Source organism: Hemicordylus capensis, chromosome 17 (assembly GCF_027244095.1).
Source record: "Hemicordylus capensis ecotype Gifberg chromosome 17, rHemCap1.1.pri, whole genome shotgun sequence".
NCBI lineage: Eukaryota > Metazoa > Chordata > Lepidosauria > Squamata > Cordylidae > Hemicordylus > Hemicordylus capensis.
Genome location: NC_069673.1, coordinates 35,637 through 173,710, shown reverse-complemented (window position 1 = coordinate 173,710; position 138,074 = coordinate 35,637). Strand labels below are relative to the sequence as shown.

General features: G+C 55.4%; 3 protein-coding genes and 2 long non-coding RNA genes across 13 annotated transcripts in view; all 5 read left to right on the top strand.

Moving 5' to 3' along the window:
* The first annotated feature begins 23,766 nt into the window (after positions 1–23,766).
* TMEM250 (transmembrane protein 250) lies at positions 23,767–27,846 on the top strand. The gene is made up of 2 exons (XM_053281765.1): positions 23,767–24,424; positions 27,256–27,846. The coding sequence occupies exon 2, from the start codon at positions 27,394–27,396 to the stop codon at positions 27,811–27,813; it is 420 nt and encodes a 139-aa protein (XP_053137740.1). The 5' UTR covers positions 23,767–24,424; positions 27,256–27,393; the 3' UTR covers positions 27,814–27,846.
* Positions 27,847–38,938: 11,092 nt separating this feature from the next.
* Positions 38,939–85,218, top strand: NACC2 (NACC family member 2). 3 transcript variants are annotated; one of them, XM_053282168.1, is made up of 6 exons: positions 38,939–39,069; positions 72,427–73,341; positions 79,724–79,891; positions 82,111–82,216; positions 82,788–82,885; positions 84,514–85,218. In XM_053282168.1, exons 2-6 carry the CDS (start codon positions 72,489–72,491, stop codon positions 85,020–85,022), a joined length of 1,734 nt encoding a protein of 577 aa, XP_053138143.1. In that variant the 5' UTR covers positions 38,939–39,069; positions 72,427–72,488; the 3' UTR covers positions 85,023–85,218. The 3 variants fall into 3 exon arrangements, with proteins under 3 accessions (XP_053138143.1, XP_053138144.1, XP_053138142.1); XM_053282169.1 differs by lacking the exon at positions 38,939–39,069 and adding an exon at positions 39,725–40,186; XM_053282167.1 differs by lacking the exon at positions 38,939–39,069 and adding an exon at positions 70,735–70,873.
* Positions 85,219–103,901: 18,683 nt separating this feature from the next.
* Positions 103,902–124,882, top strand: UBAC1 (UBA domain containing 1). Of its 2 annotated transcripts, XM_053282170.1 has the most exons (10): positions 103,902–104,238; positions 110,600–110,720; positions 111,459–111,532; positions 113,819–113,926; positions 117,159–117,261; positions 119,630–119,738; positions 120,768–121,014; positions 122,009–122,095; positions 122,199–122,337; positions 124,288–124,882. In XM_053282170.1, the coding sequence occupies exons 1-10, from the start codon at positions 104,101–104,103 to the stop codon at positions 124,401–124,403; spliced, it is 1,242 nt and encodes a 413-aa protein (XP_053138145.1). In that variant the 5' UTR covers positions 103,902–104,100; the 3' UTR covers positions 124,404–124,882. The 2 variants fall into 2 exon arrangements, with proteins under 2 accessions (XP_053138145.1, XP_053138146.1); XM_053282171.1 differs by lacking the exon at positions 113,819–113,926.
* Positions 124,883–131,946: 7,064 nt separating this feature from the next.
* On the top strand, positions 131,947–135,964 carry LOC128338932 (uncharacterized). 6 transcript variants are annotated; one of them, XR_008312765.1, is made up of 4 exons: positions 131,947–132,705; positions 133,119–133,220; positions 133,418–133,622; positions 133,712–135,964. It is a non-coding gene; the product is annotated as an uncharacterized LOC128338932 (long non-coding RNA). The 6 variants fall into 6 exon arrangements; XR_008312766.1 differs by having other exon boundaries at positions 133,418–133,873; positions 134,853–135,964; XR_008312763.1 differs by having other exon boundaries at positions 133,418–133,873; positions 134,550–135,964.
* A 1,621-nt stretch (positions 135,965–137,585) lies between these two features.
* LOC128338933 (uncharacterized) overlaps positions 137,586–138,074 on the top strand; it is a 4,767-nt gene continuing 4,278 nt past the window's right edge. The window contains exon 1 of the long non-coding RNA XR_008312767.1: positions 137,586–138,074. This exon is cut by the window's right edge and continues 897 nt beyond it. This is a non-coding gene — a long non-coding RNA (uncharacterized LOC128338933).

Below are 138,074 nucleotides of genomic sequence, written 5' to 3'. Positions count from 1 at the left end.
ACAGCACAGAATATTGCCTTCCCATTCACTGCAAAGCCAATGTATAGAAGTATGTCATGTCTGTGCATCTTAAAGTGTTGGGTTTAAGTGTTTCACGTGTGGGGAACCCAATGAAGGCCACTGAATACACACACACACACACACACACACCCCTCCACCTGGAAGGTAGCTGCAGGAGAGGGTGAAGATGCTGAGGAGGAAAGCACCACTGGAGGTGGCAGAGACCGTGATGGAGGCAATCTGGGGAGGAGAAGAGACCATGTGACCTGGTGGTACCAGCTTCCTCAGGGCAAGGGGGAGGGGCTTGGGGCATGTGCCAGCAGCAGGCGGCTGAAGTGGGCACGCTCCACGGTCATGATGCTAGCCATGGGTTCCTCCCAGAGGTTGCTGTGCCTCCCTGGTCATGTGGTCTGGCCCTAGATACTCTGCCCAGTTGGCCGTCTTGGACATGCATGTACTCAGCCTCAGCTGCTTGGGCTACTGGCCATGGCATTGCAAACTGTTCCTGTCAGTGTTTCTGTAGACAGGGCCACCCAATTGCGATGTCTAATTTAAACAAAATTGGGTGGATCTCTGCTAATACATGGCAAGAGCAGGAGTCACCTTAGAAAAATGAGAATGCAAACACATCCTCCTTGGGGCCAACAGAATGGCTCCTTCCTGATGGCATTTCTTCTCCGTGGGCTGCATCCTGAGCTCTAGGGAGGCGGTCCGGCTTGCCTCTGAGAGCCCCAGGGAACGGGGGGGGGGCCTCCCAGAAAGCAAGCAAGGTGCCTCCTCTCACTGGATGTGCTTCCAGGTCCCTCCGGGGTGGACCTGCCTGTGGGAGAAGCTGCTGGGAGGCTGCAGGCCAGACCCTTCCGTGGGCAGGAGCAGCAGGGCACAGAGAGGGGCGCCCTCCTCCTGCTCTTGGAACTGGCCCCTCTGCCCCCAAGTCGGGCTGCTCACAGCCAGCTGGGGGAGGACCAAAGGGCCCCTGGAGATTCCAGCCAAGGCAGGGGGGGGAGGGCCGGGGCCGGGCAGCCGTTAGACGGAGGGCGGTAGTGGGATGGGTGTCACTCCCAATGGTGGGGCAGGGTAGGGCCAGGGGGCAGGGTTTGCCCCAAGGAGGGCACCGAAGGACACCCTGAGGATCATCTCACTGGCAGGGACCCCCTCAGGCCCCCCCCACCCTGGGCCTGGCATGAGACCCCCAGGCAGCTCTGCCAAGGACCCTGGACCAGCAGCCTCCCTGGGACCCCAGGCCTCTTGGAGCCCCTCTGCAGACACCGCCCGCCCCCCCCAGCCAAAGATGCAGTCCCTGGGGCGACTTGGGTGTCCAGAGCCCACCCTGTCAGGGGCCCTCCGGTGTCACCCCCGCCCCAGGCCCAGAGAGCAGCCCCAGGGCTGCAGCAGTGGGGGGGGAGGGGTGCCTCTTGCCAGAAGGAGAAGGAGCAACAGTCTCCTCAGGAGGAGCCCCTGGGGCTGCCAGGGGGGAGGGGTTTCTGCTGAGCTGGGAGACCCCTCCCGCCCCCACCCCCCGGCTCACCACTTCCCAGACTGCCTGCTGGTGGCTCAACAGCTTTTGTTCTCAGCCCCCCATCCCACCCCCCACCCCCTCCCACAGCAGGAGACTTGTTGGGCCCGAGCCTCGTGGTCAGCCCCAGGATCTGCCTGCTGGCTTCACCACCCAGGTATCCTCCCACTTCCTGCTCCAGCCTGCACCTGGGCTGCCCTCAGGTAAGACCGAGTCTTATGGGAGCAAGTGTGACTTGTCCCCTTTGCTAAGCTGGGTCTGCCCTGGCTTGCCTTTGGATGGGAGGCCACATGTGTGAGCACTGTGAGCTCTTCCTCTTTGGGGATGGGGAATCCACACTGGGAAGAGCTCCTGCCTGCCTGCCTGCAGAAGGCTGCCAGTTCTCTCCCTGGCAGCATCTTGGCACTAGGGCTGCGAGAGACTCTTGCTGCCTGCAGCCTTAAAGAAGCGGCTGCCAGTCTGTGATGACCATCCTGAGCTAGATGGACCAAAGGTCTGACTCAGGATGGGGCGGCTTCCTTGGCCCCCAGCTCCTCTCTGGCGGGAGCCCTCGGTCTGCACGGCTGCCCCGCGAGTGGCCGCTTGCCTCTTGCATTCCTTGCTGCAGGCGGGACCCAGCTCCACCTGCCTCGGAAGGCCCTGATTCGAAAGGGAAAGGCAGCAGAGCCAGGGCCGGGCCGGGGCACTGAGAGGGCCGTGGGGGGGGGTCGGGGGGGCGCTGCTGGGTTTGGAGCCAAATAATGGGTCATTCAGGGTGGGAGTATTCACTGCTGCCGAGCTGGCCACAGACCCGTGGCAGGCAGAGAGGAGGGGCTTGGGGGCCTGAGCAGACAAGGCCAGCCCTGACCCGCAGAAGCCATTTGGGTCACGGGCCCACCCTGGAAGCCCCACAGCACCCACTCGGGCTGCCCATGGTCCCTCGTTACGTAGGAGGTCCCTCATTTCAGAGAGGAAACCTTGGGCCCTGTAGGGACAGCATCCTCCCTCATAGACTCGATAGCATATAATTCCGCTACGTATATGTCAAGGATGATATGCTGTGATCAACGATACTTCGTTCTGCACCATCTCCTTGTTGTCTGTCTGCCCTGGTTGACCAAGCAGGGTCTGCCCCACCAGCACGGCCCTCCTTTTTGTGGAGAGTAAGTTACATAAGAACAGCCCTGCCGGATCAGGCCCAAGGAAGCCCGTCTAGTTCAGCATCCTGTTTCACACAGTGGCCCACCAGGTGCCGCTGGGAGCCCACAGGCAGGAGCTGAAAGGGGCAGGCCCTCTCTCTGGCTCTTACTCCCCTGCAACTGGTATTCAGAGGCATCCTGCCTTTGAGGCTGGAGGTGGCCTCTAGCCCTCTGACTAGTAGCCGATGATAGACCTCTCCTCCATGAAGTTATCCAAACCCCTCTGAAAGCCATCCAGGTTGTTGGCTGTCACCACATCTTGTGGCAGAGAATTCCACAAGCCGATTATGTGTTGTGTGAAAAAGTACTTCCATTGGTTGGTCCTAGATTTCCCAGCAATCAATTTCATGGGATGACGCCTGGTTCTAGTGTCATGGGAGAGGGAGAAGGATGTCTCTCGATCCACTTTCTCCACACCACCAAGCATGATTTTATAGACCTCTATCAAGTTCTTGTGTCTTGACATCTCCCTTCAAAGTGAGGAGGAGGAGCAGCATTCGGTGCTTCCTTCCCCTCACAGACTAGGGCTTGGAGGCGGCAGAGAGGTATTATCTGCAGGGGGTGTTGGGCAGGGGGCTGCAGGAAGAGTCTCTTCCCAGGGCAAAGCAGGAGCAGAGCTGCGTTTTCCTGCTGCCCACAGACTGCTTCAGAGCCTTTAAAAATATGAAAAGACAGGGCATTTTTACAAGGAAAAGTCTCCCTCCCAATCTGTTTGTCTTGGTTCCCAGATTAAGGAATTAAGGCTCAACTAAACTCTTCTCAAGTATTTAAGAAACGAACCATCTGTGTGAGAATCTAGGACAGATTACACTTAACCTGATTTCTGAGGCATAACATTCAAATGAGAGCAGCGATTGGCATTAAGGCGCTGCAGATGACGGGGAGGTATCTTGGGAGGAGGAGGAGGAGGAGGAGGAGGAGGAGAGGAGGAGAGGGAGGAGGAGAGGAGGAGAGGGAGGAGGAGAGGAGGAGGAGGGGGGAGGAGGAGGGGAGGAGGAGGAGGAGGAGAGGAGGAGAGGGAGGAGGAGAGGAGGAGGAGGGGGGAGGAGGAGGGGAGGAGGAGGGGAGGAGGAGGAGGAGGAGAGGAGGAGGGGAGGAGGAGGAGGAGGAGAGGAGGAGAGGGAGGAGGAGAGGAGGAGGAGGGGGGAGGAGGAGGGGAGGAGGAGGAGGGGAGGAGGAGGAGGAGGAGAGGGAGGAGGAGAGGAGGAGGAGGAGGAGGAGGGGAGGAGGAGGAGGGGAGGAGGAGGAGGACCCCCCTTTGGCTTCTACTTCTGCTAGGAGCGGGGGGGGGACACCGGACCGTGGGGGGGCTGCCCTTTGCGCCTCTTCCAGACAAGGAGACAGTCCTTCCGGTGAGCCTCGGCAGGGCCGGATATGCTTTGGAGTGCGAGAGCTCAGGAGCCTGTATACTCAGCTGCAGTAAGGACAACCAAGATTTATCTACCACTTTCCCACAAAAGGTTGACATAGAGAGAAAAAAATAGACAAATGAGATGGCTCCCTGTCCCCAAAGGGCTTACAATCTCAAAAGAAACATAAGATAGACACCAGCGAAAGTCACCGGAGGTCCTGTGCTGAGGCCAGTTACTCTTCCCCCCCCCCCGCTCAGTAAAGAGGGAGAAAGGCCTCCCACAGAGACTGGCGGCAGTGGAGGGGGGGGGACTCCTTCAGGCCAGCCTCCCTGCCAGGACCCAGCCCTTCAGGGCACCAAGGCCTGCTGGCCCTCTGGCCTTAGACTGCCTGCCTGCCTCCCTTGCTTCTGGTTCATTGGCTCGCCTGGCCGTGTCCTGCCTGGTCCTCAGTCTAATGACACCAGTGGTTGTGGTGGCTTCCTGCTGGGGCCCCCAACTCCACCCACAGCCAATTCCTCTGCTTCAGGTGGTCACCTGAAGCCATCCCAGCCACTGGGGCCTAATCCTGCAGGGATGCATGTACTGAGCACCTGACACTTCCTATACTAACACCACGAAATGCATGCTGATTGAAAAATGTGCCCTGAAAGGCAGAGATCTTGCTACGTCACAACAGCCCCTCGGCATAATCCAGCAGACCCTCTTCTCCCCTATGAGCAGCACGCTCTCCCCCCCCCCCGCCACAGGGCCTTGTGGGTGCAGACTGATGAGGAGGCTGGAGCAGCAGCAGGGCCTTCCCTGTGGCTGTCCCAGACCTCTTGGGAAGCCCACCAATCACCTTCCGGGGCTTGTTCCCCAGGCTAGCCAAAGACCCAGCGGTTCCACTGTGCTTGGCGCTTTTCCTTTATTCAGCTGCTGTCACTTTAAATATGTGGAGCATTTGAGTTTCGTTCTGTAAGTAACTTGTTGGTTTATCATCTCAAGTCATGCTGGAACTGAAACTGCAAACTGATCGGAGGATGTTCTTGAAAGCGGCTTTTACACGCAGAAAGTAGAGAAACACACACCGAGCTGTGAAGGAGAGAGAGCGGCGGAAGGGTATAACCACCGGAGTCTCCTCTGGTTGGCAGAAGGCAGCGCTTCTCCAGCAGGGAGGGGCTCCCTTCTTTGCGCCCCCCCCAGAGCTCTCTCCTTCTGAACCGGGCTGCAGCCACTTCCACTTGGCATTCGCCAGCCCTGCAGATTTCCTCCAGCAATGCTGAGGAGGTCATTTTTCAAATACTATGTAGAGGCGAGACAACCAGAAAGCAAACCTTGATAGAAGCCTCCTACATGTCCCTGGGGCGTGTGTGTGCGCGCGTGTAGGTGGGGGGGGGCACTTTGCCCATCAGGCAATAGCGGCTGGTCCTGGGGCAGGGGGGGCACCACGGAGACAGTTTGGGTTGTTCCTCGCTCTCTCTCTCCCCACCCTACATGGTTAAGTGTGCAGCTGTACCTGATGAATGGGCAGCCTGCGGGCGACAAGGCTGGAAGAGGGAGGAGCAACTGAACTGCCGCCTCTGATGCCCCCCTCCCGCCCGCCGCCCCGCCGGCTCGTGAGGAGGAGCTGCTACAGCTGTCAGGCGAGTATAAAGTAGAGCTGCCGGTCACACATTCAAGGACAGATGAATTGGGTGAAGGCGGGGAAGGTTTCGAAAAACAGAGATGGATCCACCCAAGTGGGAGCCTATTTCAAGCTGCCATTTCCCTCTCTGGGCTGCCCCCTCTTGCTTGCACACAGCAGAGCGCGGATTGCCATGACCCTTCCAGCAAACGGCCTCTGGCACCTTCCCGGGGAAGCCTGGCTGCTCTTCAGGGGAAGAGGCGAGGCATTCTCCTGCCGTGAATTCCAGCGGGCCAGCAACCCTGCCCTGCCTTAGCGCACTAACCCCGCAGCTGTACCTGATGAATGGCCAGCCTGCAGGCAGCACGACTCTTGGGTGGGAGAGAGAGAGAGCGAGGAGCAGCCCCAGATGCCCTCTTTGTGCGCGCGCGCGCACGGCTCCTGGCTAGCTGTGTTTTCAGGCTGGCTGGCCCCTTTCACGTGTGCCGCTTGATAGTATTGGACAGGTCTTTATTGATCTGCCTATAGTTTATCCCTGCTGCCTCATTTCAAGAAACGGCCATGCTGGAGAATCAGCAAGGGAGTCTGCCTCTCCCCTGCCCGCCCCGCACGGCCCTCCCTTCCTGAGGATTTGTCAGAAGCTCTAAAAGGCCAGCGTGTGGGCTGAGCAGTTTGCTCTGGGGATGGAAGCGGGCCGCTTTTAGAGAGGCAAACGTCTCTCGCTGGAGTCCCACTTCCCCACCAGCACGGCGAGGACTTGAATGATGCCGAAAGCTGTTGTGTGGAAGCATTCCCTGCATCTCTGGGCAACCGTAGCAAGGCAGTGTGCGCGCGCCGCGCACCATGTGCCTTCAGAGGGGGCGGCCTTCCTGAGTCGACCTGAGCCGGACCGAAGATTAATTGAGCAGACATCGAAAGACTTGTGAGCGCAGGCAGAGGGGCACGACGCCTTAGAGGGAGCACCGCCCCGCACATGTGCGCCCTTCTGCCCCGGGGGAGTAGGCCTCTGCTGTGCCCCACGGCCCCCCACGGCCCCCCAGCCCACCCCACCCGGTGTCTTAGAACTGCTGCAGGTGGCGGCGTCTCTTCTCCCCACAGAGTGTGCCAGAAGCTCCCTGCAAACTCCGGCGAGTTCAGGCTTGGAGTCAACTCTCCCCAAAGAAGCCGCGGGGTGCGTGTGCGCGCGCGCGCGCCTGCTCCCCCTTTCCTTGATTCCTGGCAGTACTAATGACTTTGACCTCAGTGGCCAGCCGCTTCGCACTGCGCTGCTGCCCTTTGGCCCTGCAGGGGCTGCCTTTCATCGCGCTGCTGCAGTAAAAGGGGGCGGGGTGGGGGTGGATTGCACCTTTCTTTCCGCGAGGTCCAACTAATTGGGGAGACACACAGGCAGTCATCCCGTTAACTCTCATTTCCGCTCTTTACAAGACCCCATGAGCTCCTCCTGAGCCCTACTAAAAACATCCGCTCACCTCTGACCTTGGAAGCAGAGTCTGGGGAACAGACCCACACATGCTGCCATGCAGGTGTTGGGACAAATGTGCTTCGGGATGGACACCCAACAGGCGGCAGCGGGCGGGGAGGGGTGCCCTGAAAGAGCCCCCCCCCGGCTTGCACAGCTCCCATGATCCAAGCCTTGAACGTGGTGAGTATGGTTTGGGCAGGGAGGGGGGGGCGGTGGGTCCAGTGGTTTGGCAACGCAGAAGTGCCACAAGGGGCTGGGAGCGAGAGGCAGATGCAGAGCGTGACGGGGAGCTGCCCGTGGTGGGCGAGACTGCACGAGGGAGGAGGCATGGCTGGGGGCTGGCCCCCCCGGAGGAGGAGAGGAGGAGATTTCCGGGGAGGGCCGCCTAGCCCCGCGGAAGGCTCTCAAGGCACAGGACAGCCTCAGTCTCTCCCTCCAGCCACAGGGAAGGAGTGCGAGCGCTTCAGTCATTCCTTCCATTTCTGGATCACCCTTCCAAAAATGGCTCAGGGCGGTTTACGCAGAGAAATAATACATAAATGAGAGGAGATGGCTTTAAGATGATTTGAATAATAAATGATACGGCTTCCCACCTGTCCTGGCCTGTGAAGCCTCCCATGCCTGGGGGTGCTGCTGGAGCCATAGGAGTGATGCTTCCTGGGTTCCCCCTAGGAAGAAGAAGCCGGCCTCTTGGTCCCTGGGCAGGCAACGCGGGTCACTTCCGTGCCAGCGCTGCCTGCCCGCCATTACTCCGGAGGCTGGCTTGCCCTTTGGAGCAGCAGGGCGGCCCTTGCGGGAGGGGAGGCCACCTCCCCAGCTTCTTGGGGATGCCCCCCCTGTGGCCCGCCCCCAGCTTTTTTTAAAGGGGCAGCAGAGGATGCACACACAGACACAAGGGGCGGGCGTGGGGGGTAGCCCTTGTCTCAGGGGCCCAGGGGCCTTGCACTGCCTGGAATCGCAGAGCCCTCTTCTGCCTGAGAAGGCCTTGCTTTGGGAAGCGGAGGTGGGGACTCACCGCCAGGCTTTGAGGGGGGCTGGTGCCCCCCCCCAGCTGGGCTCCTCTCTTAAAGACAAAGCTCACGTTACATTTGCAACACCATCTGCTTAGCAGCAGCAGCAGCAGCAGCATTGCCCGGGACTTGTGCATAATTCACTAGTGCTGAGCGGGGCAGGCCTCCTGATCCATTGTCAGCTATTCATGAGGAAGGAAGTTGCCTCGGAGGCAGGGATCTGGTGACTCTGGGGTTACCCAACACCCTTCCTGGCTGACTCCTGCTCTTTTGTCCTTTTACCCTCTTCCTTGTCCCTGCGGGGTTCTCTTCTGCAGGCACTTTGGAAGGCAAGCCAGCCATCTTCTGGGGGATGCTGCTGGCTGCTCTTGCATCTGTGGGGTGGGGAGTTCCATGCTGACTAAGGGGCCTGGCTGAGTTCGGCTGTGAGTCCGGCTGCCAAGGGGAGTCACACCCTCACCTTCTGGCCAGGCTGACCCTTGGCGGCTTGTGGATCCTGGGGTGGGGGCAACATCTCTGCTGGTAGCTGAGCCCCACAGTGACAAGCCAGCCAGGGGGGTGACCCCCTCCAGAGGTAAGCCCCTCCGCCATCTGTGTCCAAACGTGGGTGCTGAAAGAGAACCATTTCAGCCGGACGAGGCAAAAGTGCTTTTGCCCTGGCCGGAGGCACTCTTGAGATCTTAAAGAATGTCAGTTGGGTGGGATCCAAACACTTTGGGCTGGAGGGAAGAGGCGAGGTGCTTACAGGTGCTCTCGGGGAGTTGATTCATCCCTGGAGGCTGAGGGCCTCGGAAAGATTCCCCGGCACTCCACTTGCTGTGGCTGCTGCCACTCCTGCCCGAGACCAGTTGCTCTGTGGGATGCTGCAGCCACGGGGCCAGCTGGTGGGGCCTGGGGCCCTCGGAGGCCGTCCAGTTCTGCAGGCCCTGCCTGCCTGCCAGAGGGCCTCTTGCTTCTTGGGTGCCTGTGCACGCCACGTCCCCAGAGGATCTGCCTCCTTTCTCAGTTTCTGCTGGCATTCATTTTTTAAAAGATAGCCATACATTAATATTTCACAAAGAGTCTTAACAACAGAACGGTAGCTAACATTTGGCAGGCATAATTTTTATACAATAGGCTGGGGTGGGGAGGGGAGAAGATGAGCCTTTTTTACAAAAGGAGCGAGTGAAAAGAACAAGACACCCTTCTCGGGGCTGCCAACCAATGAAGTCAGGTTGGTTGGTTAACTGTTTGGCCCCTGAACTGAAGACTCAAAGGGCTGAAATGTAAACACATCTGCATATTACCAAAATGTCCGTCTAGTTGTCTTTTTGTGATATGAAAGGCCAAGTGTGCCGTCCAGTCGCTTTCGACACCTGGCGCCCACAGACTAGCCCTGTGGTTGTCTTTGGTAGAATACAGGAGGGGTGGACCTTGGCCATCTCCCTTCAGCATCTTCCCATATGGCTGCTGCTGCTGCCCAATATAGAACCAGCGGGGGATTTGAACGGGCAACCTTCTGCTTGTTGGCAAAAGCCAAGCGCCGGACCAGCCGTCCATAGGAGGGCTGGTCCGTCTGGAGCGCTGCTTTTTTAAAGGCCCTGTCGCAAGACTACACCAGACCCGACACCGCTGCAAGAACCGCCTCGGCCTCCCTGATTAACATGGGCTGCTGCTGCTGATGATGATGATGATGAAGAAGAAGAAGAATCAGCCAGAGCTGTGGCCAAGAGCCTGCTGATGACATCCATTAAAGCCTTGCAGCAGAGCCCCCAAGGACGCCGGGAGGAGGGGAAGAGCCACCTTCCGCGCCTGCTCTGGCTGTGTGTTAGGATCCGGCGCCAGCCTCTCCTGCAGCAGCATGTCGAGGGGGAGGCCGAGGCCAACGGGGGGGCGGGTGCCTTTCTATATCGCGCGTTGGGACGACGACGACCACAACAAGAGGTTCTCAGTATGGCGTGCACTGCAAAAGGAATGGGGGGGGGGTTCCTCTCACAAGGGAGACTCCGGTGGGGGCTGCCAGGAGAGGGAGTGGACGGAGCATGGCTGGCACTGCTGGGTGTGGGGGCTTGCCGTGGGGGGAGCCTCTGGGGCTCCTGCTGCTGCACGGCTGGGTGGCCCCCAGGCCCCGGGACCGGGAATGAGCTGCTGCCGCCGGCTGAGCTTCTTTGTGGCGCCCCCACCTGTCTCTCTTGGCCCTCGTCCCACAGAGTCAAGGATGCCCCCCTCACACACACCCCCAGGGGATGCAGGCGACAGCGTGGGGGGGGGCAGCAATTCTCTCGTGGGGTGGCCAACCTTCTTCTTGCAGCCAGGCTCATGTGCTTCTGCAAGCTGCCAGGTAGGCAGTTGGCTGACAGGTGGAGCCCCACTCTGAAAGGCGTGGGGCTGGAGCAAAGGGGTCAAGCACACAGGGAGTGTGTGTGTGCGCGGGGGGGGGGGGTCATGCCCCATGGAGGATGGTGGCATTTCCGTGCACTGCTCTGAGACTGGCGCTGCCCCCTCTGATGGGGGGGCTCTTGCAGGAGCTCTGCTCTCTGCTCTTGGCAGTGCTGCCCTTCCCTGGGCAGGAGCAGAACTGTGGGGGCGGAGGGGTCGCCTCCCCCCCCAGACCCCCCTCGCTCTTGCCCAGAGGGGCCTGGTGCTGCATCCTCCTTGCTCTGGCCAGGTGTCTGCAACCTGTCCGGTCAGGCTGGCAAGATGGACCGGACCGGCCACCCTGGGCCCCAAGACCGCCTTGCAGGGACAGGGGGTGTCAGGCAGGCAGGCAGGCAGGCGGGATGACCGGCAGCAGCAGGGAACCGGATCCACCTCCCCCCCCCGACAAATGAGGCTGCCCGGCGGCTGCGCCCTGCCCAGACTCTCTTTGCTTACAGAGCCTTAATTGCTCTCCAGTCCCCCACACAATAGGTGGGCTTTAAGGGGCTGGCAGAGATCCGGGGAGGGGGACCCTGTTGACTTCCAGAACACCTACAGACAGGGGGTCACCGGGAGGGCAAGCAAGGCTCCCACCTGGCCCTGCCCTCCCGCCCCACACGCTGGGAAGTGGTTTCTATGGGGCTCTGGAAATGCATCCGATGAACAAGGAATCCAGACCACCAGCGAAGAGCAGAGCAGAGCGGGGGGGTTGGGAGGGTGCTCCCAGCCAAGGAGTGTCCTCCCACCCGCCCTCTGCGGAGAACCGACTGGGGTCTCTCTGGCCAGGTATGGAGGAGGAGGAGGAGGAGGAGGCTCCCTTCGCCTGGCCCTCCTCCGCCACAGGCTGGCAACCAGAGGAAGCTGCTGCTGGCCCTGCCGCCACCCCCTGTCAATACAACCCCAGCACAGAGTTGCCCCTCAGAGCGAGGTCGGTGGCACTGCGGGCCAGTTACAGATTTGCCTGGTTAAAAAGGGTGTGGATGAGGCAGCCCTGGCTCCTGTGCAAGCAGTCTGGGGCAGGAATGTCGGGGAGCAAGGATTCGGATGGATGTTCAGCCCCTAGAGAAGGAGGGTGACGAATGTTCCTGTGGCTGCCATTTTGGATCCTCTCCCCAGCCCAGCCTCATGCAACGACCCAGCCCAGCCTCCAAGCCCCTGCTAAGGACCTCCACCCTCCCTCGCCCTGGTCGCTCCTCGCTTGACTGGAGGGTCGAACTGGGTGTCATCTGCATATTGATGTCACTGTCTGCAGGCACCCCCACCCCCCCCTTCTGAGCGCCCCCCTCCAGGTAAGACCGGAGCCCTGGCACTCTCATGGTGCCCCCAAGACCCAGCCCAGAGAGCCTGCCCAGGAGGATGCCGCGGCTGATGGCATGGAAAGCCCCTGCAAGGTCCAGCTTGTGCCTGGGATGGGGCCCTCGCTCGGAGGTCACCCCACCCCACACCTCTGACTTCTCCTCCAACAAGGGGACGACCCCCGATAGTGAGGCCCAAAGCACTGAGACCCCCGAGGGAGACCCCCAGGCCCCGGCTGCAGAGGGGGGGGGGGCGGGGGGCTGCGGCTTGTGCAGCGCTGGGGGGAGGCTTGCCCAGAGATCTCCGCCCCACCAGCAAGAGCCCGCTGGCAATGCCTGCAGGCAGGAGAGGGCCGGAGAGTCTTGAACCGACCCCCCTCGGGGCTCCAGAGTCTGCCAGTCTCTCCAGGAGCAAGCCCCCCCCCCACTCCTGTCACCTCCAGCAAGAAGACCAGCCAGAGGGGCCCTGGGGGTCCAGCCCTGAGTGCTTCCCTCAGGGAGAGTCCCCTCCCTCCCGGCCAGAAACACACACCCTCCCCCCCCGGAAAAGCACCAACCCCAGAGTCAGCGAACAGCATTTCAGCAAATGGGGTATCAAGGCCAGGCTGGCAGCTTGATGGTTCCGCCTGGAGGGGGTCTACTTGGGAGGAAAGGTCTCCTCGAGAGGAAGAATTGCTACTAGGGCCAGGTGCTGCGGATTGGGCTTGAGGGCCAGTGTGGGGGCCTCCCTCGGAGCTTCCCTGCAGCCCAGGGAGACTGTTTGCTGCCTCCAGAAGCCCGGCCTCGGTCCCTGGAACTTTGCTGCTGCCAGCCCGAGTCCTCTGACACTCTGATCTGACTGCTGCCAGCCCCTGACCAACAGCCCCCGAAGGAAGGAAGGAAGGGGCCGGCTCTCTTTTGCTCCTGCCTGCCTGCACCAGAAGAGGAGCGGCTCTTCTGACAGGCTCTGCCTGCTGCTGCCCCACACACTTGTGAGCGCAGGCAGAGGGGCACGCCTTAGAGGGAGCACCGCCCCACACATGTGCGCCCTTCTGCCTCGGGGGAGTAGGCCGCTGCTGTGCCCCACGGCCCCCCACGGCCCCCCAGCCCACCCCACCCGGTGTCTTAGAACTGCTGCAGGTCTGCAGAGACCATGCAGGTCTCCCCACAGAGTGTGCCAGAAGCTCCCTGCAAACTCCGGCGAGTTCAGGCTTGGAGTCAACTCTCCCCAAAGAAGCCGCGGGTGTGTGTGTGTGTGCGCGCCCCCCCACAACACACCCTCACAGGGTAGCGACAAAATTAAGCCCCCCTCTTTGTCCTCCCCCCCCTCACTGCACTGCCCCTGGCCAGGTTGCTCTCCTTATTGGGGAGGGGGGCTTCTGCTTCTTGATCCCACAATCGCAAATGCGTGCGGGGTGTGTGTGTGATTTTCTCCCTTTCAGGCAATAGATATAAATCCCTTTGTGAAATCTGTTGCATTCTAAGCTGTTTCTGTAATCCCAGAGGTAATTAAAATGGCCAGAATCTAGTTAAACCACTTAATTAAGCAGCCTGTTGGCAGTTGGGAGGAATTGGCCCAGCAAGCTCACTGATGGCCTCCTCCGTGGGCCGTGAGACCCACCCTCAGTGCCTGGGAATACAGTGGGAGCTTGTGCGTGGCGGGGGGGGGATAGTCTGCACTTGGAGCCGTCGCAGCCCCCCCCCCGGCTTCTGTGCTCGGGAGCATCCTTGCCCACCACCGCTAGTGGGCCCCACCGGAGGGCGAAGCGAGGGGGCTGCTCCCGGGCAGGCAGAAGGACAGGGAGGGGCAGCGGCAGCAGCAGCAGGGTCCTCCTGGGGCGAGATGGATGTCTGAGGCTTGTCAGGAAATCCATAAACACCCCGAGCCACTAATGAGCACTCCGGAGGGCGAGGCAGTGGCCCACAGCTCCCCGAGAGCCCTCCTCGGGGCCAGCCAGAAGCCCTGCGCTGCGGCCATGACCCCTTGTTAATCATCTTAGGGCTCCCAGAAGCTATTGGCACCTCCAGGCAGCTGGGAAATTGCAGGCCTTTAGGGAGCCATGGGGGGCGGGGGGGCAGCAGGGAGGCTCTTGCCGGGCAAGCCGGGCCATCCTACAGCAGCAGCAGCAGCAGCAGGGCCATTTTGCCAAATGAAAATTGACATGTTGGCTTGAACTTCATGACCCCGGTCATTACGCTAATGGCCCGAGTAGGCTGGAGCAGGGGGGCTGGCCGGCCAAGGGGTGCTGGCAGCAGCGGCAGTGGCACAGGGCTTGATCCAGGCAGCGGGACTGAGCTCCCCACCTCGCACCCCTCCTGCCGAGGGGCCGGCACAGCTGGAGCCAATGCCTCTGCTGCCACTGCCGGTCTTGAGAAAGCTGGTCCCATCCACACAACCCTCAGGCAGCACCTGGTGGCAGGTGCCTCACTTTAGGGCGGCCAGTCTGGCTTGGACATGGGCTGGGATGGAGCCTTTGAAGTGTGGGCAGCGTTGTGTATTGCTCAGAGAGATCGCCCGCCCTATCCTCTGGGCTCAGGGAGGGTTGCCGCAGGTTTTCCAGAGAGAGAGATGTCTGCCTTCGGGGACTCACAGCTGGGGTAATTCAAGCCACGAATTAGCTTAGAAAACAGACACACAGGCATGGAAAGCGAGAGGCGGAAAGATGCCTTGGTCACATAAACAGCTTATGAGTATTTGCCAAAATTAAAATAAGAGTAATAAATAATACCATTAAAATAAAGAGATGCCAACAGTTCTAAATGGTTCAGCAGTTCAACAGCAGCCAAATCTTGCATTCAGGATGCAGTTAGAATTTCTGGTTCTGCCTCATATCATGCAAAAACTAGCATGCAAAAACTGCAGTTGGATGGTGAGTGGCAGAAATCCTTGTGTGTTGTCAGGAAAGCCAGGAAATGACTGGTTTGCACAACCTGGCAGCACCTGCCATCAGGGTCAAGTGTGTGTGTGTGTGTGCGCGTGTGTGTGTGCGCGCGCAATGGCTCCCATGTAAGGCTCTCTGGCCCAGAGTAGTGAGGAGCAGGGTTGAACTCTCTGCCCACTTCTTGCTGACCCCTCTTGAAGCTGCTGTTTCTCCCCAGGAAGACAAAACAGAGGAGCGCAAATAGGATCTTCTGCCCTGGTGCAAACAGCAGCAGCAGCTTTGGGGAAGGCTGGTTTTCACCTGGGAAGTGGGGCAGAGAGAGAGAGAGAGCTGAACCGCCTTCGTTCTCCACATGCACATAGTCCCCCCCCCCCCCCGCATCTAGATGGAAATGCAAGGAGGACACCTTTCTTCTCCTGCCCAGCTTCTTGACACTCTGGGTCGGGTCCATGCCCCACGCCTCCTGTGTGCCCCACAGCCTTCTTGGTGCAGGAGTCTTCAGGACAGGCGACCTCTTTCTGGGCCCTTGGCTTGCTGTTGAATGCCTCCTTTAGAAGGTTAATCTTTCCTGTTGTTTTAGGCGGCTCTGGGCCATCCAGCTTCTCCCCAAGCCCACACAGATGTTTCAGGAGTCTGTAATCCTGACAAAGGACTTAGCGTTAAGGAAAAATGGGTTACATAAAGACGCTGATCTTCTTAAGAAAGCAAGCATGCTTGGGGCATATTGTATGCCAAACGAGACTGACTAAGGCGGGGGCAGAAGCAGCAGCGGTTCTGGGGCCACTTGACAGATGTCTCTGCTCGGAGACCCAGTTTCTTTTTCGACACGCGGCCTCAACTCGTTTCTGGTGGAGACATCCCAAGCAGTCCATGGATGGAGCCGGGGTCAGTGAAAGCCCCCATGTCCATGTGAAGAACGCTCCCTTCTTCCCAGCTCTCGGGGCTGATGGCCGAGAGACCACTTCAGAGCTGGCCGTCCTCCTCTTTGGGCTTCCCTCGCAGAGACCGCTGTGCAGGCGGAGGGGGCCTCTCCAGAAGCCACCCTTGGGGGGGGGGCTTCCTGGGTGTGTGCAGCAGCAGCAGCACCCTTCCAGCTCTGCTTCCTCTCCGTCCCAGTCGGAGGGCAGCCATCTGGCCGCTTCCTGGGCAAGGCTTTGGGCAAGGCTTTGGGGCGGCTAGATGGCCATTTCCTGGGGTTCCCCCCCCGCCCCTCGAATCAGCAGATTCCTCACTTCCTTCACTGGACCAGGCTGTGTAAGTCACCCCAAGGAATCTCACAAACCAGCCCCCCCCCCCGAGGATGGAGGGAGAGAGGGAGGGGGTCAGGCTTGCTGCTGCAGAACAAAGCGCACAGGCTCTCGTGGCCTTAATTAAAAACTTTAATTAAAAACTGTGGGAGCTGTATTAGACCTGGTAATTGATTTAATTTTCTTCTAGAATTCTATTAACTACATCCAGCTTATGAGAGGGGCAGGCAGAGCACCGGGGGGGGGGGGCTGGGGGGGCCTCTCCTTAGGGGGCTCCCCTTCCAATCCTCAGCATGCGGAGTCTGATCCAGAAGGAGACCCGGCCGTGATTGTTATTCCAACCCCCCCGCCCCCCCGCCCAGTGTCCCATGGCAATCATGGCAGTGTTGGCCGGGCGTCCCTTTCCACAGGATTTGGGGGCAAGTCTCGCCTGCCCAGTGGGTGTCACTTGGGGTTCAGGAGGGAATTCGGCTCGCAGGTCACAATCACAGTCCTCCTCCTCCTCCTCCTCCTCCAGCTCTTGCTCAGAGGCAACCTGAGGATCGGGAGAGAGGAAGGGAAGCTCTTCAGCTGGTACCAAAGGCCTGCTCTAGATATCGGCACAGATCCAATTAATCCGATCCAGGCATCTATGCAAGCCCAGCAGCTGAATGCACCGAGGGCTGTCCCTAGAAATAAATGGATTCATAAATAACTGGCAGAGGGGGCCAAAAAGGCCGGCAAATGAAATCTCACTGGTGGTTTCTCTTCCACGCATGCACAGAATGACTATGTTAGCAGGCGATGCTGTGCTGCTTTTCCGTGCCACGGGTGTCGATTCGGAGCGAATGGGGCTTGCTAATGGCTGCCTGGGCGTTTTCCAGATGACACGCTGCAACAGTTTTGCAACGTGTCCCTACGTGCCCCTCCGTATTGCCCGTGTTTCGACATGGCAGACGCTGTGCTGTCAGCAGGTGCTGTTCATATTTCCAATGCCTTTGTTTTGGGTTTGAGTGATGTGTTATAGCCCTCCAATGTTGTATATGCGTTGCAGGAAAGTAGCTGTATTTTTCCTTTGTAGGAGGCTTGCCCCATTGTTTATGCGTTGCGGTGTGGTGTGGATGGTGCAATGATTTGTTGATTTTTTACAGCCCCTTTCCGTCAGGTTGATGAAATGATTTTTCTGTCCTGATCATGAAAGGATTTTCTTTTTAAATTTTCCCACTCAGGTTCTTGTCGCATTTGCTTTTGTTTTTCATCAGACACATTCATGTTTCCTTGGGAAAACATGTTTCCTCTGACGGGAAGAGGCCTTATACAGAGTCAGACCATTGGTCCGTTTGTCATCAGGCCCCACATGTTCTGGTGCTCTTGCTAGCGCAAAGCAGAGCCGATGGAGCTGCACCTCCTGCTGGCGGCTTTGCACAAAGGCACTAAGAATTTCTTTTTTTAAAAGATGTTGTTGCGTCAGTGGTTCCCCACCCCCTCCGTGACCCTATTGGCCCGAAATGGAGGAGGGGGGGCAGTGACAGCGATTCAGGTGGAATATGGACACCCCCTGCCTGGATAACCTGCTGCAGTGGTGGGCAATATGAACGGCCCAAACCCTGTCACAGTGCATTGAAAAAAGCATCGAGAAACGCTGTACTCGCATCGGTTTCAAGCCACTGCCTCATACAGTCGCACTTTGCAACACTTTAACCAGTGCAAATCCCCGAGTCCGGAAAACTGGTGTGGGCTGGGGCTGCTTGAGGGGCTGCCTGGAGGCCTCCGAGCTGCCCCTGCTGCTCACTCAGGCAGAGGCCCTCTGCAAGGCTCGGAGGAGGCAGGGACCCCCCTGCTGGGCCAGGGGTGCCTTGGCTCTCTGCCCCTGTGGACCACCCCCCAGTCTCCTCCAGGATTATCCATGGACCCCCACCCCCTTTCTATCCCTGGTGTTCTCAGCCCCCTGCCCCCACCCTTCCTCAGCCCCCTAGGGCAGCACGCTTGCCTTTCCCCTTCTTACACTCCCCCAGCCCAGGGGCACGTGAGGAGGGCCCAGCCCCCAGCTTGGCTTGGTGTCCCATGATTTGAAAGCACATGCCCTGTGTGGGGCGGTGGCTGCCTCAGTAGCCCCACCGGAGACTGCTGAGCACCCACCTGCAGGTGGACCGGCCTCATCCTGTCCTCCGCTTCAGCAGCAGAGGTCTAGGAGCAGCCTGCCGACCTCCCCTCAAGAGGAAACGGGTCTTGGCAGGCTCTGCCACCAAGAAGCATCCCGAAGGCGCGTTTCCAACAACTGACAAGGTTGGTGGGTGGTTCCTGGGTGGTGGGCAGACAGACAGGCGGAAACCCACCCCAAACTCACCACAGCCGCCACCCTGGCTCTGGAGCGCCTCACGCCCAAGACTCCCCGAAAGCCCCCCCCCCATGCGCCTGCTGCAGACTCGGGGGCAGCTCCTAGAAGCCCCCTCCCTTCTCCGTGGGCAAAGATGGAAGCCAATACGAATGCCTTCGGGAAGAGAAGCCACCCGTGAGGGAGGGAAGGGTGGCTGGTTGGCAGACATGTTGGTCACATGTGAAGCAGCCCTTTCCTCCAACATGGATTGGTTTCTGTGGAGGCCGTCAGGGGCCAGACAGAAGTCCCTGTGACTCCGGCAGAGTTGCAAGCAGCACAAGGCCCAGCCCCAGGGCAGGCCCATGATCTTGCCAAGCGCCCCACCTAGTGGCCAACGGTCACAATGACTTCTCAGCCAAGGATCTCTGAGGAAGACTGATGCGGTCCAGCAAACCCTTCTCCTCTTGGCATGCTAGGACAGGCCTTGGCATGTGGATGGTGCCCAGCCGTTGGAGCTGGTGCCTAGGACAGGTTATTCGGAGGCCAGCCGAGTGAGTTCCTCCCAGCCTGATTTGTCCCAGGCAGCCGCCCTGTTTCTGCCCTAAGCACGTGAAGGGCTCGGAGAGAAGCCCAGCAGCTCCCCTCCTCAAGGTCCGCCACGGAGTCCTTTTCTCTGGTGTTTCTTTTCTGGCTCCTTGTATCCAAGAAAAATGGCCAAGGCCTGTCCTTGAATCCCAAATGTTGGTGGTTGTTTTTTTGTTTTTTGTTTTTTAAATTAAGATTTAGAGCTTTAAAATGTGCTCAGGCACCAAAAAGCACGGAATCGTTAAGAAGTTCCTCCCCACTATCTTTAAACTATTTTAAATAGAAATGTTGAGTCCAGCTACCCCTTTTGCAAGCAGCCAAGCGGTGAAACTATGCAGCAGTTGTTGAACTAAAACTCCCACCAACCACACTCCCACACTGGCTGGGGACGATGGGAGCTGTAGTCCATCCCCTGCTGGAGAGCCTTGAGTGGGCCGCCCCTCGCAGCTGCACTCACACACTCCCTCGGCCTTTCAGCCCCGGCCCGTTTGCTTCCTCAAGAGGGCTTCAAGCGGACACAGAGAGGGCTGCCTCCTCCGGGTTTTTCTTAACATGGAGCCAGCCAGACAGACAGACCCAAAAGGTGCCATTAAGCGAAAGTGCCCTTTGAAGAGTCCAGCCATGCAAACGTTGCATCAGAGGATGCCAAAAGTGTCCGGTCGCGATGAGCAAAGGGCGAATCCGGGCTCCTCGACAACCCAGACTCTGATCAAGCATCCACATTTCTTCTCCCTTTGCCAGAGATGTTCCTGCGGAGGCATTGTCCTCTTCTGCAGTGGTGCTGTCCAATTCCTGGTCTGAGCATTTTCTCCCGCTCTGGGGAGGCTTCTCGGTGGTGTCATGGAAGGAAGGGGACTGTAAGCAACAAGGTCTGTGTACCCCGGCTCACTCAGCAAAGAGACACCTTTGAACGTGGTGATTCTCTTATATTAAGCAGGGGGAGAGCAACTGGCCCTCTCCGACCCCAGCACAGCCTCCGCCCAGTGGCTGTTGCTGATATTGTGCATTTGGGGCAGTATAGAAATGTGTGAAAGAAAAACAAGTCAAAATAATCGACATAGCAATACCAGGGGATAGCAGAATAGAAGAAAAAGAAATAGAAAAAATCACCAAATACAAAGATCTACAAATTGAAATTGAAAGGCTATGGCAGAAAAAGACCCAAATCATCCCAGTGGTCATTGGCGCCCTGGGTGCAGTCCCAAAAGACCTTGAAGAGCACCTCAACACCATCGGGGCCACAGAAATCGCCACCAGCCAATTACAAAAAGCAGCTTTACTGGGAACAGCCTATATTCTGCGATGATATCTATAACAATTGACCATAAAATGCAGCCATCCCAGGTCCTTGGGAAGGACTCGATGTCTGGATAAAACAAACCAGTCAATAACACCTGCCTGACTGTGTAAACAAGAAATAATAATAATAAATAATCTGCCTTTTTTTTTTTTTTTAAAGAATGTGAGCCCTTTGGGGACAGGGAGCCATCTTATTTATGTGCTATTATTTTTTCTATGTAAACTGCTTTGAGAAATTTGGTTGAAGAGCGGTATATATCAATATGTGTGGTTGTGTGCACAGGCCAGGGAAATGCACAGGTGGTGCCCATTATGCTCGCATGCCATCCTGCCGTTCCGTGCGCTCCGTGTAGGAAGCCCTGAGCCACCGGCCCGGCCTTCAGGGCGACATGTGCAAAGCTGCTGTGAGGGCTGGTCCTGCAATGCGGGCAGGCAAAGGCCTCCAGAAGCCGAGCTCTGGGCTCCACACAGATCAGCCTTGGGAGCCAGGAGACAGGTGATTTATCACAAGGAGGAGACTGATGAGAAGTTGTCCACGGCGGGGGGGGGGGGAGTTCTTGAATTTGCTGGCAATCTGTGGCAGCTCAAGACCTCGGCATGCCTGGAGCAGGTTGCCCCGTCGTCATCATCATCATGTGCACCTCGCTCCCCCTTTCCTCTTTAGAAAAAGAGCGCTGGGCGGGGGGCGGGTCTTGCTGCCAGGCTGGTGTCCCAGTAGTCTGCTGCCCGAAGCAACCCGCTCCTCGTGGCAGGGCTGCCCCTGTGACAAGCAACAGGCAGATTCCAGTTAAAATGGGGCAGTGTTGTGCAAGCAGCGCTCATGATGCCCCATTTCCATGGCCATTGTGCCTTCCTCCCAGCATTAGGCTAAATAATGGAGTTGGGGGGGGATGATGGGTTTGTCTGAATATAAGGGGTGGGGTTGGATGGGGCTGGGGTGACTTTTCTTGGCCAGATAATTGTGCTTCTTCTTTGTTCTCATTCTGTGTGTGTGTTTTAAGTTTCAAATTAAAAATTATTTTAAAAGCTAAAAACTGAGATCAATGAAAACTAAAGAACCTACCAGATATAAACAGAGATGAAACATGAAAAAGCCTCTTTAAAAAGGAAATCTTAGAAATCTCCTTATTTATTTTATTGTTAGATTTACATACCACCTTTCATTAAAATGATCTCTCAAGGTGGTTTACAAGCCATTTAAAAACAGAACCATTAAACGGTTAACAATATATCTCATAAACTGCTAATGGTTTAAAAACAACAACAACAACAACAACAACCCAAGCCTGTTATAATTCAGCCACTTTTCATAAGAAATTTCTGAAATATGGACAGATCATTCTACTCACAAGGCAGATTCTCCATGCCAAATTTTCTGCTGCTGGAATGAACCATCTTGACTATATGAAGATATGATAACTAATACAACACATCTCTGTTGAATAGACTATTCAGGCTGCAGAGTGCCAGACTGCCCCCAACTCTGCCCCCCTGGGGGCTCCTGCAGCCCCCTACCCAGCCCAGAAGCTTCAGGCTTGGACCCTGGCATTCAAAACAGAGTCTGGCTGAGCCCTGGGCCAAATGCAGCCTTGCAAAATATACTGACGTCTCAGTGCCATGTGGGGGAGGGCCGTGGGGGGGAGGGGCAATAGCTCAGCCATAAACAGAGCACCTGCTTTGCATGTCTGATTCCTGGCAGCCTCTCTAGATTGGGTGGGGAAGAGACCAAGATTGGGGGGGGGGTTTAACACGCCCTCCCCCAGCACCACTCTCCTGATCAAATAGGCCCCCTCCAGCATCTGCCTTAAAGTGCAAAGGTCAGCCCATCTGGGCAGAGCTCCCCAAGTCGTGTGTGTTCTGGCTTCAACTCTGGCACTTCTTTTTGCACGTCAGTTATCTGGCTTTGCTGGCTGAGGAGGTTTGGGACGAGAGTCCTCCTTCACATGGGGCATGGACCACCAGCAGAAATCTGGACTCGATGGATCTCTTCCCGTGCACCCCACCAACAAGCTGCAAGAAGTTTTCTGCTGCTGCTACGTGTCCCTCAGGGTGGAATCCTGTCATCAGTCATCATTCCTAGGGACCCAAGTTATTCTACTGTTGATTAAATTAGTAAATGCAATCACAAACTGAAGTGATTTAATTGTGAGAATTTATTTGGCCCTGACACTTTTATGCATGTTTGATTAAGCATTATAAGGGCTGTTTTTGATTTTGCATAATTTAACTTTAAATTCCGTACAGGAGGGGGCCACCAATTATTAATGACCAGAATAGACTCTCTTAAGATGCATATATTTGTAATTTATTTCAAAGCACAATGTCTTCCACAGGTTTTTTAAATTGTTGTCCTATCACCAAAGTGACAAATACGTTGAAAGTAATATTTGGAGCTCTTTCGCCTGTGCCATAAATCTTCTGGGTTGCATACAATTTATTAAAAGTTTTGAAATAAGTACAAGTTACTATTTATATGGCAACAAGTGACAAATAAATGTGTTTGTCTTCCCAGCAAACCATCAAAGATGTCGTCTCTTGCCAGCTGCTTGGATTTGTTCTGATGGGTCCGACTTGTTGCCGTGATCAGTTTTGCCACAAATCATCAGGTGTGTCAAGGCAAACTCTGCTCAATCAACAGGGAATATGAGTTGTGTCGTTGGCAAATTAGCAAAGAGCTCAGGTCAAAAGCAGCACTGGAGGGACCGCAGCTCATACCACCACAAGCAGCAAATTGTGGACACTCAATAAGACATAAATAAATGTAATATTTTACTAAATTCAACCCAATAAGCATCATTTGCAATTACATTTTTCATTATCAATTTGATAATTATTGAAAGCATTTATAATAACTAGTTGGTCTAATTAGATATTTCATCTATCAACAGGCAACAGTTTGTATAGTAGGTCTACAGGAGAGCGATTCTTGTGTTCTTATATAACTGGTCTTGCGGTAGCAGCGAGCAGCACGAATTGTCCCCCTTGCTAAGCCGGGGGCATTTGAATGGGAGACATCTCCAGATATTCGGGGCTGCTCCGGGAAGAGCACCTGCTGCCTGCTTGTATGCAGGAGGCTCCCGTTCCCTTCCCTCCCTGCCTCCCTCCCTGGCAGGCAGCCTCTCCAAGAGAGAACGGAGTGAGACTCCTCCTGCCTGCTGCACCCTTGGAGAAGCCGCTGCTGCCAGTCTGGGTAGACAATCCTTCCTGACCGGGATGGACCAAAGGTCTGACTCGGTATATGGCAGCTGCGGAAAAGAAAACCACAAGGCTCTGCGGGCGCCAGGAGGAGTCGAAACCGACTGGACGGCACCCTCTCGCGTGACCGAGCAAGAGCACCATGATCAGCCCCCCGATAGCAGCCTGACTCTCGCTCGGCGGGGGCCGGTCTGTCTGTCATGCAAGCCTCTTCGGGGCAGGGAACCACCTTCTCTCCCCCCCCCCCGCCCCAGGAGGAGGAGGAGGAGGAGGGCCTGGCGGCAGCAGGAGCCCGGCTGGATCCATCTCTGCAGCGCCCTCCTCCTCCTCCTCCGCCCCACGGGCGGGCGGGGGTGGCCGCGGGGAGGGGGGAGTAGGAGTGGGGGGCGCTGCGGCTTCTGCGTCTCGGCACATTGGGGGGGGGCAGCATCCCCCCCCCCGGCCGAACGGGAAAGGCTCGGGCGGGGGTCGTCCTCGTGGGGCTGGGACCGCCCCCCCCCCAATCCGCAGCAGGGCGACGGCGACGGGGAGCCGCCCGGGCAGGCTGCAAGCAAGCAGCCCCGCCGCCAGTTTCGGGCGGGCTGCTGCTGCCGCCTCCGTCCGGCCCCGGGGAGGAGGCGCTTCGGGAGCTCCCGCCAGGGGGCGCCGGCGAGCTCCGACGCCTCCCAGGCCGCCCCCCTCCTGCGCGGCGGAGGCGGCGGCTGGACTACAGCTCCCGTCACCCCCCAGCAGCACTGGCTGCCCCACAACCGCAGGCGAGCCTAACCCCCCCCGCCCCCCCGCCCAAGAGCTTTATTTGTCCAGGTTCACGGGAGGAATCTCTTGCGGGCGGGGCGGGGCGGGGCAGAGACAGGCAGAGGGCCCCGCCTAGGGAGCCGGCGGCCGCTCCTTCCGGGCCAAACTGCGCCTGCGCCCCTCCTGTCGCTAGGCAACGGCTTCCCGGCAGGAGGCGGGCAGGGCGCCGCTGTCGTGTCGCCTTCTTGATGACGCCATCAGCCTGCGCAGCTCTTCGCTCACCGCGGCCCTGAGGAGGGGAACGAGGAGGAGGAAGAGGAGCAGCCGCCGACCGCCGACTGCCGCCCCCCCGCCATGGCCAGCCTCGGCAGCGCCCTCCGCCGCCCCCGCCTGGTGAGTCCCCCGAGCGAGAGCCCCAGCAAGGCGGCGCCGCGGTAGCTCCCCGCGACAGCCCTGCGAGGTCCGTCAGCCCTGGCGAGTGGCAGCCGCCGCTGCGCCCCCGGGAAGCGGGATGGCAGAAGGGCCCGCCCCGGCTCGCCCCCCCCCGGCGGCAGCGGAGGGAGGGAGGGAGGGAGGAGCAGGAGCGGACCCCCCCCCCGCGCCTGGCCGACCTCCGCCCCCCCCCCCAGCTGCCAGTCCGAGCCCGATTGAGAGGCGTCCTGCCTCTGAGGCTGGAGGTGGCCTGTGGGCCCCCCCCCACTAGTAGCCATGGATAGACGTCTCCTCCTCCGAGGATCCATCCAAACCCCTCTCAAAGCGGTCCAGGTTAGTGGCCGTCCCTCATCCCATGGCAGAGAGTTCAGTGGATTAATTAGGTGTTGTGAGATAAAGTGCTTCCTCTTGTCAGTCCTACATTTCCTGGCAATCAATTTCATGGGATTGTCCCTGGTTCTAGTGTTGAGAGAGGGAGAAAAATTTATCTCTGTTCATGCTCTCCACACCATGCATGATTTTATAGACCTGGATCATGTCTCCCCTCATTCCTCTTTTTTCTGAACGATAAAGCCCCAGGTTTTGTAGCCTAGCTTCATGAGGAAGGTGCTCCAGGCCCCTGATCATCTGGGTTGCCCTCTTCTGCACCTTCTCCAGTTCCACAATGTCCTTTTTAAGATGTGGTGATTCAGAACTGTACACAGTACTCCAGGTGTGGCTGCACCATAGTTTTGTATAAGGGCATTATAATATTAGCTGTTTTATTTCTCATCCCCTTCCTAATGATCCCCAGCATGGAATTGGCCTTCTTCACCGCTGCCACACATTGAGCAGACACTTTCAACGAGCTGTCCACCACGACCCCAAATCCCTCTCCTGGTCAGTCACCAACAGCTCAGATCCCATCAGCATAAACTTGAAGTTGGGGTTTGTTTGTTTTTGCCCAAATATGCATCACTTTACATTGGCTTACATTGAACCATATTTGCCATTTTGTTGCCCACTGTCCCCAAAAATCCTTTTATCGAGGATCTCCTCAAAAAAGGATCTCCTTTTGGAGCTCCTCACAGTATTGTGGATTTCACTATCCTAAATAGATTGGTGTCTGCAGATTTGGCCACCTTGCTGCTTACCCCTGCTTCTAGATCATTTATGAATACATTTAAAGGCACCAGTCTGAGTATGTATCCCTGGGGGACCCCACTTATTACTTCCCTCCATTATGAAAACTCTCCATTTATACCTATCCTCTGTTTCCTGTCCTTCAACCAGTTAGCAATACATACATGTACTTGTCCCCTTATCCCATGACTGTTAAGTTTTCTCAAGAGTCTTTGATGAGGAGCTTTGTTGAAAGCTTTTTTGAAATTCCAAGTATACTATGTCAGCTGGATCACCTTTATCCACAAGCCTGTTGACACTCTCAAAGAACTCCAAAAGGTTGGTGAGGCAAGATTTACCTTTGCGGAAGTCATGCTAGTTCTCCTTCAGCAGGGCCTGTTCTTCTGTGCGCTTAACAATTTTGTCCTCAAGAATGCTTTCCATCAATTTGCCTGGCACAGACATTAACCAGCCTGTAATTTTCTGGATCACCCCGGTTCCCTTTTTGAAAGTCTGTGTTACATTGGCTACTTTCCTGTCCTCTGGTACAGAGCATGATTATAGGGATAAGTGACATATTATTGCCAAGGAGGTTGGCAATTTCACATTCGAGTTCTTTAAGGACTCTCAGGGTGGGCTACTTTCTGGGAAGCAGGTCTGGTTTGGTCTGGGCCCGTCATGTTGCATGGTGACCGAAAGCAGTGGGCTCCTGTTCTCCTGGTCGATCCCAAATGGAAGACCTCTGTGGAAGGAGGTCCAGAGAGTTCTCAGGAAACCCCACCCGCCGCGCCTGCATAATAGCGATACGACATGGCAGGGGGTCTTCCTGCTGAGAAGCAAAAGATGTGAGCTCTAGAACAGGCCAGGGCAGCATGTCCCACAAACTGGGGGTGCCCCATGTGTGCTTCCTGGCTTTTATTTGTGTGGCTGGTGTGCAGGTCTGTCTGAGCTGGAAGCTTGCTCTTGTGCTAGGTGCCTGTTATGGGCCTGGTGGCAAAAGGGTGTTTGTGCTGGTTTGCATGATGGTGTCTCGTATGTGGGTATTCTTCCATCTGTGTAGGATAAAATGTCCAGTGCTGCCCCTTAAGAGAGTGCTTATTGTGGGGGAAACCTTCTCCCGTAATGTGAACCTGCCTTCTCTCAGTTTCTGCTGGCGGCACAGAGCTCTTTGTGGCTTTCTTCCATCCAGGGTCTTCTTTCCTCACCAAAGCTGCTCTGTCTTGGCCCTCTATTGCTGATGCCGGATCCTTGAACGTGCTGTGTTCCCGAATGTCCTGTGGTATCCCCACAGCCCAGCCAATGGCTGGAGACATCCTATGATGTGATGCTGGGAGTCACCAGGGATCAGCTGCCCCTTCCTCACATCTGGGCTTCCCTGGGATAGCTGTGCCCCTGCCTTGTCCCTGGCACCATCATTTGCCATGGCTGGGGAGATCTTGGTTGCCCAGCCGGATCAGTTAGAGTCCAGAGGTGCCTGTTTTGGAGCAACCGGAGCTGACTGGGATTGGCTTCTCCACGTGACTGATGGTGGCCCCGTGACTCTGCTCTTGGCCGTCCCCTGGCAAGGCAGCCCACAATGCTGCTGCCGTTGGCATCCGGCGTTCAGCTGGCTGACGCGGCCACGCGCTCCCCACAGACACTCCCACCACCCCCTCAACTTGGCTCTCCTTCTGTTCTGTTCCTTCCTGCAGGAGACCTCCGTCCCCGCAAGCCTCTCCCGTCTTTGCACTCCTGGGTCTCCGGACGTGCCCCCCATCTTCATGGATGTCGCCTGGCCCCTTCCTTGCAAGCCCAGCTCTCTGGCTGCTGTGTAGAAGGCGTGAGGCCTGATGCCTGTCATCCCCATCCCGCGGCGGGTCCGGTCTTTCCACGGCCCCCACACGACATGCCTGCACTCGGCCTGCGGGCCGGTCAGGACCACCCACTTGGTGCGCACCAAGTACAACAACTTCGATCTCTACCTGAAGTCCCGCTGGATGTATGGCTTCATCCGTTTCTTGCTGTACTTCAGCTGCAGCCTGTTTACCTCCATCCTGTGGGTGGCACTCTCTCTCTTGTTTGGCCTCCAGTACCTCAGCATCCGGGTCTTCCTCCGCTTCCAGTACAAGCTCTCCATCATCCTGCTCTTGCTGGGAAGGAGGCGGGTGGACTTCAGCCTCCTCAATGAACTGCTCGTCTACGGCATCCACGTCACCATGCTGCTGGTCGGGGGGCTGGGCTGGTGCTTCATGGTCTTTGTGGACATGTGAATAAAGCCGGGGCATGTCGGCCCAGGAGGTGCAGCGCGCTGTGTGTCCGTATCTCTCGCGCTCGGCCCCCACTCTTGATACGTGTGTGGCTGCCCCCTTGGGGGGGTGGGGGGTGGTTCGGAGACAGAGAGAGAAGCAAATATGTCTCTGTTGGAGGAAGTCCCCCAGGTCACTCACGGCGCACAAGTGGGCCACCACTCAAGCGTCCGAAAGCAGCTCCTAATGTCTTCACTAGAGGTCTTGGCTTTGCACCCTCCTCCTGGCGTCTCGGAGGGCTGGTTGTGGAGGCGGGATTGGCGACTCTTGGACCCCTCCATGGCCGAGGCTGACAGAGGTGGTAGAGTCCTCGCCACAGCCCTCTGCCTTGTTGCCACCCGCCAGCGACTCCCCCCTACCAAATGGACTTGCCCGCTCTGTGAGGCTGGGGAGGGGTGTCCCTGATGTTGGTTTGGCCACAGTGGCAGCTTCAGACAGCCAGGTGCTGCCAACTATCCTTCAAACAAACAAAGCCACTCTAACGAGTTGGCCTCGTTATAGCCTAAGAAAGGGGCTCCGGCTGCCTGTCGTAGTTCTGGGCACTCCCAGTCGCTGTTTGGAATTGCCTCTGCAGCAAAAAATGTGCTTGAAAATAAAGACACCCCCCCCGCACAACTTGCCTCTTCCGCCCCGCCCCCCCGCCCCATGCTAGGTTGCCAATGGCAACTGGGCAAGTGATTAGAGAAGGGACTGGTTGCCTCACTAGGCTTGCAGTGGCCACAGGGGAACAGGCTCTCCAGCCTGGAAGTGTGTTCCTGAGCCCAAGGCCCAGAGAGTGCCAGATCTGGGTGTCCAAAGAGCCGAGCGGCTTCTCCTGGGGTCGACTGAATGTGGATTCACTTTGAATTCTGGACTGTCCTTGGACAACCTTGTTTGCAAAACCCATTTTCTTCTTGCAGTCTGTATGGGGTGTGTGTGTGTGTATTTGTGTACACGCACATGAATATGCCCGAGCAGCCTCTGACGCAGTCCTCCCAGGGTTAGGCTCTGTTCTGCTCTTGGCGTACCTTGCAGAGCTGGGCAGCAGCCTCTTCCGGGCTGGGGGCTGGCCTTCCGCTCAGGCTGCCAAAAGGCGTGCATAGCCAGGCTTCAGGATTCTCCTGCACTGTTTCTGAGACTTCCCCAGGGCTTTGCCTCTCCTCTGTAAGGGGCGCAGACACCTACACATTCAAACGGAAGGCGTCGTGAGCGGACTGAGCTGTGAATCGAGATGTCCTGGGTTTGAATCTTGCCCCTGCCATGGAGTCACCAGGGGCCTCGAGTGTGCCACAGTCCCTTGGGCAAGGCGGGGATGGGACTGACTTGCCTTACAGAGTCACTGCAAGTATTACGACACCGCTGCAAAATAGATGGAAAGCACTCTCAGGTGTGGGTTGCCCTTGCTGGAGCAGAAGTTGGCGTTGCCCTTGCACAGCCCGGGATGTGCTCCAGCCAACCTTTGGCACGGGAGGCTGGCTTGACTTTCCTGTACAAAAGGCCCTTGTGGGGAAGGCACTTGTCCACCTAGGCAAGCTGAGAGTTGTGTGGCTGGAGCCCCAGATTTCCTCCCTTAAAGCAGCCATCACGGTGAGCTGGCACGGAGCCTGTTCGGGGTGAGCAGGCCAGTGTCGAGGACCCCTCACAGCCAGAAATGTGCTACGAGGTGGCTGGGATCCTTGGCTGGCTTGAGCGGTTGCTGGAGTTGGGAGTGGGAGAGGTCGTGGTCTGAGCACATGACCCCATTTTCTTCTGGAGGGTCACCTTCCAACTCTTGGGATGTAATCGCAGCCACGTGATCATTCCCAGCACCCTTGGCTGCATTCGGAACACATTCCATAGGAACATAGGAAACTGCCCCATACTGAGTCAGACCATTGGTCTATCTAGCTCAGTATTGTCTTCACAGACTGGCAGCGGCTTCTCCAAGGTGGCAGGCAGGAATCTCTCTCAGCCCTATCTTGGAGATGCTGCCAGGGAGGGAACTTGAAACTTTCTGAGGCTCCATCCCCTGAGGGGAAGATCTTGCAGTGCTCACACATCAAGTCTCCCATTCAGATGCAACCAGGGCAGACCCTGCTTCGCTAGGGGGACAAGTCATGCTTGCTACCACCGGACCAGCTCTCTGGATAGGAGCATCTCCAAAATGTATGCAGTCTGTGTGGGAAAGGGAGAGCGGATGTTTTCACGGAGCTGGCCTCACGCTGCAAGTTGGCTTTTGAAGTGGGGCAGCAGAAACCAAGAGCCCCACCGTGATCAGCAGCTGTCGGTTGAGCCCAAGAAGCAGGGCTCCAGATCTGCAGGCCTGCTGCTATTTGGCCACTATGCTGTGGCGGCGGCCAGAGGGGCATTTAGAGCGACCTCCTGCTGGGCAAAGGCAGGCCTTGGTATAGGCCGGGTGGTGGCCAGGACAAGTGCTCGCTCGCTGCTCACGGGAGGGCCTACTTGTCCTTGGAAATGTCCCCGAGTGGTGGTGGGGAACCGTGGGTTTCTCGTTTCCAAGCTATGGAAAAGTTGGGAGAACCAGATCTCTCTGTGACTCCTTAGAAGAAGAAGAATGCGACCTCAACCTTGGATCAGGGTTGCACAGCTGCAAAGGCGGGCTTGAAGCCTTTCACCCCACCCTGCTTCCTCTAAGGAGGATGTCGTCCAAAAGGCAGGTACCATATGGGAACTCCCTTCCCCTTCCTGCTGCCAAAATCTGGGGGAGGCGGGAACCCGCAGTGGTGAAGCCTGGGCCCCCCTCCACTCCCCTTTAACCCCAGGGAAAGATGTTGAGTGAGGACTGCTTTGGCCCCTGAAATGACCAAACGAAGCCTGTAGTGCCCTGACTTGGATTTCATCGGGTGTGAAGCAGATGCTCCTGCCCGCCAAGCACATTTCCTTGGCTGCTGAGAGACCCCACCTCACTCGCCTGGGAGGGTGTGTGCTGGGCCTGCTGCATTGCTACTTGAACGCTCCATGATATTTGAATGGCGCAACTTTCACTTTTTCAAGAAGTGTGTGTGTGTTGTTTAAAAATAATAATAAAACCATTGATGCTATTCACACATGCGTGCAAAACCAGGCTAAGGGAGCCCGGCCTGGTTTTGCACACACACGTGTACCTCCCGGATCGGGCCTGATCCTGGCAGCACCACGCAGCAAACCTGCCTATGAGGCCGCCCTATGAAATGGGGCTACCCCGACCCTCAGAGCTACCAGCTGCAGCCGGGGCCAGGAAGGAGGACTGCTCATGTGTGGGGGAGGTCAGCATTTCGTGGCTTCCTTCCCTCGCCCCTTTAGAGCCCATTCTCCAATCACGAGAGATTAAATCATAAATCTTTTAAATAGAACCGTTGTGGAATTCATGACCCCACCATCTCTAGGCATCTGCTGCTTAGTTTGCTGGCAAAACTTGGCTGAAGCTGGCCAGACATGTTGGTGGAGGCCAGCTTCCAGATCTCAGGCTGTTCCTGCTCAGTGGCTGAAATCTTGTGCATGTTAAAGGGGATGTCTTCTGCAGGAAATGGAAGAAACCTGCCTAACCTGAAATTCTGCATGCCTCTGAATCAATAGGTGCTTGTAGAATAATCAATACAGTCCACTATCCTGGCTATTTTGTTTAAGGCAAGAATGAGAAGCTGCCGCCCTTTAGTTTGTGGGGAAAACTCAGCACCAGGAAGCAGCCAATGTTGTTGCTAAGAGAGCTACAGACTGAGAGGGCTCTGTGTGTGTCTGTGTGTGTGTGTGTGAGAGAGAGTTGGTTTAATGGGCTGTTTCCCCCTCGAGTCTCTTGTTTGGTGATGCAATTGGAGGAGCTACAGGCCAGAGAAGAGACCTGGAAATGAACAAAGTTTTGTTTCTGTCTTTTGTTTTAGCCCACCAGTTTCCATCGCTCTTGGAGAGGGTGTGAGTGGGAAGCAGAATAAAGATCTCCTTTCATTTCTTCACCTGCCAGCTCTGTGCCGGCCTCCCCCCCCCCCCCCGCCTTTGCTTCAGAGCTGCAGATTGTGCCCAGAAAATGTCATTTGCAGACAAAGTTTTTGTTCAGTAATCGCCAGAACCCTTCCGAGCGAGCTGAGGGTGATGAGAAAGGCCCTGAAGAGTACTCCAAGCCCTCCCCACTGCTTTTCATATTAAAGGTGGTGGTGTGGTTTTTTAATAGCCCTGGTCTGCCCGATATTTGGGTTTTATTTATCGGACACTAAGCCCAGGTGGCCAATGAGGAGGCTGACCCCGGAGGGCTAAAGATCGGTGCTGTTCTGTGTTCTGGGTGCAGGTTGTTCTCCTGGCTTGCTTGTGGCACGTGATGTGGGGGGGGGGGCAAGGCGGGGTCTACAGAGGCCGAGGCCGAGTGGACGGAGCAGGGAAAAGATGCTGTGCAGACACACTTGTGAGCGTTCTCACTGAGATGGGCCCTTCTTTCTCCGTCTGCAGGAGGCTGGGAGAGGGGGGAGCTTAAAGGCAGAGCCCTGGGTCTTGCTTCTCCGCCCCCAGGCATTTCAGAGGAGCCAGCAGAGTGGCACAAGACAAAGGTGGTGGCTTCTTAAGCCGGGAGGGAGGGAGCATTCCTGTGTCTTGATGTTCTGCCTTTTCATCGCCAAGATGCCCCAGGCAGCTGACACCACAGCTGTTTCAAAGGCAGCCCTGCAGTATCAAAGCTACCAAACCCAGACAGTGCAGCAGATATAAGGCCAGCCCTTTTTGAAGCCAAGGATGGGCATATTCCAATCCACTGGCCAAAGAACAGGTACGTTTCTTCCTCTTGGCATCCAAGCGCCTCCATAGGGAAGGATCCAGACGCACCAGGGCATTCAGCTCTTGCCCTCTTTATTGGGCTTCTGATTCCCTCTCCAGCAAAAGTGGGTCAAAAGCACTATTCCCTCTACGGTGTGCACATGTGTGTGTGCTCACAAGTTTTTGGATGTCCGCTCAGTTCATTTTAGATCCCTCTCAGGTTGAATCAGGAAGGCCCCATTCTGAATGCACATGGTGCGCGCACACTGCCTGGATGCTGCCACCCCGAACAAAACTCATTCCTCACAGAGATGAGGAAAATTAGAGGGACCACTGGTCACGGGTGGGTCTGTCTCCACCATCTCCTGGAGCAAAGGCAGGAATAATTCACTCGGCTTCGCTGCAGTCTGCATAATCTCCTCGGCCATAAGTCCTTGAATGCCTCTAAACATTCTGAGCACTGTCGGCCATCTCAGTGTTTTTAGCCATGTGCTTCTTCTCGGCATGTGCTTGCCTCATCACCTCTTTGTGCTTGCTTGGCCAGAGTTTGTGCTGCTTTGGGCAAGACTCCCACTTTTTAAGGAAGCCGCCTTGCCCTTCCTAGCCACCCTGATTCCTCACTAGCCACACTGGCATCCTCTTGAACTTGCCCATACTTCTGGTAATCTGCAGTATACATTTTTTCTGAGCTCTTTTTCTAGTGGTTTTAAATAACCTGCATGTGTCCTGGAGAAATTTGACTCTTCCTTTCTGCTGCTTTCTTTTAACTAACCCCCTCCTATATGAGAAGTCCCCTCTGTAATAGATGCTGGGTGGCCATTGCTTTTATTAGGCAGATGTCCCTCGTTAATAGCCCGTAATAAACAGTACATGTTTCTTTCTGGGAGTCTCTGGACACATTCATCCCTTTGGAAGGGGAAAACCCACCAGAGCCCATCAGAACTTGGGTGACCCACCCACCCCAAGCCAAGGACAGGCATTGGTGTCAGGTGTGAGTGTCATGAAAAGGCACTTCTGCAGTTTGTGAGACACTGGAGGTCAAGCCCTCAGGTCAGCTCAACAGGCTTTGCCCTCTGGCTGCCGTCCACTCGGATTGGGTCGACAGATACCGCGGTGGCAGCCCCACGGTTGTGGAATTATCTCCCTGGTTTAATTTCTTGTTGCTAGCTCTTAAATTAGAAATTAGATTACACTGGGGTTTTATGCTGATGATTTGTTTCAGTTGTCAGCTTTTAATTTTTTGTGTTTTGTGTTACATTGATGAGTGTGCATGAGAGAGAGACACACAGATGCCACCTTGGGGAGATTATATTTTAAAAGATTTAAAAGATTTTTGCTTCTTCCTAGAGCCTAGCAGGTGAGAGGATAATGGAGAGAGTGAGACCCCTTGTCTTCAGAGGGTCCGGAAGTGTCTGTGGGAGAAGCTAGCTTGTGGGGGAACAAAAAGGCGTCTCCTCCAGGGGTGGGGTCCCAGCCTGCCTGGACCAGCCTCGGGTCTTTTTCTCCCTGCCCCCCCACCCCCGGGAGGGAGGGAGGAGCCCTTGCAGCTGTCTGCTTCTGGCTTGTTTGATGGAGAGACAGCCGAGAGGCCACCGTCTTACACTGTCTGTCAAAATCTGGGCTTCTTTACAGTTTGGTATTGACGTTTTGGTGACCTTGACAATCTCCTGTCCCTGGTAGCACATGATCCGTGGGGGCAAGGAGGGGATTGGCACCATGTCAGAATGTTTGTTCAGCATTTGCTGCAGTGAGGAAGCTTCTTTCAATTGGCTAGAGAGGCTACGGAATACGTTGGCGGCGGCTGTTGAGCTCTCTTGGAGCCCTGCCAGGCGCTGGGTGTATGTAACAGCTTTTGGCCCGGCTCTGAGCATCGCTTTGTGCTTGGCTTTGTTAATTCCGTTGCCCTCAGAACTGACACCACTCGCGTGGGTAGCAGCATCTTCTCCTCCATTTCCTGCAAGCTCTGGGCAGATGAGACTCCAGGGTTGGCCCCGAGACTCCCAGCACCAGAGCCAGCCCCGAGCGTCATGCCTTGCTGACCCACAGCGCTCAGTCGCTTCATCTCCTGGCAAAAGCATCTTCTGATCTAGAGGGGTTGGTGGCATCTTGTGGTTGCCAGGCAAAGCCTGGATGCCCTGGCAGCAGCCCAAGGGGTGGTGGAGGTTGCCTTCTCATGTCCTTCTGACCGTCTGTTCATAATGCGTCTTTGTCTTCTCTGGGTGTTTCTTTGTCTTCCTGCACTCTTCCCTCATGAACCTTTAGAGCACTTGCAAACTCACCTGGCCCAACTTGTGCCCTTAAAGACAGACTAGGCCGCAATGTGTCTTAGTTGAAGATGCCTTATATCGAATCAGACCTTGGTCCATCGATGGTCTACACTAACTGTGTCAAGAATATGTTGATGGGATCTGTGCTGTCGGTGACTGACCAGGAGAGGGATCTTGGGGTTGTGGTGGACAGCTCGTTGAAAGTGTGGACTCAATGTGCGGGAACTGTGAAAATGGCCAATTCCATGCTAGGGATCATTAGGAAGGGGATTGAAAATAAAACTGCTAATTTTATAATGCCCTTATACAAAACTATGGTGCGACCACACTTGGCGTACTGTGTACAGTTCTGAATCACCACATCTAAAGGAGGACATTGTAGAACTGGAAAGGGTGCAGAAGAGGGCAACCAAGATGATCAGGGGCCTGGAGCACCTTCCTCATGAGGCAAGGCTACAACACCTGGGGCTTTATCATTTAGAAAAAATATGACTGCGGGGAGACATGATAGAGGTCTATAAAACCATGCATGGTGTGGAGAAAGTGAGGAGAGAGAAACTCTTCTCCCTCTCACATAACACTAGAACCGTGGGTCATCCCATGTAAATTGAATGCCAGGAAATTTAGGACCAACAAATGGAAGTACTTTTTCACACAACGCATAATCAACTTGTGGAATTCTCTGCCACAAGATGTGGTGATAGCCAACAACCTGGGTGGATTTAAGAGGGGCTTGCATAACTGCATGAAGGAGAGGTCTATCAAGGGCTACTAGTCAGAGTGCTATAGGCCACCTCCAGCCTCAAAGGCAGGATGCCTCTGAGTACCAGTTGCAGGGGAGTCACAGCAGCAGGAGGGAGGGCCTGCCCCTTTCAGCTCCTGCCTGTGGGCTTCCCAGCGGCATCTGGTGGGCCACTGTGTGAAACAGGATGCTGGACTAGATAGGCTTCCTCGGTGGCCTGATCCAGCAGGACTGTGCTTCTGTTCTTCTGACGGGCAACGGCTCTTCAAGGTTTCAGGCAGGAGCCTTTCCCAGCCCTATCTGGAGATGCTGCCGCCAGGGACTGAATCTGCAATCCCTGCATGCACGCAAGGGATTCTCCATGCAAGTGGATGAACTCCTATCCCGCCCGCAACCGGGGAGGCATATTTGCAGACTCAAATATGGAGAGTGGCTCCCTTGGTCTTGTTTTTGTGAAGCCTGAACTTCATGAAGTCAAGGTGGTTTCTCCTATCACTGTGAAATTTGACATGCAGACCCGGCTTGGGTTTTTGGATAGAACCTGGCCCAATTCCAGCAAAATCCAGTGAAGAATACAGAGTTACAGTAGCAGAGACTCTCTTGCACAGAGGTGCAGGCAGTCACCCTCACTACCTGTTTCCCCACCTCCAGCCCCAGCCGAAACCTTCGCATGGGCAGATGACATCCTGTCAAAAAGGGCAAGGCTCTCCCTTCGGCTAGCTGGGTGGCCAAGTATAGTTGTGACGTTCGGGGGGCTTTAAAACGTGGCCGTCCTTCGTAGTGGCAAGTTGAGCCCGGGTTGCCTGTCCTGCAGACTGAGCCCATTGTTAAGACGGGTGCCCCAAAGTCAGGTGGTGGCTGCTGGGTCCAGCACTGGGGCTGGCCTCACGGGGCAGCTCCCAGGGCCCCCACTGATCCCTGAGGCCGCCTCATGCGGTGGAGGCCACGTGGCTCTCTGGGGCCCATGGAGGGCCATCTGCCGAGGACTGGACCGAGTGCTGGTGTGTGTGGCGGGCGCGGGTGTGTGTGTGGCATCCCCACAGAGACTTGCTCAGTCTAAATGTGCACCAGGAGCCATTCCTGAGCATCTGTGGGGAAAATCATCCCGGGGCTTGGTCTCCCCCCCCTCGAATTAGATTCCAGCTTTGTCTTATTTTCCCCTTTAATTTCTTCTTCTTCTTGCAAGGCAGCCCCCTGTCTACTGCTGCGTCCCCCCTTTGTGCCTAATAATAGCATCCGACTTGGCTATGGATGCCTTTTGAAATATTTCCTGTCATGTCATCAATCAGATACATATTTACAATCATTCATTAAATTAGAGTGTACATTTCATCCTTCCTCCTTGGAATATTAATGTTGCTCCTTGCTGAAATGCTGCCTGAATATTCATGAGGGGGGAAAAATCAATCTCCGTGCCAGCAGTGATGTCACTTCAAGCAGTAATCATGCAGGCGATAAAGAACCGATCAGGGCTGCCACACCAAAGGGGTGTCGATCCCCAGAGGGGGCGCTTGCACGGAGGGGGCGACTCTGGCCGCGCTTCGTCCTCCTCGGGGCCGAGGCCACGCCTGGGTCCACCATGTTGGGAGCAGAGGGCACTGCCCTCCACGGAGCCAGAGCCCTGGGCCTTCCCGGTCCTTGGTGTCTACGCTGACGGGCAGCGGGGCTCTCCAGCATCTTGGGCAAGGGTCTTTCCCAGCCCTGCCTCTGGAAGCCTTCTGGTGGGCTGGCAGGCCACGTATTGCAGGTATGGAGACCACCCCTTTGCCTCTGGCTTTCTGGGACAGAGCGGAATTCACAGAGCGCCCTGTGGAGGGCCAGGTTCCTGCTGACGGCACCGCTGCAAACACGGGCTGACGCCGGGTGTTGCGCCCAGAGTCTGGGGGTGACTCTGGTTGAGGCCCAGCCCTGGCAAACGTTTTCTCTTTACGGTGGAAGAGTTGCAGGAGTCGCCGTTGTCGTCCTCGGCCAATCTCCAGCCGTGGGTTTGCAATGCTGCCTGCTTTCAGCAGCGTCACCCACCAGGACTGCTGCCTCTGCTCGCTCTGGCTTTGTGGATGGTCTTTGGGGCCACTGACCCCCTCCCTCCCTGCCATCCCTTTCTTTCATGCTGAATTTGCACCCACCGACATTACATCATGGCTGTGAAGCTGAATGTCGCTGTACTCGGAAGGAACATGTTGCTGCTGGTGTGATTCTAGGAGGGCATGCTTCCCATATACATGCATCTATGCAATCCTTTAAAAATATTATTTTGCACTGCATTTATTTGGACTCCACACTGTTTTTTCTAAATACGAGCTGTTGACGAGATTCCAGAGCCTTGAGCATTTCTAAAGCAAGGATGGAAAACCTCCTATTTCTGGAGGAACACGGAGAGTCCCTAGAAAGGCTGCAGAAGGGCCAAGAAGGAGGAGGCGCAGGAGCCCCCCCTCTGCTTGCCTCCAGGCAGTGGCCACTTGCCCTGCGCCCTGTGCCCCCTCCCTCTGGCCCTGTGTCTCCTCTAGCGCAGGCAAGCCTGTCCTGCTCATCTGCCCGGCTGTATGTGGGCCTAAAGGAAACCCTGGCCACCTCTTTGGGCCGCCTCCGCTGGTGGCAACCGCTGGGCTCCCCTTCCTGGCCGCCCTTCTGGGAAATGGGAGCCAGGCTTCTCGTCTGAAAACTAGCTGCCTTGGGCCCGCAAAGGTGCTGGAGCGGGACGGGAAAGGCTGAAGGCGCCTGGCTGCCTGAGCCAAAGGTCAGTCCCGGCTCTCCCTGGTCTTGGCAGCAGCCGGATTGCTGCCCCAAGTTGGCAGACCTCCGCTGCGTGCTTGGCAAGAGCAGCATGCCCGGGAAGAAAGGGGTGCTTAGGGTCAGGGGGGCTCTGCCTCTCCCTCTGGGAGGTCTCCAAGGAGGGGCCCCGTCTGCTTGGAGCCCCAGCTTGAGAGGCAGGAGTGCCTCCTTGTGGCGGGGGGGGGGGGGAGGTTCTTGCCCTTCCTGGGGTCTTGGGGGGGGCACCTACCAGCCAGCCCCACTGCCACCGCTGCTGCTGCCCCCCAGCAAATGGCAAGCGCCTTCCCCACGGACTGGGGGCCCAGGGTGCTGCTGGCCTGGTGGGGGATTAACTGGGGGGGGGCTGCCGCTTTCTTGGGTTGGGGGCTTTTCGTCGCAGTAAAGGTGGGGGGGAGGCAGGGGCCGAGGGGAGAACGGGGGGGCTCCTGTGATGGGGACAGTGCAGCCCCCCCGGGTGAGGAGGGGGGCTGCCCCCCCCACCGCGAAGGGCCCGGCGGGGGGGGGCTGACACTGTCCCTGCTGCTCCCAGGGCCGGAGACAGGCGGGCCTGGCGCCCCTCCCCCCGCAGGGCCTTCCTCCTCCTCCTCCTCCTCTTCCTCCTCCTCCGGCGGCGGCGGCAGGAAGTGATTCTGGCCGGGAGGAGGCGGAGGCGGAGGAGGAGGAGGAGGCGGAGGAGGGAGGACCGCAGCAGGCCCCGCCTGGCCCGGCCGAGGGACCCCCGCCGCCGCCGCCGCCGCCCACCAGGTAACCGAGAGACGCGACCCCCCCCGCGCCCTGACCGCCCCCCGGCCACAACCCCCCCCCCCCACTGGGGGCAGCGGATGGGCGGGCGAGGCCGGAGGCGGCGGCGGCGGCGTCTGCTGCTGGGGGGGAGCGGCGGCCAGTCCTTGACGCAGCCCCCCCTCCGCATATCGCCCCACGCAGCCCCCCAGGTCCGGGCCCCGCCCCCGCCCCCCCTCTCTTCCGCCCCCCCGCCCGCCTGATGCCCTTAGCGGGGGGGGGTCCTTCCCTTCTCTTCGGCCTGGCTAATCTGCCCCCCCCGCCACAAGCCTGCTTCAAGGCGCCCACGTGGCCCCCTGCCGGAGCCCCTCCCCCTCCCCTCCCATGAAGGGGCGGGCAGGCCGGGGGGGCCCTCTCTGCACAGTCTGCACATGCAGCCCCCCCCCGTAAAAGCGCCCTTGCCGGGGGGGGGCCTCCTGCCGCCGCCCTTCGCCCGGGGCCTGTGCAGGGGGGGGCAGCAGCAGCAGCAGCAGCAGCAGCGGGGCTCAGCCCCCCCGTGGGTTCCCTCCTGGCCGGAGGAAGGAGCCGCGCAGGGGCTTTATTGGTCTGTGTGGGCCGCTTTTCTTGGGGGGGGGGCGCGGGGGGGGGCTCGGCAGCTCCAGCAGCAGCATCAGCGGGCTGCCTTCCTGCCTCTGCGTCTCCCCCTCCGGGTGGCCACAGCCAGTGACAGAGACTCCCGGGCCTGGCCTGGGCGGGGGGGGGGGGGGCTGGGAGAAGCTGCCCCCGCCAAAGGCACCCCCCTCCTGCCGCCTCCCCGGGGGCTGAGCAGTGGGGTCCTCTCGCTCTCCCGCGGCAGGTTCAGGAGGCGCCGAGCCTCTTCTGGCCAGGGCTGGTGGGCTTCCCATGCGGGGCTGGGGGCTGAGGTGGGTCCGAACTTGAAGGGTCAAGAGAAGGGCGGGCTCTTCTGGCCGGATGTGCAGACATCAAAAGACCTGTGCTTGGAAACGGGTCTTGGTCGCTGCTGGTGCCTTTCCCAGAACTGGACGTCACCAGGCTTTGTTTCCGTGAACTCCTGGTGTTTTAATTGAGGAGCAAGGCATCACATACTTCCGGGCTGGAAAGGAAATGGCCAGATAAACAGGTGAGAGGTGTGGGGCTCTCCGGACCTAAGAATGCTGCACAGCGCAGTGTGGGGTGTGTGTGTGTCTTTGGAAAGGGGAGCGCGTGGTTCTTGCGCCCAGGGCCGGCTCGGTGCCTCCGGCTGCGCTGGTGGTGCGTTCCCGACCATGCTGTGGTTAAAGAGGCGTTTGGCGCCGCCCAAGACTTCTTCCCAGCGCCTTGGCTCCTGTGGCAGAGGAGGGGCTCTCTGCACTTCAGTACGTGAGCGTCGACTTCTGTGCAGCGGCAGCAAAGTACAGAAGCACTTAAAAATGACGTCTCCATTACATGCTGCTTGGTTAATTGGAATACTTACTGGTGCATTTCCTGCGTTTCAGGAGGCATTTTGCAGGCCTGTGCGGGATTGATGCCTGGGCAGCTGGCCAAGGGCCTGTCTTGTGACCGGAGTAATTGATGAGCTGGGACACGGTTTTACCTTTGCTAACTGAAATATTAAAGAGCAGTTGGAGTTGGATTTGGTAAACAGAACGGAATTTATGGCTGTTCTCTTCCTGTCAAAGCTGTTCCTATGAATTAGTATGCGAGTGCTTGCTCAAAAGATTTTCCTGTCATGTCGTCCCTGCACCAGTCTCTCTTGTGAGTCGAGCAACATATTCATTCCCTTGGCATTTTTCTCCTGCTTTCCCCAAGACCTCTGCACGCGCCCAAAGTTGTGAGTCCTCCAACCAGGCGTTGTCCTGCACTCTGAATATTTGATTTTGATGGATTGCCCTTCCCAGTCAAAGCATGCTCCAGGTTTTCGTTCTAATGACGCTCTCCGTAAAGTCAAAGCAGGTTTGCCAAATCGCTCCTGTGAAGACTGCAAAGCGTGGCTTTGGGGGGCAGGGGACAGGATGGGGCCTCGGACTTTTTCAGCGTAGCGATCCATGTTGTGCTCCCATAGTCATCTTGCAGTGTTGCTTGTTCCAAAGGCTCTGGGCTCAAAGATAGACTGCTCCTGCTGCTTGCTGCTTGCTCAGCACCAGCTGTCCTCTAGAGCAGGCTGAGAAAGTGGGTCTGGACTAAGGCCAGTGGCAGGAAATGGGCCTTTACCCCAGTCACATCCAGTGTGTCGATTTCCAGGCTTCCTTGTCACGACTCACTTTCTTTGCCTGCATTTCAGCCTGTTTAGGATCCAGCTGTAAGTGACGCCAACCAGAAAAGGCATTGCCTTGAGGGTGTGTGTCCATGCCCCTGCCCTGAGCTGTAAGTGGGGGTATGTGTGTTTTAAAACCTGCGACATTCGTTCTCCTCTTACCTAGAGCTACCAAAAGGCAGCTGAAATGAACAGAAAAACCATGCACCATAGCCCAGGTGACATTATGCTGTATGAGTGTACAGATGTCTGAAACACACAAAACATGTTTGTTTGTGTGAGCGACCGTACCTGGAAAGTGGGCTTCTGTACCTGCGTTCAGCATAACATGTAAATGTCTGTACCTGTGTACACTTGTACGAGTGTTGAACATAACATGTGAATGGGCCTCATGTCACCAGCTGCTCAGCTTCTGTGAGCCCCCATGCTGGGGGCACCTCTCTGCTGCCCTTGGCGCAAGGGCAGTGAACTTTCAAGGGCACTCCTCGTCGTTGTCGTGGGGTAGAGGCAGTCTCTGGTGTCTGTTGGGCCCAAGGTAATTGCGGGTAGAGGCAACTCCTGGAATTGAGCAGAGAGATGAGCATCCCAGAGTCATGTCGTGATCATAGGAACATAGGAAGATGCCATATACTGAGTCAGGCCAATGGTCTATCTAGCCCAGTATTGTCTTCACAGACTGGCAGCGGCTTCTCCAAGGTTGCAGGCAGGAGTCTCTCACAGCCCTCTCTTGGAGATGCCGCCAGGGAGGGAACTTGGAAGCTTCTGCTCTTCCCAGAGCTGCTCCATCCCCTGAGGGGACTTTCTTACGTTGTGCTCACACATCAAGTCTCCCATTCATATGCAACCAGGGTGGACCCTGCTTAGCTAAGGGGCAAGTAGTCCTGCTTGCTTGCTACCATAAGCCCAGCTCTCCTCTGGTGCCCCACCTGGCTGAATTCTGCACCAGTTGATGTTTCTGAGCACCCCCACATGCTGTGCCTGGTGCTGACTCTGCAGAATGTTGGGAAGAAGCTGGCAACCCCAGCCCGGGGGCGGGGGGGGGGAGGCAAGCAGGGGGGGGGGAGGAATGTCTGCTGCCGCTTGGCTGTGACTTGCTGCTTTGCTTGTTTAAGGTTTCTGTGTCAGCAGATGGCTGCATTGCGAATGCCTGTTAATTCCATCTCTGGAGCTTGGCTGGTGCCTCTGATGCCAGCTGAGAGATTCCTGGGCAAATGGCTGGCTTAACATGTCTGGCCGATGTGGTTTCTGTGGGGCTCTGGGGCAGGCCAGCCACTTGCCTTGTGTGTGTCTGGAACTTCGCAGACTTGAGGGGAAACCCTCTCAAGTGAGAATTCTACATGGCCAGGAATCAAGGAGGAGGGATGCCCCATGGGGAGGGGAGGGGAGAGCAAGCCCCCCACCCCACCCCACCGCTTTCTCTCCGCCCTTGTTTCTTTGACGAGGCTCTTGACAGTCTTGGTGCCTTTTTATAGTGAATCTGAGGTTTTCTTTGCAGTGAGTTCATTTGCAAGAAAAATGTTTCTCAGCCTGCTTCAGGCACATTTCATCCTGTCACTCACAATTGCTCATTTGCTGGGAATGGTGATTCATTAGCCAAGGGTCTGCCTGCTTGCTTTTTCTTTTTCTTTAATTTTCAAGGGAAAGAAACACACACGCACACACACACACATATATATATCTTGGAAGGAGCTGCTCAGCGTTCTTAAAAATTCTTAAACGGTGCTTGTCGTCTTGTTAGGGCGCCCTGCGTGGTTTTTGGAAGGAGAGAGTTTGTCTTGCTGAGGAGTCCCTGTCTGCTGCTGGAACCACAACGGACCAGAGCTTGTTGGGGGTGGGGATGTGATTTGGGGGCCTGGCAGTTCTGCCACGCGTCCGTGGACCTCTTGGGCATGGGTTGCCCCCTCTAGATTGGGCCTGTCCCCGAAGTAGAGATAAGTAGGACATTATTTTTGGAGAGGTGGGAAACGGGAGCAGTGTCTTTTCTAGGCCAAGCTGCCTTTTAGTTATTCATGCAGATTGTCTGCCTCACCCAAACGGTTGGGGAACCTGGATATACAGAGTACAAATGAAATGGCTCAAAGAGGATTTTGTATTTACATCTCTGTCTATCTTCTGCTTCACCCTGAAGGCTTGGAAGGCATTATCTTAAAAATTAAAATAATGTGGAGGGCATGGATAAGGTGGGATCCTACCCGGAAGCCACTTGTGGGTCAAGGACGGGCAGGTACCTCTCCTTCCTTGGCTTCCAAGGAGACCCGCGGATGTGGGTATTGTGGGGCAGTTTGCACCGAGGAGGCCTCTGTCAGCGGTCTCTTGGAGGGCAGGATGGCCTATGGCTCCAGCCACACCCTCAGGTTGGGATGAGTGCCGGCCCCAGACCCTGCAAAGCGCCAACTGGCAGGCACATCCTGCTTTCTCTTAGGACCTGTACCTTGCAATGAAGGAAGGTTATCGGAGGTCACACTCACAGGGGCGCCTGCGATCCTATAGAATCCATTGTGTGCTGCGAGAACTAGGCGCTGGGAATGTGCTTTGGGCGTTGGCCTGGCCGGTGGGCCGCTGCCCTTCTTTCCCTGTCAAGCCCAGCAGGTCGGAGTGGTGATGGCTGCCCCCGGCCTGAGCTCTCCTTCCTGGAGGGAGACCTGTGCTCTGCGAGGGGAGAGTGCTCCCGTCCTGCGGTCCAGGGGGATCCACCATCAGAGCACCCACTTCCATCTTGTGTGTTCTCTCCCCAGTGTCTGCAGGGATTCTCGCTGTTGCCCAGACACTGGCCCAGGGTGGGCTGATATTTCTGCACGGCTCCCGTGTGCTTGGGAAGGAAGCCCCATCCAGGCAGATGGCCATATATAGGCATGGATGAGGAGATGAAGCCCCCGACTTCCCTGGCTGCAGCACTAAGGCCAGTCTAGGGAACTTGCTTTGAGTTTCTAGAGGAGAAGGAAGGCATGATATACATTTTAATTAAAGGGGGGAGCCCACACACATACAGGATTGTTTAGTTCACACACACACACACACACACCCCACAGCAACACATTTTCTCTTGACTCTGAGGCATTGGTTGATTTAAGGAAAAGAGCCAGATGTGTCTTCTGCATGAGAGCCAACATAAGCAGAACTGAATGCTGGGGGGCGGGGGGGGGGGAATAAGAGGAAGCAGCCGGGGGGGGAGACCCTGTTTCTCCGTGGGAAGGGTGTGGGGAGTGGAGGAGACCTTTGTCTCTCTTTGCTGTGGCACACAGGTCCCCCTGCCCCGGCCAACTGAATCCACCACCAAACTTTCCTTCCTTCCTTGCGATTTGAGGGAATCTGGAGAAACTCCAGTGCTTGGCTGTCCAGGTGCCTGTGGATGTGATGAGGGTGCCTCGGAATCAGAAACGCTTTTTCCACTCTGCAGCGAAGGACCTGAACTCTCTTATCCAGGCTGGAATTCGGTGGCGGCAGCAGCAGAAGATTCCTGATGCACATTCCTGATGCTGGGTGGGAGTGGAGACCATCGTCCTCCCAGCCCTCTGCTTTCCTTTCAGGGTATTGTTGCGGCCATCCTGAGAGATGGCCACAAGGGCCGCGAGGAAGCAGATGAGGAGCTCTGTGGGTGCTGGTGACACACGATAGGGACGGGGCACAGACGAGCTTCCTGGGGACTGGCCTCTGCTGGAAACAGGCGGCTGGATGTGATGGATGGAGGTCTGTCTGATCCAGAGAGGCGGTTCAAGGGAAGGGAAGGGAAGGGGAGCAGCTGCCAGGGAGCACCTTCTCCTCTTGCGTGGCTTTTGCCCTGCCTGCTGGGTCTCCCCCAGAGGTCAGAGGTCAGGCTTCAGCCTAAATCTGCATTTCCTGACATGGGGTCTGCTCTTAATGCGTGGTGGATTACTGTGCTTCTTTCAGTCCTCATTACTGAGCTACGTTCTCTCTGTGAAAAGTGGGGTTCTTTTTTTGTTCTCAGCAGTTTTCCCTTTTTCGAAGGCTGTAAAGTCATTAGTGTAAAAGAAGATTAAAAAGATACATGCCAATTAAGAGACATACCAATTAAAATGTTAATGCCATCTGCATCGCCCAGCTTTTTTTTGAAGCTGCTCCTTTTGGATAATTCCTTCGACTTTGACTTCTGACCATTCTCATTTTGCACTGAGCTCTGCAGAGGTGCTTGTGTGAGAATGGCGTTTGGCCTTGAAAAAGCCAAAACTTGAAAAAAGGACAGAGCAGTCCAGTGGTGTGCTGGCTGTGTGCGGCACTGAAGTGGGAGCTTCCCCCGTGGCTGCTTGTGCTGAGCCCCTCCAGGTGCTGGGGCTTGTGTCTAGGGGGCTGGAAGAGCATTTTGAGAGGGCTGCATTAAGTACCTCTTCATTTCATGATGTTTATAAACCGCCTTTTTATAGTGTGCACTCATTAAAACAAGGATTCAGAGGATTCGGCAACAAATCAGCAAGGCAATAAAGAGACTCCAAATGCCTGTTTCAAGAAGAGCCTCATCAAATGCAGACCTACATGCTGCAGAAGACATGCTGCAGTCTTTGCTGAGTGGGCTGTCCCCAGAGCATGGCCAGCTGTCTCTGCCCCAGCGGAGCCGCATCTGCTGAGAAATAGACCCCAGAGGCTGCTTGGGCCTCTGGAGACGAGGCTAGGTTGAAGCACATCCCCAGACGGCCCCTCCCAATGACGGAGGCGCTCAGGCAGGCAGTAGCATTGGCTCCTGGCTGGGGTAGATGCCGGAAGCTGGGCTGGGCCGGAGTGCTTGCAGGTGTGGAGGACTCTTCTTGCCTGGGCTCATCCCAGCAAAAAAGGAACAGGAAGGGAAAGAGCTGGCCCAGGACCCTCTCAGTGCCTTGAGAAGCTGGCAAACCAGCAAGGGGACAGTGGGGTGGGGGGTGGGGAGCAGGCAGGGTCGGGCTGGATATTCCCCTCTCTTTATGTGACTGGATTCCTAGCTCAGAAGAAACCTTGATCGGAATAAGCATTCTGGGATTTGTGGGGGGGGGGGCGGGGGGAGAGGTCTGCGCGAGCATTTAGCTTGTTGTCTGCACGACGGCGAAGCAAACGCTTGCAGGCTGACCCTCTGCCTGCTGAGTTCAGTGGAGCTGACTGCAGGGTGAGTGTGCCCAGGATTGCTGTCTCAAAGGACTATCATCAGCCGTCCGAGTTCAGAGTCAGGAAGAGCCGGAGATGAGGAAGTTCAGCCGAATTCCCCCCTCCTTCTTGAACGGGGGTCTTTGGCTACATCCTGACCTCGGCACACCGGCAGAGACGCAACTCCCCCCGTCCCCCCTTACGCTCCTGTGCGCGCTCCGGGAGGTCGGGACAGGCAGGCCAAATCAGGACCAGAGAGAAGTGCTTCTGCTCAGTCAGTAGGGCAGCAAATCGGGGGTTTAGTGACTTGCTGGTCCTAGATGGGATCACGCTCCCCACGAAGGACAAAGTTTGCAGGTTGGAGATCCGATTTTACTCCTGGAAGGTGAGGTGGTAGTGGTGGCCGGGCGTGCTGATGCATCGCTTTGTGTGGTGCTCCAGCAGGGTCCTGGCCTGCAAGCAGCAGATCTGGCCACTGTCCCACCCATGCCTTGCTCATATCAAGGCTCGATGATCACCACATGCTCTATGTGGGGCTGCCCTTGGAGAGAGGAGAGCTGGTCTGGTGGTCACAAGCATGACTTGTCCCCTTAGCTGAGCAGGGCCTGCCCAGGTTTGCATTTGAATGGGAGACCACATGTGACCACATGCCAGGTATTCCCCTCAGGGGATGGAGCTGCTCTGGGAAGAGCTGAAGGTTCCCACTTCCCTCCCTGGCAGCATCTCCAACGAGATAGGGCTGGGAGAGAGATGCCTGCCTGCAGCCTTGGAGAAGCCGCTGCCAGTCTGTGAAGACAATACTGAGCGAGATAGACCAGTGGTCTGACTCAGTATATGGCAGCTTCCTATGTTCCTAGCTGCAGCCAGACTGTGGTCCAGCCAGAGCACGTGACCCCTTGTGCTCCTCCATCTTGATTGGCTTCTGATTCATTTCCAGGCACATCTTGCGGTGCTGGTCATTACCTTTGGAAGCCCTTCAGGGTGAGAGGACTGCTGCTTCTGATACAGAATTTGAACACCAAGCTCTTCTCGGGGGCTTCTGTTCTGGGTGCTGCCTGCCTTGGGAATGCATTTGGTGGAGACCCAGGACAGGGCCTTTTCAGGGGTGGCTCCAGGGGCATAACTACTATTAGGCAAGGGGAGGCGGCTGCCTGGGGGCCCCCACGCCTCGAGCCCCCCCCCCCAGTGGCAAGTCACATGTGAAAAGTGTGTGTGTGTGTGTGTGTCAGCAAGGGGCCCATTTTGAAACTTTGTCTCTGGAGTGCCTTGTTACGCCCCTGGGTGGCTCCTAGAGTGTGGGACTCCCTCCTCCTAGAGGCTCATCAGGGCTCCAGCTGTGGCTTCCTTTGGCCATGGGGTGAACACCTTTCTTTCAAACCAAGTTTGCAAACTGGTGTTGCTGCTGCTTGGCTCTTCATGGCCAGTTGTTTGCTCCTGTGATTTATTGTTGTGTTGTGTTCTTATAAACTGTATTCAACTTGAAGGCTGCTCTGAGTAGCCAAGTGGAAAAGCAGTCTCGGATTAAATAAACAAGTGCTGGTGTTGTGCTGTTGGGATTAGACAGCCGGTTAGCAGGAAGAAAAATGGCTGGGTGAAGGTCCCCTGGCCAGCCCAGCTCTGAGGCCCCCCAGGTCAGCTGAGCTCTCCTTAAAGAGGAGTGCTGGTCTGGTGGTCGCAAGCAGGACTGGTCCCCTTAGCTAAGCAGGGTCCGCCCTGGTTGCATATCGATGGGAGACTTGATGTGTGAGCCCTGGAAGAGATTCCCCCTCAGGGGATGGAGCTGGTCTTGAGGTAGCGAGCATGACTTGTCCCCTTAGCTGAGCAGGGCCTGCCCAGGTTTGCATTTGAATGGGAGACCACATGTGACCACATGCCAGGTATTCCCCTCAGGGGATGGAGCCGCTCTGGGAAGAGCTGAAGGTTCCCAGTTCCCTCCCTGGCAGCATCTCCAACGTGACAGGGCTGGCAGAGAGACGCCTGCCTGCAGCCTTGGAGAAGCCGCTGCCAGTCTGTGCAGACAATACTCAGCTAGGTGGACCAAGGGTCTGACTCAGTCTATGGCCGCTTCCTCTGTCCCTCTGAGCTGCCAGCCAGCAGCACCTCCATCTGGCCTGGCTATAGCTTCAGCTGGACCCCTGTCCAGCCTGCTGCTGGGTCCAGATACGGCGCTTTGGTGAAAGTCGCTGCCCTCCTGCCGCGGTCCCTGCCTCACCCCCGATCTCCGGATGCCCTCGCTTGGAGGGCCCTGAGCGGCCGCAGCGTGCCTGCCCTGGGGCAGAGGGAGGCCCTCACAGCACCCCCGCCTGGAAACAGTCAGCCAGGTAGGAAGGGACCAAACCACCCCAGTGTGGGGCTTGCGGGGCCCCCTCTGAGCAGCGGCTCCCATGGAGAGCTGCCCGAGCCCTGGTGCCCAGACGTGCCTTTCCTCTGCCCCGAAGGGTCTGCGCTCCTTGTCAGTCCTGAACCGAAGAGAGCCTGACTGCTGCTTCTGTTCGGGGGCTGAGTGCAGTTTCCCCTTGGGGCTGAGCAGACCTTCCTTCTCTTTGAAAGGTGTCCGCACCCTGGCGGAGCATCCTGCCTCCCGTCCTGTCCTCCCCTTGCTGTGGGGAAGCCCTGGGGAGCCCCCTTGGGGGGTCCCGGCACACCCACCCCCCCCAGCCTCAGCTGGTTCTGAGCTGCAGCATACCTGTGGGCCCCTCTCCTGAAGAGAGAGGGTCACTTTTGCCCATGTGCACACACACACCCCGCCCCGCTGCTCTCCTCTCAGCCCTGCTCCTTCGTCAGGGGGCCGAGGGTCTGTCTTTCCTTCCCAACCCCGGCCGGAGACTGGCTGGAGGTGGATGCAGATGATTCTCCGGGCGTATCTCGCCCTGGAAGGAGCACCTTGCCCGAGAAGAAGGAGATGTTGGTGGCTGTAGCACGTCCTTGGAACTGTCCTTGGGGTCTCAGCGGGAGCCGAGATTTGGAGTGGCCCTTAAAAGACCGGCGTAGTCAGAGTAAGGGCTGGCAATACGGGGCAAAGTGAGAGGAGGCTGCGGGAAGCCGGGACCCTGGGAATCTGCTGCGGGAAGCCTGGAGGGGGAGAGCAGGGCCTCCTGGGCACAATTGGGCCGTTCTCCCAGGAAGGCCGTGGGCTGGGAAGCCCTTCCCGGCTGGGAGAGGCGGGCGTTTGCTTGGGGGGCGGTTGGGTGGGGGGCTGCAAAGTGGCTGCCCAGGGGCCCACAAGCCGCCCTCAGCACCGGAGCCGCTTTGAGGCCTGCGGAACTGATTGCTGCTTGTCTTTGGCCAGCCCCGTGATGTACAGCCGCCTGTTCCCTCCCTGTGTTTAAGATTCTTGCTGCTTTTATCAGCTCGAGGAGCGGGGTGGGGTGGGGGGACCCGGAGGAAAGGCACAAATGAATTGTGCTAGTAAGCAGGAAAGCGGTTCCGTCCTCCAAATGTAATTTTGCCGAAAGCTTTCTGCACACTTTGCATTATGAAGGAAAATGCCTTTTTTGAAGGAGGATTTGCATAATAGTCTTTGCAAGTTAATATCAGCATCTGATAATGATCTCTGTAGAACATAACCTTTGAAAAGACTCTTGGAACACTAAAGTAATCATATTTTAAATTATGTTTCCCTTTAAGGGAAGGTGTTACAAAAACACACACAGGCAGAGACTCTGTCAGCCAGAGTCCTCAAGGAACCCCTGACCATCTTCCCGCTCCCCTCCTCTTACCGGCGGCGGCGGCGGCATCGGCATCAGCGGCTCCTCCTGGGCAGCCTTTCAGAACAGATCGCAGGGCGGCAGCCCTTGGGCAGCAGAGCCAACCCTGGCTCCCAGACGCCCCTCTCGAACGCAGAGCCAGCCTGGGGAAACACGTCCCTCCTCACCAGGCAGGCCTGTCAGCGGCAGGGGAGCTGCCCCCGGGAAAGCGGACCTTGCCGGCCTCCGCCCCTTCTGGCGGGGGTGCGGGGGGCAGGGCTGCACTTTGTCACCCCCCAAGGCTGCTCAGTGGCAACCGGACGTGGAATTCCTGGGCTTCCCTCTAACAGGGGTCCCCAGTTGTTGTTGACTACAGCTCCCATCATCCCCAGCCGAAGGCCGTTGCAGCTGGGGATGCTGGGAGTTGTAGTCAACAACATCTGGAAATCCCTGTTAGAGGACTCTGCACGGCGGACCCCTCCCCATGTCTGCCTGCAGAGAATCGTTCCCACAGTTCTTCCATGGCTGCGGAACATGAACCTCTTGGCCATCCATCCCGGTGCATTTTGTTTTGCTCTCTGCTCTGAGTGGCAAGTCGCATGGCTGAATGGGGATTTGAACTCGGGTCCAGCACTATACCACGCTGGCTCTGTAATCTGCTCTGACCAGAGAGACGAGAAAAAAGGTAAAATTGACGCCCCACCAAATCCCATCTCAAGAGAACCTCGCAGGGAGGCGGGGTGGGGGGGGCCTTCTAGACCGGCGGGAGGGGCTCTGCCTCCGCTGGGCAGCAGACGGTGGTTCCCCAGGCCTTGTCCAGCCCCCCCAGTAGGCCTGCATTTTGTGTCCGGAAGGGGTCAAGAATGGCTTTGTGCTGCTGCCTCCCCTCCTTTGCGTTTTGTAACAGGCTGTGCTCCCCCCCCCCCCGTCCCGCCCCGCCCCATGTGGCACTGTCTTGCGGGGGGGGGGGACGGGGACTTGGCGATGGCTGTGAAGAGAAGAGCTTTTCCCCTTTAGAGGATGTTGGTGTGGCAGAATGAATTAGGGGAGTGAGAGGTTTTAATTCAAACACAGTTGCAGGCAGGAGTATTTTATCTTCTCCGTTTGCGTCTTACATAAATGTTTTCTTTTGCGGTGCAAATGACTTTGTGGAGAATGTTTGGCTGAACTTCCAAACCTTTTCTGGCCATATTCAGAGCTTCAGCAGCGGGTTTCCCATTTGGCGCCTCTGGCGTCCCCACCTCCTCTCCTGGGATCGGTTCTCTCCTCCCAGCTCTCGGGGGTGCCTGGCCGGTCTCCCCCCCCCCCCAGGCAAGCGTCGTGGGCCAGGCGCTGGCAGGCAAGCCAGGCAGCCATGGGTAGCACTGTCCCCACACAGCACAGCATTGCCTTCCCTGCCACAGGATGGGCTTTAAGCCGGGCTTGGGCAAATCCACGGGGGCTGCGTCTGTCAGGGCTACTGGTCTGGATGGCTCAGGGGCAGGAGAGGGGGCAGGCCTTCACCCCAGAGGCGGCATCTGGTGGGCCGCTGGAGGAAGCAGGGGGCTGGACTCGAGGGGCCTTCTCGGGCCTGATCCCGCAGGGCACACCAGCAAGGGCTCTCCCTGTGCCCTGAGGCTCTCCTCTTCCGTTTGTCGGCCCCAGGGGCAGCATCGCAATCCAGAGAGCCCAGGAGGGATGGTCTCCGGCCGCCATCCTCCCCGGGCTCCTCAGGCACTCTGAGGGCAAACTGCTGGGCGGGGGGCGGGGGGGTCACAGCCGGCATCTCGCTTGCTTATGTAAATGCAAAGCGGGGGGGGGGTGTTTATTCCAACTTGGTCTAATTTGTGAGCGGGGTGTGTGTGTGTGTGTGTGTGTGTGATAAAAGCTGTTCTGGGAATGGACCGGAGTGAGGAGGATGGGCTTGGTGCAGGCTAGGCTGGAGTGGGTTCCCGTGCCCTCGGCGCATGGGCCGCTTCGCCCCTTTGGAGCCAGGCCTCTGATGTCCGGAGACTGGTCCTTGACCAGGGCGTTGTCGCCATGGCCCCCAGCTGCAACGTGCCTTCCCAGGAGGGGTCTGGGGAGAGAAGGTGGCGCAGGGCAGGAGGGAGTCTCTGTGGCTGAGAGCCAGCCAGGGTCCATGGGCTTCCCTTGGGCTGGCACAGCTCCGGAGGGAGGGGCTGCTGGGCAAAAGCCTGCCTGCTTGGCTGAGTAGCCCTCCTGGCGGTGGGTGGGTCCCCCAAGTGGCACACCTGAGGCTTAGAGCTGCTTTTCCCCACTGCATGGCAGGGCTGGATGCAGGAGTTTCGGCTCCCACAAAGTTCTGTAGGGGAGTTGAGGGGACCATCGCTCTGAAGACTTTCACGTCAGCATGCATGTCTAATGGCTTAGAAGTTATTGCATCCATAAAATATACAGTCTCGCTTGTTTCTTGCTCTGGAAACTTGACAGGATTAAGATCGTCAGCATGAAATCTGGGTCGTAAAGCCGTCCAGAAGCGATGGTGAAATTAGCTGCCAAAAGGGTTGCTTGTGGAAGGCTTCTCTCCCTCCCTCCCACCCACAGCGGGCCACGGTTGCCGCGCTTGTCGCAGAGGCAGGCCAGCCCCTGCCCTATGCCTGGATGTGCCCATCCTGGGAGGAGCCCGCCCTCCCCTCCGGGGCCGGCCTCTAGCCAGGGGGAGCTGTTGGTGGGGCTTCAGAGGGGGCTGCTCTCGGGGATGCCGCCTGCTCCCCAGAGAGGAGCAGAGCACAACATGCCCCACCCACTGCCACCCGGGCTCCGGGAAGCGGCATCTCCCCACCTGATCAGGCCAGCTGGCGTTGGTTGAGCACGTGGGGCAGGGGCTTCTCCGTGACTGAGGGGGGCGGGAGCCGCTCCCTCCCCAAGAGGAGTCTCTTCCAGGGCTCACACTTTCTAGTCTCCCATCCATATCCCAACCAGGGCAGACCCTGCTTAGCTCAGGGGACCCGTCCTGCTGGCCTCTCCTCTTTGGCAGGAGGCTGCTGGGCCCTCTTTCGTCCAGGCTTTTGACCGTCAAGGGGCCTCTTGCCCTCTTCTCCGGTTGTAGCCGTGCCTGTTTTGTTGAGGATGGGCTTATTGAAGTTTGAGGATTGTTTCTAACCTGTTCTTTGCCACGCTGGGGTCTTAGGACAAAAGAGGATCTAAAAAGGGGCTTGGAAACAGTTTCAGGCCCTCAGAGCAAGAGGTCTGTTTCAGCCTTTGCTGGGAAGGGTGGGGAAGTCGGGGGGTCCCAAGTGTGGGGATAGCCCCCCCCCCGGACTAGCCCCCCCCCCGGACTAGAGAGGACTCTCTTTGCACTCAGCAGAGCCAGCCGGGCAGACCTGCTCAGAGACCCCAGCAGAGGCAGGCAGGCAGGCGGCTTAGCGGCAGCTGGCCGTCTTGGTGTGGCCAGCCCCCTGCGCTGCCCGTGGCCTCCTGCCGTGTGGGCCGGGCCCGCCGAGGTGGAGCTGGCAGGGCTGAGCACCACAGAGGCGGGACCAGGGTGTTCCAGGCCCAGCTCTGGGCGGGCACAGATCCCAGGAGGGAGTGGGGGGCTGCCCCGCTGGCGGCCCCCTGGAGGAGGAGGAGGCCCGTGACAGGTAGGCCCACCTGCCTTGCTTGGGTGCCCCCTCCTAATGGCACACCAGGCAGGGGCCCCTCCAGCCCCCCACGCCCCCCCCCACCGCTGGAGCCCTTTGGATTACTTCCCCTTTGACGTTGCTCCCCAGTGGGGCACGAGAGCTTCCCTTGCGGGGTGTGGGGTGTTTGTATGCGACACAGCTGTTGATGTAACACGGCTGGTGGCAAACTGTTAAAGCGTTTCTCAGTTACAGAGGCTATTCCTGGCGATCACCTCATGGCTCTCACAAACCCAGTTAAGCAGCTGGACCCCTAATGGGGGCCATCAGCCATCCGGGTAGAAGCCAGGGAGGGGCATGCTGGACTTGGCCGCCCTCCCAGGCCTGGGTGGTGTGGGCGCTCTGTCCCGGGGGCAGCTCCTCGGGGGGCCCCGAGGGGTGGGGCGCTTGCTGGGCGCAGAGATTCTGCCGGGGTTCATGCGTCCGGGACGGAAGGGGCTCGTGGGCTTCTTCTTCCTGAGCCCGCCTGACGCCTAGCTGCGGTGGGGCTGGAGGTCGCCCGTGACCAAGCCCAGGGAAGAGAAAGGCCTCCTCCGCGCAGGGCCTTTGACCCCAAAGCCAGTCTCTTTGGAGCTCTCCTGGGGAGGCCGTAGAGAGGTCTGCCGAGGAGGAGGAGGAGGAGGAGGAGGAAGGCGGGAGAGTAGCCGTCTCTGCTGGTGGACACGAGACGAGATTAGGACGTTTCCCCACTGGGAAAATGAGAAACGTGGAGGAAAATGAAAAAGGGAGAGGTGGGAACGATTTCCGTGTTGAGAATGAAAAGTAAAGTTTGGAAATACGGCAGCACCACGAACTGCTTCCTCAGACTGATGCAAGAGAGGCGGCTTTTGTGACCGAGGCGGCTGTGGTTCCTGTTCGGTGCAGACAGAACTCCCAGATTCCTCCGTCTTCTGCAGCCCGCGGCAGCGATTGCTCTGCGTCTGGCATTGTGCACGCATCCAGATCAAGAGACAAGTCCACGTGTGAAAGACAAGGGAAGCTTGTGCAACTCAGATGCGGCTGATCTCTCAGAAGCTGGTTTTGACCGGGGAGCGAAATGCAGGACGGCTGCATCGACGGCTTCAGTGTTAACAATGTGGCTATTTTTTGTCCCCAGTTGCGATGCTTATTGTGTGTGATGGTGATACACAATTGAAGCGTTTGATGTGGTTGACTTTAACTCAAAATCCAGCTGTGCTGAAAGTCCTGTGATCTGTGGGGCTGGAGGAGGGCTCTTTTCACAGAGGGCTGAAGCAGGAAGGGCTGCGGCTGGCAGTCGCACATCCCCCCCCCCCTCCTCTGGTGCATGGCTGGGGCAGGGGTCTGCATTTAAATGGTCTCTGGATCATGCTCACTCTATTCAGAGGGGAGGAGACGCACATACTCACTTACTTTCCTTTTGTTTACTGCTGTGTGGATGGGTCCTATTTTCAGCTGTTCATTTCTGCTGCTCCATCTCTAACACAAGATCTATCTGAGCAAAAGGAGAACTGCAGTCCTGTACACACTGGTGTGGGAGTAAGTGCCTTTGAACGCCAGGGGTTTGCTTCTGGGTCAACTTGCAGAAGACTGGAATGCATACAGATATGCAGTTTACGTTCTTTAAGTGGCAATGTTCATTTCGAGTGGATAATAATTTCCCCCATATATTTCAAATGTGCTCCCAATTTAATTCTCCCCCCCCCAAGCCTTACGCTCTCCCTCCCCCTGCACCAGCTTTCCCCCTTGGCGTCAGAATTTCGAAAAACGTCACGCCTCTGGTGGAGGCTGGAAGCGCCGGAGCCTCGTTTGGGCGGCAGCCTCGTCTCCTCTCGCAATGTGTGTTCTGTCTCCTCAACTAGACAGGGACTACGAGCGTCTCCTCCGGTCGCTAGAGGGAGCCAGCCACCCCAGAGACCCACAGCACAGAGATTCATGCCTGCAACTCACCCTTGGCTGAAGTTTTTGCATGTTCATCATGAAACCGTCTCAACTGAAAGGTTTGCTCTCTGGGCAACAGTCAGCCGCTGGTGTGGCAATCAGTCTTGCGAAGTCACTGGGGACCCTTTGGCTCAAGCCTCCAGTGGTGCCAGGCACTTAGGCCTGGCAGTTGTGGCCGTGACTGACAGTGGCCAAGTGGCCTCGGTGCTGGTGCCCAGCCCCAAGAAGCCAGGCAGCCCGGAAGTCAGGCTGGCTGCTCATTGCCGCTTGGCTTCCCTCTTTCCAAGTCACGGATGTCTTGGGGATGAAGCCGCAACAGGCCCAAAGCAGCTGCCACCAGCCTGGCAGAGGAGGAGAGCTGGCCTTGTGGGAGCAAGCCTGAATTTTCCCTCTTGCTGAGCAGGGTCTGCCCCTGGAACGTGGGGACCTAGGAAGCTGCCCTACCGAGTCAGGAGTCTCTCTCAGCCCCATCTTGGCGATGCTGCCAGGGAGGGAAGTTGGGGCCTTCTTCATGCAAGCAGGCAGGAGCTCTTCCCGGAGCGGATTCCCCTGCAGAAGGGAAAGGGCTTCTTCCAGCCCCTTCTGGTGAGTGCCCCCACCCGGGACTCCCCTTGGCTGTTGTTCCTTGACCCTAGCTGACCCCAGCAAGCTTGAAAGCAGTTTCGACAAATGTTTGTTCTTCAGAAGTGAGCAGACACCATGGGGAGACCTGTGGTTTCTTCTCCCCCCCCCCTTCATTGTCGAGAGAGAGAAAACAGCCTTATCTGCGCTGGCTGGGTTTGGCTGGCTGCCTTCTGAATACTACTAAGTCTTGCAGCAAAATTTCCGGCATTTCTCAATTCTGGCGGTTTTGGCTTCCACTGCCCAGAAGATCCACTTTTCAGAACGCTCCCACTTGCAGCCCTGATTGCAGCTCTTGCCGTGATTCTTTGCCTGCCTGGGGCTGGGCCTGCTCGGCCCTCTGGCTCCCGCTTGGGGGGCTGCTTCCGCTGGGGCAGGGCAGGAAGGCGCCCCCTTGTTTGCAAGCCCAAGTCAGCTGGACCCTGCAGCAGCAGCAGCAGCAGCAGCCCAGTCGGTGGCAGCCTCGGCCTGCTTTGTGTCTGGCGGCTTGGCGGGCAGGTCCCCCTCCCCCTTGGGGGGCTGGCTTGTGCTTGTCCCGGGCCCCTTCTGAGGAGGAGACCAGGCTAGGCGGCTGCCCCCCTTGCCCCGCCGCCGCCGCCCTTAGGTAGCCCTCTTGTGAACGCTTGTAATCCGGTCATGAATCAAAGCAACTTTTGACAAAAGAAGCTCCTCTCACGGTGGCAAAAGAGCTTTGGGGAAATCTGGGTTTTGTGGCCTTACCCTGGTGCACAAGGAAAATTATGTTTAGCTTTTATTTGGCCCAAAGGATTCTTACAACATTATCCGTATTTCCTTTAATTTGTGGGATTTCTAGTAAATGGGTTTAAAATTAGGTCTGGGCACAGTGCCAGAGAACATCTGAATGGTGCAAAGCTCCAAGGAAACAAATGGTGCATTCGGAATCAGGCTTTGCTTTCACTTCTCTCTGGATGCTGGCGGGATTGACCGGTGGGGGCAGCGAGGAGAGGCTTTGCACTGAGCCGGGGGCTGGGGGGCCTTGCCCAGCTAGCCGGGCCCCCAACGGCTCTCCCCCCAGCCTGGAGCTCATGCCCTTCCGGGCCTCAAAACGGCACTTCCCAGGAGCTGTTCCACCCAGGGCTTTTCGCCCGCCTCTCCTCTGGAATGGGGGGGGGGTGTTCACACATGGACCAGATTTACCCTGTGAGCTTCCAGAGAGCACTTCACACATGATTTGGGTTTCCCATGGTGTGTGAGAGAATAGCCCGCTTTATATCCGGAGTTTTAAAAATAAATCCACTTTTTGCACCATTTGGGGGGGCAACTTTGAACTCACAGTAAAGCCTGCTGTCTGAAAGTACTCCTGGAGGTCAATTGGGATGTGGATGCATTTCCTGAGCAAAATTTCCTGAGCGTTAAAGGCTCCTCCTGCTGCTGCTGCAGCTCCGGTGCCTGGGTGGTGGAAGAAGGGGCTGCATCCTGACTCCGGCTGCTGGCTTGGTTGGGACTCACCCTCCCAAGAGCCAGGGAGCGCCAACTGCCCTGCGAGAAGAGAGCCAGGACCGTAGCTGGGAGCCAGAACGCCTGGCCCAGGAGGGCCGGAAGAGCCAGCAGCACGACGTGGTTAGGATCACCGGAACGTAGGAAGCTGCCATATACTGAATCAGACCCTTGGTCCATCTCGCCCAGTCTTGTCTTCTCAGACTGGCAGCAGCTTCTCCAAGGTTGCAGGCAGGAGTCTCTCTCAGCCCTCTCTTGGAGATGCTGCCAGGGAGGGAACTGGGAACCTTCAGCTCTTCCCAGAGCGGCCCCATTATCCCCTGAGGGGGAATCTCTTCCAGTGCTCACACTTCTAGTCTCCCTTTCATATGCAACCAGGCTTAGTTAAGGGGACAAATCAGGCTTGCTACCACCAGACCAGCTCTCCTTTTGTCCCTTCTGGCAGCACCAGCATGAATGACACCAAAGAGGACGCCCAGTGCTCTGTCTGCTCTTGCCAGCTTCTCATCTTCCTGGTCAGTCGGTGTGCCTGCACAGCAAGTGGGGACGGAATGGAAAGGTCCCGTTGATAGGGCAGGCATGAGGCACCCCTTATAAAGAAGTGGTAAACAAGCATTTGCAAAATAAAGGGTGTTCTGGATTGCACCTGCATTGGTGTCCTGCCTTTCCGATTCTGAAGTGAAACTTCCGCCTGCTTACAAGGTTCGAAGCAATAATTAAAACAAAACAGCCCAGAATAGTGTACGATCCATCAAGACAGGCAGGAGCCGCCAGAGAGAAATGCCCCTCTCCGCCAGCAGGACCACCACAACGAAAGAGCGTCCGGCCAGACGCCCTCCTGGGCTGGAAAAGGGGCCAGGAGGGAGCCAGGTGCACCTTCCTGGGCACGTGGAGCTCTGCAGTCGAGGTGCTGCCGGTGAGAAGGGCTGAACCTGTCTGGTGCGAGGGCCTGCTGGGCTGGGAAGATGGATGTTGGTTGCAGTGGCCATCTGGAGAGGTCTGGCCCCGAACCCTGGAGGTTTTGGAGGTCGTCACCATCAGCACGTAGAAAGCAGCCAAGAATGAACCAGCAGCTAAAGGAGGGGCTGTGGCAGGGAACGGCATTGCCCCACGGATCTGCTTGCGGCTCAGGTGGCCATCGGCTAAAAGAAGCGGGAGGCCTGGGGAGGCCCTGGGCAGAATGGCGGCGCCCTGGGCATCTTGGCCGGGCTCACCCAGCACCTCACTTGCAGCCAAGATAGGCACAGTTTGGAACCAGAAATATCTGAACAGGAAAAAAAGGTCTGTGTGGACGCCTGAGGGGTGTGTGCCTTTTCACCAACTCCATACTTCGGAAGGTGAAAGGGGACAAATGATTTCTCCCAGGAAGAGTCGCGGCCATCTTGATGAGATGGGGCGGGGTCAGGGAATGTGCACCCCCCCACCCCCCACCCCACAGCTCTTTCAGCATCTCTTGCGTGAAGATTCTGCTGAGAGGAGCAGAAATGGCGGGGTGCCCTTTTCATCCACCCCAGATGGCTCCTGTGTAGCTAAGAGACGCCTCGTTAACAGGGTGGGTGCAGAAGCACTGGGAAAGCACAGTCCTGAGAAAGCCAGAGGCATTTCAGTCCTTTGGGGAAAGGGTGCGTTTTCTGGTGTGCTTTGAATCCCAGTGGCTTTCAGGGCAACTGGCGTGCATGCCCATTTCTCTGGCGCACCGAACCCGGACCTCTCCTTCTCCCCCCCCCCCCAGTGAATAAAGCTCTTTCTCTGGGGAGCTGCCCGCCAGCTGCCTTCCGTCCACTTTGCACCGGACCCAACCCCTTCCTTGGTCAACACAGCAACTCTCTTGGCTGCATTCAAAGCTTCCCGGCTGCAGTAGCTCAAGGAAGGGGCTGCACTGACCGCCCTCCGGACGCCCCGAGCCTCGGCTTTCCTCCTTGTCGGGGAGCCCGAAGGAGCCCTGCTGCCGGCACCACACGGCGGGCCCCGGAAGCCTGGCCGTGGCTGCAGCCGGGAGAGCCGTGGGGTGCTTCAGGGTCCTGGAGAGACGGCCGCCTGCCTTGCTTTGCGGGGAGCTCTCTGGAGCCCCACAGATTGTCAGCGGCAGTGGTCACGGTGGGGGGGGTGGCCACCGCAGGCTCACTCCGCCTTTGCGCCCCAGCAACCTTTTACCCAAAGGGGGGGGCAGTGGATGAAGCCCCCAGGGGATGGCTCAAGAGCCGGAGCTAGGCGGCCAAGTCGACATTCCTGGCTCCTGCCTAGCCAATGTTTGTATTGGGTTGACTGCAACCTTAGAGCAATGGAGTTAGGCCATTTCTCTCCTGCCTTTGCAGCAGAACCAGAGCGAGACCGTCACATCTGAACCAGCCAAACAGATTTGGTCATGTTCTCCTGGAATAGTTGGTCTTTGGGGCCATGGCTTGAAATGGGCTGGTTGGGCAGAGAAGATGTCCGGCCCACTTTCCTTCTCAAAAGGCTTCCTCTTTCCTTCTTGACTTCCCTTGGAGTTGCCTCCAGAGAGTCTGCTTGTGCCAGGGAGACAGAGGGCCGCCTCACTTCAGGGAGGGCCGGATCCTCCGTTGAGGGAGCCTCTGAGGAGACCGGTGGGGGCGGTTCTGTGCTGCTTCTTAGCAGTGGCAGAAGGGGTGGGGAAGAAGCTTCCAGTCTCCCCACAAAGATCTCAGGGCCTCCTTTTCACTTAGCTTCTGGTTTCTCCGACGCGCCTTGCACTCCCCTCCACCCATGAGGGCCAGAAGTTTGCTTTTTAGGGGTTTAAAATAAAACATTTCAACAAATTTCACTGTATTTATTTATCCTATTTTCATACCAGCCTTTGTCCGGAGTCTCCAGGGTGGTTAACAACAAAGTGAAAACCCCGATAAAAGCATCCTGATAACATGTTGGCCCAGAGTCTGCATGAAAAGAGCAGTCTTCAGATGGCATCTCCTGCTTTTGCGAAATCCTGCTTGGACCGGCACAGTCTAAGTCGGTTGGGCTGCCTTATAAAATGTTTCAGTGTATATCCTTTGTGAAAGCAGTTTAAATAATAATGGAATATTATAGAATATGGATGGTGGATGATGTTAGAGTTTGGAATTGCATATCACGCAATTGTGGTGTTCTGTGTTCTAATTTGAAGTTTGTGCTTTTGATAAACCATTCAAGAGGAACAGCTGGTGTCCTGCTTCTCCCTGGGGCTGCCCAAAGGTCCCTTTCCAAGGGGCTGCTCTCCTCCTCCACAGCTGCAGCTTCAGATGCTAGGAGTTGGTTTGGTTTTAACAGGAAGCAAAGACTTTAGGCCCACTGGGGAGGTTCTGCTCCAGGGAGCTTTCCTTGGTGGAGGCACCAGGGATACCCACAAGGAGCGGGGGCTTTTCAGCTGTGGCTCCCCATTTGTGGAGAGACCCTCTGCCTCCCTCTTAGCCTTCGGAAACCGGGTGGAGACTTTTGCTGCTATTTGGGCCATCTGGGCCTTTGACGAAGAAGCGTTTGGTTGTCTGCTGTTTCGTTTTCTTTTTGTTATGGAAACCACTCTGAGGATTCTGTTTGTTGAAAATCAGCATATAAATAGTAATATGTATTTTGGAATTGTTTTCAGTTAGTATTTTCCTGTTTTCATGTAACATTGCATTGAGACATGATGATTGCTCACTGTCTTCTGGGTGGAAAAACAAGCAAGACGTAAACAGAGAAGGCAGAAGGGGTTCTCAAATTTGGGTGCCCAGATGTGGTTGGACTACAACTCCCATCCTCCCTGGTCGCAGTGGCCTTTGGCTGGTGATGAGGGAGTTGTAGTCCAACAACATCCGGGGGCCCAAGTTTGACAGCCCCAGGAGAAATGGCCCAAAGCCCAGCAGAGCCCACCGCATTTGTCTGGGCTGGCCAGCAGCAAGTGGGGTGTCTGGTGATGACACCCCGTCCAATGTGTCTTCCATTGCTGCCCCTCCTCCTCCCCCCCCCCAGGCCTGGCTCCTTCCCATCGCCTCTTCTTTTCAAAGACAGTTTTTGGAATAATAGAGGACAACCCGAAGCAAGGCAGCAAATGTAAATCAAAACACATCTGAGGAAGGAAGGGCTGCATTTGATTTTCGGCACAATTAGAAATGCAAGTGGAGCACTTTGTGTTTCACCTGAGTTTCGACTATTTATGGCACAATATGCAAATAAACCAAGCTATGCATATTAAAGATGAAAGCCAGCTAGAAACGCACTCTGCCTTCTAATGAGGAGGGCTGCTAATGATGGGCCACCATTGCATGCAGCTCCTCCCCGTTCTTCACGCTCTCCTTTGTGCTTGAACTTCTGTTTCCAAAAGGGCCGGTCTTCCGCCATCCGCCCCATGGCTGTGTGTGTGGCTGACATTATAGACAGCAGTCTTCCTGCGTTGCAGTAGAAACCACCATGAAAACATGCCTGTGGTGGCAAAAAGCCAAGGAGGTGGTGGGCGCTGGACTCTCTTCGGTTCTGGGGTGGGTGAGTCGGCCTCACTGGCCGCCATGTTGCAGGAAGGAGAAACATTGGCTGGCATTTCGGGGTGTTGGGCATGGCTGGAAAAGGCGCGTAGGCTTCTTTGGCCCCGAGGCTCTGCTGTCCCCATGGAGGCCATCCTGGGGATGGGTGGGGTGGGGCTCTTGGCCCTGCCAAGTTGACCTGTGGGGCGGTGGGCAGGGGGGTGAGGATGATGGAGCCTCTGGCCTAGTCCCAGGGTGGGAGGCCTGCATGTGGGACCAGCTCCTGCTGAGACCGTAAACCACTTTTGTCGGACCCCTTTTCCAGCCCCCCCGAAGAACTCCAGAGCGAAAGAGTGCAATCCTGAGACAGGCTAAACCTACTTCAGGTGGCAGCGGAGGAGCCTTTGTGCAAGAAGAACTGCGCAAAACAGGAACCCCACACGCCCCAAATCCCACGTTGCCGTCTCCAGCAGCCATCCTGATTGGTAGAAGGCTAGAGCTGGAGGGGTCTGGGAGGCCATCTAGTCCAGCCCCTTGCTTGATGTTGAGGTGGCCGGCTGGCCGGCCTCTGCTTGAAAACCTCCAGGGAGGGAAAGGTCCCCGTGGCTCCTCTAGAACGTTGGTCCGATTGGCAAACCGTTCTTATCATGAAAAAGCTGCCTTTATTTTTTAATAATTATTAATCCATTAAGTACTTTTTCAAATAATGAAATAATGAGCATCAGCAAAGCAGTTTCCCCAATAAAAATTGGCAGCAATGCAGAGGCAACTGTGGGCATTGCAGGGGGCAAAACCCAGTGGGGAGAGTGAACTCCTCCTCCTCCTCCTCCTTTCGGAAAGCCTGTGGCTAGAAATGGCTCCTCAGGTTTGGCCGGAGCCTGAGGTCTCGGAGGGCTTGTTTCCCAGAGCCCTCCATGACCCGCTTCCGTGCCGGCAGAAGTCCCTTTCCAGGGTCCTGTCCTGGGGAAAGACCAGAGGCCCCCCAGCCCCCGCCAGGCATTGCAGGGGAGCAGCCTGTCTGAGCGCTCTTGGCACTTCTCTCTTTGGGGCACCACCATGAATCCACCCGTTCCAGTTTGGGGGCGCATTTGCTCATGTGACGACAAGTCCTCCCAGAGAAGCGTCCACTCGTGTGTCCTGTCAATGTAGCTGCTGCTGCTGCTTCTCCTCCTCTGAGCTTTCCTTCCCAAAGTGTCATCAGTGCAAATGAGATGCTTTCATCCTGGGCAAGTCTGTGCTGCCTCGCCCAGGCCAGGAGGTGGGTGGGATGGGGGCGGTGGGGGGGGGCAGGCAGGCAGGCAGGGGGCATTTCAGCCAGGGAAGCTCAGCCCTCCGCCCTCCCTCGTGCCCCATGGATGGCTCAACTGAAGAAGTGAGACCTTGTTTGAAATGCCACTTTCTACTGTGTTGTCCAGTCCCCGTCAAGTCCGGAGGGGCTGATCTGCTGCTGCCTTTTCCTCCTCCAGCCGGCTCCTGCATTCTAAGCCTGGGGAGGCAGCGGGAGACGGCCCCCCTTCAGTGGGGAGGGGGGGACAGAAAGGGGCTCTTTCTGCAGCCCTTTCTCAGGACTGGTATTGAAACCAACTCTGGGGCTGAGCCCTAGAGAGGTTTTGGCACAAATTAAATGGTGTGTGTGTGTGTGTGTGTGTGTGTGTGTGTGTGTGTGTTTTGCCTGTAACAAAAGCGGGGATTTTGGGAGGGAAGAGCCTGTTTTTCTGAAAGGTTGCTGGATGGAGCAGGGACAACAAGGAGTGGATTGTTGTTGTGTGGAAGGAGCGGAATGTGAATGCGCTCTGGCTGTGTGTGCTGGCCAAGGGGTGGGAGCTGGGCTGCCAGAGAGAGGATCTGTGGGCACAGAAGCCGTGCTTCTGAAGGTGGGGGGGGGGGAGAGGATTACTCTGCATATGCTCAGAGACCACCTGTATCCAATCTGCTTGGGGATTCTGTCCCAATGGAAGCGGCCTCGTCGGAGTGGCCTGAAGGAGTCTCGCTCTGTGCATGCCTCCCTTCCTCCCCAGCTGGCTGGGTCCCTGACAGTTGTTGCAGGCGGACAAAACGGGATCCTAGGAGGAGAGGGAGCAAGAAGAACACGTGGAAGAAGCGTGGGGGGGGGGCGGCGCTGGTGCCATGTCCTCTGGTGGGGCTGCCTTGTGGCTTTGCCCACAGCAGGCTGTGGAAAGAGCAGCCCGGCCCGGCCTTCAGCAGGTCGCTGGAGCCTGGCACAGGGGCACACTCCACAAAATGTGTGGCATGTGTTTGTGGGTGGGGAGCCGTGCTGGCCCCAGAGGAGGAGGGCTGGGCTGGTGGACGCAAGCAGGGCTGGTCCCCTTAGCTAAGCAGGGTCCACTCTGGTTGCATATGAGTGGGAGGCTAGAAGTGTGAGCAGAACTGGAAGGGATTCCCTTCAGGATGGAGCCGCTCTGGGAAGAGCTGAAGGTTCCCAGTCCCCTCCCTGGCAGCAGCATCTCCAACGAGATAGGGCTGGCCGAGAGACTCCTGCCTGCAAGCTTGGAGAAGCCGCTGCCAGTCTGGGTAGGCAATACTGAGCTAGATGGACCAAGGGCCTGACTCGGGATCTGGCAGCTTCCTCTGTTCCTAACAAGTCAGGCTGTGGACTGCAGCGAGAACGGTGGTGGGTGTCCAGGGCAGGAGTGGGCTGTAATGCAGAGAGAAAAGATGCCAATCTCAGGAGAGTGGTTGCATGTGCTAAATACCATTTGCACATCGTTTGCATGTCCTTGATGCATGTCAGGCTCCAGTTCCTCTCCTCCAGCGCTGGGTCCACCCCTGGTTGCCTTCCCGGGTGCTTCTGGCTCTCGGGCTCTTCTGCCTGGCCTGGCCTGGCCTGAGAGTGGCCCTTTCTTCTGCCTGGTGGACATCCAAGAGCCCTTGTGTCTTTTGCCTGCTCCTCTGCTGCCCAGAGGCTGCAGGGAATCCCAGAGTGGAGTTGCCAGGATAGAGCCTGGCCAGGGGGGTGTCCACTTGTGTGCCTTGCACAAGGGGTCTCCGTGGACCTCCAGAGCCATCGGCGCACCTCAGCAGCTGCTCTGGCGTTTCAGTCCCCGAGGAGGATGCGCTCTGGGCAGGCTGCGTTCCTGAGGCAAGCGCTCTGCGAGGCGGCTCTGCGGGAGGGCGAATCTTGGGGAGACCTTTTCTTTCTAGGGAAAACTGTGCAAGCGTCATCTGGATTGACATAGCAAAAAACCTTGAGAGTAAGATGAGTGTCGAAGTATTGGTTTGTTGGTTTGTTAGTTAATTTATTAAAACATTTTTATACCGCCCCAAACTTACGTCTCTGGGCGGTTTACAACAGGAATTCCAGAAATTGAATTTACCATTTCCACTTTCATGCAAACAGCAGCAGACTATTTCCAGACTGCTGCATCTTGGTCATTTAGGAACCTAGGAAGCTGCCATAGACTGAGTCAGACCCTCGATCCGTCTAGCTCAGGATTGTCTACACAGACTGGCAGCCCTCTCTTGGAGATGCCACCAGGGAGGGGACTTGGAACCGTCTGCTCTTCCCAGGGCGGCTCCATCATCCCCTGAGGGGAATCTCTTCCAGCGCTCACACATCGAGTCTCCCATTCATATGCAACCAGGGTGCATCCTGCTTAGCTTAAGGGGACCAGTCCTGCTTGCTACCACGAGGCCAGCTCTCCTCCCTGTGGTCACTTGGTGGCTCTTGTGCCGAATTCCAAGCAGATTGGGATTTTATGGCTGATGGGACGTTCAGGGCTTATAACAGTCTGTGCCAAAGGGCGAAACTTTGGAAGGGAGCGCCCAGCACTTCAAGCGGCAAAGTGTGGGAAACAGGCAGAGATGAGTCGCTGAAGCAGCAGCCCCCGTTGCTGTCGGGGGAGAGGTGTGTGTGTGTGTGTGTGTGTGTCCCGCCATCAGCAGGGGCCTTGTGGGGTTAAGGTTCAGGGGGAGCTTGATTGCAGGGGGAGGGGGCTGCCCCCAACCCCGCCCCCCGTGCGTGTGCCACCCCCAACCCCGCCCCCCGTGCGTGTGCCACCCCCTCGTGGAGTGCACAGGTCCCCAGATAGCCTCAGCCCTGTGCCGCCGCCCCCCTCCTCCCCGGGAGGCTGGTGGCCGCGCGCCCCCTGGTGCATTTGGCGCCGCTCCCTCCTTTTGCGGGGGGCGGGCGGGGGGGGGCTGTGTGTGCGCGCGCGCGCTTGCTTCCTTTTGCATCTGGGAGAGGGGTGCCCGTGTTGCTCCTCGCTTTGGGGCTGGGCCCCGGCAGGCAGGAGGCGCTGAGAGCCGAGCCCGGAGAAGAGTGCGCCTGCCCGCCGGCCCGCCCGCCTTCTTTTCTAAAAGCCGCCTCGGTTGCCTCAGAGCTCGGCGGCAGCCCCGCTCCGGGCGTCCTCCGCCTCCTCCTCCGCCTCCTCCGGGGTGTTGTTCCTGCTGACTCACAGGGTAAGCTGCTGCAGCGGGGCCAACCTCGCCAGCTCAGGCCGCTCCTGCCCCTGCCCTCTTCCTCGCCTCCTGTGCGGCTCTGGCTGTGGGGGCTGAGTCAGGCGCGGGGGGGCGGGGGCGGGGGGGCTTGAGGGCAGCAGCAGCAGCAGCAGCCGCCCTCTTCAGCGCGCCCCCCCCCCGACTGCATCGTTGCGAGGCTGAACTGAGGACAGTGTCGAAATGTTGGCGGGCGGGGGGGGGGACACGGGGGGGCGGCAGTTTGCAGAAGTGCCGGGATGGGGCTGGGCACCTCCTCACATTTGCGGGGGGGGGGGGGCGCCGCTCTTTCAGGTCGGAGTCAGCCGGGTCTGCCGCTTGGACTCTCTCCTCCTCCCAGTTGCACAGCGCTGCCCTCGGAAGCATCCGCCTTGTGCCCTGCCACGGAGGAGCTGCGCGGCTGGGCTGCCTCCTGCTGGTCTCGGGGGCCGCGCTCTCTCCTGCCTCTCCTGCGGCTCCTCTGAGGACTGGGCATACTTAAGGGGCACCGAAAAGAAGGAAACCTCCGGGAGCCCCCAAGCCTTGTCCGCCGCGTTTGCAGATCCGGGATGTGGCGCTTCTCTTCTGCAGCGGCGGCGGCGGCGGTTGTTTTCCCTCAGGAACCCCCCCCCCCGACATGTGCAGCCAGCTCTGTGCAGACCCCTCCGGGGGGGGGGGCAGGCTCTCCGCATCCACCTCCTCCCCAATTTGCCCAGCTTCCTGCCCTGATCCATCCTCCTCCTCAGGGCTGCGGGGGGAGGCAGCGGAACCAGACCCGGCGACCCTCCCTCCGCGGTCCGCGTGCGCTTTTAAAGCTACCCTGGCTTGGCTTTTCTGGTGGGGAACCGGCACTCAGTCCTACCGGCTGTGGTTGCCCTGTTTCCTGGGGGCCCGTTTGGATGCCCTTCGAGAGGCACCTCCGTGGGGGAAGACCCCGGCCAGGCAGGCAGCCCTGCCTCGGCTGCTTCCTTCTTACAGGAAACCCGGCCCCTTCGGCCGTGGCTGTGCCTTGGCCAGCAACATGGTGGGGAGCAGCAGCAGCAGCAGCGCGGTACTCTCTGCCCATTTTCTTGCTCTAACGCTGTACCGGGTTTGCTGGCATCTGCTGAGTCAGGCCCTGGTCTGTCCAAGGCAGGATTGTTTACTCGGACTGGCAGCAGCTCCCCAGGAGGGGGTGGGAGCCTCTGCCAGCCTCGTCCCCTGAGATCCTTGGAGATGGAGATGCTGCCCGGAAGTGAGGCTGGACCCTGCTGCCTGCAAAACAGGGGCCAGTTCAGAGCCTGCTGCTCTTGCCCGCTGTGCTTCCCTGGGAGCGGGGGTCACCCCAGCTGGGCCCAGCCCCAAAGGACCTCAGCAGGGAGATGGGCGGACGATGGGCCTGTGGAGGGTGTGTGCTTTGTCTTCTCCTTGTGAGCCCTTCCAGCTCCGCTCAGGCATGGGCTTCAGAGCAGCATCCTCGGACTGGCGGCTGCTGCTTCCACAAGGCGCCGCCCCCCCCCCCATCTCTGAAGCCATCACAATACCTTCAGCCCCAGCAGGGAAGCGCAGGGCCTCTTCAGGCTTCTGCCTTGGCACTCCCAGGGGAGGGGAAGAGCCAGCCACGCGGGTCAAAAGACCAGAGGCTGTTTGCCTGGGGGATGAGTGGCTTTTGCACACAGGGGCCACCTGGTGGGCTCCTCCCGAAGAGCCAAGGCTATTGCTGTTGGGCTGGGGGAGCTCGGCCCCTTCCAGGGCCTCTCCCAAAGTGCCCCAGGAGAAATGAACAGCCCTGGCCGGGGGGGGGCACCTCCTGCCTGCCTGCCTGCCTGCGCACACCGAGCCATTAAAGTGGCTCAAGCAAAATAAGGCATAACCCATCCGGATCCGCAGAAAGGGCAGCGTTTGTTTCAGACTCAGGATGTGGGGTTTCTGGAACAGAATTCCGGGGGCGGTGCAGAGCGAAGTGTGTGCGCTGCCTCTTGCCTAAGGAGTGTGTCTGCCTTAGGCAAGACCGGTGTGGCTTCGGCCAGGGGGCTGGAGCTCCCTTCATGCGAAAGGAGACCCGTGCCCCAGGTGCTCTGTGGCTGAGCCGTGGGCTCTTCCTGCTGCCCCAGTCTTGGCGAAGGCCCCAGACCCTGGGCCTGCCCTGGGTCTCCCGTGACCCAGCCGCCATCCTTGCCCCGAGAGCTGCCCACAGGCCGCTTGCCGGGCCATGAGTGGCAGGCACCCTCCCTCTGTGTGGCCCGGCCCTTGCTCCCGCTGCACAGCCCTGTTCTGAGGCACCCGGGCCCCGCGCAGCCCATCCCTCTGCAAGGGACGCCCAGAGCTGGACCAAGGGGGCTGCCAGGTGCTGGGCCATCACCCTTCCAGCCCCAGCCACTTTTGCTGGAGTCGGATTTGTGGTGGGGCAGCTGGGAAGCTGTGGGGTGGGGCCCCCTGCAGCCGGCTGACTTGCCTCTGCAGCCCTTTCCGCGGGCTCCTCTGCAAGTCCAGCATCCTGGATTCGAGAAAGGGAGACCCTCCTCCTCCTCCTCCTCCCTGCCCTCGTGGGGCTGCAGAGCAATGGAGAGACACGTGCAAGGAGGCAAAAAGCCACCCCAGTTCATGGCTTGATGTCCAGAACCTTTTATGGCTCTAGTTCTCCACATTTGAGGGTAACCGTTTTTAAAATTAAAGCACGTTTGGAATTTCCAAAGGCTAGCATGGCTGCCAACTGTAACTTGGCATCTTCTGTGTTTGTGAAAATACTGTGCAAATTAAGCTAATGAGATGGCAACCAGAACATGCAAATCAGCTAACCGGCTCAACAGCTCATGGTGCACTTCTGAAGCGTCGTCATTGGGTGCTGGACACCCTTGCTCTTCTTTCTGACCCTGAGGACTAGCAACTTGTTGAACTATCTTTACACATGCCTTTTAAGACCACCCCCCCCCCGGATTTCCTTGTTTGTCCTAAGGTGTTTGTGTTTGTCCTGAGATATTGTCTCCGTATGCGGCTGTGAATGTGCAGTAGTGAATTGCAACCAGAGTGTGCTTTCCTCTGCGTAGGCCCTCTTGGCCAGAGCAAATGTAAACAACAGGCTGAGAGTGGGTGGGCAGAAAGGGGCAGGGGGCTGACCCCTCTGTGTGGGGATGGCCTGGCCACCCTTCTGCCTCTGCAGGTTGGGAGGAAACGTCCCGCGGGAGGAATGCCCCCCTCCTTGGGCGGGGCGGTGGATTCCTCTCTGAGCCAGCGGGCATTTCCGTAGGGGGGGAGCAGAAAAGGTGCCCGGAGGAGGAGAGCGGCTGTGTATCCCCCCCCCGGCCCGCATTCTGCTTGGCCCCACTGCAGGCTACAGCAGCTGTGTGGCCCTCTAGAGGGGGGGCTGGTGAGGCCCCCATCCCACTTGGCGGTGGGTGGTCGGGGAGGGAGCCCGGCCCAGGCAGGCAGCGTTTTGCGGAGCAAGGGGCGGCACGCTGCAGCTGCAGCAGCAGGGGTGTGTGCTGTGGGGGGCTTCTCTCTCCTCTCCCCAAAGCGGAGCCGTCGGGGTCTGGCTGCGCGACGGGGCAGGCGGAGTCTCCCTGTGCGCCCCGCGCCAGGCAGGAGGTCAGGGCTGGGTCGGGATACCCCTCTGACCCTCCTGGTCCGGCAGGCGCCTCCTCCTCCTCGGGCTCCTCCGACTCGTGTGAGCGAGCGAGCGGGCGAGCGCGTCCCGCCCCGTCCCTCCCTCGGCTCCCCTCGGCCTGGTGGGGGCTGCGGGAGGAGGAGGAGGAGGAGGAGGCGCCAGCCCTGCAGCCTCCTCCGCCTCCTCCTCCTCGTCGCTGCTGCTGCTGCTGCCGCTGCTCGGACTGCGGGACGGGCTCGCGGGCTCCAGGCGGCAGCGCCCTCCACCTGCGCGGCGGCGGCGGCAGCGCCGAGCATCTCCTCAGCGCCCCGCGCAGGATTTCTGCCATCTTGGTTTGCGTTGCAGTGACTCATCACCGGCCCGTCCTCCTCGTCCTCCTGCTCGCCAGAGTCCGCCCGCCGCCTGGTCTCGCCCCGTCCCTCTGGCACTCACCCAGCCCCCCCCTCTCCCCCCTCCCTCCAGCCGCGCTCTGGGGCTGGCTTCGGGCTTCGGCGTCCCGGGTCTCTCGCCCTCCTCCTGGTCGTCGTCGTCGTCGTCAAAGGCTCCATTCACTGCGGAGGACGCCGGCCTGAGCGGCGGCGGCGACGGGCTCTGCTGCATCCGGCGGAGGAGATGCTGCCGGGGCGCCGCTGCTGCTGCCGGGGCTGAGCGAGAAGAAACTGGCGGTGCTGCTGCTGCTGCTGCCAGGCGGCCACCTGGGAGACCCCGGCCCGGCAGGCAGCCACCCGGCCGCCGTGAGCAGGAGCAGCGCTGCGGAGTCCCCGCCACGGAAGGTATGGCCGAAGTTGGTCTGGGGGCCGGGCGGGGGGGGGAGCAAGGAGTGCCTTGGCGCCCGTGGCGGGCCTCCCGCATCGCCTCTTGCTCTCGGCCTTCGGGGGGGGGGGTCGGTCTGTGTGTGTGTGCAGAGCTGCCCTCTGTGTGGCCCCCTCTTCGGACTCGGAGCGGGCAGAGGCCAGAGGCGGGAGCCCGCTGGGAGTCTCGCCCCGCCTGGCCCCCTGCCTGCTGCTGCTGCTGCGCCCCGCCCCCAGGATGGAGGCGAGGGGGCTGCTTCTGGCCGCGCAGGGGTGGCCGGGAGGGGGGGCCTCCGCCTCTCTCCCGAGAGAGCTGCTGGTGCGGGGAGGGCGGCGGCGGCGGCGCCTTGAGGCAGCCAGAGGGTCCCGGGATCCTGCCGCCTCCTCCTCCCCCCCCCCCCCCCCGTCCTTCGGCTTGGCTGCATGCCTGGGCAGGGCTCGGAGGCCGGCAGGTCACCCTGGTCCAGAGCCCGGGCTGGCAGGCCAGTGCCTCACAGGCGCTCTGTCTAGGTGGAGGCGGAGAGAGAGAGAGATCCCAGGCAGGCAGCCACCCCCCACCCCCCTGCACTGCCCCCAGTTTGGAGGGCTGGGTGGCCATCAGGTGCTGGCCGGCCTTGGACTCCCGGGACCCCTTGGAAGACCTGAGGTGGCTGCTGCCTGTGAAGCCCCCTCCCCTCGCCCCCCCCCCTTATAGGCTGACAATCTTACTGCAGTGCCTGCTTCTCCTCGGACCAGGAGTGGCTGCAGTTCCAAGCATTTTGCTGCCCCCCCAGTTTCAGACCCAGACAGCTTTGCCTGCCAGCACTGCTCCTGCTGGCAGCCCCATTCGTTCTGTGTCTTGCTGCTGCTTCCAGAGAGGCTTCCAAGCTGTGTTTCGGAGGTGGGGTGCGTTTCAAACAGCGCAACTTGCACCCTGGCTGGGTGAGCAGCCTTCTGGTCTGCGGCAGGTAGAGCTCTGGGGGACAAATGGGTCTCCCTGCCAGAGTTCATGCTCACTTTTGGGAGTGCGAAGCAGACTTATTTTCCAGCTAGCTTCACAGAGACAAACGGGACGACTGCTTAGCAGATCTGTCAGGCTGAGGCTCTGGGGAGCTGCCGAATCTCCCTGGATACTCCGTCTGGTGCTCAACCAAAATAGTCTCAAAGGGCGTTTATGACAGTTTACCCAAGAGAACGGACCAGCCCGGCTGCATTTCTCATGCTTTGCACATGGACTGGGGGCGGGGGGGGTCCCCTCACAGTATTTGCAGTCATGACGTGTGGACTGCTTCATGGACCAGGCAGAACCTCTGGCCCCGTCCCCTCGAGCTCTTCTACGTGCTTCCCCGTTCTCTGGAGTCCCCTTGAATGCCTGCTGGGTAGCCGTTGTTTCCCAAGAGGTCTCTCGGCGCATCCGGGCAAGCCAGTGGCTTCCAGAGAAGGCCAGCTCCTGTGGTTTCCATGTCTCGGTGGGTGTTTGGTGCTGAGGTTTCCTCTCCTGTCCTGCGCTCTAAGTGTGGCTTGACAGCGCTGCTTTTCTCTCCCCCCCCCCGCAGATGTGCCCCCCTCCTTCGGATGTTCCTGCCGTGAAAGTGTGAGCGGGAGCCGCCGGTGAGCCATGTCCCAGATGTTGCACATCGAAATCCCCAACTTTGGGAACACGGTCTTGGGCTCCCTGAACGAGCAGCGGCTCCTGGGGCTCTACTGCGATGTCTCCATCGTGGTGAAGGGCCAGGCCTTCAAGGCCCACCGGGCGGTCCTGGCGGCCAGCAGCCTCTACTTCCGGGACCTGTTCAGCGGGAACAGCAAGAGCGCCTTCGAGCTCCCTGGCTCGGTGCCGCCGGCTTGCTTCCAGCAGATCCTCTCCTTCTGTTACACGGGGAAGCTGACCATGGCCGCCAGCGAGCAGCTGGTCGTGATGTACACGGCAGGCTTCCTCCAGATCCAGCACATCGTGGAGAAAGGGACAGACTTGATGTTCAAAGTGAGCTCCCCGCACTGTGACTCCCAGACCGCCGTGACGGAGGACCCCAGCTCGGAGCCGCAGAGCCCCTGCAACCAGCTGCAGCCGGCCTCCGGGCCCCACGCCATGTCCCCTTCCGTGCCCATCCCGCTGCTCACCCGGGTCAAGCACGAAAGCCTGGAGCTGCAGCCGATGGGCAAGCGGGCCTTGGAGGCCACCGGGCTGCGGGAGGCCAGCGGAGGCAGCTCTTCCGGCTCGGCCCTTCCGCTCAAGCTCTCCCGCCTCTCCTACTACGGCGCGCCCAGCCTGGCTGCTCTCATCCCCGGCATGTCCCAGGCTCCGTACTCCCAGGGGGAGCGGACCAGCCCCGGGGCCAGCAGCATCCCCACCACCGACAGCCCGACCTCCTACCACAACGAGGAGGACGAGGAGGAGGACGAGGCCTACGACACCATGGCTGAAGAACAGTACGGGCAGATGTACATCAAGTCCACCGGCGGCTACGCAGGTGAGGAGCCTTCCGGGCTGGGCGGCGTCTTCTCTCAGGCCCTAGCTCATCTCCCCCCAGCTGATTTTTATGGGACCAGCTAATAGTGGTGCATGACATTTTCAAGCCTTGGGGCTACACAGAACAGCCCCGCAGTGGTTTCTTTGCCTGTCTCTTTATAAATGTTTCATGGATAAAGCTAGAGCACCTTCCTTCTGAGGCAAGGCTACAACACCTGGGACTATTAAGTTTAGAAAAAAGGACTTTGACTGTGGGGGGACATGATAGAGGGCTATAGAATCATGCATGGTGTGGAGAGCGAGAGAAATTCTTTTCCTTCTCCCATAACACTAGAACCAGGGGTCACCCCATGAGATTGATTGCCAGGAAATTTAGGACCAGCAAACCCAGGTACTTTTTTACACAATGCATAATCAACTTGTGGAATTCTCTGCCACAAGATGTGGTGTTGGCTACTAGTCTGGATGCCTTGAAGAGGGGTTTGGATGACTTCATGGAGGAGAGCTCTATCAACGGCTACTAGTCGGAGGGCTGTGGGCCACCTCCAGCCTGAAAGGCAGGATGCTTCTGAGTACCAGTTTCAGGGGAGTATCAGCAGGAGGGAGGGCCTGCCCCTTTCAGCTCCTGTCTGTAGGCTTCCAGCAGCGGCATCTGGTGGGCCACTGTGTGAAGCAGGATGCTGGACGAGATGGGCTTCCTTGGGGAGCCTGATCCAGCAGGGCTCTTCTTATGTTTTTATGTTCATTTGCTTTCAGACTGAATGGAAAAATCTACATCATGCAGATTATTATAGTGGGGGGAGAATTTGGAGGGCATTCAAAGGGCACCTGCCCCAGATGGGGGCTCCTGCACTAGGAAGGGATCCCCCCTTAAGTCAAGGGGGGGGGGTGTCTCATGGCCAGGACACAGGCCGGGGTGCAACCCTACAGCTCTGGCAAAGCCATGGTAATCATAATGCCTGCCTCTAGGCTCTGGGGAAATGGGAATCCCGCTTCCGGGGTCTGTGTTGGGGGCTGTTGCTTTGGCCCCCGGGAGGAGCAGGAGACTCACCGGTGGTGCTGCTGCTGCTGCAGGCTCCCTGGCGCTGGGGTGGGGCGTGGCTGTGGCTTCCTCCCTGTGTGTGGAGCTGGCAATCCCTGGAAGAGGAGGCAGCCACACTGGCCACGGCTGTGTCTGCAGCAGGGCAGTGGCTGTGGAGAAGAGCTTGCTGGGGGGGCCCCTCCGGTGGGCTGCTGAGATGGAAGCTCTCAGGTGACACCCCCCCCGGGTCTTCTTCCCAGGAAGGGGCAGGGTGAGGCCAGAGGAGGGACGTGGTGCAGGGCCCCTCTGGGGCTTTTCGGTGCCGGAGAACCCGGAGTGCTCAGCTGGGTCAGGGTTGGCACAGCAGTGGTGGGGTTTAGGCCCCACTGAGCAGAGCGGAGGAGCGGCTGGCTCTGCCCGGCCACTTTGCTGCCAGTCTGGGTGGCCCCTCTGGGGCTGGCAAGTTTCTGCTCAGGCTGCCTCTAGAGGGGAAGTTGTGTGCGGGAGCCCAGCGCCTGCCTCCCTCCTGCCGACGCCTGCTTCATTTGGGGTGCAGCCAGCATGAGAGGAGTTGCGGGCAGAAGGAGAGCCAGGCGGGGCGGGCAGAGTTCTGGAAAGGAAAGCTCGTGTCTTTGGGAAGCCGGGAATGTCCTGGTGCCTGATGGCCCAACTGGAAGGAGAAGTCCCGGGAGGTTTAAGAGAGAGAGAGAGAGAGAGAGAGAGAGAATGTGTTGGGGTGGGTGGGTTAAGAGCAACGGAAATCAAGTCGCTTCTGGGGTAGATGGCACTTCAGTCATCTTTCCAAAATGTCACCACTGATGCCTACATAAGAAATTGGAATCCGCCCCCCCACCCCCAAATCCGGAAATGTCCTCAGAATTCAGGCTCCTCCTGTTGCATCCCAGAGTGGGGATGCTGACGTGTCGCCAGGTGCCTGCAACTGTGTGGGCTCCTTGTTGTGCTGCAAGGGCCCCTGGAGGCCCCCCCCACCTTTAGGCAGAACACTCCTCTTTGCCCCCCACCCCCACCCGAGCAGCCCCTGCTAGCTGGGCCCAGAGGCACCTCTTCCCCTCCTCTGGAGCAGGGAGAGCGGGCAGCTGTCTCAGGCATCGCATGGCGCCTAGTGGCTGTCTCTGGGGTCTCCCTGGCGCTGCTTTTCGGATGGCGAGCCCTTTGGGAACCGTCTCCTCCTTCCTTTTGCAATGGAGACTGCTTTGTGAACTGGCTTGTTGAGTAGTAGTAGTCTCTAAATCATGCTTGATAATCATAAAGAGCTACAAGGAGTGAGGATCTTCCGATAATTCAGGAAAGAGCAGCCAAGCGACCCCCTCCAGGGCCAGGGAGTCAAACGCCTCCCCCCTCCGGTCTGGGCTGAAGTCCCGAATCTGGGGATTGCTCCAGCCCTGAGTAGGAGCCAGCCCCATCTGTCCCCCCAAACGTGCCCTGGCTGCGGCCCCCGAGGATCCGAAGAACAGGACCCACAGGGACCCTGCGGCAGCCACTGATGGCTCCAGGGCAGTGAAAGAGACCAGCGCCAAACGCCCTTCTTCGTAACCCTCTCCGGTTCTCTCTCCAGCTCACATGTGTGCATAGCCAGTTTTTAGCTGTTCGGGAGTCACGGCATCAGGAGAGACTCCGGTCTAGAGCCACTGGTTTGGGGCAACAGAGCGGGAGTGAGGCTTTTGCTGTCTGCATCCAGGACTTGGAGACAGACCAGAATTAATCTTCCTTTGCATTAACAAGCAAGCTTATTGACGGAGTTTGCTTGCCATTCTCAAACTTCTTCTGAAAATGGGCCAGATTCCTCTTAGCAAATGCTGCCTTCCTGGATGAGGCCCAACCTTCCGGTCTGCTTCCCAGGCTAGTTTTCACTTCCTGCTCAGTGCCATGTGGCAGGAAAGGCTGGAGTCCGAGAGAGGTCAGGACTAGGCCAGCTGCAACCTGCGAGGGAGGGAGAGGAGGACCCGGCCCCCTCACTGCTCACCTGGCCCCACCCAGCCCTGTGCCTGGCCCGAAAGGAAGCAGAGGGGCTGGCCCGGCTCCGGGCGGGGTGGGGTGGGGTGGGGCTGGAGGAGTCCTCCCTCCCTCCTTGTCTGCACTGGCTTCTGCTGCTTGTTCTGGAGTAGAGGAGGGAGGGAGTGAAGGAGGCTTCTTCAAACCACGGAAGCCTTTGAAAATAATTAATTCAAGTCAAGATTATATGACTGTAGTACACATTGATGATGGTTTTGCCTGACACTTTGCTGTGAAGTTCCAGACTGGTGGATGGGGGAGCGGGGAATGTTGGGTGGGGGGGCACTACCCCTTCCTGCCCTCTTGGAGAGCCCTCCCTGCATTGCATTCGCCTTTCTCTTCATCAGCTCCTCTCCTCTCCCCTCTTCAGACGCTTAAGAACGTAAGAACAGCCCTGACGGATCAGGCCCCCCCCAGGAAGCCCATCTAGTCCAGCCTCCTGTTTCACACAGTGGCCCACCAGATGCCGCTGCTGGAAGCCCGCTGGAAGGGGCCGGCCCTCTCTCTTCCTGCTATTACTCCCCTGCAACTGGTATTGAGAGGCATCCTGCCTCTGAGGCTGGAGGTGGCCTGTAGCCCTCCGACCAGTAGCCGCTGATAGACCTCTCCCCCATGCAGTTATCCAAACCTCTCTTAAAGCCATCCAAGTTGTTGGCTGTCACCACATCTTTGGCAGAGAATTCCACAAGTTGATGATGCATTCTGTGAAAATGTACTTCCTTTGGCCGGTCCTAAATTTCCTGGCATTCAATTTACATGGGATGACCCCTGGTTCTAGTGTGATGTGAGAGGAAGAAGAATTTCTGTCTATCCACTTTCTCAACACCAGGCATGATTTTATAGACCTCCCTGCAGTCGTCTTTTTTTCTAAACTAAAAAGCCCCAGGTGTTGTAGGCTTGCCTCATAAGGAAGGTGCTCCAGGCCCCTGATCATCTTGGTTGCCCTCTTCTGCACCTTTTCCTTAGATGTGGTGACCAGAATTGTACGCAGTACTCCAGGTGTGGCTGCACCATAGTTTTGTATAAGGACATTATAATATTAGCAGTTTTATTTTCAGTCCCCTTCCTAATGTTCCTTAGCATGCAACTGGCCATTTTCACAGCTGCCGCACAGTGAGTCGACACTTTCAATGAGCTGTCCACCATGACCCCAAGATCCCTCTCCTGGTCAGTCACCAACAGCTCAGATCCCATCAGCATATACTTGAAGTTAGGATTTTTCATCTCAATGTGCATCACTTAACCAGGGGTCCCTCTAATTTTTTTCATCTTTGTATGGAATGAGTTTTGTTCTGGGTGGCAGTATCAAGGCACTGTGTGCACACGTGCATTCAGAGTGGGGCCTTCCTATTTCAACCTGAGCAGGAACTAAAATTAACTGAGTGGACATCAGAAAACTTGTGAGTGTGCCCACGCCTTAGAGGGAACAGTGCACTTAACACTTGCCAACATTGAACCGCATTTGCCATTTTGTCGCCCACTCACCCAGTTTGGAGAGATCCTTTTGGAGTCCTGACAATCTGATTTGGATTTCACTACCCGAAAGAGTTTGGTATCATCTGCAAATCTGGTCACCTCACTGTTTACCCCAACTTCTAGATCATTTATGAATAAATTAAAAAGCACCGATCACCCATTGAATTGAAGTCACCCATTATTACTGCCCTGCCTCTCATTGACGCTTCCCTGATTTCCTTTTGCAACTCCCAGTCACTGTCAGCATTTTGATCCGGAGGGCGATAGCACGTCCCCAGTAGCATGTTCCCTTTCCGGCCTTGTATAGTCACCCAAAGGGTTTCTGTGGAGGACTCCAGTCCACCTAGGTTTTCTAGCTTGTTAGATTCTACCCCTTCTTTCACATACAGTGCTACTCCACCTCCAAGGCGCCCCTCCCTGTCCTTTCTGTAGAGTTTATACCCAGGGATAACAGTGTCCCACCGGTTCTCACTGTTCCACCATGTTTCTGTTATGCCCACTATATCTATTTCTGTGCTAGCAACCAAGCACTCCAGCTCACCCATCTTGGCTTGGTGGCTTCTGGCATTGGCATATAAGCACCTATGTGCTGAACCTCTCCCCTGATGTATGCTCTTTTTTTGACTCTTTGACCTGCTGGCACAGGCTCCTGTCTGCTCTTTATGCGGTTCTGCTCTGTCCCCTTCTGTCTTATTTGAATTCTTTGCAGCCTCACACTTTAAAGGATGGCTTTTGCCAAACGGGATACTGCCCAGCTCCCATCGGCTGTTCCCCAGGTGTCATTTTAAAAGCTGCTCTGCAACCTTTTTGATTTTAAGCGCCAGCAGTCTGGTTCCATCTTGGTTCAAGTGCAGCCCATCCCTTTTGTACAGGCCTTGCTTGCCCCAAAATGTGTCCCAGTGCCTAACAAATCTAAACCCCTCCTCCCAGCACCAACGTCTCATCCACGCATTGAAACCCCTCAGCTCTGCCTGTCTCACTGTTCTTGCGCGTGGAACAGGAAGCATTTCTGAGAATGCTACCTTGGGGGTCCTGGACTTCAAAATGCTACCTGGACTTCTCTGCTATTACTTTATTTTTATTTTGTATACTCCATTCCTCCCCCAAAACCATTGTCCCACAGCAAATAAACTAAATTACACACTGCAGACATGATGCATAAAGGACAATATATAAACCTAACTGTGCAATATTAGAGGCACTATTGAACTTCAGCCCTTCTGCAGATATTGTTGGACTACAACTCCCATGATTCCTGCTTTAGAAAGATTGTGGTGTGGGAATTTCCTTAAGTGAACCTTTAGGAAACTGCAAGGAGGACCGATGGATTGATGCCAGCGAGGCCATCCCCTGCTTGCCCAGAGCATGGAGCCAGCCGTCTCCTGCAGCCAACGTGCCCATGCAGAGGTGGCTTGTGTTGTGGGGCAGGCGGTTGCCCCCCAGCCCCTTGTGTGGCTGGCCCTGCTCACTGGACCCGAGAGGCTCCTCTGCAAGTAGAATTAACCACCCCATTCAGGCTGTGTTGGGAGGGGCAGCCGAGGAGAGGCGAGAGGAGCAGCTGGGTCGGAGTGTCTCGGGTCGAGGCGATTCGGGGGCAGGCTGGTGGGACGGAGCCTGTGAGGAAGCTGGTCCTGGATTCTGCACCCTCTGCTGCATCCACAACCAGGCGTGATTTGCAGCAAGCAATGGGAGACCCCCCCCCCACACACACACCCCTCTGTTCCCAGCTCTTTCAGCCTCAGCTGGGGGGGCCTCTGTGGCGTTCACAGCCCTTCAGAGGACGGGGGCTCTGCTTGCCTGAGTGGGGCTGGTTTCACGCACATGGTGGCGTTGCTTTCATGCTGCTGCCGCTTCTCCGTTGCTCCTTCCCCAGGGCCTCCAGAGAAGCCGGAGCCGGGCCCCCTGGAGAGCCGCTCCTGTGTCCTCATCCGGCGTGACTTGGTCGCTCTTCCCGCCAGCCTGATCAGTCAGATTGGGTACCGCTGCCATCCCAAGCTCTATTCAGAAGGAGATCCTGGAGAAAAACTTGAACTGGTTGCAGGTAAGAGCAGCAGGGCTTCCTTGGGTGTCCCCAACAGGATGGCTTGCAAACTTCCTTCTTTCTCACTGTGAACTAAGTTGGGTGTGATTACCCACAATTTTGATGCAGTTGATCCTCCATGGCAAAAAGAAATTACTCACTGCTTAAAATGGTGGCATTCCATTTAATGTCTGGTGTCTAGAATGTTATTAGCCAAAGTTGTGGCAGGCTCTTAAAATGAGCATGACAATTGAATGCTTTCAACTTGCATTTCTCCTGAATAATTCGATGGGTTTTTTCTTAATTGAGATTTAATTAGAAAAGACGGGAATAGTGAGGATGAACCCCAGTTGCAGGGGAGTAACAGCAGGAGGGAAGGCATGCCCTCAACTCCTGCCTGTAGGCTTCCAGCGGCATCTGGTGGGCCACTGTGCGAAACAGGAGGCTGGCCTAGATCGGCCTCCTTGGGCCTGACCCAGCAGGGCTGTTCTTCTGTTGACCTCAGTCCAACATTTTTGGGGTCTATAACGGGAAACCCCACCCCCCCGCTCCCCATCAGGCCCTGCTGCTCTCCCTCCTCCCCGCTCAGAGCTCAGCTGCCCTCCTCCGTTCAGAGGGCGGCAGGGAGCAGACGGCTGCCATCGGGGGGTCGGGAGTAGTTCCACGGCGGCGGCTGTGTGGGGTTAGGGTACTCGGGCTGAAGGCTGTGGTGCTTGCACAGCGGGGAAGGCTGTTCTGGACGGACCTCGGCCCAAACCAGAGGTGGCACGTTTGCCTGTCAGAACATCAGAGCAGCCCTGCTGGAGGCCCATCGAGTCCAGCCTCCTGCTGCCTGCAGTGGCCCACCAGATGTCTCTGGGGAGCCCACAGGCACGAGCTGGGAGGGGTCGGCCCTCTCTCCTGCTGCTGTGGCTCCCCTGCTGCAACTGGGATGGAGGGGCATCGTGCCTCTGAGGCTGGCCTATAGCTCTCCGACTAGAAGCCGTTGATAGACCTCTCTCCCAGGAATCTGTCTAAGCCCCTTTTAAAGCCCCCAAGCTGGTGGCTATCGCCACGTCCCATGGCAAGGAATTCCATCAGTTAATTGTGCGCTGGGTGGAAAAGTACTCCCTCTTGTCGGTCCTAAATGTCCCAGCGTTGAGTTTCATGGGGTGACCCTTGCTTCTAGTGTGGTGTGTGTGAGAGAGGAATTTCTCTCTGTCCACCCTCTCTGCTCCATGCATAATTTTATACACCTCGATCATGTCTTCACCTAGTCGCCTCTTTTCCAAAGTAAAGAGCTCCAGGTGTTGTAGCCTTGCCTCGTAAGGAAGGTGCTCCAGGCTCTGATCACCTTGGTTGCCCTCTTCTGCACCTTTCCCAGTTCTACAACAGCCTTCTTAAGATACAGTGACCAAAGCTGTACACAGTACTCCAGATGTGGCCTCCCCATAGATCTGTAGAAGGGCATTATAATATTAGCACGTTCATTCTCAATCCCCTTCTTAATGCTCCCTAGCATGGAATTGGCCTTTTTCACAGCTGCCACGCACTGAGCCGACTCGTTTCATTTGCTCTTTTCCGTGGCCTGCAGGCGGCAAATCCTGGCACGAGAAGAGGCTTGCTGCTTGGACTGGCCCGTGGCCCGAGGACTAGGCTGCCTCCTCCTGGGTGTGCAGGCCAGCGCGCAGCCAAGGAAGCCGGCTTGTCCAGCTGAGAATTGGGCTGGTGGTTTGCCTGGGGGAGTCCAAGCTGTCTCCACTGCAGCTCCTCTCTTGGGTCCTTGGCCTAGCTGCCAACTGAGCCCGCTGGAGAAGGCAGTGGCCCTGCTACGGGGTCTGGCTCTGCTTCTCTCTCCAGAAACCTTCCTCCTTGCTTCTAGTTCAAAGAGGCACCTTTTACCGTGGTGATTCTCTTTATTTAGCAGGGGGAGAGGAACTGGCCCTCTCCACCCCCAGCACAGGACCTCCAGTGACTGTCGCTGGTGTGTGTCTTATGTTTCTTTTTAGAACGTGAGCCCTTTGGGGACAGGGAGCCATCTTATTTGTTTGTCATCTCTCTTTGTAAACCGCCCTGAGCCATTTTTGGAAGGGCGGTATAGAAATCAAATTAATAATAATTAATAATAATAATAGTTACCTGAGGAGAATGGTGTGTGCTGTTGTCGAGTTTGCACATTTAGTAGTGCCAGCCAGAGTGTGACTTCTCAGCCATTCAGTTGTGTGCGCTCTCTCTCTTCCCCCTCCCTCCCTCCCTCGTAGGCTCTGGGGTTTACATCACTCGAGGGCAGCTCATGAACTGTCATTTGTGTGCAGGCGTGAAACACAAGGTCCTCCTCCGGCGCCTCCTGGCCACGTTCTTTGACAGGTAGGACCACCAAGTGCGTCTTCTGGGCCTCTTTCTGAGCCAGCTGCTGTGTCTGTCCTGGGCTGAGGAGCAGAGCTCTTGTCAGGCCAGAGTGAGCCTGGAATGGCCTGTGGACCACCTCCTCCTCCTCCTCCTCCAGAAGGGAGCAGAGGGCCTGGTGTCAACTGAGACTGCGAGCCAGAGGGACCCGGGGAGGAGGGAGTCCCTCCCGATGCCATCGTGGCAGCCTGGTCTGCTCTCTTCCTGGAGTTTCTCCCTTACGACTTAAGGGTTTAAGTCCTGTGGCTGGGCTGGTTCAGACTCCCTGAACGCTTTGCAGTCTTTGGGAGACACAGAAGGACCCAAACACAATCTGCCCCCCTCCCCGCCATCTGTGGCCGGGCTTCCTGGAGCGTTGCGTCTGGCTTCTGCCTCCCCACCCTGCCATGGGACCCCTGCGCAGCCTTCCTTCGGGAATGAGCAGCCTCCCCGGCCCTTTGCTCCCTCTCCTGACGGTGCGAAGGAGGCCTCCCATCCATGTGCCCCACGGCGCCGCTCTTGAGATCCTGCTCCCGGCTTGTTCTCGGAACAGGAACACCCTGGCCAACAGCTGCGGAACTGGAATCCGGTCTTCCACCAGTGACCCCAGCCGGAAGCCCCTGGACAGCAGGGTCCTGAATGCTGTGAAACGTAAGTGGGGTGGAGGAAATGCTTGGGTCAGAGCAGGGCCAGGGGCGGGCACTGCGGGGGGGGGTCCTCCTTCCGTCGTCTTCGGGACATCTGAGTTGAGGTCTTCCTTTCTCGAAACACATTCATGTTTCCAAAGCCTGTGTTTTTTGGTCGCTATTCCGATTCCTTGAACTCTTTACTCGGAAAGCCCTTTCAGGGCACTGACCTGCCACAAGAGTATCCCCACATGTGGGATTTAAGAGTCTGAGAGCTTAGCAGGCTGCCTCTTTCCCCCCCAGCGTGAATCTGTCGAGGCCACCCCAGGTCTCGTTGCCAGCCCAGGAACAAGAGGGAGCCGGTTGCTGGGCTTGTCTCCACAGGGGACCCCAGAGCCTTGGCCGTGGGGCAGGGTTCTGTGGGGACCCTGCAGGCCACCATGCGGCTGCTTCTCCCACGGATGGCGCCAGCACCTCTTTTCACTGGCCGGGCTTTTGTGTCCGGCTGCCCTTTCCTTGTATGGCTAAACCTGTCGCCACAGCAGAGTCCTCCTTCTGACTTTGGGGGCAGCACCCGTAGGAGCTCCCTGGCCACCTGGCTGAACTGGGGCCACCAGGTGCTAATGAGGAGGCCATTGGTGGCCACCTGGAGCGGAGTCGGCGGCGGCGGCAGCAGCAGACTGTCCTGGCAGGAAGGAGGGTGGGCCAGAGAGAAGGTCTTGGGAGCGGGCAGGGGGCAGGGGGCAGGGGCTAGCAAGAAGAGCGGCGGAGCCCGAGGGCTGGCCTGAAGAGCCAGGGCAGGGCTGGGGGGGAGCCCGGCTGGGGCAGAACCTCACCCAGGGCAGGAGTCGAGGCGGGCAGGAGGCAGGCAGGACGCCTGGAGGGGAAAGGAAAAGCAGGAGCCCGGAGGCTCTGAAGCAACCGCATCCCTCCGGGCCAAGCAGGCTCTCCCGACCCACCCAGAGCTGGACCGACCGACAGCCAGCCTCTCCCTCCTGTCTGCCTGCTCCGCCGGGAAGCGGACTTTGTGCTTCTATTTTCGGGGAAGGCCCCCAGTCCAAGGACGCCCCACAGCTTTGCCAACATTGCAGGCCCCCCCACCCCGGCTTTCGCTGGGGAAAGGGAATGCAGAGCACAGCTTCCTCTGTCGCCAGCAGATTGAGATGGGAGAAGCTGCGCCTTGTCTGCAAAATGCCGACTGGGGGTGGGTTCCAGAAATGGGTAACTCCGCCAAGCTACTGTGGGCTGGCAGGCCCTGCGCTGGGCTGATGGCAGGGGTCCCAGGGGTGGCTTTCAGCTCCTAGCACAAGCCCCATGCCGCCCTTTGTTACTGGCCCGGACATGGGGCCCTCCTTAATGCCCCTCTATGGGCTCTTGCTTTTAGACAAACGGACCATCCAAGAATCCCTCAGTAGCCTCACCTTGCTTCTAGGAGGCCTTGGAGGGCCCTTTCCGTCGTGGTAACGTTCGTGATGTTGGTCTCTTTGGGATGTCACATCTCCCTAGTTGTCACAAAGCTCCTACGGGCGTAGATGTCGCGGGTGTTGGGAAGGCGTGTATGGCAACGTCCCTCCATTCCTTGCCCAGATGGCCAGCCCAGCCCGCGTCTCTCGCACTGGGGGCCGTGGCTAAAACGCATCCCTGTCTTTGCAGTATATTGTCAGAATTTTGCCCCAAGCTTCAAGGAGAGCGAGATGAATGTCATTGCGGCTGACATGTGCACCAATGCCCGCCGCGTACGCAAGCGTTGGCTTCCAAAGATTAAGTCCATGTTGCCGGAGGGCATGGAGGTGTATCGCTCTGTCATGGGGGCCACCAGCAGCACCAGCAGCAGCGTCCCTCTGGACCCCGACTTCCAGCCCTCGGCTGCCCAGATGTTTGAACAACGGATCTATGCCGAGAGGAGGGGCGACCCCGGGACGATCGTGGCCTTGAGAACTAGCACAGTCGCCGTCGATCCCAGCGGTGGCTCCAGCCAACTGTGTGAGCCCAGCGATGAGGCCGAGGGGGGCGGCTCGGTCATCCAGGCCTCGGCCAGTCCGGCAGCCATGGCTTCCGAGAGCCAAAGCACCACACCGCCTTTCGAACCCGGGCCGGGCTCCATCAGCCGGCCGGAAACGCCTGTGAGGCGGCAGGAGGGGACTTACGGGGGGGGCGTATGAAGGAGAGCGGCCCAGAACGTGGCGCCCGGCCGGCAAGGGGCCTATAATACTGCAGCTGCTTGCATGCGTTATTAATACCGAAATGTGATCGAACCATTTACCTACTGAACTGCTACTGTTGCCTGAGAAAAATGTGATCTTTATTCTGCTTGTATTTAAGATTTATGAAGGAAATATCACATTGGTTATAGTGTCAGCAACTCTAGGTCTAAGGCCACCTGCAAACGGAGGACAAAACAAACACTGCCCTGGGCTTCTCTTTTGCCTCTCCCGGAGATTAGTCTAGAGGATGGTGGCGTTTTATTTCACAAGAGCCAGAGAATGTCGGTCTCCCCGCCCCCCCCCCCCCCGCCATCCTGAGCAGCGCCAGGCCCCCCTCCCCGCCAGGGCTGTATTTCCCCCAGGGAGTCTGGCCAGTCAGGCGGGAGTGGGAAGGCCCAGGCTGGTGGCGGGCCTCCTTGGTGGTGGTGCCAAAGACTAGCCCGGGGCCGCGGCCCTGGGGAGCGAGTGTCAGCTGCTGCTGCTGCTGCTGCTGCTGCTGTTTTTTCCGTGGGTCTTGGGCACAACAGGATTGCTTGGCTCCTTGGTTTCCCTTGTGGCCAGGGACGCTCTGCTCCGGCCCAGTTCCCTGGGACCCTGCTGGGGGCAAGCGCCATTGCTGTGAGTGGAGCTTCTTGCCAGGTGTGTGTCCGACGGGAGCCCCGCCGCGCTGGGCTGTGTTCCGAGGGGGGAAGGGGCCCGCCCTGCCGGCCAGCATCTTCCTCTTCCGCTGGGCAGCGGAGTCTCTTCTGCCACCGACACTCTTGGCGGCTCTTGGGCGTCGCTTCCATGGCGGCTCTTCTTCCGGCTGCTTGGCCTTGCTGCTCCCGGCCCCTTCTGGGCCAGGCGTGTGACGTTGCTGAGCTTGGTGCCCCACCTTTTGGCGAGTGTCCTGGGTTGGCTTTGGCAGGCAGGAGGCAGGGCGTCTCCTGGCGTGTTGCCTTCCGGCCCAGGCTTGCTTGGGGGACGATCCGCCTCCAGGCAGGCACAAGGCAAACCTCGCGGGACTCCCAGGGCGAGGACCTTGTCCAGAGGCAAGCGTGGGGGGATTCCCCACTCCCGTGTGTGTCTGTGTGTGTGTGTGTGTGTGTGTGTGTGTGGCTGCCAAGAACAACCCCGCCTGTCCCCCACAGTTGCATTTGGCCAGCCCTGGGAGTTTGGGGCAGCGGACCTGGGCCTGTGTGGAGCAGGCAGAATGAGCCGGATGGCCACCCGCCCTTGAGGGGGCCAAGGGGCCAGGACGGAAGGGCTGCTGCTGAGACCAGGCGGGTTTCCTGCCCCCCTGAGCGGTGGGGTGTGGACTGGGCTGCCCTTGTCCAGAGGCACCTCCATGGGCAGAGCGAGGCACAGGGAGAGCCACGCCGCAGTCTGAAGGCCGCAGTCCGGGTTGTCCCTGCAGGGGGAGAAGCTGCCCCTAAACCCTGACCCCACGAGACAGCTCAGCCTTGCAGGAAGCTGGGCGATGTCCCCAGAAGGCCTGGCGCAGCTGTGGCTGACCTGGGAGTCCGCCCCCCTCGCCTGAGGCATGTGGCAGCCCCTTCTCCCCGCAGAGAGGGAGGCCGCAGGCAAGGGTGCCTCTGCTCTGCCCCCAGGCCCCCTCGGCTCCCCCCCCCCCCGCCGTCTTCCATGCTTTGTTGCTCTTGGGCAGTGATGGCAGACCTCTGGCTGGGGGCGCTGCTTGCTCCGGGCTGGCTGCAGGCCTTGCCCCCTGCGGGCACCTCGCGTCCCCCCAGCTCTGCCCCGTCCCCCCCTCTCAGAACACGGCCATGTTCAGGGCCACGGTTCGGGCAGGCCTGGGAAGCAGGCAGAGGCGGCTTTCTCCAGGTCTGAGCTGCCTGGGTGTGTCTTCGTGGCAGAGAGAGACAAGCCCCGGCGTCGCCCCCCCCCCCCGCCCCGTTCTGCTGGGTTTGCTGCTGCTGCTGCTGCTTCTCCCCTGCTGGAGTCCAGCACGGAGCGTGGCCCCAGCGCTGCTCTGCTCCCTGGCCAAGGACCCCTCGGCCTGCTGGGGCGCTCTGCGGTGCCACCCGGGCCCCGGAGCCTGCTCGGCCTCTCGCCTCTGGGTCCCGAGGGAGTCGAGGGCCAAGCAGGCGCCGGAGCGGGGCCTCCAGGCTGGAGGGGGGCTGGGATGGGTGTGCAAGGGCCGCAGGTGGGGGGCTGCCCCCGCCCTGGGAGGCAGGAGCCGGCAGCCTTGTGCCTCTTCTCTGCTGCTGGCGGCGGGGAGGGGTGCCTTTGGCAAGTGGCCCGTCTTCATCTTCAAGGCAGTGGGGACCACAGAGCCTGCCTGCCTGGAGACGCACACATGGCACACACGGGCGTGCTCGGGGCCTCTTGGCTCTCTGGTGGCCTGGGCGTCTTCAGTCTCCAGGCCACGTTTGCCAGTCACACCGTGTCTTTGCACAGGTATCCAGGCCGGCATGCCCCCCACCCCACCCCACCCGCCAAAGTGGTCCAAACGGGGTTGGCTTCCATGTTCCAAGCAAGGAGCCCGAAAAGTGGCTCCCTCCCTCCCTCCCCGCCCCCCAACTGATTGCTTTTAGCTGGTGACCCAGCACTGCTCCTCCGTCGGGGCCTCCACTCCTACCCCCAGTCCGAGTTCAAGCAGCCTTGGTCCAGGTCTGGGGCTTGCTCTGAGCCCCTGCCCGCCCGGAAGGTAGTGTGTGGCTGCCCTGGGAAGAGGGTGCTCAGCGCCAGGGACCCTTGCACCCCGGTCTTGCTGCCGGGCGGGGGGGGGGTTTGGACTCCCTCAGCCACGATCCTGCCTGCCTGATGGGCTTGTTCCTTCTTCTCGGGCCAGGATCCCGCTTCTGGATGTCAGGGAGGCAGGGGCGCACGGAGTGGTGGTGGTGGTGGTGAGGGTGGCAGCGGCAGGAAAGATGCAGAATGTGAGGAAGAAGGCTCAGCAGTGGCGATGTCTCGGCCAGGGTTGCCGGGTTCACCACCGGCACTCTGGGTGTGGGGTGCCTTCTGTCTTCCAGGCCGCTCCCCCTGCCCAAGACGGCCCTCTCTCTTTGCCACAAAACTCCCGAGACCTTGGAACCTAGGAAGCTGCCGTAGACTGAGTCAGACCACTGGTCCACCTAGCTCAGGATTGTCTTCACAGACTGGCAGCAGCTTCTCCAAGCCTGCAGGCAGGCGTCCCTCCTAGCCCTCTCTTGGAGATGCTGCTGCCAGGGAGGGAAGTGGGACACTCGATGCTCTTCCCAGAGCGGCTCCATCCCTTGAGCGGAATCTCTTCCAGTGCTGCTCGCGCATCAGGCCTCCCCTTCAAATGCAGCCAGGGCGGACCCTGCTTAGCTAAGGGGACCAGTCCTGCTTGCTGCCCCCAGGCCAGCTGTCCTCTCCTCCCCTTCCTTGGCGGAAGTTCAGGGCCTTGGCCATGTTTCTCACTGCAAGACTTGCAGCTTCCTCTGCACCTTGAATAAGACTCTCTGCCCCCTTATGCAGACCTGCTGCATCCCCCAGTGTCCAGAAGCAGCCCGAAGCGGGCAGTTGCTGCCTGCAGGGAAGAGAGGAGCCAGCGGCTGGACTTTGGGAGCCTCCGCAGGGTGGCATGCAGGCCGGCCGGCCTCCTCTTCCCAGGCTGGGAGCTTCCCTGCTGTGGCCGCTTAGGGTCAGGCCCACAGCTGAGGAGCAGCAGCGTCCAGCTCGGCACAGGCGGCTTCAAGGGGCTCACTGAGCGGAGGAGGCGGCGGCGGCGGCCTTGACGGCCGCTTTCCAAGGGGGGCAGCCGCGCTGCTGCCTCATCTCGGAAACCAGTGGGTTGTCCACACAGAAATCCCCACCTGGCATCATTCCAGGAGCCGCTGACCGGGCAGCCCAGGAGATAAAACTAGCAGGACAAAAAGAAATACTTGAACGGCTTAGAGAAGAGAATTGGAAGAGAGTGTCGTGTTGCACAGTTAGAATATATTTTTATACCGAGCACAATTTCATGTCCTTTTTTGTTTGTCCCCCCCCCCCCCCTCCTTTGTTCATTTCGTTTTACTTTCTAATTAGAGAAGAAGTGAGAACTTTAGGTAAACTTGAAAAATGTGAATGGTTGGTTGGGGGCGGGGTTGGGGGGGGTCTTCCTTATCTTGCAGATGAGGACTAGCATTTTGCACTAAAACTATTCTGTGTGTGAAGGATGGGTGGCATATTTCAGAGGTATCTGTGGATCATGATTGTATCCTTCCAAAGGGGAGGGGAGGGTGTGAAAAACACATCCTCAGAAATAAAGAATGTAACCTGAAGATGAAGCCCGTAATGATCAAGCTTCCCGGAGTGCCTTAGCCTCTTCGACCACTTGCTTTCCTTGGGAGGGAAACGGATGAGAGCCCCAGACCAGAAAGCCCCCTCCCCACTGCTGCTGCTGCTGCTGCTGCTGCTGCCGCCCCCTCCTCTGTTTACAGGACTGGTAGGAATGTCACTCGAGTCTGGGAGCTGCTTTCCGACTGTAATACTACTTAATGTGAAATGGAAACGGCCTCTTCCCTCTCGCCCTGAAACAGAAACCACCAGAAGCATCAGTACTTAGGGTATGTCTGCACCTTCTGTTCTTAATGCTTGACTGTTAGCAATATTGCGTGTGTATATTATAGATAATAAAGTTATATCAAGCACCTTTTTTAAAGAGAGAAAATTATAAAATAAAATCTGAATGGACATAGCCGTTGCCACGTTATAGGATAGCAGCCAACCCTCTTCCTCCCTCTCTGGAATGGAGACCCCCCCCCCACAGTTCACTGCTCTCGCTTTGTAGATTAGCATGGCTTCCGAAGGCCGCTTTAGTTAGTCCACGGTCAATAATGTACAATTCCAGGGGGTTTTCCTCGATGACAAAACTTGGATTTAACAAAAAATTCAGAAATCTAATCTCGCTGCCAAGATTAGAAAGGGTAAGCCATACTCTTGTCAACTTGTCCTGCTGAAGATTTTTCGACAGTTAACCAGCCAGCTCGGCTCCTTGTGCTTCAACGGAAATGGCTACTGATTTTGCCCATAAGTCATTAATGGGATCTGGGGCAAAACAGAAAGTGCCCGCAATGTACTTTCCAGAGATGGCTGTTACTCCGTTTTTGGCCGGTGCCAAAAACAATCCAGGTCAGGAGAGTGTTGTGCCCCCCTGAAGGGGCTTGTCCTCCTCCGTGGCTTCAGAGAATGCCATTGTCAGCCGACTCTTAGCACTGCATTAGGGTTAGGGTAGTGTTTTTTGTTTTTGTTTTGTTTTGTTTTTAACTCCTCTTAATTATGTGTTGTAAAAGGTTCCGGTTAGAAATTGATTTTACTGCAAGATGTTGATGGGGACTGTAGTGAAGAAATGGTCCCTGCTTCTTTGCCCTTCAGGTTGTCCCTTGATCTTCCTTGGCCTTGTGACCTCTTTGGAGACTGGAACTCACACTCCCATCAGTGACGAATACAACAGACCCCCTCAGTGAATTCCTTTCCACCTTCCCCACAGAAAGTGCTTTTCACTTGGGAGGCGCAGTCAAGGGTCAGGCCCCTGTGGGTGCAACGTTGTTAAAAACGCACAACTGGAAGCTCCCTGAGGGCAAGAGCGTCTGGACGAGGCTGGAGCCACCTCCCTCCTCGCTTGGTGTAGCCCCCCTGAGGTGGCTTCTTGTGAGGGGAGCCTCCTGGCCTGCCAGTGGGCCGGGCCCTTCCGGATGGCAGAGTCAAGGGGCGGGTGCAGACAAGGGGCGGGTTCCCCAGCCGACTTGGACTGCAGCTGCCATCTCAAGGGGCTGCTTCAGCCTGCCAAGGGGGGCGTTCACATGGCATCAAGGCCGCTGCAGGGAACCCCGCCGTGTTGACCAGGATCTGGGCACAGTGCGGAACAGAAATACCGGCCAGAGTGTGTGCTCTGCAGTGTTGCCATGACAGCGCGGCCCAGATCTGGGCTCCTGCCCAGTTGCGTGGGAGAGCGTTGGAGGCCTCCCGCCCACCCCTTTGGCTGATGGGCAAAAAGAGCCCCCGTGCTTTCTGGGAGAGCCTTTTTGCGGAGGGGGCTGGCCGCGTGCACCCGGGCGGGAGGGGGCGGCAGCAGAGCCGCCCACCCTGGCCCACGGAGGTGCCTGCCTGTGAATGGGCGTTTGCCATCCTTGAGAGGGAAGCGGCTGGTGCTCTTGCTCTGGAGGTCATCTTCAGCTGTTCCGATCGGCTTCTTCCATTGTATCTTTTTGCACTTTTGTGACTTTATGTATGAGATGGAGGGAGGGGCCAAAACTTGCAATACTATTTTTAACAAAAAAAAAAAATTATAGAAAGACAAAAGTCTAAGCATAAATGTATAAATATTTTTGACTTGAACCTTTGGATGGCGCTTGATTCAAATGAAGTGTTAATCCTGTGAACTGTCTGAGAGAAGTCTTAAAAGAACAAAGTTGTTCTTGGAATCTGTATTAAGGTATCCAGTAGTACTGTAACTCACGACTGTTAAAAATAAAAAATACAAATTGCAGGGCTTGGGGTGTGTGTGGGGGATTTTGCAATGCCGCGGAGTTAACGTTTCAGCCACAAAAAGTCACCTTCTGACCCATAATTGTTGTTTTTGTGCCATTTCTCCTGTCTAGCTCAAGACTGTTACTTTTGCAGCCATGGTTGACACAACAGGTTTGCAATGGAATCAGAGGAGTGGGTGGGTGGGTGGGTGGGTGGGGAGGCTGTTGGGTGCCCTGACCATCCCACTCCCAAGAGATCAAAGTGGGCTCACCGCTGTTTTCATATAATGAAAGATCCATTTAAACTGTGATCATTAATGGTTAAATGCTTTGTAAAATTCACATTTACAAAATAATAAAGTCAATCAGAAATCCTCTGCTGCCTCTTCCTTCCCTCCCCTGCCCTGGAGTGATGCGCTGCTCCACGGGTTGGCCAGAGCATGGCCTCGGGCGCATGGAGGAGCCTCGACCTCGGTGGCCGCCCCATGTGAGAGGGCTGCCGGGTGGGGGGAGCTGCCGCCGCGGGGAGTGGGCTTGGCACCCAGCTTGTGCCTGGCCCGCCCTGTGCGCGGGTGATGGAGCGGACCTGTCTGTGCAGAGCGCTGGGTCTCTGCGTTCGTCTGCGCCGTCCAGCCGGGGGAGGCGGAGGGCTCTCTAGCACGTGCTCCGGGGCCCTGAGCAGGGAACCCCGCCAGCTCACCCTGGTTCCTGTGTGAAGCAGCCCGGAGATCACGCCCTGCTGAGCTAACGCTTAGGAATGAAAGTCGGCCGAAATGTCACACTGATCTGCCAACGCAGCAGCGGCCACAACTTTTTTCTGCGGCCCGGCCCGGCTAGTATTGATAAGAAGCAATTGATGCATGAGAACGTTTACTGTAACAAGAACTTCAGCCCTCAGTATTTCTGATGGAGAGAGGCCGGGCTGGCCACCGTGTCTTGAATCAGTTGACGTTTCAGAACATTTTTCCGGGATGGCCTGACATGCAGGGCATGGCCAGAATCCAACCTGGATGCCTCCGGAGCATGGAGGAAGCTGGCCAGCCTGTCTCTTGCCAGGAAGGGGTGCGGCTGGCGTCTGAGCCCCAACTTGCAGGCAGTGCTGTGCAAGCCACCCAAGCCTCCCTAAGCACCCAAGGGCTTGCCTGCTTGTTCCATTTGTACCCCCCCCTTCTTTCGTCATGGAAAGGCACAAGCATCGCGTGGTCCATGGCAGCCTCCTCCTGTGTCTGGAAGCATAGTCCGTCCTCTGAGCATCTGGCAGGACCGCCGCCCCCCCCCTGCTCTTTTGAACTCAGCTCTCCCCTCCCCTCTCCACCCTTTCCTTCCAGGTTAATTGTTGCTTATCAAGACTGCATCTTGTAAATTAATTAATTTTTTTTAAAATAAAAAGGCCACTTTTCTGAAATGAAATGCCCAAAGTGGCAAACAATTCAAATCAGAAAAATTTAACGCAATCAAACCAAATGAACAAAACATGGACACAACCAAATTAAACATGGCACTGAAAACCCTTGGAGTCCACTCACTGCAGAAGAAGAGGCCTATAAGAAGTTTGAATTGCAGAGTGGAAAGTATGGTGGGGATTTGCAAGCTTACAGTGGGAGGGAGTTCCACAGCCTCAACACTATTAATGAACAGGCCCCATCTCTTATGCAACACTACCCCCTGAAGAACACAGGAACCCTGTTCAAGGTCTTCGTGGGCCTTCGTTTGGGAGACAGCCGTCCTGAAGATGTTCAGGTACCAAACCTTAAGGGGCTTTAAAAGTGACCACCAGCACCCTGACTGGAGCCTAGAGGCTCAGGGCAGAGGCAACAGCAAGCGAGTCGCCGGATCCCTCTGCTGCCCCCCACTCCCAAGGCCTTCTGAACCAGCGGCCCGATTCCAAATGCTTTTCAAGGGGGCAGCCCTGTGCAGCACATGCTGCATGAATCAAGCCGCCGGGTGGGGAGGTGGGGTGTTGCTGTCCAATGGGCTGTTTCCAGGAAAGGGCACGGCTGGCTGGTGTGGCAGACCAGCTGCAGCTGGGCAAAGGCCCTCTTGGGGCAGTCCAGGTGAAGCCGCCCAGCCCTGTGCCCCCATCCTTCCAGAGGGAGTTCTGCCCCTTGCGAGGCCCTGGGGGCACCTCGCCCCAGACATGCTTTCCTTGGGGCCACCCACGCCACCTGCCTTGTGCAGGTTTCATTCTCCTCCAGCCAGGCCCCTGGCTCAGAACTGCCATGGCTCCCCTCGAATCCCCTGGGGCCGCCTGCAGGAGGACCCAGCCCATGTGGGGGCTACTCAGCCGAGAGCCAGAGGCTCCCTGTGTCTGTAGGATTAGAGAGCGAGGCAGAGATTGCCCACCTCTGGGTCCTGGGCCTCATCCACTCTCGGGAAGGACGAGCCACTTCAGCCTGTCAACAGCTCAGCCAGTTTGAACAAGGCTCCTACAGGGCAGCGGGGCAGTGACCTGCCTCCTTGGTGCAAAACATCCACCAACTTCTGTTCCTTAGAAGACCACAACGTTTAGCTGGTGGCGTTTCACGCTTCCAAAATAGGCATTGAAATGAGGCTGGTGCTCCTTGACACCCCCTCATGTCGAGAAGACCCAGGCAAGGAATTTCTGGGGTGGTCACGGAGCAGGGAACAGGCAGGTTGGCTTCTAGGGGCCTCGGGGAAGCCGCACGCATCCAGGGAGGGCGTTCCCATTGCCACCGGTGACAATGGGATGGCTCTGCAGCGGGCACCTTCCAAGTGCCACCTGCAGGCTACATGGGAGCTGGTGGCTGGCAGGCCCCACCCATGCCCGGGATCGGCACCAGCAATCAAGCACGGCAGTTGCAGTCACTGACAGTTTACTGCCGGCTTACCCGGCCGAATTGACTATTAAAATGCTGCCAAGTTGCATTTTCCTCCAGTTACCCAATCTGAAAATAAAAGAGATTGCCCCAAACCACAGCCATTTAATTTCATCCCTGCGGATAGAAGGGAGGGGAAGGAGGTTGCAAAGCCCTCCTAATGTGGAGTCCCCGCATAATAAAACTCCCCACTGTGTTACAGAAGCCATTTCCAGGCTGATTTATTCTAAATGTTGTTATAATCAGAATGTTCCTTTTCTTGCAGGCGTCAGGATTTCAGAAAAGCCATTGCCCAGCTGCTCCAATATTTCACACTGATTACTTATCAACACCATTTCCAAAATTAGGTCTTTGGCTTGCAGTATTGTCGGTGGGGTGTATGAGGATTGGTTGCCGGAATATAAAGCGAATCACTTGCTTGTTTTTAAAGGGAACGAGGGGGCTCTTTAAGTGTGATGTTGTTGTGAGGGCCGGAGCTGGTGCTTGGGGGGGGGGCAGGCAGCTCGCTCCTTCCCTTTAATGCTGCTGCGCTTTTGTAGAGCCCTGGACACCAATCTCCCCATCCCGCCCCCCGCCAGAAGATGAAGCCCGGGGAAGGCGAGTGCAGCACTTGGGCAGCACAGGGTGTAATGCAAACACCCCCTAACATTGCAAATGATCGGCCATTATCTCCTGCCCTGTGAAAAAATGTGCTCTGCAGGACCATGCCCAGCTAGCCGGTGCTGTGTGGTTGTTTTCTAAAGGGGGGGGCTCTCCTCAGACTGGCCACTCTTCTCTCTCTCCCCGGTGCTGGACCTCTGAGCTCCCTGTGGGCATCGGTGGGTGCTCTCGGCTCCCCACAGGGCAGGACCGTTCACACATCTGTGTCTTCAGTGCAGTCCTGCCACCGCCCCCTCCCCCCTTTTCAGGACAGAGTTGCTGAAAATGCAGAATGGTGCTGAGCTGCCCCCCACCCCAGGTGTGAAGGAGGGTCACAGGCTCTGCGGCTGGTGATCTGCTGCTGTGTGCACAAGTAGAAGTTAATGACAATCATCACGTAACAAGCTGACCGCTGTCCCACCCAGACCTACAGAAGGCGACTTGGGCTGGAAAGGCGTTTTGGGGGCGTGAGGGAGCAGCCCGTGGAGTTCTTTGAAACGGTGCAAGTGCTTTCTAGCACAACAATCGATACTTGCATGACTGTGTCTGCCGTTGCATTAAACGGTTTCCCATGAATAAATTAAGCACAGGCAGATGATTGATGAAGGAGCGTGTATTGCGCGGAGGCGCTGCAAAGCCGCCTTCCGAACAATCGCGAGAAACGTCTTCTTCTGACTTTTGAGGCTTTTTGTTTCCCTTTGTTCATCGTCTCAGGGCTGGGTTTGTTTTAAAGCTAAGATGGCTTGTTCTCTGTTTCTTTGCTGTGCTGTGCAGGCCAGGATTGCCCCCTCCTATTGTGTGGGGCTGGGGGAGCTTGTCTGTTTTGTAGCCTTTTCTCAATGGAGCAGTCGTGTTGCACTTTGCTTTGCTGGTTAGGCAGTGACATCGGCACCAGAAATGGCAGCATCTTCGTCCAAGGGGCCGTGGGAATTCATTGGGGTCCTTCACTGGCAGCTGCCTGTAGAGCCTAGTTTTCTAACCTCTTCATGCACAAGGGATGGGATATGGACACACACACCCCACTGTGACAGAGGAGACTCCCCAGCATTCACTTCAGTCCAAGCCAATTGTGATAGGAGGAAGGGGGCAGCCCGTGCCATGTGGGGAGCAGCATCTTAGCTCTGCAGATGCCACCGTCTCCTCCGATGTGCTCCGTTGGGTTCCTCGGTGACCTCACCAGGTCAAAAGAGGAGAGGCTCTGGGTTTCCAATGCAGTGGTTCTAGGGATAAGTTTCAAATGGCTTCCGAACTGGTTTTTTGACATCAAAAGAGCAGAGAGTTCCTCATGCCATCTTGGATGATGACATTGCAGCCTCTGTGCCTCTGCCCAGGGTGGTTCCTCCTCAGCTGAAACTCAAGCTTTCCTAATAGGCCAGGATGGCTGGATTCACTGCTCAGGTAAGACCACACCGGTGGGAGGAGCAGGAGGAGATGATGATGATGATGATGATGATGATGATGATGATGCCTCTTGTGGTGGTGAGCTGGCCAGGAGGCCAGTTGATGCCTCTGAACGGAAGCAATGATAGTGGTGGGGGGCAATGTGGTGGTGGTGGGGGCAGCCTTCGGGGCTTTGTAAGGGTATCTGCCCACTCCACCTGGTGGGGAAGGGTCGCTGTGAGAGTGTCAGGTGGCTAATTCGTGTGTGTAACAGTAGCTTGGGAAACGATGTGATGGGGAGAGGGAAAGAGAGAGAGGACTGGCTGCGTTTTGGAGAGACAGGGATGGCAAAGCGGAGAAGAGAGCTGAAGCACTTGAGAGTCCAGGCTTGCTTTCTGGGGACCTGATGGAGCCGCTGCTGCTGCTGCCACCACCTTTTGTCTGAGGCTCGTCTGTGTGTTAATGAGGGGAAATGCAACACACAGACCCCAGAAGCCTCCAGTCACCTCTCGTCCTGAGGAGGCCAGAATCCAGGGAGCGCAGCTGCTTCTCTTGGGGAGGTGGGGAGTCCTGGGCACATTTCCAGAGTAGCAGCAGCAGCAGCAGCACCGTATCAGACTGCATGTGATTGAAGAAGGGTTAGTGGTAGCACCTTTCTAAATGCTTCAGCAAGCAGAGAGGGATAACTTGTTCATTTGTGGTAACCAATGGCCCTTGATTTGATTTTAAATGCAATGACAGCAGAATTTATTTCTTATTTAATCACCTGCTTGAGCAGTTGAGGACAAGGTGCTATTTAACCAAGAAATGATAGAGATGCCTTGCAAATCGGCTGGAATGGGCGTGAGACAGCATTATGTTTATTGGGTAGACAAAATATTGTAGAGCACTACATATAACTTGAATGGGCAGTTTTTGTCATTTTTACAGTAGCTTATATCATTCTTTCCTTTCCTGCTTTGCATTTTTCAGTAATAAAAATCCTGGAACTGAGATTTGCCTTGCAGTACAGATAAACCATCTTGATTCTTTATTAAATAGTTCTTATTAATCTAAAGCACTATGAAGAACTTGAACAGCTAAATCAAATACTCAGTAGTCATTTTCTCTTTTCTATAGCTCTATAAAAGTGAATTCATTTATGAGCCCTAAGCAGAGAGAGACTAGGAAAGTTACTCAGAGGTTTTCCTTGCGCCTGATGGCTATGGGCCATGTTCATATCAAAGGTGTGGAGTTGTTTTTCCTCCCAAATAAAATGGGCACCATTACTTGTGAGGCTCTTCTGTACAAACCTGCTCGGGGAACTTCCTACCTCAGGGCAATGTGTTGATCCGGTCAGGCCTGGTATGTGGAGACACAGGGGTGGTCCGGCTCCTGCCAGAGTCCTCAGAGTGTGGAAGGGTCTGAAATGGTGGGGTCCGGAAATCGGTTTAGAATGAGACCCAGATCCTCTAAGCTTTGGTCTATTTTGGCCCACTTTGCCCCGTTCCCCTGCCAAGGGCCCTCCACCCACTTCCTCTTTCTCCAAAGTAAAACCTCGGGAAAATGTAGATGTTGGTATTTAAGTGGAGTTTCCACTGAAAATCAGTTTAGAGATTTTTTAGAGAATCATTGAGTTGGAAGGGATTTTGAAAGTCATCTTCAATCTCTTGTTAGTTGGAGAGGCTGTTTGTTGGCTCTGTGGTTTCTTTTCCTTGGATAACCTTCGTTTCTTCTTCCTCCTCCTCTTAGTGTCCTTCTTCCCCAGCCGCTTCTCATTATCTAAAATATTAAATAAAGTTCATCTTAGAAGTGATTGTAGGAGAGGCAGAGAGGTTTATTTATCAGCTCTCTTGCCTATCTTCCTTTTGGATTTATATGGGAGATTTGTTTTAACGGCTTTTTTCAGGGTTTCAGGTTTGGGTTCTTGAGGTCACTTTGTTATCTTTGACTCTGTCAGAGTCTCAGAGACTGCCTTTACTTGTAAGGTAAAGTGTGCCATCGAGTTGGTGTCGACTCCTGGCGCCCACAAAGCCCTGTGGTTGTCTTTGGTAGAATCCAGGAGTGGTTGACCATTGCTTCCTCCTGTGCAGTATGAGATGATGCCTTTCAGCATCTTCCTATATCGCTGCTGCCCAATAGAGGTGCTTCCCATAGTCTGGGGAACATGCTAGTGGGGATTCAAACTGGCAACCTCTGGCTTGCAAGCCCAGTCATTTCCCCGCTGCGCCATGAGGTGGCTATTCCTTTACTTGTATCCAGTGCCAATTCTTTCCAGGTGGTCAGCAACTCTTTACACTCCACTAGGAATTCCTTTATCAAAGGTATATCATTTAACCAGACAGGGGGTGACGTATTAAGAGGTTCATACCATCTGCCCAATAATTCAGCTGTCAGGTGGGAACAAGGGTCCTGATACCCAGGGGAAGCAAGGTTTGATTTGGGCAAGAGTGGTCTGTAGTTATCTGTTGCTCCTGGTTCTTTTGGCAGACCAGAACATGAATTCTGTTGCTCAGACATGGATTGAACTGGGTCAAAAGGGCCAATTTTGTGGCAAGGTTAAGTCCTTAAGTTAGTGGGGAGCGCCTTCCTTGCCGTGATATCACTTAGGGTTCAATGGTGCTTTGTCTGATTGTTGAATAGTTTGTGACAGCAGGCTAAATGGAGAGAAAAATGTGTATCATGGACAACTGAAAGGCCCAGCCTCAGGGCTCCTGGGCGCTTTCCAGATTAATGCTTCTGTTCAGGCAAATCGCTTTCAAATTGTAAACAGTGGGAGGAGCAGTCCCACGGAAACAAACAACCTGAAAAAACAGCAACTTTTTAATGCTGGATATACGACGTCATAACACACATCGCAGTGATTAAATTCGAAACAGGATGCTGGACTAGATGGGCCTCCTTGGGCTGCTGTTATGTTCTTATGTCCTAGTCTGACCCACTGTTCAGTGCAGGAACTCCAGAGATAGAGCGTCTGCAGCAGGTGGCTGCCCAATCTCTACTTGGGGACCTCCAGCAGGAGGGAGCTTGAGCAGAAATTCCCCAGCATCACCTTCTGGGAAGGAATTCCTGCAAAGCCGAAGCCTGGACCCAAAAACTGTACAAGGACAAACCTTCCGCCATATGCCAGATTCAGACCAAAATGTATGTATGTATTGATATCTATATACTGCTTGATATAGGATTCTCTAGGTGGTGTACATAATCCAAGTTACAAGTAAAATGCTTTCACAGAATGAAAACAATTAAAAACAATCCACAGAGTAAAATAAAGCAGTTTCAGAGTGAAGCAGTTAAACAGTTTAAAATTAGTTTTAATTAAAAGCCTGAGAAAACATGTGTGTCTTAAGGGTATTTTTAAAAGCAGTCAGAGATGGAGAAGCTCCTGTTTTGACAGGAAGAGCATTCCAAAGCCCTGAAGCGGGCACAGAGAAGGCCCAGACCAGAGTCACTACCAGATGAGCCACCAACAACTGTGACTGGGCTTCCCCAGATGATCTTAATAGGTAGCGGGGTTCATGACAAAGCAGACAGTCTCTTAAGCCGCCAAGGGCTTTATAGGTGTAATGACCAGCACCTTGTTTTTAGCTTTGAAACTTATTGGTAGCACAGCAGGAGAGAGGGCATGCCCGCAACGCCTGCTGTAGGCTTCCAGCGGCATCTGGTGGGCCACTGTGTGAAACAGGAGGCTGGACTAGATGGGCCTTCTTGGGCCTGATCCAGCAGGTCGCTTCTTATGTTCTTATGCCTCAACCTGAGAAGCAAGTGTTTTTTTGGATCCAGGAACATTCCCAAGCTGAAACCTGAACTTTCAGTGGGAGTGCAACCCCATTGAGAACAAGCAGATCTAAACCATCTCTTGGGTCCCTCCCCCGCTCCCCCCATCAATATCTCTATCTTATTTGGATTCAACCTCATGAATGGATCCTGTTTTGATTGCCAGGATATCTGTCAGCAGCTTTGCATCCTCCGGAGTGCCCTGCTCTCTGTGCTTCTGTAGGGTACTTCCAGTCTTTGCTTTATGCTCCCACCAAGGACATTCATATGTGAAGGAATCTACTTTCTAGCAGGTGAGTTAGGCTTCATCTTTTGGCCTTGTATAGCCCAGTTACTCTCTTTCTAGACACCCTGCCATTGGCACTGTACCCAGAGTATTGCAAGGGAGGTGAGGTTTGAAATATTCACGGCTTTAATTTTAAGTACATAGGTCATGTAGTAGCTGGGAAACAAGATGTGTGTGTGGGGCACACGTTCCAAACGGGCCCAGAAGCCCTGCGCTTGCGGTTTGCACATCCGTTGTGTTAATTAGAATGCATCAATCACACCAGGACACGTGGATGAATCCAGGAGCCTTGAATGGAGTGTACTGTTCAATTTTCCCTTGCATGTTGCCCGTAGAGTTGCCAGCCCTGCGCGTGTGGTGTTTTGTCATTTCCAGACCATCCCTAATCCATCACCAAGGCAATTGAACGTTCCAGTGTCCACCCCGCAGGATGACTTTGTCTTTGCCTCTCTGTGACTCCTGAATTAAACTGTCAAAATCTATTATGAAGAAAAATATTCTCAAGGAGGAAGCACTTGCCTTCCCGCCCCCCATTTCATGAAGGGACTGTGAATACTTGAGATTGTGAGACCATCTGAGAAGGAACCCTTCAGCCTTCCCCCCATCTTTTGCATTCAACAGTCATTCAGTCAGAGGTGATTTCACACCATGTGAGGCCTGAGATGCTTCCCAACAGGGCTGCTTGCTGAAGCCGGCTGGCATCCAAGCTGAACAGATGTGGGGACATTCACATGCGCAGGATGCTCTTGCATCTAGTTGTAGGGACACACTTAAGAATGATGTTTCCCAGAGTCAGCGACACAGACCTGAGGGTGTCTCTTGATTCTCCCTTTCCTCTGCCAAGCCAAGCAACTTGTTCCCGTGAGAAACAGACTCGCTTTCTTGTCTCCCTCTAGTGTCGCCTTCAGCTAACTGGCATTGCTCTAGTCGCAAAGCAGAATCCCGTGAAGACTCTTTTCCTGCTCCTCTCACCTGCATTTCCTTCCTAAATGTTTAGCTTGCTGCTCACCCGCCCCATGTTGAAAGATACATGCATTCCCTTATTTCTTTTTCTTCTTCTGATGGGGGGGTGACGTTGGAATGTCTGTTGGTGTAATTTACTTTTTAAAAAACCCACTTTGTTAGTTGCCCTGGGATCTTAAATATGCAGAAAAACTTAAAATTGTTTAGATATGAGCCGCTGAACAGATGCAAAGCTGGAACCAAAATAATTTTGTAAAAAAATTAGTGTTATTATTTGCTGTTTTCTGGATTTATTGTCGGGGAGGAGAGTGATTCTTGATTTATGAGTAAAAGGAAAGGAAGCTACATGAGGTATTAGGATGATACCCTTTTGATTAGGGTGATTATAGAGGTATAATATATAATTGATAATTATAAATTATATAAACTATAAATAATAATAGATTATATAATCTCTATATAATCTTTTAGAGGTATTGGGGTGAGAGGCAGGACTAGGTTACAATTCTCCCCCTTTTTGAACAAAGATAATGTTCCATTCCAATCATGTCGACTTCATCACAGAGATGCTTCGGCTTAGATCTTTTCTGTGTTAAAACATTTTTTTAAAAAAATGCAATGCTTGGTGCCAATTTTAATGCAATCTGTTGTTCTTGTATTGAAAGAGTGTGTGTGTGTCTGAGACAAAGTAGCTCATGACAACCCTGCAGTGTAGTCTGCTGTAATATTAGGGTGGGGCTGGCTGTGGCTGAGAGCGCCGTACAACAGCCCTGCAGTAGAGTCCTTCCGTGTTAACCTTCCTGGCAGAAGTGGGGCTGAGGCTAGTCTGGATTTCCAGGCACAAAAAACTTTCCTCAAGTTCCAACAAAGGTCATCCTACCAAATTCGTTCCTTGTCCCTCAATCCAAATCCAGAGCTTAGTTGCGCTTTGCGTGCAGTGGTGTTGGAAATGTTTAAAAACTAAAACAGTGCGTGAAAGAAGACCAGCATGAGAAGGTGGATGCCCGCCTGCCTTTGCTGCCCTTTATTGTAGGGCGAGGGTGGAGGAGGAGAGGTGCGGGAAGAAAGATGCCCCCACTTCAATCTGGCGTCACTCTGGCCTTTTCCTAGTTCTGTGGGGAAAATCCAAGGAGGCGGGACGTTGCATCAAGCATCAGGGACAAGTCAGTGTAGTAACACCTATTTGTTGTTCTCTCCTCCTTCCCAGTGCATCTGAGCATGCTCAAAAGCATTGGAGGCGCATGCTCAGTATGATTAAAGGGATCTCCTTTCTTTTCTGCCCACAACTCCTATAGGATTTTCATACCTTCTTAAAATATCGAAGGATGGCTTCTCCAAGGTTGCAGGCAGCTCTGTCTTGGAGATGCTGCCAAGGAGGGAACTTGGAACCTAGATGAGTGGCTCCGTCCTCTAAGGATGCTCACATATAGTCTCCCATTCAAATGCAACCAGGGCAGACTCTGCTTAGCAAAGGGGACCATTCATGCTTGCTACAACAAGACCAGCTCTCCCACCATCACAATTAAAGTGCACTTGCTTAGTGGGTGCGGATGCTTTTAGCAACTCCACGAAAAAATCTACTTGCTGTTTATACTCCTTATACTTTTAAACCATGTTTTTATCTGCTAGACGTCTAAACAGTTGCAAATTCCCCCTCAAACTTCCACCCAAATCAGCATGTTAGGAGGGTTCCCTGTTGAGGCTGCTCTAGCTTGCTAGCTGAGGATGAGCGCAGCAACTCAGAGCGCCCTCTGGAGGCTCTTCCTCCAAGAGCCATGGTTGCAAAAATGCCCCCCATTTGCCCACCCAGTTCAGGGCTAGGAGGCGTTGGGGGGCGATGCCGTCCTCGGGAGGAGCTAGAGAAGGGCCTTTGGGGAGCAGCCGCAGACCGAGGGGGCTGGATGGAGCCGCTCGTCTCATTTGCATCAGAGGCGGGTCTCGTTTCAGCCGGAGGGCGGCTATTGGCTGGGGAAGTTCTTCTGACGGCGGCCTTTCACTGACCGATCCTTCCGGCCTCGGTTCTCAGCCCCCTCCCGCAGGCTCCGCTGCCCACCTCTTCGACTCCTCCCAGGGCAAGATTGTGCGCTTGGCTCTTGGCACTGGCAGAGATGGCCAACCGGAAGGATGTTCTCCGGCGGCTGTCGGACTACAATTCCCATCAACCGCAGCAGCCATAAAATGAGCCTGGGGATTATGGGAATTGTAGTCCAGCAGCAGAGCCTCAGCTAACCCTAACCGACATCACACGGCGGAGGAGCCTCCGCTTGGCCAAGGAGCAACTCAGCTATGGTGAAAGGAGCCCAGGAGGAGGCGGCAGGCGCCGGCGGGGCACTTCTGGGAGGTTTGGGGAGAGACGTCATTAGAACGACGACGCCCGGCACGGACTCCTGGGACGAGGCTGTCCGCGCCGGCTCGGCCCGCTCTAGGGAGTGCGACTCTATGGCGGCGTCCCAGCATGCCGCGAGCCGGAGTAACACTCGTTTCCCGCGGCTTCCGGTGTCCTCGGGAGATCGCTCTAGGGAGTGCGACTCTGTAGTAGGCTCCCAGTATGCCGCGCGGCGCCCTCTTCCGGTGCCCTCGGCCCGCCCGTCAGCCTGTCAGGCAGCCGTCGCCGGGCGAGGGCGGCGGAGGGAGCTGCGGGCGCCGCTGCTCGGGGGATGCGGCGGCGGAGGCGGCGCTGCTGCTGCTTCTGTTGCGGCGGAGGCGGAGGAGGGAGGCGGCTGCTGCTGCTGGTGCTGCGCTAGGAGGAGGCGGCGGCGATGTTCGTGCAGGAGGAGAAGATCTTCGCGGCGAAGGTGCTGCGGCTCCGCGTCTGCGCCCTGGACGGCGCCGAGTGGCTGGAGGAGGTGTCCGAGGACACGCCGGTGGAGCGCCTGAAGGAGCGCTGCCTCAAGCGCGTGAGTCCCGGGCGGGCGGGGCGGGCAGGGAGGGAGGGAGGGGCGGGCAGAGGCACAGGCACCCCCCCCCGCCGCCGCCGCCTCTCTCTCTCTCTCTCGCTCTCCCCCTCCCGCCCCTGCGAGGAGGCGCCGGCCTCCCCTCCCCCCTCCCCCTCCCCCGCCGCCAGCTCCCAGCAGGCCGCCCTGGGGGGCAGCGCCGGCAGAGTCGTCCTTGTCCGGCCAAGCGCAGCCGCCTCCCTCCCTCGCTCGCTCGCTCGCTCATGCGGCCCCCCAGGAAGCACCGGGCCCTGCCTGCCCCCCCCCCCGCCCCACGAGGAGCTTTGCCAGCTGCTGCTGCAGGGTGGGCTCCGCCGCAGGCGTCTCGGGAGGAGCCCTCCCTGGAGTGGGAGGGGGGCTGCGAGGCGGGCGCAGGCCAGCAGCAGGCAGTGGGACCCCTTGGCACCCCTGGAGGGCCAGGCTGGGTAACGCGTAGCCTGGCGGAGCAGGGAAGGCTGCCGGGCCCTGCTCTGGGCTCGCCCAGGCCCTTGCCAGTGGCCCTCTGCCTTCCCTCCTGGTGTGCTTCAAGCCAGCTGCTCTCCTGCCAGTGACTCCGCAGAGGGTGGGCCCCCAAAGTCTCCTCTCCCCCCCCCCCCCGCATTGTGCAGACGAAACAGGTGACTCCACATGGACACCACAGCAAGCCACCGTTCCTGTCTCAGAGCCGGAGCTGAGGTGCCCTGTATCAATCAGCAGCCCAGAACTGGGGGGTGGGCTGAGCCTGAACACCTCCCCAGCTAGGAGCGGGGTGCTGCCTGATGCTCTTCTCCTGGAGAGTATAGCATACAAGTGAGTCAGGAGGGTGGCAGAGTTCTGGGTATCCCCTACAAGGGCTCAGGTGTGGCTGGTTGAAACTGCTGGCCTAAACAGTAGTTCAGGAACTGCATGGAAATAATGGAGGAACTTTGTTCTAAAATCTTGAAGATTTTTTATAACAACATATCGTTAGCATCAGTATTGCTTGCTTGCTTAGTTGTGGCTGCTGAATGGCTTCCAGAAGGTGCTTGTGGTGTGCTGGTCATATTGGTCTATCTATGAATTAAAAGGTTTAATATACCGCCCAATCCACAGACTCGGGAGGAAGGTAGTGCAGAGCCGGTGAGCAGCCGCTAAGAGGAGGGGAACTGGTCTTGTGGTAGTGAGCAGGGATTGTCCCTGTGGCGAAGCAGCGCCTGCCCTGGCTTGCACTTGGATGGGTGACTACGTGTGAGTGCTATAAGATATTCTCCTTCAGGGATGGGGCTGAAGCTCAGTGGTAGAGCGTCTGCTTTGCATGTGAAGGTCCCAGCTGCATTCCTTGGAGGCATCTGCAGGTACGACTGGGAGAGACTGAAACATTGGAGAGCTGCTGCCAGTCAACAATAATACTGAGCTAGATGAACTAATGGTCTAGTTTGAACTCAGGCAGCTTCTGATGTGCCTAAGCACTTGGCTGCTCTAACATGCTCCACCCTACAGGTGTTTATATACCAATGCCAGAAGTCTCCAATCCAAGATGGGCGAGCTGAGATCAGGCATTGACCCCTTAAGAGCTACCAGGTCTCTCAGCTCCTGCTTCCGTTTGTCTTTTTAAAAGTTGTGGGGTTTTTTGGTGTGTTATGGTTCTTAACGTTTAACTGATTTTAAGGTTTTTAATGTGATTTTAATGGTGATTGAATGTATGTTAACTTTTGTAAACTGCCTTGGGATGCCTTATGAAAGGTGGTATAAAATTGAAAAATAAATAATTAAATGGGAAAGTCAGGAGGGTTGATCACTCCAGAAAGCATAGAACTTATTCAGATCCACAATAACAGAAGCTCAGTTGGAATGTATACCAAGCAGGAGGAAAGGGACCACCAGGTTCAGGAGGACAGCCGCTTGGCTAACTACTAGAGTCAGGGAAACTATAAAAGAGGGAAGAAGACTCCCTTCAGAAAATGGAAGTCCTGCCCAAATGAAGAGAACAGAAATGAACATAAACTCTGGCAAAAGAAATTCAAGGAGACAGTAAGGGATGCAAAAAGAGAGTTTTAGGACCATATAACAAAAACTTCTTTAAATATATCAGAAGCATAAAACTGCCATGGAAGTGGTTGGACCTTTAGATCATGCGGGCATGAAAGGGATAATTAAGGAGGATAAGGAGACTGCAGAGAAGCTGAACGAGTTCTTTGCATCTGCCTTCTCAACGAAGGACACTGACCATATACCCGCTCTGGAACTGAGCTTCTCAGGCTTGAAGAATTGGCCCAATTTGAGGTGATGAGAGAGGATGTTCTAAACTGTCTTTAAAAAAAAGAAAAATTAAATCGCCAGGGCCAGATACCATCCACCCAAGAGTTCTGAAGGAACTCAGATTTGAACTTGCTGATCTTCTTGCAAAAATATATAACTTGTCCCTAAAATCAAGCTCTGTACCAGAAGACTGGAAAGTAGCTAATGTAACTCCAGTTTTCAAAAAGGGATCCAGGGGGAATCTGGGAAACTACAGGACGGTCAGTTTAACTTCTGTGCTGGATAAATTGATGGAAAGCATACTTAAGGGCAAAATTGCTTAACATATAGAACAGGCATTGCTGAAGGAGAACCAGCATGGCTTCTGCAAGGGCAAGTCCTGCCTCACTAACCTTTTGGAGTACTTTGAGAGTGTCAATAGGCATGTGGATAAAGGTGATCCAGCTGGCATAGTATACTTGGACTTCCAAAAAGCTTTTGTCAAAGTTCTCCGCCAAAGGCTCTTGCGTAAACTTGGCAGTCATGGGATTAAGAGGACAGGTTCATGTGTGGATCGGTAACGGGTTGAAGGACAGAAACAGAGGGTAGGAATCAATGGACAGTTTTCACAATGCAGGGAAGAAAGTACTGGTCCCCCAGGGATTGGTACTGGGACCATTGCTTTTTAATTTATTCATAAATGATCTAGATGTTGGGGTAAGCAGTGAAGTAGCCAAATCTACAGATGACACTAAATTATTCAAGGTAGCGAAATCCAAAACAGATTGTGAGGAGCTCTAAAAGGAGATCTCCAAACTGGGAGAGTGGGCGACAAAATGGCAAATATGGTTCAATGTAAGCAAGTGTAAAGTGATTCATATTGGGGCATAAAAACCCAACTTCAGATGTATACTGATGGGGTCTGAGCTGTCAATGAATGATCAGGAGCCGTGGTCCCTCTAATTTATTTCATCTCTGTGCAGAATGAGTTTTGTTCTGGGCGGCAGTATCAAGGCAGTGTGTGCACATGTGCATTCAGAGTGGGGCCTTCCTGTTTCAACCTGAGTGGGATCTAAAATAAATTGAGTGGACATCAGGAAACTTGTGTGAGCACGTGTATGTGTGCATGCTTTAGAGGGATCAGTGATCAGGAGAGAGATCTTGGGGTTGTAGTGGACAGCTCATTGAAAGTGTCAGCTCAGTGTGAAAAGGGCAAATTCCATGCTAGCAATCATTAGGGATTGGAAATAAAAGTGCTATTATTATAATGCCCGTATACAAATCTGTTGTGCGGCCACATTTGGCGTACTGCGTGCAGTTCTGGTCACCATATCCGAAGGAGATTGTAGCACTGGAAAAGGTGCAGAAGAGGGCAGCCAAGATGATCAGCGGCCTGGGGCACCTTCTTTACAAGGCAAGGCTAGAACACCTGGGGCTTTTTAATTTGGAAAAGAGGCAACTATGGGGAGACATGATAGAAGTGTGTAAAATTATGTGTGGAGTACAGAGAGTGGACAGAGAGACATTTCTCTCCCTCTCTCAGAACACTAGAACCAGGACCATGAAACTGAAGACCAGGAAATTTAGGACTGACAGAAGGAAGTAGTTTTTCACACAGCACATAATTCAACTGTGGAACTCTGTGGCACAGAATGTGGTGATGGCCACTAGCCTGGATGGCTTTAAAAGGGACTTAGACAAATTCAAGGAGGACGGGTCTACCAATGGCTACTAGTCCTGCTGGCTATGGGTTGCAGGATGCTTTGGGGGAGCAGCAGCAGCAGGAGAGAGGGCATGCCCTCCGCTCTTGCCTGTGGGCTTGTCAGAGGCATATGGCGGGCTACTGTTCTTATGCTAAAGAGGCTGCCTGAAGAGACTGCAGCTGGGCTGGAGGGAAGGAGTTGGTCTTGAAGGTACATGGTGTGCAAGAGATTGAACCTGTTGTTTAAATGTACGTGCTAGTTTATGACTTCTGGAATGCCTTTTTTGGAGTTCTGCAACAAGTGTGGCTCAGTTCTGCAACCCCCAGTCTAGTCCTTAACCAGTGCCCTTGGCGACTTGGAATTCATGTCAGTGTGAGTGGTGATGCCACCCAATTTCTTTCTTTATAGTTTTTTTTAACCATGCCTCTGTAGGCAGCAGGGGTCGTATCCTGACCCCATGGTCACTTCCTGGTGTGCTCTGGAGATTTGAAAAAGGATGGTTAGCAGGAGGCAGCTGCTAGGAGCAGAACCAGCTGGCCCAGATGGGTGAACTGAAGCTGTCTGCAGAGAAGAGAAGGAGGCCTTGTAGTGGGGCCAGCTGGTATCCAGGAGGGCTTTTGTCATCTGGAGGAAGGATAACTTTTCAGATGACACCATTGGTTGAAGAGCTACTGTGGTGGGACGTATATAGGAGCTGGTGAGTGAGTGTGTGAGTGTGTGGGGGTTACCCTAGTGCCAGGCACAGAAGGTCCACCGAAGGGGGAGGGATGTTAAAGAAGGCCATTGAGACAGAGAGGAGAGGGACCTGTAGGAAGGCTAAGGCCTATTGGGACATGATATATAATGAGTTAAAGAAAATATTTAAAATGACATTTCCTAAGAAGCCAGAATCCTTCCTGCTGGGAATAACACAAGGAGTATTTTCTGCAGCTAATTTAACATTTTTTATGCATGCTTCCATGGCGGCCAGAATAATATATGCACAGAAATGGAAGAGCAATGAACTGCCTTCAAAAGAAGACTGGCTGATAAAAATTTTGGAATATGCAGAGATGGCAAAACTTAAAATATTGATAAGAGACCAAAATTTAGAATGTTTTAAAGAAGATTGGAAACCATTCTTGTTGTATCTAAAGAACTATTTTCCTACTATTGATTTTACAACAGGGTTTGAAATTTAGTAATAATTGCAGGTGGGGTAGATTAAAATCGTGTTTGTGAGGTTTGCATTTATGTTTTGAATTATTATTATAGCAAGGGTTAATTCTATAGTTGATGATTCACGAGGAGGTGTGAGCGGGAAGTCCATATTTGTTCACTTGTTGTGAATGTTAATGTTATTGTTAAAATGAATAAAAATTTAATTTTAAAAAAAGAGAGAGACAGAGAGGAGAGAAGGAGGAGGTGGTGATGTGTGTTGGGCTGAGGGATCGCTTGGTGTGTGCTGAACGGGAGAGACTGTGCAGCGGGGTTATGTGGGTCTGGAAGGGCGGATGTGTGGAGGCTGGAGAACCAGCAGTGTTCTGGGCAGCTCTTAGGAACAGACGAGAAGGTCTGGAGGAATTCGCTCCGTTTACAAACCCAAGCTGAATGGCCTCTGCCCCATTTATCTCACCTCCCTGTGTGTTACATGTGATCCAGAACAGCTGAGGTCCCTAGTAACTTGGTAGAGAAGCTTGTGTGTCCTGCTTGGCAGAGTTCTTTATTCTGTAAGTAATAAACTTATTCTTGTTTTTTGTTTTATACCTCAAGTTTTGTTTCATTTTATATCCTTAACGTATACACTAGCCTGCCCTCGCGAGGCTACACAGCCAAAGGTGTTGAGCAGGGAAACGAGAATGTATAGGGTGGTAGCGAGGGGTAAAAGCTGGATGGATTCCCAGAACCTGAGGACTAAGCGGTCATAGAACAACACAATCAAATCACCTCCCTAGAATTGAGAGGGGCATCAACCCTGGCAGTTGCTTTTTCAGTACGGCTGGGTTTGGTGCTCTAGTGATTCATGGCACTGCTCATTAATTTCATGATGAAACAGAGCATTTTAAGAAGTTTTTCTAAGGAAAAGGATAGCCGTGGCGAAGTTCTCACTGGCTGCTGCTGGCACTGGGCCCTGGCCTTTGAACTCTCTGGGTGGTTCCTCTCTTTTCCTCTGGACCTGGTTAGACCTCCCCAGAAAGAGCAGCCTGCCTGCTTCCTGCCTGCTTCCTGCCTCCGTGTGTTGCTGCTTCATACTCCCAGGCCTCTGTTTCGCATTGTATACTCAACGGTGCCCTTTAGCTGCTGTGCAGTTGTGGGAGCAATCAGTGACAGGCCTGGGTGAAGCTTCTGCCCCCTGAAAGGCCACCACCTGGCCAGGGTTAGGGTTAGTCCACTTTTCTGGTTTTCCCATGGTTCAGTCATGCTCTTCTCTCCCCCCCCCCCCTTAGTTTGTACCTGGGAGCCTAGAGGATCCAAAAAGCATCACCCACCATAAACTGATCCACGCGGCTTCTGAGAAGGTGCTGGCAGACACGAAGACTGTCTTGGAGGAGAACATTCAAGACCGAGGTATGGGAGACTTTTCTGAGGGGATGGCTCTGAGCAGCCGGAGTGCACAAAACGTGTGTGTGTGTGAGAGAGAGAGAGAGAGAGAGAGCCCTCCTGGCTAAACATGGCGTGCCTTTGGGGAGTTCTGCAGCAAGGGTGGCTTGCTTGCCAGGTCCTGCCGGGCCCCCAGAAGACGTGGTGGGAAGCTGGAACATGTGCCCTTCGGCCAGTCATGACGTTGGCCCCTGGGCAGCTCCACCCTGGGGTGGCCACAAAGGGCCCCCTCCCCAGTGCTCTGAAGGCTCCTCAGCAGGGAACATGCCCAGGCCGAGCACCAAAAAGGGGGCGGGGTGGGGGGAGGAGGAGGAGGGCTGTGCAGGGCAGCAAGAGCCTTTCTACGTGCCCCGCTGCTGTGGGGAGCCGCCTGTGGGGCTCTGCACAAGGCACAGACCAGCTTCCATTGTGATGCAGGGTATACTGTGCAGGGCAGCCCCAGCGTTGCATGGGTGGAGTCCTGGGTGGTTTTCTTAGGAAATGCAAGAGGCCTCCTGCCCTGTCTTCGGAAGTCTTTTCAAGAGGTGACTCTCATGTTATGCTGTGGCCCTTCTTCTTCCAGGAGCAGCCTCATTCGAAAGCAGTCTCACTGCTGCTGCTCCCCCCCCCTTTTTTTTAAAAAATTCGATCTCAGGGCTGAATGTGTACCAGGCTTCATTATCCTGTCCCAATCCTGTTTCTCCCCCCCACTCCGCCCGCCTTTAGATGTCTTGGTGCTGATAAAGAAGAGGGCACCCCCTGCCCCTCCGAAAATGGCAGATGTTTCTGCAGAGGAAAAGGTGAGTCCTGGGGGGCTTGTGGGGCCGCAGTGGCGGCTGCTATGAAGCGCCTTTGTGGAGCTGTCAGGGGGTATCTGCGAGGTCTCTGACAGCCGGCCTACAGGACGTGGTGTGTCTGTGGTGGAATGTCCTTGGAAGAGGTTTCGTGGCTCCCTCCTTGCACCTCAAAGGCATGAGTGCTCTCATGTGGGGGGCTGTGACTGCACGAGAGACCCCTGCACTGCTCCTGGGTTGAAGGGAGGGGCTCTGAAGGCAAGAAGCGGGGAGGCTGGAGAAGTTGCTTTCGGTTCCTCAGCCGGCACCACAGGAGTGGGGTGGCGGGGTCGTGGTTACTGTGTGCACTAGAGAGCAGGTGGGAGGCAGCTGCTGTTGCCCTCGCCCTCTGGCCCACATGGTGCCTATTTTGGGTGCTGCTGTCTCTGCCACGCCAGCCCTCTTGGGTTCTAAGTTTAGCCCTTTGCTTCCAGCATTCCTGTCCTCAGCTAACCCGTCTCCCTTGCCTGATAAGCAGAGGCCTGTGTGTGTGTGTGTGTGTGTGTGTGTGTGTGTGTGTGTGTGTTGCCAAGAGAGCAGACCCAGGGTAGGGAAGGAGCCGAGATCCTTAAGGCCACTTTCCAAACCTCATCTGTGGTGAACCGGGGGCAGTTTTCTACCCTCACGTGAAATCCTCTGTATCACTGCCACCAGTCTCTGGAGAGACAAATAACATTAACATCTTCTCTGTTCCATCTCAGACCCAGATGGACTCAAAACATAGCAAATTGCCTCGAAACCTCTGAAAGAGCATGTCAGCCAGTACGGGCATTTCGGGAAGGTTGAATGGAGCCCTTTCCCAGCACTGACCCAGGTTAAAGTCCTCCAAAAAAAATCTAGTTTATTTAAATATATATAAAAAGCAGGACAGTTTACAGGCAAACAAGTAAAAACGGTCACAGTGTATAAGCAAGGTACCTGTCTTCCTGTCTGGTGTTTAGACAGGAGGCTCAGTAAGTCTTACATAAGAGCAGCCCTGCCGGATCAGACCCAAGAAGGCCCATCTAGTCGAGCATCGTATTTCCCACACTAGCCAACAGATGCAAAAGGTGAGGGTGTTCCCTCTCTCCTGCTGTTGCAGGTTCAAAAACAAAATGTTGGGTTTTCTTAAACAAAGACACGCAAAATGTTGGGTTTTCTCAACAAAACAAAACTGGAGCGGGGGGAGAAATGTCTCACTGTTCCCCTCCAAGAACATGAGATGTTGTATACATAACTTGGCATCTAAAGATGTCGTCTTTGGTATACTTATGAATTTTAAAAGCATGACTGTCTTGAGTTTATTCAAGCAAGAGTGAAGCTCACAAATAACCCCTTGCTAAAGACGGAGCGGCAAGTGCTGTACCCAAAGGGGCCGAGCGCACGCAAACACACACACACACACACACCTTTTGGGCGTCAGTTTGGGAAACGAGAATCATTTGCTGAGCTTGTGGCTGGCCTCCATCCTGGGCGGGGTGATGGTGCAGCAGCAGGGGCTGGCTCTCTTGTGGGCTCGGGCTCCAGGGAGCTTCCTCGGGGCACTCCTGCCCAGAGGCTCTCGGGTTCTGTCCTGGCGTCAGGCTCCAGGGCTGGGGCCCGTGCTGGGCCTGCCTGCCTCGCCTGCTCGGCCTCCAGCTGAGAGTTGACCTTGTGAGCAGAGGCTGTGGCAGGCTGGGCCGCAGGGGTTGATGTGGATCCCCTTCCCCAGTCAGATTGCTAGGAAGGGAGAGTGTTGCTTGTCTGGTGGTTGAGTTCAGTGGAGGAGTCAAGCTGGCGCTGCTGACACACGGAGTGTGTTGCAGATCGCAGACTGTCGTCAACTCTGAACTAAAGCTAACACGGCAGTGCAGTGCAGAGCCAAAGAGGTCTGGGATGGAACAGTATTTTAAAGGTCTGCTTTCAAAAGTTGCCAGACTGGCAGAGTGAATATGGAAGAGATGTCCATCTCCAGGAGGAGAGCTGGTCTGGTGGCAGCAAGCCTGAATGGTCCCCTTTGCTAAGCAGGGGCTTGCTGAGCTAGATGGACCAAGGGTCTGACTCAGGAAAAGGCAGCTTCCCATGTTCCACTAGGTCCCCCAGATTCCACTCTTTCCGTTTCAGGGGTTGGGGGATGTGTGGGTAGGGGTGCCTTATCGCTCTAGGCGACGGAGATGTCTCTCCTGGGCCTCCTTTTGCCTGGCTCATGATGCATCTCTCCAGTGAGGACATCTCTGGGTCTCTTCTTGTGAATAACCCCTGGCATGTTTTGAACAGATTTCCCTTCTCATTTAGCGGAAGCAGGAGCAAAAAGCTCCTGATAAGGAGGCGATTCTGAAGGCAACGGCCAGCCTGCCCTCCCACAGCGTGGACCGCAGCGTGTCTCACCACAGCATGAGGGATGTGAGTACTCGGCTCCTCACCTGGCGTGTGGCCACTGCAGGCCCTGTCACTCTGCTCTGCTCTGCTCCACTGCTTCGCCTCCAGCAGCTTCTGCATGGTTGTGCATCAGTGCAGGACGCCCAGTTTGGCCAGTCCGCAGTTTTAGTCTTTCGGAGGCCACCCTTGGGGTGGAGGCTAGCGGATGCCACGGTTGCCACTGTCTGTGGAAGGGAAATCACAGACCAGCCTTCATGGCTGCATTACGTGGCTGCATTAGTTCAAGCCTCTGGGAGGAAGGCATCCAGAATGGGTTTCCTCCTCCCGCTCGGTCTAGAGTGGACTTTGATGAGGAGGAAATGCTGGAAGAGCCCCTCCAGGGAGATCCCTCCCAGCTTCCCATCCTGCCTGCTCTTCAGGTGGTGGAGGCGGCAGGGGGAGTTGTCTGTCTTTTAAGCTGCCAAAGCAGCTGATGCTAGCCCAGACGTGGCTCCTTTTCCCCTGCCAGGGCAATGGCAGCATGGTCAGGGGGAACCGCTGGCAGAGATTGAAATGTTGATACATCTTCCAGCCTCCCCATCAAACCGAGCCCTGGCCGCCTTCCAAGGGTCCCAACTGTCCAGGGAGGAAGCCATAGACTCAGAGGTCTCCCAGCCCAACTTCCTGCTCGGTTCTGGAGCCTGCAGAGCCTCCCTGCCAGGCGGCCGTCCAGCCTCGGTTTGGAAACCTCCAGGGAAGCACGGCTGCTGCACGAGGCTGGCTCTTCCACTGCCAAACTGCCCTCACCGTTGAGAGATGCTTCCTTTTAATCTCAGCTCATTGGTTCTCATCCTGCCTTCGGGAGTCACAGAGAGCAAGTCCGCTTCAGAGATTTGGAGACGGCTCCCCCCTCGCTCCGTTGCCTTCTCTTCTCCAGGTTAAATATAGCCAACCCCTTCGGCCATCCCTCATTCCAGACCCCTCACCTTCTTGGTTGCCCCCCTCTGAACCCAAATGGGCTCACCAACATCCTTCTTAAAATGTGGTGTCTGGAATTGGACACACTTTTCCAAGTTAGGTCTGATCAGCCTGGCAAATCTAAGCCCCTCCTCCCGGCCCCACAGTCTCCCTGGCCCTGCGTGTGGATCAGTTGGTATTTCTGAGAATGCTGCCTAGTGGGTCCTGGACTTCAGCCTGCTACCTAGCAGCGTAAACTTGGCTTCTCTGATGCCTGGAGCCGAGGACATCTCTCATTGGGTTATCGTGTCCACGTCCTCCCAGGCAGGACTAATCAAAATTAGTTACTAGGCTTAAGAGCCCCGGACGGATAACCCCGCCCAGTTCTTTTAGTCCTGCAGTCGCTCCTAGGCAGAGATCGTTCGTATTGCTCTTGCAAATCTTGTTTGTCTCTTTCTTACTTCTTTGTGCTATTTCTCATTGTACTTGGACTTTTACTGTATTTCTTACTTAGTTTTTACTTAGTTTTAAAACAAACAAATAACTTTAAAAAACCAAAACACCACTTTCTTTCCCGCTCTTTTTGCTATCCTCCTCAACTGTCGTTTCTCTGTTTCCCTGCACAATGGAGCGTCGCCAGGCTATTAGACACATTTTAGTGCCCAGGGGAGGACAAATGGAGGGCTTCCCATTTGCCTCTCGAGCGCCGGGCTCGCCCCCCGTATCGCCGCCATTAGCGGCGGTGCCATTAGCAGCTGCACGGGAAGAGGAGGATTTGCAGAGGGACGCCATATCGGGTCCCTCAAGTGCTATGGGCATGGGCGCTGGATCGGGCCCATCCCTGCTCACTCGCATGACGCGAACTGCGGCGAGAGCAAGGGGAGATGCAAGCCTGGATGTTTGAAGAGATACCTGAGACGCACGGAGAGCTTCAGGAAGACGGAGAGTCTTTTTACCAGCTTCCATGGGAAGCCAAGTGTCTTCGCAGGTTATTGCTAGATGGATACGGGCTTGTATTTCACTAGCCTATGAGTCTCTACACCTTCCAGCACCAGAACACATTCTGGCTCACTCTACTAGGGCAGCGTCCACATCTGCGGCCTTCTCAACCAACGCGCCAGTGCATGAAATATGCAGGGCCGGAAGCACTATAAAATTGATCTATATGCGTCTTCTCAAGCTGCATTTGGACACAGAGTGCTTCAACAGGTTCTTCCCCCGGAGTAGGCACGGACACTCCCTCCCAGAGAGTTTTGGTATGTCCCAATGAGAGATGTCCTCGGCTCTAGGCATCAGAGAACGGAGCATTGGTTTCATTTACCGTGAAGGCTCCTTCTTGATGCTGGAGCCGAGGACATCTCGGCCCTCCCAGGCGGTGTCCTGGCCTACTCCACGGGAAACTTGAGCATATTACAAGAGCACAGCTAATAGTTCTAGAGGTTTCTGGGGTGCCTCTATCTTCTTTGTTGTGTGTGTGTGTGTGTGTGTGTTAACGCTGGTTGTGTGTTAACGCTGGTTGTATACTACTTACTTCCGTGCTATTTGCACATTTGGCCTAAAAGAACTGGGCGGGGTTATCCGTCCGGGGCTCTTAAGCCTAGTAACTAATTTTGGTTAGTCCTGCCTGGGAGCATGTGGACACGATAACCCAATGAGAGATGTCCTCGGCTCCAGCATCAAGAATCAGCCTTCATGGTAAGTGAAACCAATGCTCCGTTCTGAGGCCTCCCGCCCACATTTCCTGACATGGTTGGTGCCGACATGCACCACGATTGCTGACCTCCCCAGCACTGCTGAACAGCCTTTCCAGATCCGCGTGATGTCCACAACCGTCACACCACTGTGTGGTCTACAGCCCTGTCACAGACCCAACTCTCTTTGTCCCTAACTATTGAATCATCCACTACTAGGAGGCCCCACTGCCTGGAGGCATATCCTCTGTACAAGAGGAGATGGGTTCTCCATCCAAGGAAGGGGCCCCTTCCAAAGGAGCCTTTCCCTCTACCCCCAAACCCTCCTTTTCCGTAGGTCTTCAGAGCTCTCCACAGTGGTTCTTTTCTCTCTGGAGTAGGAGTAGGGGCGCCCCTGTGTCCTCTTCTCCAGGCCTTAGCAGCGTGATTGTCCTTGCATGCAGGGAGGCTGTGGGCTTGGTCCTGGCTCTGCACCTCTTGCTGTTCATGCAAAGCCAGGAGAAGAGCCCTGCCTGCCTGCCCCCCCCCCCAAGGGCTCGTGCCGTCACTGCAGCTAGAAGGGCATGACCAGAGCGCTGTGCTGTTTGGGTGGCTGCCTTAGAAAGCTGGTGTTGTTTCGTCTCTTGCAGTTTCAGACCGAACTCCGGAAGATCCTGGTCTCCCTCATAGAAGTGGCCCAGAAACTTTTAGCACTGAATCCGGATGCCGTAGAACTGTTTAAGAAGGCGAATGGTACGAAAGAGTGCTTGTTGCCTTGTTGGGTCACAAAATGTGACCTGTGTCTCCCCCTGCCCCCGGCATTTTAGCCGCCCCTTTTGGAGGTGATGGACGGTGGGTGGGGCTTTAATCAGAAACCTTTCGGCAGAGGGCACAAGGCGGGTGGGGGCGGTTAGCTCTCTTGCTCCGACAGGAAACAGTGCCACTGTGCTTCTGTGGGTGGCAGTGGCCGCAGCTGCTGCTCTTCCTGCTGACCAGCTCCTGCCAGTGGCCACTCTTCTCCACCCAGAATGCACCAGGGAGTTGCACTGCGGCATCACACATCCTGTGCATTCATTCTGTGAGCTGAAAAGCAGGGTTTGCTGTGGCGGAAGCGCTGCTGCTGCTGCTGCCCTTGAGCCTTTTCGGCTAAAGCCAGAGAGTAAGCCTGTCAATCCCCCCCCCCCAAGTGTGGTCATTTCACAGGAGGCCCACCCACCTGCTGTGACCTGCCTCCTTTGCTCCCCGGGTGATGCAGAATGTGTCCCAAGAATTTCAACAGGCTCTCCAAGCGGCCCTATGGATATTGCAAACTCCTCCTGCATGGCAGCAAGTTTAGAGGCTACCATTGGGATCAAACACATTGCCAGGACCCTTTGAAGATTCACTCAGTCTGGGAAGGGGTTCTTCCTGAACACATGAGGCTCTGTGGTGAAAGCAGAAGCCTCATGCAGGCTGTGTGTGTGTTTGTGTGTGTGTTTGTGTGTGTGTTCGTTCCTGCTTTTCTTAGGTGGCAAAAGCTGTCCCAAGTGGTGATGCTGTCACATTAAAATCTAATAAATAAATATGGCCCCTCCAGAAGGACCAGCCGTGGCCTCCCTTCCTGCATGTGTCTGCTTCAGAGGGTGCACCTTAGCCCAGTGGGGTGGGGCCAGGTGGGGCCTGGAGCTCTCCCTCTCTCCTGGGATGTTGCTCTTCCAAACACACCCCTGACTCTGGAAGTCTGCTTGGTTTTTCCCTGAACAATACTGTCCTCACTCACTATGGCGGGCAGTAGCCTAATCCGAGAGTTGAGAGGTTGGTCTCCTGATACCAGCTTGAATTCATTGATGACCCGTTGAGTCATTGGCTTGCTGCACAGCCTCTGCTGCGGCCCTTTGTTCCATTGGCACAGCCACGACTTGCTAATCACAGTTTCACTGTATCTTCCAAAGATGGCGTGTGAGGACCCTGATTACTGCACAGGGCAGTCAAATAAAGACTACCAAGGGCTGCATGTTGTCTACAGAAGGCTGTGAAATCCATGAAAGCCGTGTATCTGTGACTGCTGAACACAGGGTTAACATGGTGTGATTGCATGGTGTTAACATCCTCTGGATCCTGCATAGGCTGGTACATGACTGTAATAGGAACACACCATCTCAGGAAGCCACAAGGATAGATATTACTGCTGTTGCACATGATTCCCCCTTAGACGAAGCAGATTCCACCCAAAACGGAACTTCCTGCTTCTGTTTGGGTGGAATTCTGCAACAACCTTCACCTAGCTCTAGGACAAGGACTTAAAATCTAAGGTGAAGAAAATAATAATTGCACACAAGAGGAATCATGGAAATTATCAGCAGAACAAAAGCCAACCATTAGGCCCGTGTGTGTGTGTGTGTGTGTTTGTGTTTGTGTTTGCTGTCCCTTCCCATCAGCACTAATGTGCTGCCCACTGTGATCAGCCCCCCCCCGCCCCGCCGCTTGCCAAATACTGACAGGCGCATCAGGCTCCCAAAGCCCTGTGACAAGGGTGATGTCTCCTCCTATGCCCTCCAGGGGAGGAGGGACGTGGGATAGGCATGGAGCTCTGGCAGGCTCCCAGCACCTTCTCCCCGCAGCCCGGTCCTGGCCAGCCCCAGGTGTGCTCACTGGGCTTCCGCAAGAGGGGGCGCGGCATCGTCTGCCTTCAGAGTCCCTCACCCTGGGAGAGAGGAGTGCGCAGTGGTTCAAAAAAACACAACCGAACAGACGTCCAGTTCTTCCCAGACGGCCACCCTTTTGCACAACAGCCCATTTTGGGGTGGCGTTTGGTGTCTTTAACAGCAGGGTGTGGTCCCGTGTTTAGAGGCTTCCAGTTCCTCTTCAAACCCAAATGAGCCAAATTAGTTGTGAGCCAGTGTGGTGTAGTGGTTAGAGTGCTGGACTAGGACTGGGGAGACCTGAGGTCCAATCCCCCATTCAGCCATGAGACTTGCTGGGTGACTCTGGGCCGGTCATGTATTTCTCAGCCGAACCTACCTGACAAGGTTGTTGTGAGGATCAACATAACCAAGTACTCTGCTCTGGGCTCCTTGGAGGAAGAGTGGGATAGAAGAAGTAATCAGCATCCTAATCCTAATCCTGTGTTTTTTGCATGTAGCCATGTTGGATGAGGATGAGGATGACCGAGTGGATGAAATCGCCTTGCGCCAGCTGACGGAAATGGGTTTTCCTGAGAGCAGAGCTGTCAAAGCCCTTCGTTTGAACCAGTAAGTGTCACAGGCTGGGGGCTTGAGGGCTTCTGCATTGTTTGTGGGTGGACTGTCACATATCTGATTCCGCGCTTGAACTATGGAGAAAAGGTGGGAGGGGCGCTCCATGCAAACAGATCTTCTGGGGAAATGAAGCCAATTAGAGCCAGGTACTTAGTCTCAGAGAGATGTGATGGAGAGGTCCAGATCGCGGGACCTTGATGTGCAGGGGTAGGGGGCAACTCTATTCCAGATGCTCCCCTAAAACACCTAAGGGGGGGGCACCACAAAAGTTGGAGAGCTGGCCCACCGTAATTTAGAATGGTGGTGGGACAATGTCATGAGTCCATGAAAGAACCATGTAGATTTATAGCCCCTGCCCCAAACAGCCTACTGATTTTGGGTTTTTAAAAATCTTGGGCAGTGTTTATGTTGGGTCAATGACAGAGGAGAGAGAGCTGGCGGCTTTGCTTCCATTGTGCTGGAGCCAGAGCAATTGCTCTTGGCCCTCTGGGCATCTGCTGCCTTCTCGAGAAGATCAGATCCATGGTTAGGTGCCCCCCTCCTCTTTTGGGGTGCTACTGAGAGAGCTGGCGTGGCCCAGCGGATGGGGTCCCAGCCCCTGCCTAGAGAGGGAGGCCCGAGGAGACGTCTTGGCCTGGCTACTGACTCTGCCGGCTGGTCCTGGGCAAGGCCCACCCCTGCTCCTCTGGCCTGAGAGCAGGGCTGTCGCTGTAGCGGAGGGAGGAGGACCCGAGTGCTGGCCCTGCCAGCCTGTGATGGCCCTGCAGAAGTCCTTCCGTGCCGGCTGCAGGGCACACGTCCTCCCACGGGGGGCGTGGGGGGAGGCTCCTGCTCGTTTCTTGTGGCCGCGCTGCCGGGTGTGCTCCATGCTTTCCCCCACCCCTCTTTCCTTCATCGAGTGCCAACGTGTCATAGCTTGTTGAGATCAGGCAAGGCTGGCAGTGCTAAGCCTGTGGGGCAGCAGCCTGTTGTCCTGGCCTGGGGGTTGGCGTCAGGGATTGATGCTGGCACTTTGTCATGCAGCATGTCTGTGACTCAGGCCATGGAGTGGCTGATTGAGCATGCAGACGACCCCACCGTGGATGCGCCCCTGCCCGGCCAGCTTCTGCTGGAAAACTCTGCAGAAGTGGGGACCTCCTCCACCACCACCACCACCGCCAAGGCTGTTGCTGGGGCCAGCCTGGAAGCCAGCGGAGAGGAGCCGAAGGACGAGCTGACGGAAATCTTCAAGAAGATACGCAGGAAAAGAGAGTTCCGCCCTGATCCACGGGTACCTTGTCTGTCTCTGTGGAGGGAGGGCTGTGTGCACAGCTGCCCCGAGTCCCCATGGAGGCAGCTAGCAGCGGCCCCCTCTTGATCTCGGCCCCGGGGGTCTCTGTGCTCTCTGGGTCCTTGTACGTCCACTTGGGGCTTGCTGGAGTCGTGTGGCTCTCAGGCTGGGTTGGTCTGCAGCGGCCCCTCGCCGGGGCTTGATGTGCCAACGGCTTTGGCGGCCCAGGGGCTGATGTCAGGCTGGGGCAGAGCTGCATGGTCCTAACCCTGACTGGCACAAGGATGGCAGGCGTGTTTGTGCCATTGTAAAGCCGCGGCGTGCCCCCCCCCTCTGCCGGCCCCCATCCCTGTGTGCTTAGAGCAGGTGCAGCATCGCGATAGCTGAGCTACGAGCCAGACCACACATGGTCACGAGAGAGTTGGCAGACAGAAAATAGGACCCGAAGAGCAGCCTTGATCACGGTAGCCACTCCGAATCAGTCTCGGACAAGGCCACACGGAAGGATCCAGGCGCAGGGTCTTGCCTGCTCGAGGCGCTTCCCTCCAGAGGCCCCCAGCAGAGTTCCAGCATGCCCAAGGACACTGCACAAGCCAGGGGTGTGCATGGCTCTGCCACTCAGCTCAGCGGGCTTGGGGAAGGGCTTCACCCTGGCTGGGGCGGGGGAAAAGTCTGGGCAGATGTCCCGTTCCTTCTCCTCCCCCCAATCTGATCCATTTGTAAACCTGCTTGCAATCCGCAATCCACACATAGGGAGCCGGTGCTGGCCGGACTGTGTCTGCCATGAGTTTCTCGGCCCCTCTGTGGATCCCTGGAGATGAGGGAGCGGGCAGGCGTTTCAGACGGGCTGAGGGGCTGCTTTCCGGAGGGGCTTGATTCTGCCCTTCTCAACTGCTGCTGATCCTTGTGGGTTGCAGGCCCTGGAGGGTGTGCTGGGAGGAAGTGCTTGGCCCCGCGGCCTGGCCCATGCCTCTGTCTGCCCTTCTGGTTTCAGGCGGTCATTGCCTTGATGGAGATGGGATTTGATGAGAGGGAGGTGGTGGATGCACTCCGAGTGAACAACAACCAGCAGAACGCAGCGGTGAGTCTCCCTCGTGGGGGCAGCGCCATCTTCTTTGCAGGGGATGACCTTTCCTAGGGATGTGCCCTCTTGACGTGTTCTATTTCTTTCTGGTCGACTGTAGTGTGAGTGGCTGCTGGGAGACCGGAAGCCCACCCCAGAGGATTTAGACAAGGGCATTGACCCTTCCAGCCCTCTCTTCCAGGCCATCCTAGAAAACCCCGTGGTACAGTTGGGACTAACCAACCCGAAAACGCTACTTGGTAAGTGCTGCAGCTCTGTGGGAAAGGCATTCAGGGTTGCCTGGCACAGGTGCATTTCTGCAGCATCGTTCCCTGCCTTGCTGGACACGGAACGGGGCTTTGCGCTGCATCGAAGGATGTAAACGCGGCTGGGAAAGGCGGCGGCAGCGCCTGGAGGCCTCTGGGCTCCTAAGCACTCCTCTGCAAAGTGGTTGGCACAGCGTCTCGGGCCAGTATTGGCAGAGGAATCTGTGGCCTCTCCAGTGGATAAGAATGTCTGCCCTTCATCAAACCAGGACAGGATCAGTTTAAACATCGCAAGTAATGCGACAGGTTTAAGTGTGTTTGTTGCCTTTGCCGTACTTGAGAAGCCCACCAGCGAAGAGACCTCTCTGGTTTGACGAGAAGGGAGAAACACACCTGTGCCACTGCACTGTGCCCCAATCCCTCTTGCCGTTCGGAAGAGGTCTGTGGCCATGCCTCTGTCTCCCAGCAGGCGGTGGTGGTGAATGGGGTGTGTCTCAGGGTGTCCTTGGCCACCCTTCCAGGGATGGGGCCGTAGCTTGGCATGCGGAAGGGCCCAGCTCCCACCCCGGCAGCATCTCCCAGGCAGGGCTGGGAAAGACCCATGGCCGAGGCCCTGCTAGTCAGTGAGACCCCCAAAGAGCTGCTGCTGCTAGTCGTGTAGACTGAGCTGAATGCACCGAAATAGACCCTGGGGTGGTGGTTTGGATTGGGGGCTCTTATCTCCTTTTCTGCCCAAAGCATCTGCCTTGGCCTCTCTTTAGGAAGAGGTTCCACCACACAAGAGGGCCAGATCAGAGGTTTTGCCTTTTGCAGACCAGATTTTATTTTATTTTGGGCCAGGGGTAAAATCTGCCTCTCAATATGTGTGTGTTTTCTGTTACTACTTTCTTAGCTACGGTGTGCATCCCTATAAATCAGGCCTGCTCAACTTAGGCCCTCTAGCTGTTTTTGGACTGGCTAGAGTGCTGGGCTAGGACCAGGGAGACCCGAGTTCAAATCCCCATTCAGCCATGAAACTAGCTGGGTGACTCTGGGCCAGAGTATATTGCTCTGGGCTCCTCGGAGGAAGAGCAGGATATAAATGTAAAAATAATAATAATAATAATAATAATTCCCAGTAACAGTGGCCAATAGCCAAGGATTATGGGAGTTGTAGGCCAACATCTGCAGAAGGGCCGAAGTTGAGCAGCCCTGCTATAATTTCTAGTGTAAATAAGTTTACACTTCAGTTAATTAGATTTGCATTTGGAGCTGTATATTAAAATATTTTATTTGGGATGAATGGTTGGTGGTTGTTTCCAGACTGATGTCAAACTGATAGGTTGGTTCAGGGGTGTCAGAGGTCTAGAAGCGTGAATTCCCTGCTGAGGGAAAAGGTGGCCATGAGCGTGCTTCTCTCTGCTGAGGCCTCGTTGACCCCTTTCCTCAATCCAGGGAGACCTGCTTGCGAAATCTGGCTTCCACGGGGGTAGCTGGTGCAGAGCAATCTGTGGATCTGCTGCTGCTACAGATACTTGTACACCACATTTCAACAAAAGTTTCCAAAGTGGTTTACATAGAGAAATATGAATAAAGTGGCTCCCTGTCCCCAAAGGGCTCACAATCTAAAAAAAAAAAGAAACATATGATAGACACCAGCAGCAGCCACGGGAGGCATGCTGTGTTGGGGATGGACAGGGCCAGTGGCTCTCGATGGATCCAGAAGGCATGGATCTGGATGATGGAGTTCATTGGGCCTGCTGAACTGGCTGGAAGTGCCCTTGGAGGAAGACCTATGCCCTTCCGTGGCCACTCGTTGCAGTGAGAACTGCACTTTGAGCCCTGTAGGATCCTACCCTAACCCCTTAGAGCCTAGGGAGTCAGGCGGCATATAAATTAATAGCATGGCCCCTGTATACTACAGCCATTAACTAAATATGACCCATGCCTTCCTTTCTCTGGCAGCCTTTGAAGATATGCTTGAAAACCCTTTGAACAGCACTCAGTGGATGAACGATCCAGAGACGGGGCCTGTAATGCTGCAAATTTCCCGAATCTTCCAGACACTGAACCGCACATAGACAGGGCAAACCAATCCACCGTGCCATTTTGGACTCTCTTCTTGACTTTGCATTTCCTGAGCAACAGGAGGCACCAATTGTTGAGTGGGGGAGAGGAAAGAGAGAGAGGTTTTTCTCCTTTGCATTTTCTATAGGTGTGTTGCAAACTAAGAAGTTTCTAGTTTTGGCTTACATGCTGTGTGAGTTTGGTGTGGGTGCGAGAGGGCCCGCCTGAAGGCTTTGGGTGGGGGGAGTTTGTTTTACCAGTGATAGAATCAAAAACTGATAAAGGCTTTTACAATGGTCTGAAAATCTGCTTATTGGTGAAATGACAACATGGGTTATGTATTCAGTGTTCAGGATAAAGTACAAAGATCTGCGATGACTTGGCAGCAGCTCGCAAGAGTTCCCATGCAGCCATTGACAATGTGCTAATCAGAATGTGCACTTCTACTCATTAAGTTATGTCTGTGCCGAAATACAGAAAGCCTTTTAAGCTGGCCCTGTGGAGCTCTGTTTTTATTAATTGAGGAATGGGAAGAGAGTACTTCTCCCACCCCTCCCAGATAGGCTTATCCAGCATGAAGAACTGACCAGAGCCATTTTCCGTTGCAATTTCACTGCAAAAATCCCATGAGCTGGGACTCTCTCTTGTTGACTGTGAAGCTTCGTGTCCTAGTCATTGCTAGGTTTGATTGAAAATACTTATATCCTGCTTTATAGCCCCAGCTCTCAAAGCATCACACCAAAGACCCCATTGTGTTCACATGGCTTTCCTGGTGGTGTCTTTTGGCACTGCTGCCTGCTGAGCAGCTGCTCCCATTGAGGACCTCTGAAGCAAGGTGAGTGGGGCTGTGCTGGTCGAACTTGTTCAGGTCATGATGGATCCCTTGCTTAAAATAGTCAAAGTGGGTCAAAACTACCTGAGTGCTATGGATTCAGTTCATGTCAGCCTGCATTTCTCAGAATAAACTGGCCTGCATCCTGGGTCCCATTTGGGAAGTGAGAAATGTTTCCCAAGGAGAATCTAGTGCTAAAATGTTTGCAAGATTAGGCAACCAAGATGCTCAAGGGCCTAGAGCACCTTGCTTATGAAGCAAGGCTATCCCAGCTGGGGCTTTTTAATTTAGAAAGAAGACGACTGAGGGGGAGACATGATAGAGGTCTATAAAATCATGCATGGTGTGGAGAAGGGTGGTAGACATTTTTCTCCCTCTTGCAGAACACTAGAACCAGGGGTCATCCCATGAAACTGATTGTCAAGAAATTTAGAATGTATTTTTTCACACAATGCATAGAATTCTACACCACAGATGTGGTGACAGCCAGAAACCTGGATGGCATTAGCCAAATTCATGGAGGACAGAATGACTACTAGTCTGAGGGTTAGAGGTCACCTCCAGCCTCAGAGGCAAGATGCCTCTAAATACCAGTTGCCAGGATATAACAGCAGGAGAGAGGACTTCTCAGAGGTATCTGGTGGGCCACTGAAACAGGATGCTAGACTAGATAGGCTTTGGGCCTGATCAGCAGGGATGTTCTTATGTTCGGCCGGTTAGGATAAATATTTCTTAATGTTTCTTCACTTGTGTGCGGTGGGGCGGGGGATAGCAATCTCACAGAAAAGAATCTGCTAACTAAACTGGGGAAGGGGTGTGTGTGTGAGCAGTGACTGAATGGAAGGTGGCCCTTGAGAACTATTTCACTTGGGAAATCATCAGGCAAGTAAGACTGGTTCATCTTCATCTCAGGGCATTGATTTCAGGCAGCGGATGTTGAAGTGTGCAGATAAATGCACCCCAAAAGTTATTTTGGGGCTGTGTTCATCTCTGAAATCTTGCAGGCCACCTCTGTGGCCAGTTGTGAGTTCTCTCTAACCTCTGCTTGCTCCTCACCGTGCCTTGCACCCTCCTTCTCTTGCTCACGGGAGACCAATTCCATCAGTAGTACCTCATGGAGAAGTTAGCTGGGGGTAACTTATTACCTGCTCCCCACCACCTCACAGAAACCACTATGTGCTGTATAAGCAGTAATATCACCACCTTAATTGGCACATTACATGCTTTTTAGAGCACTAGTTCACTAATGAGCACTAATTGGCATTGGAAGATGGAAGCTGAGAGTATAGCTATACTGAAATGTAAGCATTGCCTGCCTAGATCAGACCAAAGTATCAGACCATCTAGAGAGGTGAGTCTGTGGCTGCCACTGGCTCTGCCTTCTCTGTTGCTGCCCCGGGGCTTTGGAATGTGCTCCCTGTTGAAATAAGAGCCTCCCCGTCTCTGGCATCTTTTTAAAAGGCACTGGAGATATTTGCTCACCCAGGCTTTTAATTAGATTTATACTTTTAATACTTTCAATGTTGGGTTTTAAGTTATGTTAATGTTTTAATCATTTCAATCTTGTTTAATGTGTAATGTTTTTACTGTACACTGTCCAGAAATGCAGGTTTTGGATGGTATATAAATGTTAAATAAATAAAAGTCACACATTCAAAACATGCACATTTTCCACATGCACGAAGCCTTAAGGTGCAACTCCTTAGAGGGCAGCAAGTTTTGTTTCTGCATCGCGTGGAGGTGGGGGGGCGGAGAGGCCGGCAGCTGCCCAGTCCCAAGGCCTCCATGCTTCGCTCCCAGCTGTTGATGAAGAGCAGAGCCAAGTGCGACCTTCACGAGATGGGGGGGCGTTTGACCGGCGGAACTCCTTGCCAGGCGAGCACCACCTATCTAGCAGCACAGCGGCCCAAGGGGCGGGCAAAGCTGCTGGGGGCGGAGTCGCGCTTTGCACAGCCACTTCCAATGCCCAGCCCGCCCACCTCCACCCGGAAGCAGTGCTGCCGCTCTAGGACGCGCGCCCCCCCGCCCTCACGAAGGGAAAGCGGCTGCTCTCCTTGTAGGTTCGCTGCTCTAGGATTCCCGTGGTCCTCCAGGCCGCTCTAGGGAGCAGCGACACTTGCTTTCCCCGCTGCCCGAGTCCGCGAACCCTTCCCTGAGCAGCTGAGGAGGGAGGGGAGGATCAGGCCAGCAGCGCCTCAGGAAACCCTGCCGGGAAGGGTCCGCGGAGGAGGGGCAGGGAGGGGGACAGCTCGCCGCGGCTCCGAGGAGGAGGAGGCCGCCTAGAGCCGCTGGAGCAGCAAGCAGCCCTGCCCCTCGGCGAGCCCTGCCCGGTGTATCTGAGCATGCTCAGTACAGTCAAACGAGGCTCCATTTTTTTCAGTTGAAGCCAGTGCCCTTACCCTGAAGGTCAAGATCTGCCGGAAATCCTGCTGGGCAGGGCTCGTCGAGGGGCAGGGTTGATTGCTGCCACAGCTGTAGCTGCTCCTCCGCCTGCCGCCTGTTGCGCATGCTCAGCAGCCCACGAGACGATTTCTTCTGCAGCCCAGACTAGTCCAAACCTGGCGAGACATCCATGCTGCCAGGCTTCCAAAACGGCACGGAGGCTTCAGGGCGGGCCACTGGGCGTGCGCATCCGCCGGTACAGACATGCGCAGAGACGCAAAGCCTCGGCGGGGGAATTCTGGCGGGCTTTCTGCGCTCCTCCCCGCGGGCCCCTGGGAGCGGAGCCCACTTCTCTGATTGGTTGGCGGGGTGACAGGCGCTTCACTGATTGGCGAGCAGCTGGACACCGGGCTCCGCTTCCCGCAGCTGAAGCTCGCGACGCCTCGAGCGCGCCACGTTTGATGGAGAAATGATTTGAGACACCTGAGGCGGCACGAGCCGCACGAGGAGGAAGACCAGCAGAGCCGAGAAGGAGAAGCTCCCCCCAGGGAACCAGGGGCCCCCACGCCCCACACTGCAGCAGGGGGGCCAGGGCCGGGGAGGAGAGGCTCTCCTCAGGGAACTAGGGGGCTTCACGCCCCACATTGCAGCAGGAGGGCCAGGGCCGGGGAGGAGAGGCTCTCCTCAGGGAACTAGGGGGCTTCACGCCCCACATTGCAGCAGGGGGGCCAGGGCCGGGGAGGAGAGGCTCTCCTCAGGGAACTAGGGGGCTTCACGCCCCACATTGCCCCTACTCGGCTGCTGAGGAAGGCCAACCACAAGCCTCTAAGGGGCAGAGAAATGCTCTGAGGGAAGGCTGTCTCCAAGACGGCAAGGAAGGGCTCCATGCCCAGCAGTGGCTTTTACCTCAGCATTTTAGTGAGAATAATTAATAAATAGTCATGGAGGAAAAGCTGTCTCTAAGCTTGCTTCTAATCCTCTGGGGGAAGTGCTCTATGCCCAGCCTTGGCTTTTACCTCACCAAAATAATGATAATAAATCTCTGTTGCTTCAGAAAAAGGAGGAGGAAACCACTCAAGCCATGCTACTTAGCCAGGATAGGGCTTTTTAAAAGAATACTTTGTGGGAGAGTGGTGGGAAAACGGTCTTCAAGACCCCTGCCAAAAGCCAGTTTCTGAGGGGAAGTGAAGTTTCTGAGTGGGGAGTTCATCTCCCTGCTTTGGCTTCATCTTGTGCAATAAATAAATAAATAAATCTGAGGGGAAAGGAAGTTTCTGAGTGGGGAGTTCATCTCTCTGCTTTGGCTTCATCTTGCCAAAAGAACTCAAACCCCTTCTGTGGATGCTGCAGCCGTGCTGACGTGTGCAAAAGCCCTGCCACCTCACTGCCCACATTTGTAGCATTTGTCTGCAGAGGGCAACACGCCACAGATTCTCCCCGTCCTCAGAACACTGGGGCGCCACAGTCTTCTGCATCACGGTGAAAACCTGTCCACTCTTAGCGCGTTCTTGCTCTGTGCAGACAAATGCTGGAACTATGGACCGCGTAGGGCAGGACTTCTGAGCGCAACGGCACAGGGGCTGTAGCAGGAAATTCCCTGAGGCCAGGGGCTGCTGTGCAACTACAGACTGGCCCTTTTAGTCTGAGAAAACTGGGTGCGACTTGAGGCTGTCCAAAGAAACCTGAGGCTCCTTTATTCTCCCGACAGCTGTGTATGGCAGCATAATTCCTAAGAGAATGGCTGGCTTGAATGGAACACCCTCCCTGCGCATTAGAAGCCTTAGGCTTCTAGATACTCAGAACACTTTTCTGAGGCAGCATAATCTCTAATTTTCAGGCAGGCTTGTATGGAACATGCTTCAGGCTTCTTAATTCTCTCAAGAGAAGAGAGGGTTCTCTTTCTATTCTCTCAAATTCTTTTTAATGAGTTATATCTTTTCATATTTGTGAATGGCATAGAGCTATCTGGATGAGGGGGTGAATAAATAAAACAGCTGTGGGAGTCAGCATAATCTCTAAAATGGGGGCTGGCTTGTATGTATGATAGAAGCACCAGGATGATTTATAACTGGCAACTTTATAGGGAAGGATAATCTCAAATTTAGCACCTATCTTTAACTGAACATTTTTCATGTGTTCTATCCCCACAATATCGCTTGGAGAACAATTTAGCAAAAAGAAACGGAGTTGGTGCATGTGTCCCTACGACCCACGGACCGGAGTGCAGCTCTTGGAGCATTTGTTCCTCCCTAGGGGCCAACGTGGCAGGTAAGGCTCCAAAAAGAAAATGCTAATTGTACAGGAGAAAATCTACCAGAATAGAATCCCTAGCTGTATCATTGCCTTTTGGGAAGAGACTTTTCCTCAGTGGACTGAAAAAAGGGTATCTCAAATGTTCCTCCGATATATATTATATATTATGGATTATTTTATTTTTTCCATTTTATATCCCGCTCTTCCTCCAAGGAGCCCAGAGCGGTGTACTACAGACTTAGGTTTCTTTCTCACAACAGCCCTGTGAAGTAGGCTAGGCTGAGAGAGAAGTGACTGGCCCAGAGTCACCCAGCAAGTCTCATGGCTGAATGGGGATTGGAACTCCGGTCTCCCCAGTCCTAGTCCAGCACTCAAATTACTACATCATGCTGGCTCTCAATCCTTTGGCCAAATCCTCATAAGATTAAGAAATACCACATTGCCCTGACTTTATATATATATTTTATATCCCACTCTTCCTCCAAGGAGCCCAGAGCGGTGTAGTACAGACTTGAGTTTCTCCTCACAACAACCCTGTGAAGTAGGTTAGGCTCAGAGAAAAGTGACTGGCCCAGAGTCACCCAGCAAGTCTCATGGCTGAATGGGGATTGGAACTCCGGTCTCCCCGGTCCTAGTCCAGCACTCTAACCACTACATCATCCTGGCTCTCAATCCTTTGGCCAAATCCTCATAAGATTAAGAAATGACACATTGCTCCCACTTCAGAATAAGTGGCACAATTTGCTCTTTTCCAACAGTTTTCAAAAAACAACCGACAGAGGCGACATCACAGAAGCCCAGAAGACGTGAAAGGAGCCAACGACGCAGACACACAAGGCAAGCCAATCCACAACCCAGGGGCTGCGTAGAAGCTTCAGGCTTCTCTCTTGTCCCAAACATCATCATCATCATCATCATCATCACACACTTTATATGTGAGCCACCCTGTAACAAATAGTCCTCTGGGGAGCTCACAACACAACATTGAAAAACGTCCTAGAAAAGCACATACAACACAACAAACACATCACAACACGAAACGGCAGCATCTCTAAAATGGTGGCTGCCTTGAATGGAAGAGGCTTCAAGCCTCTTCAAGCAGCTTTGGGGGAACTGCCAAGAACAGACACAATACCATGTACACGTTGTATTCTGCCATTTAGAGAACACGCCTCATGCGTGTTGGGAGCTTCAAGCTTCTTTAGCCCCGACAACCCTGCGTGGCAAACCGGGCCAGAAGAAACGGAGTTCTATAGTCAGGGCAACTCTGCAGGGGGTTTCCCAGAGTCTATTTCTTGGCATTTTGATTTTGAGTTCTTGGCACATGACAATGGTAGCATTTGTAGAGTTCTGGTATGTCACAACTTTTTTCTGTGTAGAGAAGCTTAAAGAAGGTAATGTGCTTGGAAGAAATTTTATATTCAGTGACAAGGAAGACTTAGATGGTGTGTGGGGGGAGTGCTTAAATCTAGCCTGCATCACTAGTGTTTTGGTATTTTCAAACAATATTCGTATCTTTTTCATAAAGCTCATAATTAATCTATGGAATTCTCTGCCACAGGATGTGGTGATGGCCACCAGCTTGGATGGCTTTGAGCAGGGTTTAGACAAATTCATGAAGTCTATCAGTGGCTACTAATCTTGATGGCTGTATGCTATTTCCAGGTTCAGAAGTAGGGTGCCTCCTAATACACAAGGAGCTGCAAGGGAACAAGAATAGGAGAGGGAGCACACCTTCACCTCCTGGTTGTGAACTTCCTGGAAGCATCTGATGGGGCACTATGGGAAACGGGATGCTGGACCACATGGGATTTGGGCCTGATCTAGCAAGGATCTTCTTATATTCTTGTTCTAATTGTGAAATGCACAAACCGGTTAAGCTGAGAGAGATGTGACCGGCCCAGAGTCACCTAGCAAGTCTCATGGCTGAATGGGGATTTGAACTCCGGTTTCCAAGGTCCTAGTCCAGCACTCTAACCACTACATCATGCTGGCTCTCAATCCTTTGGCCAAATCCTCATAAGATTAAGAAATGCCACATTGCCCCTACTTCAGAATAAGTGGCACAATTTGCTCTTTTCCAACAGATTTCAAGAAACAATCGACAGAGGCAACATCACAGAAGCCAAGAAGATGTGGAAGGAGCCAAAGACACAGACACACAGGGCAAGCCAAACTAAACCACAACCCAGGGGCTACGTAGAAGCTTCAGGCTTCTCTCTTGTCCCCAACATCATAATCATCATCACACACTATTTGTGAGCCACCCCATAACAAATAGTCCTCTGGGCGGCTCACAACACACCACTGAGAAATGTCCAATAAGAGCACATACAAAACGACAAACACATCACAACACAAAACTGCAGCAAATATCCAACTGGCAGCGACACAGAAGCCACAAAGGAATTGAAAGAGCCGATGACGATGCACAAGATAGCCAAAGCAAGGGCTGTGTTCCCCACCGCCCTGAATGCTCTGTCAATCCAGGGTCCATCAGTAGAAACTTCAGGCTGCTTTGTTCTCTCACCACCTGTGGAAGGCAGCATGATCTCTCATTCTGTGGCTGCCTGGAATGAAACACGCTTCATGTATGTTACAAGCTTCAGGCGTCTTTATTCTCCCAACAGCCTTGTCAAGCTGGATATCCTCTAAGATGGCGACTGCCTTTAACAGGACACACTTCATGTGTGCTGCATGCTCAGCAGCCCTTTGTGCCATGTTTGGAAAGAAGAAACAGAGTTGGCACACATTTGCAATGACCTCCATGCCGGAGTGGGGATTTTGGAATGTTTTTTCCTCCCAAGAGGCCTGTGTGGGAGGCAGGATCAAAGACGGGCTGGACCAAGGTAAAGGGATCCCACCCCCGTCAAAAATAGAACTCCCAGGGTGGTGTAAGAGACAATCGAACAGGAACTAGACTAATGCCTGCTATGATGAGGCTCTTCAGCAGAGCACTGAAGAATCTATACCAAATAGGTGTTGTTATGGCTGACAAAGCAGACTAGGTTTCTCAGTAGTTACCCCTCAATGGTTACTCTAAAGGATGACTCAATTTCAGTAGGGGTTGCATTGGGTAATTTGGCCAGGATGTCAGCGGGTATTCATTATGCATTGATTTTTGCAAGATGAGATGAAACGGCTGTGAAACTAGTTACCAAGAAATCAAAGATTTCATCCTTAGTGAACTTCTCATATTCTAACAGAAGAATGTGGTATTGCTCACACTTTATAATCAATGACATGCCTTTTTCTCTTCCAGTGGGATTCAAGAAAGAGCACAAGGAATGAGGAGGACACAGAGGACAAGACAAGCTGACCTGATCAATCTTGTGACGAGGAGGCGCATTGTCCGAGAATTGAAGTATTCAACATAGTTATTCAGTTTTGCTCATGATAGTTCTTCAATTTTATTCAAAATATAAATATGTGTAAATACTGAGCATACATATTTATTTCACACTGATTGTTACAAGAGAATGTAAAAATGAAACTGTGAAAAGTATATTCACCAAGCTTTGCTCACACTTCATATAAATGACTTGACTTGTTCTATTCCAGCAGATTTCATGAAAGAGCTGAAGGAGCGAGGACAAGACAAGCTGTCTCAATCTCTTTCGTGATGAGGCTTCATCAGAGAACTGAAGAACATATACAAAATATAAAGATGTATACAAATACTGAGCATACTTATTTATTACATACCGATTGTCACAGGAGAATAGAAAAATGAAACTCTGAAAATGTATTACTCAGGAAATCTAAGGTGTCATCCTTCATAAATGCCTCATACTCTAACATCATGTGGATTTGCTCACACTTCAAATAAATTATGTAACTTGTTCTTTCCCAAAGGATTTCAAAAACAGACCAGTGGAGGCGACAAGAGACAAGCCACGCCAAGCAAAACTGCATTACCCTTTTAGGGTTTTTTTTCAGATTGGTCTCAAAACGAGTGGCTGGCTGCTGCAAATAGAGGCTTCAAGCGAGAGTTGATTTTGTCCTTGACCCTGTGAGGTAAGTTAGCCTGGAATAATATGTGCTGGCTTCAAGGGTTCATGCCTAAAAAATAAGAATACATTTGTTTAAATTGTTTGTATCCTGTCTATTCAAGAGCCTTAAACAACCATCTCTTCAGCCTGGCTTTTAATGATATCTTGTTTTAATCTTAATTTTAATTAGATTTAATCTGTTTTAAATGTTTCTTGATTTTAATTGTTTTATTTTGTGTTTTTTTATTTTAATGTAAACCAGCCTGAGCCAATGAATGAATGAATGAATGAATGAATGAAATAATAAATATTCAACAAAATGCTATTCAGGGCTGCTTGCCCTCTCTTAAATGAAAACAACAACCACCCCCTACTAAATGCAAAACAACAACAAAACCCACTATTAAATGCAAGCTCCCACACTACTAAATTAAAAAAAAACACTACTAAATGCAACAACCCCCCGCAAAGCCCACTACTAAATGGGAAAAAACCCCACCACTAAATGCACACACTCCACTAATAAATGCAAAAAAAAAAATTCACTACTAAATGCAATAAAACAGAAGATAAAATAGACAAGAAAAAAGAGCATTCACAACTAAAAACTGAGTATTCTAAACAGGAGTTAAAAAAACAACCACCATTGGCTCTGTTCACCAGCCATTCTCATTGAACTCTGTTGGTACATTACTCGTCAGGTTTTTTCACCCGTCAGGCATCCTTTTTCACTTGACACAGATGGGAAGACTAGTGGATTTTCTGAGCCCTGATTCTAAACTTGGATTGGAGAAAAATTGAATTTTTTCTTGGTGCAGATCTCCTGACCTAGCTGCTTTGCGTGAGTATTTGTTCAGTGAATCTGAAAAAACTATTATTGTGATGTTTGAAACTAACATTTAACACATTTGTTAAAGATTTGTGGTAATGTTTTATTTTGAAACATGAATTATTTGAAATGATGAAAGAATGTTAATATGCCTATATATTCTCTTTTTACCCAGCAGGTTGACTTGTATACAGTGCCACGTGGATGGTGCATAAATCCCTGCCAAGGAGGATATTGCAAGAAATCGGAAATGTATAAAAGTGGCTACTGTCAGAGGGGTATATATTAACCTATGTCTAGATATGCTTTTGATTTTCTTTTCCCCTAGCAATCAATCAATGTATCTATAGACCAGAAAAATTTCCCCTAGCAGACTGATTTACATAGACGGCCATGTGGATTGTGGGTAAATCCCTACTTAGGAGGTTATTTGAAGAAATCCAAAGTGTATAAAAGTGGCTGATATCAAAGAGGTATGTATCAACTCCTATTTAGATGTTTTTACTCCCTTATTAGGATGCTAGATATACAGTTAAGGTGACTCTATTTAAAAGTCTTCTGTCTGGATGATTTTCCTCTCAAAAGAGACTTGTGCTGACAGGCTGAAAGTTGCTCTTACAATAAGTGATGTAGGGACATAGGAGCTGAAGTCCTATGGTCAGGGTGAAGTGCTGGTAACCTCTCCCCTGTAGCCTCCAAAGAAAGAGGAGAACTTTCTGCAACTGGAAGAAAAAAGATGAAGTCTGAAGAAAAGATTCACTGTGGAAGGAGCGGTCGGCTTGCCATGGACTGTGATGCTTTCTTGCTCCACGTTATTGATAGCCAGTTTAATTTATTGTTACCTTTAAATTGTTGTTCTGTATGTGAGCGTTCTGTGCATTCAGTATTTCTGTAAAGCCTTTGTGTAGAACCCGGGTTCTTCCTTTTGTAATGTATTTTAAATGTATGGAGAATTTTTGTTGTAGCTGCTACACTTCTGATCAAACCTATGATGTTGAAGAGCAATTCTGACAAGATGCAAAACAAGGGAGCCTTCTTCCTTAAATCCATGTGGTAAATCCACGGGGGCTGCTCCAAGGACAGCAATATCTGACATTTTGTTTGACAGAGAATCCCACAAGTGGATGATGCGTTGTGTGAAAAAGTGTTTGTTTGTTGGTTCTAGAGGTGGTTCCTATCCAATTGCCTGGGATGACCTCTGGTTCTAGTGTGATGTGAGAGGGAGAAGAATTTCTCTCCATCCTCTTTCTCCACCCTATGCCTGATTTTATAGACCTCTATCATGTCTCTCCGCCGTTGTCTTTTTTCTAAACTAAATAGCCCCAGGTGTTGTAGCCTTGCCTCATAAGAAAGGTGCTCTAGGCCCCTGGTCATCATGGTTGCCCTCTTCTGCACCTTTTCCAGTTCTACCATGTCCTTTCTCCTTGGGGTTTTTTGTCCCAATGTGTATCACTTTACACTTGCCAACACTGAAGTGCATTTGCCACTTTGTCACCCACTCACCCAGTGTGGAGAGATCCTTTTGGAGCTCCTCACAATCCGTTGTTGGATTTCACTACCCGAAAGAGTTTGGTACCAGCTGCAAATTTGGCCACCTCGCTGCTTACCCCTGCTTCTAGATCAGGGATTCTCAAACTTGGGTCCTCAGATGTTTTTGGACTTCAACTCCCATAATCCCCAACCAAAGGCCACTGGGGCTGGGGATTATGGGAGTTGAAGTCCAAAAACATCTGAGGACCCAAGTTTGAGAATCCCTGTTCTAGAGCATTTCTAGGGCAGGGTCTTCCCTTGGGGGCCAGAGAACCGACCAAGCCCTCTTCAGTGCAGCACCCTCCCCCTGCCCTCCCCTTTCCCACCCTGAGGAACGTCTCTGTGGGTTCCTTCCAAGCACTCCATCCTCCCCCTCCTGATTGGGGGCCTCACAGACCAAGGGCAGGTGTGGGGTTCTTCTGGTGGGCCTTTCCACAGACTCTCTGGCACGTCCAAGACCAACATGTCAGCCTTAGGAAGCACCTGTGAGAGAACAGCTTCTGTTTTCTCCCAGTGTGAGAACTTCTGGCTGTCATGGGGTGTAGCACGTGCTGTGAAGGTGGGAGAGGAAAGAAGGAAAGCCTTCCAGCACCAGGGCAAGGTGGAATTAAACGGCTCTCCTTCACTTAAGCTGCCCCCATTGAGGTGGGAGACCATTTGAGAGGCCTCATCCTTGGTCCCCCCCTCCTTGCCCTTTTTATCTTGAACAGCCTGGCAAGGCAGGCTCAGCTGAGAGAGAGAGCGGGGAGCCCAGAGCCAGCTGTGTGACTTAGTGGGGATTTGAAGCGGGGTGTGTCTTTGCCTCTAACCATTGCCCCACTCGGTGCTGCCAGCATAAGGCTCAGCATGCAAAGAGAGCCAGCAGGGGGAGGCAGCCTCCAGCACCCCGATGTTCCTGAACTACAACTCCCAGCATTCCCAAGCAGGGCATCCTGGGAGTTGCAGGCCAGTCACAGCCGGAGTCCTGCTCCTGAATCTGAAATATCCAACAGTCCAAAAAGACAGAACAAGGTGGAGGGAGCAATTCCCGGCAGCAGGGAACACACAGGAAGGGATGGGAAAGGAAACGGTGCAGGAAAGCGCCAGGGGAAGCTGCCTTGTGCTGATGAGTCGGGACCTTGGGCTATCTGGCTCTGGACTGTGCTCTGACCGGCAGCAGCTCTCCAAGGTTTTAAGCAGGACTCCCTCCCAGGCCCACAAGTTACTGGGAGAAGCTTCCAGGCATTGAAGCTGGGTCCCCCTCCTGCAGGCCAAGCCGGGGCTAGTCTAGGGCTGCGCATCATCCCTGCAGGGGCATCTCTCTCGCAGGCCCCCCCCCCCGGCAGTCTCTCATTCAAATGCTAAGCGGAGCCGGCAGGGGAGGGAGCCCGGAGGAGAACAGCAGCAGCCGTGGTTAGGGGGTGGGTGGGGTGGGGGCTTCACCCAAGGAAAGCCCTTCGGGAGAACTGTGCGGCGCCTGCTGCGCTTGCATGGAGAGCGTGGGGAGGCAGGCTGCGCGCGCAGCTCGGGGGTCCAGGCAGGGTTGCTTTCTGGCTCACGGGCTGGACCCGCTCCTCCGCCTGCCACCTGCAAAAGCACCTGCGCATGCTCAGCAGCGAGAGTGCGTGAGCGAGACTCCTGTAGCCTCGACTAGGCAAAACCTCGACAGACATCCATGCTGCACGTGGGGACCCTCCTCCTCCTCCTGGGGACGGACCCTGTTCCCTCCCAAGCTGCACGGAATGGAGGCGGGGAACACACCGGGGGGCCCTTTGCTGTTCTCCCAGGCTCGGGGCGCCCTTCAGCTGTGCAAAGTCTCTTAGCCCCGAGATCGGGGACTGTCTTTGGCCAGAGGGGTGTGTGTGTGTGGGGGGGGTGTGGAGTGAAG

Coding starts and splice junctions, on each gene's coding strand:
- TMEM250 (XM_053281765.1), top strand. CDS start 27,394: ATGCCTGTCATCCCCATCCCGCGGCGGGTCCGGTCTTTCCACGGCCCC.
- NACC2 (XM_053282168.1), top strand. CDS start 72,489: ATGTCCCAGATGTTGCACATCGAAATCCCCAACTTTGGGAACACGGTC. Junction 73,342..79,723: donor GTCCACCGGCGGCTACGCAG/GTGAGGAGCCTT, acceptor CTCCTTCCCCAG/GGCCTCCAGAGAAGCCGGAG. Junction 79,892..82,110: donor AAAACTTGAACTGGTTGCAG/GTAAGAGCAGCA, acceptor CCTCCCTCGTAG/GCTCTGGGGTTTACATCACT.
- UBAC1 (XM_053282170.1), top strand. CDS start 104,101: ATGTTCGTGCAGGAGGAGAAGATCTTCGCGGCGAAGGTGCTGCGGCTC. Junction 104,239..110,599: donor AGGAGCGCTGCCTCAAGCGC/GTGAGTCCCGGG, acceptor CCCCCCCCTTAG/TTTGTACCTGGGAGCCTAGA. Junction 122,096..122,198: donor ACAACCAGCAGAACGCAGCG/GTGAGTCTCCCT, acceptor GGTCGACTGTAG/TGTGAGTGGCTGCTGGGAGA.